At 35.5% G+C, this 144179-nt stretch overlaps 1 protein-coding gene and 1 long non-coding RNA gene across 4 annotated transcripts; both read left to right on the forward strand.

The window, feature by feature from the left end:
• Positions 1-27383: 27383 nt before the first annotated feature.
• Positions 27384-108680, forward strand: TFEC (transcription factor EC). 3 transcript variants are annotated; one of them, XM_004269864.3, is made up of 8 exons: positions 27384-27515; positions 52405-52656; positions 70866-70952; positions 90721-90835; positions 92816-92872; positions 96429-96504; positions 102321-102468; positions 103352-108680. In XM_004269864.3, the coding sequence occupies exons 2-8, from the start codon at positions 52477-52479 to the stop codon at positions 103730-103732; spliced, it is 1044 nt and encodes a 347-aa protein (XP_004269912.1). In that variant the 5' UTR covers positions 27384-27515; positions 52405-52476; the 3' UTR covers positions 103733-108680. The 3 variants fall into 3 exon arrangements, with proteins under 3 accessions (XP_004269912.1, XP_004269913.1, XP_004269914.1); XM_004269865.3 differs by lacking the exon at positions 70866-70952 and having other exon boundaries at positions 27385-27515; XM_004269866.3 differs by lacking the exons at positions 27384-27515; positions 52405-52656; positions 70866-70952 and adding an exon at positions 79881-79946.
• A 20181-nt stretch (positions 108681-128861) lies between these two features.
• LOC117201365 (uncharacterized) lies at positions 128862-134600 on the forward strand. The gene is made up of 3 exons (XR_004483386.2): positions 128862-128998; positions 134286-134350; positions 134461-134600. It is a non-coding gene; the product is annotated as an uncharacterized LOC117201365 (long non-coding RNA).
• Positions 134601-144179: the final 9579 nt, after the last annotated feature.

A 144179-nucleotide genomic window follows, 5' to 3' on the forward strand; every position in this document is an offset into this window, starting at 1 on the left:
TTATTTTTATTCAGTTCAAAATACTTCCTAACTTCCCTTTTGATTTCTTTTCTGATCATGAGTTATTTAGAAGCATATTACTTTGTTCCGGATATTTGGAGATTTTCCATAAATCTTTCTGTTTTGATTTCCAATTTAATTACACTATGCAGAGAACCATACTTTGTATGACATGATTTCTGTTATATTTATTCACATTTATTTATTGCCTATAATATGTTATCTAAGTAAATTTTCCATGTGAATGTAAAAATAATGTGTATTTGTTGTTGCTGGGTGGAATGTTCTGTAAATATCAATTAGGACAAGTTGGTTGATAATCCAACATCTTGCTCACATATTCTATATTCTGATTTACTGTCTTCTATCTGTTATTAAAAGAAGGTTATTAAAATTTCTAACTAAAATTGTAAAATTTTTTATTTCTCATTGTAGTTCCATCAGTTTTTGCTTCATATACTTTGAAGCTTTGTTATTAGGTGTATAATTGTTTAAAATCATTAGATTGGTTTAAATGAATTGACAGTTTCATTATTATAAAATTACCTTCTTTATCCCTGCTAATATTCATTGCTGAATAACCTAGTTTAACTGATATTAATACAGTCACTCCAACTTTCTTTTGATTAGTGTTGGTAAGGGTATAGCTTTTTCCACCCTTTCAGTTTAAAACTATTTCTTACTGTATATTTAAAGGGAATTTCTTGTAGGAAGCATATGGTTGGGTCTTGCTTTTAGAAACAAATGCAATCCTACAATCTTTGCCTTTTAATTAGGGTAATAAGACATTCAATGTGATTAGTAATTTGAGTGGTTTAAAACTATTATTTGTTTTCTGTTTTTTCCATCTATTCCTTGTTCTCCTTTCCTCTTTTTCTGCCTCGTTTTGGATTAGTCAGATTAAACAAATACTGCTTATGATTGCACTTTATCTCTTTTGTTGGCTTATTCTCTATAACTCTTTATTTATTTCAACGACTACTTTAGGGTTTATAGCTATGTCTTTGACTTCATACAGTTTTCCCTCAAGTGATATAACTTTATGTATAGTGAAGAACCTCACAATAGTATACTTCCATTTCTTTTCTCCCAGCTTTTGTGTTATTTTTTGTTAATTTTATTTTTATGTTATAAACATCACACTGCATTATTATTAATTTTGTTTAAATAGTCAATTATATTTTAGAGAGATTTAAATAATAAGAAAAAATCATAAATATGTACCCATAAATTACTATTTCTAGTCCTCTTCTTTCTTTAACATTTCTGATAGTATGGGTCTGTGGTGTTGAATGCTTTCAGATTTTGTATGTCTGGAAAAGTATTTCACCTTCATTTTCAAAAGATGTTTTTGTTGAGTTTAGAAATCTAGGTTTACCATTATTATCTTTCAGCACCTTAATGACGCTGTTTCACTATCTTCAGTGACAGAAATCTGCTGTCATCCTTATCTTTGTTCCTCTGTACCTAACATGTTTTCTCTGGCTACTTTTAAGATTTTGTCTTTATCACTGGCTTTGAACAATTTAGTAATGGTATGCCATGATGTTTAGGGCTTGGAGTTATTTAATTGAGCTTCTTGTGTTTATATGGGTTTATAGTTTTTACCATATTTGGAGAGTTTTGGGCTACCATTTCATCCTTTTTTTTTTTTTTTTTTTTCTGTTCTCTTTCTCTTTCCTAACTCTGGGAACTACAATTACACATATTTTAGGCTACAAGAAGTTGTCCCATAGCTAGCTGGCACTCTGTTCATTTTTGTTCTTATTATTCTTATTTTACTCTGTGTTTCATTTTGGATAGTTTATTTTGTTATGACTTTAAGTGTACTAATTTTTTTTTTTTTTTTTTTTTTTTTTGCAGCAGTATCTAATCTGCTGTTATTCCCATCTGGAACATTTTGCATCTCACACATTGTAGTTTTTATCTCTAGAAGTTCAACCAAGTCCTTTTTATATCTTATATGTCTTTACATAATTTTTCAAACATATCATATGCAATACAGTTGTAATGTTTTAATGTCATTTTCTTCTAATTCTTAACATCTGTGTTGGTTTTTATTGGTTTACTGATTGATTGATTTTTATCCCCATTATGGGCTGGGTTTCCTTGTTTCTTTGCATGTTTGATAGTTTTTTATTGGATGTCAGACATCATGAATTTTATCTTATTGGATGCTGGATATTTTTGTATTCTTATAAATGTTTTTAAACTTTGTTTTGGGACACAATTTAGTTACATGGAAAGAGTTTGAATTTTGCTGGTTATGTTTTTAAGATTTCTTTTAAATGGGAGCAGAGCAGTGCTAGATCTAGGGCTATAATTATCCTCATAATTGAGGCAAGATCCTTCTGTATTCTCTTCCTGCATACCTGTGAGTCATATGATTTTCACTATGGTTCTCAGCATTTACCTCTAATCATTTCAAGTGGTTCTTTTTCTGGTTTGGAGTATTTTCATACAAGAATGCACTTATCAGTACTTAGCTGAATGCTTTGAGAGAACCGCCTACAGATATCTGGAGTTCTCTCTCTGTGCAGCTCTTTCTTCTCCAGTATATTTGGAACTCTAGCCATCTTGGTTTCCTCATATTTTCAGATCTTCCCCACTCAGAGTCTGCCAGCTTCTGCCTGGGTTGACTTACTGTGTACCACAGCCTCAAACTCTCTCATGGCAGTAAGCTAGGGAAATCATTGAGCTCACTTTTTCTCCTGAATGTTTCCTGTCTCTCAGGGATCATTTTCTTTTATTGACTGATGCCCAGTCTCTTGAAAGCTAGCGTTTCAAATATTTTGTCTGTTTGTTGGTTGTTTTCGTTAGGAATGTAGATTTGGCCCCAGTTACTCTGTGTTGGTCAGGTGTAGTAACATCAAGTTTATGCTTTCTTAATATTTTTATTAAGGTTTTAGTGACATTTCAACAATGTGTTGTCAATAATTATAAATTGATCTGTAATAGCTGCTAATTATAATATCAATAAAACCAGAAAAAATATGGTACAGTATGCATCAAATAGGAGCATCTGAACATGTAGGTTATCGGAGTACAAAGATCACAGAACCAATAATAAGAGTATCTGGTCCTTGAATGAAACTTGCCATTGATCAGTGTGTCACCCTTTAAGTTTTCTGTTTATTCTTGATTGTCTTATTTGCAAAAAAGATATTATTACAGCTATAGTATCTTCTTCAAAGACTTGTGAAATCATGTTGCATGTAAAATTTCTTTGAAAAATCAACATTTTATGTACATGTAAGACCTCTTTAAATATTTTCGATATTAATTTTATAAAATATTTATTACAAATATTTTTGTAGTATATAATCCATGTATGTTTCATATGTTACTTATATATTTTTCAGGAAAAGCCCATAGTATGAAAACATTAAAAGACTCCTAGTAGATTGTAAAATCACTATGTAAGTAATATCAGAAAATATTTGTATATTTAATTTATTTTGAATTTAGACTTCTATTCTTTTACACACGTTTTACTATCTTTCTTGATCTTGATTTTGTCTACATCATTCAAAAAAAAACTTAAAGATAAGATAATGTGAAATAGTACTGGAAAAAGCAAAAAAAAAAAAAAAAAAAACCCACAAAAAACACATTTAAATGACAGAGATTACTATAGCATTGATTGCAAACTGTGGGGCCTATTGCTTTTAAAAGCATAACATCAAGCACAATGCTAAATTGTTTTAAATATAACTATGGAATTACTGAGAGTAATCTTTTCCCATTTATGTCAAAGATAAAAGATAATTCGTGATGATGCATAGCTATTTTCCTGTCATCATAATCGAACTTATTCTCTAAACTGTGTTAACAACAGGAATGATCAGGGAGCCTACCCACTGATATCTTACTACACATATAACTAGTGATACAAATTTTAGACCACAGTTTATGCTTTCAAAATGCTTTCACTTTCATAAAATTCCATGTGCATTTATATATTCATATGAATATCATATTTAAGATCATGAAATGCATTTACTCTAGTTTAGCAAACTAGGAGTATAATTTTTGACTTGATAAGATTTATTCAATACTTTATTTGCTTAAATTAATACTAGCAATAAAGATATGTTATCAAGTTTAGGAACTAAATTTGTGAGTTGGAAAACTCTGAATTCAGATGCTGGCTCCATTAGTAAGGTTGCCAGATAAAATATAGCGTGCCCAGGTCTACATTTATTTTTACATCTTTATTGGAGTATAATTGCTCTACAATGGTGTGCTATTTTCCGCTTTATAACAAAGTGAATCAGTTATACATGTACATATGTTCCCATCTCTCTTCCCTCTTGTGTCTCCCTCCCTCCCACCCTCCGTATCCCACCCCTCTAGGTGGTCACAAAGCACCGAGCTGATCTCCCTGTGCTATGCGTCTGCTTCCCACTAGCTATCTACCCTACGTTTGGTAGTGTATATATGTCCATGCCACTCTCTTGCTTTGTCACAGCTTACTCTTCCCCCTCCCCATATCCTCAAGCCCATTCTCTAGTAGGTCTGTGTCTTTATTCCTGTCTTAAACCTAGGTTCTTCATGATATTTTTTTTCCTTAAATTCCATATATATGTGTTAGCATATGGTATTTGTCTTTCTCTTTCTGACTTAGTTCACTCTGTATGACAGACTCTAGGTCCATCCCCCTCATTACAAATAGCTCAATTTCATTTCTTTTTATGGCTAATATTCCATTGTATATATGTGCCACATCTTCTTTATCCATTCATCCGATGATGGACACTTAGGTTGTTTCCATCTCCTGGCTATTGTAAATAGAGCAGCAATGAACATTTTGGTACATGACTCTTTTTGAATTATGGTTTTCTCAGGGTATATGCCCAGTAGTGGGATTGCTGGATCACATGGTAGTTCTATTTGTAGTTTTTTAAGGAACCTCCATACTGTTCTCCATAGTGGCTGTACCAATTCACATTCCCACCAGCAGTGCCAGAGTGTTCCCTTTTCTCCACACCCTCTCCAGCATTTATTGTTTCTAGATTTTTTGATGATGGCCATTCTGACTGGTATGAGATGATATCTCTTTGTAGTTTTGATTTGCATTTCTCTAATGATTAATGATGTTGAGCATTCTTTCATGTGTTTGTTGGCAGTCTGTATATCTTTGGAGAAATGTCTATTTAGGTCTTCTGCCCATTTTTGGATTGGGTTGTTTGTTTTTTTGTAATTGAGCTGCATGAGCTGCTTGTAAATTTTGGAGATTAATCGTTTGTCAGTTGCTTCATTTGCAAATATTTTCTCCCATTCTGAGGGTTGCCTTGTGGTCTTGCTTATGGTTTCCTTTGCTGTGCTTTGAAGTTTCATTAGGTCCCATTTGTTTATTTTTGTTTTTATTTCCATTTCTCTGGGAGCTTGGTCAAAAAGGATCTTGCTGTGATTTATGTCATAGAGTGTTCTGCCTATGTTTTGCTCTAAGAGTTTGATAGTTTCTGGCCTTACACTTAGGTCTTTAATCCATTTTGAGCTTATTTTTGTGTATGGTGTTAGGGAGTGATCTAATCTCATACTTTTACATGTACATGTCCAGTTTTCCCAGCACGACTTATGAAGAGGCTGTCCTTTCTCCATTGTACATTCCTGTCTCCTTTATCAAAAATAAGGTGACCATATGTGTGTGGGTTTATCTCTGGGCTTTCTATCCTGTTCCATTGATCTATCTTTCTGTTTTTGTGCCAGTACCATACTGTCTTGGTTACTGTAGCTTTGTAGTATAGTCTGAAGTCAGGGAGCCTGATTCCTCCAGCTCCGTTTTTCGTTCTCAAGATTGCTTTGACTATTTGGCGTCTTTTGTGTTTCCATACAAATTGTGAATTTTTTTGTTCTAGTTCTGTGAAAAATGCCAGTGATATGATAAGGATTGCATTGAATCTGTAGGTTGCTTTGGGTAGTAGAGTCATTTCACAATGTTGATTCTTCCAATCCAAGAAATGGTATATCTCTCCATCTATTTGTATCATCTTTAATTTCTTTCATCAGTGTCTTATAATTTTCTGCATACAGGTCTTTTGTCTCCTTAGGTAGGTTTCTTCCTAGATATATTATTCTTTTTGTTGCAATGGTAAATGGGAGTGTTTTCTTTATTTCACTTTCAGATTTTTCATCATTAGTGTACAGGAATGCCAGAGATTTCTGTGCATTCATTTTGAATCCTGCTATTTTATCAAATTCATTGATTAGCTCTAGTAGTTTTCTGGTAGCATCTTTAGGATTCTCTATGTATAGTATCATGTCATCTGCAAACAGTGACAGCTTTACTTCTTCTTTTCTGATTTGGATTCCTTTTATTTCCTTTTCTTCTCTGATTGCTGTGGCTAAAACTTCCAAAACTATGTTGAATAAGAGTGGTGAGAGTGGGCAACCTTGTCTTGTTCCGGATCTTAGTGGAAATGCTTTCAGTTTTTCACCATTGAGGACGATGTTGGCTGTGGGTTTGTCATACATGGCCTTTATTATGTTGAGGAAAGTTCCCTCTATGCATACTTTCTGCAGGGTTTTTATCATAAATGGGTGTTGAATTTTGTCAAAAGCTTTCTCTACATCTATTGAGATGATCATATGGTTTTTCTTCTTCAATTTGTTAATATGGTGTATCACGTTGATTGATTTGCGTATATTGAAGAATCCTTGCATTCCTGGAATAAACCCCACTTGGTCATGGTGTATGATCCTTTTAATGTGCTGTTGGATTCTGTTTGCTAGTATTTTGTTGAGGATTTTTGCATCTATGTTCATCAGTGATATTGGCCTGTAGTTTCCTTTCTTTGTGACATTTGTCTGGTTTTTGTATCAGGGTGATGGTGGCCTCGTAGATTGAGTTTGGGAGTGTTCCTTCCTCTGCTATATTTTGGAAGAGTTTGAAAAGGATAGGTGTTAGGTCTTCGCTAAATGTTTGATATAATTCGCCTGTGAAGCCATCTCATCCTGGGCTTTTGTTTGTTGGAAGATTTTTAATCACAGTTTCAATTTCAGTGCTTGTGATTCTTCTGTTCATATTTTCTATTTCTTCCTGATTCAGTCTTGGCAGATTGTGCGTTTCTAAGAATTTGTCCATTTCTTCCATTGTCCATTTTATTGGCAAAGAGTTGATTGTAGTAATCTCTCATGATCTTTTGTATTTCTGCAGTGTCAGTTGTTACTTCTCCTTTTTCATTTCTAATTCTATTGATTTGAGTCTTCTCCCTTTTTTTCTTGATGAGTCTGGCTAATGGTTTATCAATTTTGTTTATCTTCTCAAAGAACCAGCTTTTAGTTTTATTGATCTTTGCTATCGTTTCCTTCATTTCTTTTTCATTTATTTCTGATCTGATCTTTATGATTTCTTTCCTTCTGCTAACTTTGGGTTTTTTAAATTCTTCTTTCTCTAATTGCTTTAGGTGCAAGGTTAGGTTGTTTATTCGAGATGTTTCCTGTTTCTTAAGGTAGGATTGTATTGCTATAAACTTCCCTCTTAGAACTGCTTTTGCTGCATCCCATAGATTTTGGGTAGTCGTGTCTCCATTGTCATTTGTTTCTAGATATTTTTTGATTTCCTCTTTGATTTCTTCAGTGATCACTTCGTTATTAAGTAGTGTATTGTTTAGCCTCCATGTGTTTGTATTTTTTAAAGACGTTTTCCTGAAATTGATATCTAGTCTCATAGCGTTGTGGTCAGAAAAGATACTTGATACAATTTCAGTTTTCTTAAATTTACCAAGGCTTAATTTGTGACCCAAAATATGATCTATCCTGGTGAATGTTCCATGAGCACTTGAGAAAAATGTGTATTCTGTTGATTTTGGATGGAATGTCCGATAAATATCAATTAAGTCCATATTGTTTATGTATCATTTAAAGCTTGTGTTTCCTTATTTATTTTCAGTTTGGATGATCTGTCCATTGGTGAAAGTGGGGTGTTAAAGTCCCCTACTATGAATGTGTCACTGTCGATTTCCCCTTTTATGGCTGTTAGTATTTGCCTTATGTATTGAGGTGCTCCTATGTTGGGTGCATAAATATTTACAATTGTTATATCTTCTTCTTGGATCGATCCCTTGATCATTATGTAATGTCCTTCTTTGTCTCTTCTAATAGTCCTTATTTTAAAGTCTATTTTGTCTGATATTAGAATTGCTACTCCAGCTTTCTTTTGGTTTCCATTTGTATGGAATATCATTTTCCATCCCCTCACTTTCAGTCTGTATGTGTCTCTAGGTCTGAAGTGGGTCTCTTGTAGACAGCATATATATGGGTCTTGTTTTCATATCCATTCAGCCAAGTCTGTGTCTTTTGGTAGGAGCATTTAATCCATTTACATTTAAGGTAATTATCAATATGTATGTTCCTATTCCCATTTTCTTAATTGTTTTGGGTTTGTTATTGTAGGTCTTTTCCTTCTCTTGTGTTTCTTGCCTAGAGAAGTTCCTTTAGCATTTGTTGTAAAGCCGGTTTCATGGTGCTGAACTCTTTGAGCTTTTGCTTGTCTGTAAAGTTTTAATTTCTCCATCAAATCTGAATGAGATCCTTGCTGGGTAGAGTAATCTTGGTTGTAGGTGTTTCTCCTTCATCACTTTCAATATGTCCTGCCACTCCCTTCTGGCTTGCAGAGTTTCTGCTGAAAGATCAGCTGTTAACCTTATGGGGATTCCCTTGTGTGTTATTTGTTGTTATTCCCTTGCTGCTTTTAATGTTTTCTTTCATTTAATTTTTGACAGTTTGATTAATATGTGTCTTGGCATGTTTCTCTTTGGATTTATCCTGTGTGGGACTCTCTGTGCTTCCTGGACTTGATTAACTATTTCCTTTCCCATATTAGGGAAGTTTTCAACTATAATCTCTTGAAATATTTTCTCAGTCCCTTTCTTTTTCTCTTCTTTTTCTGGAACCCCTATAATTCGAATGTTGGTGCGTTTAATGTTGTCTCAGAGGTCTCTGAGGCTGTCCTCAGTTCTTTTCATTCTTTTTTCTTTATTCTGCTCTGCAGTAGTTATTTCCACTATTTTATCTTCCAGGTCACTTATCCGTTCTTCTGCCTCAGTTATTCTGCTATTGATCCCATCTAGAGTATTTTTTTTTTTTTTTTTTTTTTGTGGTATGTGGGCCTCTCCCTGCTGTGGCCTCTCCCGTTGTGGAGCACAGGCTCCGGACGCACAGGGTCAGTGGCAATGGCTCACGGGCCCAGCCGCTCCACGGCATGTGGGATCTTCCTGGACCGGGGCATGAACCCGTGTCCCCTGCATTGGCAGGCAGACTCTCAACCACTGTGCCATCAGGGAAGCCCCCATCTAGAGTATTTTTTATTTCATTTATTGTGTTGTTCATCGTTACTTGTTTCATCTTTAGTTCTTCTAGGTCCTTGATAAATGTTTCTTGCATTTTACCTATTCTATTTCCAAGATTTTGGATCATCTTTACTATCAGTATTCTGAATTCTTTTTCAGGTAGACTGCCTATTTCCTCTTCATTTGTTAGGTCTGGTGGGTTTTTATCTTGCTCCTTCATCTGCTGTGTGTTTTTCTATCTTCTCATTTTGCTTATCTTACTGTGTTTGGGTCTCCTTTTTGCAGGCTGCAGGTTCATAGTTCCTGTTGTTTTTGGTGTCTGTCCCCAGTGGCTAAGGTTGTTTCAGTAGGCTTCCTGGTGGAGGGGACTTGTGCCTGTGTTCTGGTGGATGAGCTCCATCTTGTCTTTCTGGTGGGCAGGTCCACGTCTGGTGGTGTGTTTTGGGGTGTCTGTGGACTTATGATGATTTTAGGCAGCCTCTCTGCTATGGGTGGGGTTGTGTTCCTGTCTTGCTAGTTGTTTGGCATAGGGTGTCCAGCACTGTAGCTTGCTGATCATTGAGTGAAGCTGGGTGCTGGTGTTGAGATGGAGATCTCTGGGAGATTTTCGCCGTTTGCTATTATGTGGAGCTGGGAGGTGTCTTGTGGACCAGTGTCCTGAAGTTGGCTCTCCCACCTCAGAGGCACAGCACTGACTCCTGGCTGGAGCACCAAGAGCCTTTCATCCACACTGCTCAGAATAAAAGGGAGAAAAAGTGAAAGAAAGAAAGAAAGAAAGAAAAGAAAGAAAGAAAGAAAGAAAGAAAGAAAGAAAGAAAGAAAAGGAAGGAGGGAAGGAAGGAAGAAAGAAAGAAAGAGGATAAAATAAAATAAAGTAATATAAAATAAAGTTACTAAAATAAAAACTAATTATTAAGAAAAAAAGTTTTTTAAAGAAAACAGCAACAAAAAAACGGACGGATAGAACCCTAGGACAAATGGTGACAGCAAAGCTATACAGACAAAATCTCACACAGAAGCATACACATACACACTCACAAAAAGAGGAAAAGGGGAAAAAATCATAAATGTTGCTCTCAAAGTCCACCTCCTCAATTTGGGATGATTCGTTGTCTATTCATGTATTCCACAGAGGTAGGGTACATCAAGTTGACTGTGGAGCTTTAATCCGCTGCTTCTGAGGCTGCTGGCAGAGATTTCCCTTTCTCTTCTTTGTTCTCACAGCTCCCAGGGGCTCTGCTTTGGATTTGGCCCCGCCTGTGCGTGTAGGTCGCCGGAGGGCGTCTGTTCTTTGCTCAGACAGGACGGGGTTAAAGGAGCCGCTGATTCGGGGGTTCTGGCGCACTCAGGCTGAGGGGAGGGAGGGGCACGTAGTGCGGGGCGGGCCTGCGGCGGCAGAGGCTGGCGTGACGTTGCACCAAGCTGAGGCGCGCCGTGCGTTCTCCCGGGGGAGTTGTCCCTGGATCACGGGACCCTGGCAGTGGCGGGCTGCACAGGCTCCCCGGAAGAGGGGTGTGGATAGTGACCTGTGCTCGCACACAGGCTTCTTGGTGGCGGCAGCAGCAGCCTTAGCATCTCATGTCTGTCTCTGGGGTCCGCGCTGTTAGCAGCGGCTCGCCCCTGTCTCTGGAGCTCCTTTAAGCAGCGTTCTTAATCCCCTCTCCTCGCGCACCAGGAAACAAAGAGGCAGGAAAAAGTCTCTTGCCTCTTCGGCAGGTCCAGACTTTTCCCCGGACTCCCTCCCGGCTAGCCGTGGCACACTAACCCCCTGCAGGCTGTGTTCACGCCACCAGTCCTCTCCCGGAGCTCCAACCGAAGCCCGAGACTCAACTCCAGGCCCCGCCCGCCCCGGCCGGTGAGCAGACAAGCCTCTTGGGCTGGTAAGTGGCACGGTCGGCCCTGATCCTCTGTGCGGGAATCTCTCTGCTTTGCCCTCCGCACCCCTGCGCTCTCTTCCACGGCCCCGAAGCTTCCCGCTCCGCCACCCGCAGTCTCCGCCCGCGAAGGTGCTTCCTAGTGTGTGGAAATCTTTCCTCCTTCACAGCTCCCTCCCACTGGTGCAGGTCCCGTCCCTATCCTTTTGTCTCTGTTTATTCTTTTTTCTTTTGCCCTACCCAGGTACGTGTGTGTGTGTGGGGGTTCTTGCCTTTTGGGAGGTCTGAGGTCTTCTGCCAGCGTTCAGTAGGTGTTCTGTAGGAGTTGTTCCACGTGTAGATGTATTTCTGGTGTACCTGTGGGGGGGGAAGGTGATCTCCGCTTCTTACTCTTCTGCCATCTTCCCGATTCCCTCACCCAGGTCTACATTTGAGTTTCAAGTGAACAACACATTATTCTTTGGTATATATATGTCCCATACAATATTTGGACATACTCAAAATTTATTTTTCTTATCTGAAATTAAAATATATCTGTGCATCTTATATTTTTATTTACTAAATCTGGCAACCCTATCCATCAGTCACCATTTTAATGACAATCTCCTTATTCTCTCAACATTTTAGCCCCTGGATCTATGTCATTTTCCCTTCAAATTGTTCTGTCTTGGTGATATTAATTTTTCTGCAGATAATGTCTCCAGTACTTTGGTCTCTTACGTCCTTAACCTCTTTTCCTCCAGTGATCTTTCTCTATTATGTTAACCACCCTTCTACATTAATTATTATATTCTAGACCTCACCATTCCAAATATATGCACTTCCCTCATAATATTTAATTCCAAGAATTCCACTCTCCAGCTAACACTTCTGATTTTTTTATTGTACATCATTGAAAACCCACAGCTGTAGTATTTGTTCTTTTTTACTCCACTGGAACCTACAGTCCACTGATCCTTCTACCATTTCATTCTTCATGTTCTTAATTCACTCCTTATTTGATAGATTCCACAGTTGTTCATGGCAGTATGGAATTATTATTATATGGATCCAGACTACCTGGAATTAAAGGACTTAAATCCTGCCTTCACCATTCACTATCTATAACTTTCAACAATTTACTTAGTCGTTCTGCCTCAGTTTACTCATCTATAAAATGGCAATACTAATAGTTAAACATGCCACATAAGGCTATGGTGAAGAATAAATAATTTATGTAATGTGTTTTGAACAGTTCCCTCCTGGTACAAAGTTTGCACTATAAATTTAGCTTTTGTTATCATTATCATCATTAACATTATTACCATTGGCAACATCAAAATGCCCTAATTTACTCTTAAATCCTTTGTCCATCTCTCCCTTCACTTTTCTTGTCTGGCAAAACCTAAATCCTATTCAAATCCAACTGTACTCTGTACATGAACATAGAAAGTAGAGGGAAAAATTGCAAAGCAAACAGGCTGTCTGGTTTCACTTTAAATTAATAATTGTGAACTTCAGATTGTCCCTTACTGCTCCCCAGAAATCCAATTACATGTCCAAGATTCATTCTGTCTCTGTTTCACATGTCTCCTTTCTCACCAACCTTAAATGCTTCTCCTCATTCTTACATTGTACTTCACTGAGGAAGTGTGAACTGTCAGAAAAGAACTTCCAAAAACTCACAGCCATGTTTCCCAGCCTCTTGGAGTCTGTCCACCCTTTGGCTTCCCTCCTTTCACTCTGAATGGACTCTCCGTGACCCTACCTTGACCAATCCCCCCATTTGTGCACTGCATCTCCTCCCCTCCTGGATGTTTGCATTTGGATGGATGTCTAATAGACACCTCAGAGTTAACACATCCAAAACCACACTGCTAAATTTTCCAGCAGATTATCGCATCTCAGGAAATGGCAGCTCCAGCCTCACAGTTCCTCAGGACAAAGCACTTGGCTTCTCTCTTCCTCTCACACCCCACATCCTTTGTGTGAGGCTCTGAAGAGCACCTGATGTACCCAAAAGTTATTTTATCCAATCTTTAGTTTTATAATTTGGAAAAGTAGATGAAACAAATAGTATCATCTATCAAAATTTGGGGAGAGAATTCAACCAATAATGCCTGGAAAGTGCTGGCCGCTGTGTCTGGTGTATAGTAAATATTCAATAAATGTTTGTAGCTATTTTTACTATTATTCATACTACTCCTTTTTCTGTTTCTCCTCCTCCAGACTATGCTAATGTAGGTAAATATACAAACACATGCAGCTGAATATAAAATGCTATGGGCTTAAACATCATTAGACGTGTATTAATACAAAATATACTATCTGCCCCAGTTTTGTAGAAAAGTAATTCCTTTTGGACTGCTTATATGAATTTAGTTTGAGATACCCAAAGAATCTCATCATTTAGTAATGATGTTGTATAATGTAAAAATTCAACTGGAGCCAGACTTCCTGAGCTTGTATTTTGCCTCTAGTATGACTTCGGTCACTTACTTGAACTCTATGCCTCAGTTTTCTCATCTGTAGTATGGGGATTATAATAGTACCTCCTCATAGGATTGTTCCACTGTTTTTCATATTTGTGCAGTTTTAGTGTGGTTACTGAGATATTATAAGTGCTTTATAAGTGTTCACCACTTTTGTTTCTATTTTATTTTTGTTTCTAAGAAGGGGTCTTCTTCATAAGCTTCCAAGGCATGAATTCAAAGGATTGTATTCTAGCTCATTTCTCTTGCAGGTATTATGGTCTATGTATATGAGTATAGTTTTTTACAACTTCAGAAATGTAAAGTACAGTGTGATTTTGCCCCAGATGCTTTGCCGTTTTTTTTGTTTTTTTGCGGTACGCAGGCCTCTCACTGTTGTGGCCTCTCCTGCTGTGGAGCACAGGCTCCGGACGCGCAGGCTCAGCGGCCATGGCTCACGGGCCTAGCCGCTCCGCGGCATGTGGGATTTTCCCGGACCAGGGCACGAACCCGTGTCCCCTGCAGCGGCAGGCGGACTCTCAACCACTGCGCCACCAGGGAAGCCCCGTTTTTTTTTGTTTTTGTTTTTGTTTTTTTGACATACATGTTTCTGAAACAAAAATGGATGACTTTGGCTGCATTTAAATTATAGGGAGTATAATCAATACCAAATATCTGTCAATTTCATGCATTCCACAGAGAGCTATTAAACACTAGTATATATATTGTGCACAAAGTTTTGTAGTGGGGTACAATGGTGATTAAACTGAAAAAGCTTTTGCCCTCTTTGAACTTATGGTATGAAACAAGGAAAAGATATTTTTCACATAAATAAGTATAAGCCTATTTCTTTTCTTTTTGCTAGTTGTGTTGGATTAAGGATCTGGCCAACTTTGTAGCATCATATGGTGCCAATTTTTAGGCAGCACTGCAACAACACGGGTTCTTTGGATCTGGTGTGCTAGTTTGCTCAGGTTTTGCCCACGCAATTCCTTACATAACTGGAAAAATTGAATTTGGTCTCCCTTCCACTGAAGTAGACAGTGCTGCTCAGTGTAAACAAATTTGGAAAAGAGAAACTTCATGGGTGCCGCTTGTCCCAGTCAAGTATTTTAGATCTTACACAGGCAAGTTCCAGGTAGAACTACAGATCATGCCTCAGAGCCTGAGGCTGGGAAGCTGTCAGTTGCCTGGAATCAGCAGGTATAGGCAGTCAAAATACTGAAGAAGAGTATAACATTCAGCGTCTGGCTCTTTACCAGGAACCAGTGATTCATTTTATTACCTAACATTTAGACCCTTAAATATGCTTCCCAAGTGGTTGCTCAAAAAAACCGAGAAAACAAACACTAAAGGATTTGAAGGACATTTTGCTGATACAGTAACCAGAGGAAAATAAACTTACGTTCTAATAAGATTTTTTTTTTATTAATTAATTTATTAGTTATATTTGGTTGCATTGGGTCTTCGTTACTGTGCGCGGGCTTTCTCTAGTTGTGGTGAGCGGGGGCTACTCTTTGTTGTTGTTGCGGTGCGTAGGCTTCTCATTGCGGTGACTTGTTGCGGAGTACGGGCTCTAGGCCGTGCGGGCTTCAGTAGTTGCAGCACGTGGGCTCAGTAATTGTGGCTCTCATGCTCTAGAGCGCAGGCTCAGTAGTTGTGGCGCACGGGCTTAGTAGCTCCATGGCATGTGGGATCTTCCCAGACCAGGGCTCGAACCCATGTCCCCTGCATTGGCAGGCAGGTTCTTAACCACTGTGCCACCAGGGAAGCCCCTCTAATAAGATTTTATAACAAAGTAAGTGTAGGTCAGTTTATCTATTCTTGGTAACTATAACACTGTGAAAGGAAAATATATTCTACATAATTTAAATTTTATGTTCAGAGCATGTAATAAATCTCTTATTTTGAATATAAGAGCTACACGATTAGTACTAATTTAAGAGCAAATGCCTATTCTCATTAAATAGATGCTGTACAAATACCTTAAAATATCAGTTAGAAGACAGTAACATTATCCTACTGCATGATATCCCATAAGGCTTGTTCTGACCATGATGGAGAATGTGCATAGAAGGACTTTAGAATGCTTAATGAATCCTACTCCTGTCTTCTTTGGGGCAAGTCACTTCTTTGTTTAATGTTCAGAGGCCCAAGTTTACAACTCCTGAGTAAAATTTAACATCGTTCACATTGGAAAACTTAGATTCTAATTCTGCCATAAATTTAAGTGATATACTTTTAGAGATTGTGGATTACCTTTTTATTTTTGAGAAAATAACTAAGCATTATTTGGCAGCTAAGGGTCCCGAAATTGGATACTAGTGGTTTTGTAGTTCCCATTCACAGGAAGGCCACATTTAGCACCCAGAAGAGTTTTCTTTCATAGTGTCACGATTCCCACCCATATATTCTACTTCATTAATCAAAGAATTCAGTAGTGTTTAGTTCATTTTGAGCCCTGCATAGACTGAATATGCATAAGAGGTTGACCTTGGATTTGTCAGGGTATGAGTGAACCCACTGGTGACCTCTCATGACATTTTTAGGTAAAGCATCTCAAATAGTCATACTCTGTTAAATACTAAAATATGCATTTTCATATGGGTTTCCTTTCCTTTTTGTTCTTAACTATTATTTGCAGGTAAAACTATATACTGTTGTTGATACTTTTTCTTTGAAAAATAAGAAATGGTTTATTTTTAACACATTTTGATAAATGTAAATAAAAATCTCAAATTTAATCATAGCTTGTTCAGCAAGATTTGCTAGGTGAGAGCCCCTTATTTTTACTTAAACCCTTACATATTGATTGATACTATGACAGTTTTAACAATTCATGTTTTAGCCCACCATCTTCTCGTAGGAATTTGATGAAGGATTTTTAAATGACTTTTTCCATTCATAAGCTTATTCCCCTTTGTATAACCTTCACTTATAGTGCATATACTTTTCAAAAACTTTGGTCCTCTGTTTGTAGAGTGTGAGATATCTATTATTAATGAAATATTGGTGGATTTTTTTTTCTGAATTGTCTTGAGAGAATAATGTTCTCTTACTCAGAAGAAAGTCCTTCAGAATGAGGTATTCTAACAAAAAAATCATTATATCCACATATGTTCATAAGATACACTATTAAATTTAGTAGTCCCATCACATGTAAGCTTCAGATATTGTTGCTTTAATGCATTCCCTCACTACTTTGATAAAAGCCTTAAGATGTTGCCACTAGTTCTTTGATGATTTCCTCTGATGTTACAGTACCTTTCTTTTTTTTCTCCAAAAAATCTGTTTTGCATAAACATGAGAAGTCAAGGCAGTTTGAGTTAACCAGTAAAAAGATTCAAGTTTTTGCAACAAAAGTACATATATTTGTAATCACATATTATAGCCCTCTCTCTCAATGTAAGGGAAGTTTATTTTCTATTTCTGGAAAATTTGAGCCTTTAGGTTTAAGAGAAGCCAAATATGTTATTCAGCTTTATTTTGAGCTTTATTCAGTTATTTCCATGTTGAATTCATGAGATTTATTAATGGAATTTAGAAGGAGAAGAGGTATATTGACCTAGATATTGACTTATTCATTTTTCCCCATCATCCCTGCCTGACTCCTGAATGAGTCCTGCATTCTGTTGGATTCAGGCATGGATAATTTTCTTTTTAATGTTTAGTTCTAGCTTCCAAATCTTTTTGCGGCAATTTCATTTAATAAAAAGCCATTCTGGATTACTTATTACATCCATAATTAGGTTTAATATTCCTATAAGGATGAAATATTAACAAACTAATAACGAACTTAAGTTTGTCCATTTTAACTACAAAGTTCTGCTTTCAACTAGACTATAGTTAATAATATGGTGTTACATACTTGAAATTTGCTGAGAGTAGAAAAGTGTTCTCAGCATTTAAAAAAAGAGTTAACTAAGTGAGGTGATGAATATGTTAATTATTTTCATCATGGTGATCATTCCACAATGTATATGTATATCATACTTTTTTTAAAGCCAAGCATGTTCTTCTGTGACTCTATTCTAGAAAAGAATGCCATTCTACCAACTATCAGTGGTACCTGTGGGTTTGCATTCATCTCGTTGTGCTAAAATGTCATTTTTCACTTTGCTACTTATATTCTGTGACTTGATAGTATAGACATCTAAAATCTAACTATTGCATCTGATACTTTTACCTGTATTTCCTTTTCTTTAAAATGAAGCTTACTAGGCACCACTTTCACTATTGTTTTTCCCATGTCACAGTTGTTTTTCTCTAATAACTGATCTGTAGCTTTATATCAGCTTGCCAGCAGAAGGTGAACAGTTGTAGGTCTATATATGGTGTGAGAGATGCATCTTTTGCCCCTTGTTTCAGGAACTGGCTGATTGTGAAGCTTTGCCATATTATTTTTGTGCGTGTGTGTGTGTGTGTGTGTGTGTGTGTGTGTGTGTGTTTTCTTTGTTTCAGACCTGTCATCCAACACAGGGAGCATAGAACCTCTGAAATCCCTGGGTTTTTCAAAACTCAGCTCTGCCTGCTTTGAGTTGAAACCAGAAAATGAAGTATAGTTTTCTACATGATTAGCAAGATCCATACACATGAGAAAAGAATAACTTCCGAGCACACTATTACTTGTTATAGATTTTCAGATATACCAGCTCTGGTCACTGCCACTTACCAGCTCTCTTTTTCTCTTATTTAACATAGGAAGTTTTCAACGGGTTGAATTTTCCAATATGCTAACTTTATAATTTCTGAAGTATGTTACCTTTTTAAAAACTTTCAAATCACTGCATTTCATATTCAAGTGAAAGCACCTAGCACAGCTCCTGGCACATGACACACATGCCCCAAGTTACTTGAATCTAGAACTGATATCTGAATAGAGTTGTGCTTATATTTTGTAATACTTGGCCGACCTTCTCTAGCAGTTTAGTTGGATATGTATATATATATATATTTTTTCTACTTTTCCCTCATTAGTTGATAGCAAAATGAAAGGAAGCATTACCATATGGGAAATGCAATAAATACAAATGTTATATTGAAAGATAAGGCAATTCACATTGCTTACACCCAGTGTAATTAGTATGCTTACATACTAGTCTAGATACACCCAGTTATTTATGTTTCAAGAAATATTTCAGTATATTTGACAGATCCTTCTCATTTCAGTGTCACAACAGGAGATAGATACTCAAGTTACAATATTCAAGTTACATTAACTAAGTATCCTGGGAAATTAAGTCTTAACGTTCCCTTGAGGGAAACCTCTACCTAAAAGAATGTGTTCCATTTTAAATTTCCTAAGCCATGGCAGTGTATTTAATTTATCCTAACATTTGAACTCTGACAAAATGAAAGTGAATAATCCAATGTTAATTCTTTAATATCTGGCATAAGAATCACAGTTCCTACAAATGCAAGAACCATTCATGGATTCTGGCGAATCTGGGTTAACCCATATCAGATAAGTCCCAAATGGCAAAGGTGGGGATGGGAATGTGATTTAGAAAGTGTAGGATGGTTTTCATTGGCCATGATGTTAGTGGCTCTGTGTCGTGAATATGTGGCTGCACGTTTGTGCTTGCCAGGTTTGATGTCGTTAACCCAGGAACTCAAAGCTGACCATCACGACACTGTGCAATTTAAGCATTACAATAGATTCCTAATATGGGGAAAGAAAATAAATAAAAATGGAGTACTTAAAATGCAATTGTAAAACAAAAATAATATTAAAATATCAGGTCTTTCTATTTGTAATTTCTATTTTATGTGCCCTGTAAAAATTGAAATGAAAAGATATTTCCAAATCTAATTTGTGAATTTAGTTTGGCCTCTCTCTTCTGAGCCCAAATGAGGTGAAAAATCTTATTAATAGAAAATATTAATGCTCTTTCTCTCTTTCTCTCTCTGTATGTATTCCTGAACTGACGATGGGATTACGTCCCAATAAACCCATTGTAGAAAATATTGTAAGTCGAAAATGTATTTAATACACCTAACTTACCAGACATCATAGCCTAGCCTAGCCTACCTTAAATGTGCTCAGAACACTTATATTAGCCTATAGTTAGGCAAGATCACCTAACTCAAAGCCTATTTTATAATAAAGTTTGAATATCTCATGTTATTTATTGAATACTGCACTGAAAGTGAAAAACAGAATGGTTGTGAGTGTATCTATTGTTTATCCTTGTGATCATGTGGCTGACGGCTCTGCGGCTCACTGATGCTGCCAGCATGGGGAGAGAGCATCTTACCACATATGGCTAGCCTAGGAAAAGATCCAAATTCAAAATTTGATGCATGATTTCTGCTGAATTCGTATTGCTTTTGCACCATTGTAAAGTCGAAAATCATAAGTTGAACCATTGTAAGTTGGGGACTATCTGTATACATTTTTTTAAAAAATTAGGGAATAAGAACAAATTATGTTGGCTAATTACTAAAACATTATCAATTAAACAAAGACTATTCGTGCCAGTGCCATCATTTTCCTGGCATTTGTTGACACCTTTATTGAAGTCCTATGAGCCCCATTTTCCCTTGTTGTATTCCCACATCATGATGCACCTACTGACCAAAGTAAATTTAAATACCACTAGCATTTCTTGTCACCAAGTGATGAATTATCCCCAGCAGAACATTTATACCTTGCTTTATTCTACTCTCTTTGTCTAGGTCACACCTAGACTTTGTAGATTATTGCATATTACTTCCTATCTTACTTGAGGAACAAGACAGTCTTACTCCCCTCTTCCCCCTTCTATTTCTTCTTATTTTACTTTGTCAGAGTGTAGTTTTATCGTAGTTAAAAATGTCAACCAAAAATTATAGATTAAAACAAGAGGTATACTTTTTTTTTTTTTTGCGGTATGCGGGCCTCTCACTGTTGTGGCCTCTCCCGTTGCGGAGCACGGGCTCTGGACGCGCAGGCTCAGCGGCCATGGCTCATGGGCGGGCCCAGCCTCTCTGCGGCATGTGGGATCTTCCCGGACCGGGGCCGAACCCGTGTCCCCTGCATCGGCAGGCGGACTCTCAACCACTGTGTCACCAGGGAAGCCCCCAAGAAGTATACTTTGATGATTCTTTGGTGTGCATGGGCATTTTTTTAAACCTCTAAAGGAATTTTAAAAACCCTCAAAATGGAAATAGGAAACACATTTCTACACTTATCCTTTCTCTATCTCTGATCTTATTACCTTTCCAGATTGTATTCCTTTAAAAATTATTATACTGTTATAATTATTATAGTTTACTCAGGGAAACTTCATGTTTGCTTATAGCAAACTATGAATTTGTGAAGTGTCTCATATTTTTATACTTCTTTGAAAGATGGCAATTCCCTCCTTGCGGATTCCGGAAAGCATTTTGGCATAGATCTTAAGAACAAAAATAACAATACTGATAAGCACATATATACTCATACAGAGAACTTTTCTTTTATTTTAGTTTTTATCTCCCCAAATCATGGTAATCAAAATTATCATCGTCATCTCTGTCAATCTACTCCCTCCCTTATTCCTGTATCTACTCTCTCTTCCTATTTGTATTTATAATGAGTTTCAGAATAAAGTTCATAACTTATTATTGCATGGACTGAATTTGTTTCTTAGGTGACAATACAGGAGAACTAAACTTTACTAAAGAGCGATTCCCTTGGGAAAAGTTGATAAGTTAAAGGCTATTAGGAGAGTTTTATAGTCATTGATCCTAATAACAAATATCCCAGTTCTCTCAATATATGGAAGGATTATGCAGGTTAATTTCCTTTGAAGTAGACATGGTCATTGACAGCTCTGGCCAATGAATGACAAACAGAAGCTTTAAGAACCTGCATATGGTTCATTGCATCCTGTTTGCCTGCCTCAGTGGTGTTGAAAGCGTATATGGAGATGGAGCCTCCATTATCCTGGGTTCTTGAGTAACTGTGTGGAACACAGCCTCCCTTCCCCCACCCCCCGCAATCCACACTGGACTTATAGAGTATAAAATAACGTTTTGTTTTTAACACTATGTATTTTTTGAAGGTTTTTGTTACCACAGCATATCCTGTCCTCCCCTGTCTAGCAGAGAACAACTGTACAATTTTGGCAGACTGCAAAAGAATTATAATTTTCCCCATCTCTAGGGAGCTGCAGTGTTAATCATGGGAGATGCCTTCTCATTTGGAACTTCCTAATATTACAAAGGAAGAAGCTTTATACTTTTACTTATTTTACAGATAATAAATACATTGTCTCGTCTGAGTATAGGTTAGATGGTAGCCTCCATGGAATATTTCTGATTTCTGGAATTTTATATATAATTTTCCCTTCCCAATTTTAAATATATCTTCTGTCTTTACCTTAAGGATTTATTACCTTCCAAATGCAAATGCTTTGGGGAAGGAGAATATTTTAAGTCTTATTAGGCATTTATACCTTGGCGAATAAAGTACATAATGAATTAATTAGAGAGTTTCCTAAAAATAGTTTTAGATAGTGGCAAAGTGGGGAGATGATAAGGGATCATGGCACCTGTCTGGCAAAAGGGAAAAAGACATAGAGATTGCATGTTAAAGACAAATTTTGCCTACTTCATAATTTTTAGAAGAGCCGATTCTTTGTTTAATTCTCTGGTGTATGCCGAGATTAAACATAAACTCTAGAGAATTCTTAAAGCCCTTGGCATCATAGAAGAATTAAATTATATTAATGCCTTAAAGGTTTGTAGAGACTTCGTGCTCTTCAAAACTGATTTGTTGGGGACAGAAAAACTTGCAAAAGTCATTTGATTCTCCATTTCTCACAGAGCAATGTTAAGTCATGCACTTCTGCTGACACTGTGGATTGATGAGTTGATGTTTGTGAAGTTCATTGAAGTAGATGAGAGCATTTTAGAACTGAAAAAGTACTACTATTGCAATTGTATATTTATACTGATCTTACACGTGTTCCCCAGCTCTCATGCCTAGTACGCTTCTTAAGGACATAATAACTTTGATGGAATAAAACCTAAATGCAGTTTTAAAAGATATATTGAAAGTTTGCAAATGCTACATTTGCTAATGTGCTAGTGAAATAGTAGAAATCTAGATAAGTTTCAGTGTTAGTATTTTAGTGGGATGAACTCCTATATGTTTGATGGTCTGTAATTCTTAAATGATATTGGAATTTAAGATCAGATGTGATATTCAGTGTTTATCTTAAAGTGCTATTCAGGCAAAGTGTAGAGTAATCACATACAAACAGGGAACATTCACTTTCTAACTTATGCACTTCTGGTAATGAAATCAGACTTTTGAATAATCAATGTGAATTTTTTGCCAAATGACTTAATGGTAATATTAATCTCTCTGTAAAAGGATAATTTCTATCCCTGAGGGACATATAAACTCCAGTTCTGTATACTCACATCTGATTTTGTTTGTTTTCTATGGTAATATTGATTCTGGACTTTTTCTCCAAACTTCTTAGGAGAGTTGTATCTTTTCCTTGAATTTAGCTTTTTAAAAGAGAAGTTAGATTTCTTCAGTGTTTATCAGGTTGGAAGTTTTTTAAAAATTAATGATTATCTTAAACTAGGCTACTTGTTGGTAAGAAAAAAGGCATACTTATGGGCATAATGACCCTCAACATCCAGGTATATATGTACAAAATCAATTGCCATTAAAAGGATTCTTTACCAATAATCTTTTATCTTTGAGACTTCTATGAAAGCAGTCTGAAGTTACAATGAATGCATTGTTTTTCTTCTTTGAAGAACTGGTATGTGATCTTCTTGTCTGCTTTCTACTTACTTGTAGGAATGTTTTTTGAGTCCATTTCCAAAAGTGCATTAGCTGCCATTTGGCAATCAGAAAATTTTTTCTTCTATGGTCTGTTCATATGTTTTTAACTTAAACATTATTTATCACAGACATTATCTATTACTGATTGTTACCTTAGTGCCCCCAAATATGTTTGACTTTAGAAACCAAGCAGCCTCTACTTTTGTGGCATTTCTCATTTCAATATCCCAGTCCTTCACAAAATCAGATGTAAGAAAACAATCCATTTATTCCTTACATCATTTTGTTTGCTATTTCATATATTCATCTACTAAATTACTGTTTCTCCGCCTTTAACTAACTTAAACCATAGGTAATTTATCTTCCAAATTCTATTAGATTTTAATCTCCTTGAGGGTAAGGATCACAACAGCTTGTCTTTGTAGCCTACTGCCTGATACATGGTAGACATTCAGTAGAAGCTGATTAATTAATAATAGATAAAATATTGGTTTTGATGGAGAAGCTACTGTGAAGAACATAAGGCTTAGTATTTAATATACACTGTCTATTGTGTGACAGGACTAATTATAAGTACTTGGAGCATATGCTATCCATGTTCTATACTTCCATATACCACTTACCATCTCAGGCTTGTCTTCCAATTGCCTGCAATGGAAGTTTTGTCAGAAGGCTGCCCTCAGCAGAACAGATTCCACTTTGCCCAGCTGCAGCTTGGACAGGATATGCTTGGGTGTTAATGTTCCCTTGGAGGCAGCCTGAAACCAGTGGCTGATGGATTTTAGGGGGGTCTAAATATCCCAGGTCCTTTGTTCCCTGCCTGGAATAAATCTAAGCATTTTACATAATTTCCAGTGTCATGAAACTAAGAATTACCAATACAAAGAAGAAAAAGTTATGGTCCAATCCAGCAATAAGTACATCTTAAGATAAGAAGACAATCAAACCTTTATAATACAGTGTAACAATTACCTACATGTTATGTGATTTAAAGCTAAGGAATAAAAGCATTTCCCAAGATGTTTTTTAGGCATTAAAAAGTATTTTTCTTAGAGAGATTTTAATCTGTATGTGGTCAAATACGTTAGACTTTCTTGATATTTTTCTCTACTTTATGAATTACAAAATAGTCACATTTTGGGGGGTGATTTTTAAAATTTTATATTTGCATCTTTAAGATTTTGAGATTGAATTTTTGGTATAGTAGAAGTATGGGTCTCTGTCTACTTCTCTCTTCCTCTCTCCCTCTCTCCCAACAAATTGTTAGCTATTTGCCCTTAAAGTATTTATTGAGAAATATATCTATTTCCTACTGATGTGAAATACAACCTTCAACATATACTAAATTTCTAAAAATGCATGTTTGAGTTTTCTGTCTACTGTATGCCATCAGTAAGCTGTTTTGATTAGTGTAGTTTTACAGTATGTCCAGTATCTCATTAGTCAAGTCCTTCTTCACTATTTTTTAATTTCAAAATATTTTGGCTATGTTTTTCATTTATTCTTCTTAGTAAATAATAATAGAAACACCAATAGCCTGTAACTAGAATTTTGATGGGTATTATATTGAATTTACAAATTTATTTGGGATTAAAATATACTGACATTAATACTTATAGTAGAAAGATATGTAAAGTTCCGTTTGTTCACACACACACGAGCATTTAATTCTTATCTTTCAAGAAAAGCCTACAGACAGGAGGTCAGACACAATCTAGACTTTGAAAAAGGGAGAGTCTTGCATTGCATCAGGACATTCTAAGCAGAAGGAAGGAAGGATGTTTATGATGAAGCTTGAAATCCAGACTTAGATTTGGTTGTGAGGACTTTTATATGTTGTTCTAGAGTAATGGGAATCCGTTTAGGCAGTAGGAATCTTCTGATGGTTACAAGTAAGGAGAATAAAATTATCAAATCTGTGATTTAGAAAAACAACGCTCTAATCTCGTGGTTGTTTCCTCTGACAACCAGCCCTCATCCGGAAACTATTTTGGGGCCAAAGAAGTCACCTCTTCAACATAAACTCAGGTACTAGTTGAAATGGGCTTACATGATTAACAAAAGATGCTCTTCTCACCCCTATTAAGAACCGTGAACCAGGAACCAAGGATGAAGACCAAATATTTATTTCTTATTATATCACAGTATCACACAAAGTAGTATACTATCCTTAAATGTTTTGGTGTACAAACTATTTTTAAAATCAAAACTATATTTTAATACAAATTACAAACATGATTATTATATAAAATATAGAAGCTATAGGTAAACAAAACTTTTAAAATATCTTAAGTGCTCCTCTAGACCACCATTAAGATATAAGCACTGTTAACACATTGGTGCCTTTTGCTTCAGGTGTGTGTGTCCACGTGTGCATTTCCAACTTTTCAAAAACCAAAATGTATGCCCTTATAATAATAGAGCTTCAAAACTTACCTTCTGAATCACACAAATGTGTTTTAAATTATAATTCTATCTGAAGTAGTTTCTAATATGAGTTAAAATCCCATATGTTTCTCTTTCTTAACAATGTTTCTTATTAATCTTGTTTATTTCTAAAATTAGCTTAAATCAATCACCTTTGCTCTAAATTAAGTACTTACTCCTTCCCATCACCTTAGGAGATTTAAATGTGTGATAACATCATAAGAAAATGTAAGGTGACTCAAAAATTAGTTATTGATAATGAGAGAACTTTTAAAATTTTTACTTAATAGTTTTGCAGTTCTTCAGAGGAGACACAAAGTGCTGAGACATTTTCACATAAACCTCACTCCTTGACAAACATCAATGTCAATTTAATTGCATGATTTTGTATATATTATTTATTTATTTATTTATTTATTTATGGCTGTGTTGGGTCTTCATTTCTGTGCGAGGGCTTTCTCCAGTTGCGGCAAGTGGGGGCCCCTCTTCATCGCGGTGTGCGGGGCCTCTCACTATCGCGGCCTCTCTTGTTGCGGAGCACAGGCTCCAGACGCGCAGGCTCAGTAATTGTGGCTCACGGGCCTAGTTGCTTCGCGGCATATGGGATCTTCACAGACCAGGGCTTGAACCCATGTCCCCTGCATTGGCAGGCAGATTCTCAACCACTGCGCCACCAGGGAAGCCCAATTGCATGATTTTATAAAACACAAAGAGAGGAATTTGAATGTAACCTTTGCATGAAACTTTAGTAATTATGTTATATGTAATGATGTAACTGTTATAAAGTAAATGCACATTTTCACAGCACAAATTATAGTGTGGGAACAAAGTTGTATCTTCAGGTTTTTACTTTCATGCAGGTAACTAATATATAAAATGAGACCTCTTTAGATGTTTCATTTATAAAGGTAGTGAGTGAGTAACCAGTACTCATGTCCCTTAAAAATATGTCACACTGGGATATGAAAAATAATAATAAAAATTAGAAATCTTGTAAGTTGAAATATATATCTTCCAACTACATAGGAAAATAAAATATTCCTGGACAAGATGAAAATTATCCTGGAATTTGAGAGCAAAATCATATGTAAGGAAAATGTGATTATATGAAATATGGGAAATTTAGTGGCCTAAAGCAAAAACTCAAAATCTTTTAACACTGTTAACAAAACTGCAATTCTTAAAAACTGAAAATTGGTGCAGGTCAGCTTTTTGAAGAAACGTTAAGTGTGAGACTTGACACGTCGCAATAAATGTGGGACCTTAGTCCATTTTGATAACAACCATTTACTGCTTGTGTTTATTCTGGGAAGAAATGTTGATTATGGGGCAATAATGGGATCAACTAGAGCTTTTACTGTGGTCACATTACTGTGGAGTACTTTTGTTGGAGTGCTATTTCTCAAATTGGTAGCATATTTCACATAAAGAAAGGAAGTCCCCCGTACATGAAACTGCTGTGTCATTTCTTCTTCCTTAACTGAAATTCCAACCAAGGTTCAGGAAATGCCCTAATGAGCCACTTCTCTTTTCTCTTTCCTCAACTAAGTGGATTCCAACCAGTCCAAACTATTCATTATTCATGATCAGGACGTTTACTTTGGTTGTCTCCTGTGGCATGGTGCTTATGTTATGGGAAGAGGGATTATAATTTGGTGCTGTTTGTAAAGGTGATAACACTGATAGAATCCAGTCATTGCTGGTAGGTAACTAAACTGGCAAGTTAATTTTCTGTACTTTAAACTGTGAAAGACAAGTCTAATCAATACCTATTTTACTTTGATATGTGTGACTTGCTGATAATTATAGTTTCATCTTGCATGATCACTGGATATCAGGATATTAGAGTAGTTGAGCTATGATTTGCTGTAATTTGGGTAAAATATATCTAAAACTCAATCTATTAATGTCTTATTTTAATCAAGATATAGAAATCACTGTTTTATTTCATGATAACCAAAGGAATTTCTTCTTCCAGTTTAATATTCCTGGATATTTACTAAATTGGAACATGATTTAACATTTTATTGCATCTTTTATGTTATTTTATGAGTAAATGTTAATTTCTACTTTTAGCAATATATATTTTTTTGGCTATTAAAGGTAAGAAAATATGCATACTATTCATAGCAGAAATAACACCAGATAGTATTTTAGCATATATTATTTTTCCAGCATTAAAAGTTATTCTGTTTTTTATGGAGATTTGAATCTGAAAAATTTGTGTCGGAGATGTCAAAATCCCAAAGCAATAACTTTTTATTATAATAGTTTTTAATTAGTTTATTAGTAATAGTTTTCAACTGTAATAATTAGCAGAGTTGTAGTAGGGACTGGAAGATTATATATATATTTGTTTATATATATATGTACATAAAAAATATATTTTATATATATTTGTTTATATGAATTATAATCCCATGCTTTCAGTATCATCTTAAAATGTTTCATTGGGAATACACATTTTGAGAAGAAAATAAACCTGAGGTAATCTTTAATTCATTTTGGGTAGCTTTTTAGTAACTTATTTACTAGAAACTTCATTTAAAGTTAAGAGAATTTAAAATAACTTTCACAGTTCTTCCCTGTTCAGAGACTGTGTCAACAAAGCAAAGTGAAACAGAATATAGAGTTCATTATCAAGATTATTCAGACAATTCTGCTTCACTTCTATTTTAGATGAATCTGAGTGTAGCTTTACACTTTCAAGTAACTTTGGAATTAATACTAAATCTTTTACTTTTTTTGGTGGAAGCTACCTTAAATAGGCCAAACTTTGTAATCTCCATTTTGAGAATGAAAACTTTTTTTAGCTATAAAACAAATGGAATAGAGATAATTTTCATGTTGTCTATTTCTTTGGTTTGATTATCATTACTTTTTTAAAAATTTCTATTTCATTACAAAGCAGTAGAATAGTTCAATGTATGAGTAATTTTATTGAACTGGAAGTTGGAGCTGATGTCAAAAATGAAACAAACTGAAAAAAGTTCCTTAAAAATCAGCTTAATTTTAATGACTGTGACACAAGTGTTTATTATAAGTTTTAGATAGCCAAAATAATTATGAGGTATTTAAATCTGATGGAAATGTCTAGCATTAGTGACATTTTCAGAAGTTGTGGTAATTAACACAGTGAAAATGGAAAATAATTTTGAAAACAGTGGTTTGAATAGTTAGAAAGGAGAAACTGAAAGAAATAAAATATTCTTACATGATAGTTTCAAATAAACTAGTGAAATATGATTCAAAGGAATAATGATGGATACTGATAAAGTAATAAATATACAAGTGGATGTATAATCATCAATTCTTTATTAATCAATTATAAATAGAAGTCAATTTTATTTTTGTACAAATCATAAAATGAAATTATAAAATGAAATTTTATATTTATATAAAATGAAATGAAATTCACTAGACATACCAGATTCTTCATGGAGGAAAATTTAATTAACTCTTTATAGTAAAAAATATTGGATTAAACAATGGAGTGATAGCAGATCCAGAGAAGCGATGTTTACAAACAGTAGATTGCAAATTTTATACTATTTGGCAAAAAAACCCAAAACAAATGTTTAGTGCAAAATACAGTTCTTGCTCAGGTTTTACTGATTATATTTACTAAGATTAGGAAGAAGAGTCAGTGAGGCATAGAGCAGAGGATGTATGAGGAAAACAGTAAGAATCACAAGTGTTTTCAAAAACATAACCTATGAGGGGAGAGCTTAACAGTAGTCTTATAGAAAAATGAGTATCAATAAATTAACATATAAAAATATCCCTTATTTTCTAGAGTTGTGAATTACCAGCCTGTTCAGGAATCTGTAGGTCAGGGTATAGGTGTTTGGAGATACACCAAATTGGTCAGACATTATTTTGCTTGTGAGAACTTAGTTGATGATAATTTTGTGATTCCATTAAATTGTAGCTATTGGAGCATGGATGTCTTGGCCAATTACTCATCAGCAAAAAAGAATGATACGGGAATGAATTACAGGTAGTTTATGTTAAACATTAGGAAAATTGGGGGAATCTGTATTATTGAAAAGTGAGATAGTAAGATAGATTGTGGAATTTCCTTAGGTGACAATTTTAAGAACAGATTGGTTAAGGACAGAAAACCCTAGGTTCTAATTTTGTAATTGTTCTCAGAATACAGCAGGAGGTTGAGCCTAATGATCTTAAAGCCCATTAGGTTGCTGTTTTTCTTTTTATCACTTCACATTTGAAAGAACATGTGAAATTCAAAAATAGAACTAAAAAAGGCAATTGAAAGGAATGGGTCTAGGAAAGAGATTGAGGTTTAATACGAATTCCCATATCCCCTTACGTTTATTCCCAAGAGTTACCATGGAAGAGTGTTTCCAAATCATTTCTTGCCTTTCCTGAAACACTCCTCCTCAGCCTGTGTACTGGAACAGATTGTGATTCACTTTCTGGCTTCTTCCACTGGGCCAGAGAATCCTTCTATCCCTCCCTTTGTTCCTTTCTTTATTCCTTGTTTTGTGAACATGTTTCCAATACAAAAGTTCTGTGCACATGAACAATTAAGTTCTGAAAGATATTTAGCTTCCTTGTGTGGATTTCCATCCAGAAAAGCATTTGAGCCAGGGTTATGTGTTCAGTCAGACATTTCACTGTATCCCTTTTTTTCTCCATTGGTGAAAACTCATTCTATTAGACATCTTTCCACACTCCCCAAAAATCTAGACCAGTACCTATTTGCCTTGAAAAATCTCTCTATAGACAGGTAATGCTGTCAGCTAGTGTCTGCAGGGAATTCCTCAGCAGCTAGGATGTTTACATTCTCTGCTCCCTTTGATCCTGTGCAAATTCAAATAGATTTGAACCTACTGAACTATTGAGGTCTGTAACAGAAGTTTTGTCAGTAGCATTTTTACCATCAGACTCTAAGGTTTGGTAAACTTTTAGGCTTCTCTTTAATTAGTCTTAGGCTAAGAGGCATCTCTCAAATGTTTCTCTCCATTTAATCAATCACTTTTCCTCTTCTATAGCTTATGATTGTCCTACACATATGTAAGGCACTTTTCACATGATGGATGATTTGCTCTTTCCATCAGAGCAGAGATGTGAAAAGCATGGCACATTCAGGGGTCTTTGATTATAGCTTGGAATCATTGTAGGGAATAACATAAAGAAGAGCTGGAGAGTTAAGGTGGGGGCAGACCATAAGAACTATGCTTTTAAGGGTTGTACAGTTTTAACAAGAGTAGCTTGTTCTGATTGTGTTTTAGCAGGATATCTCTGGCCATTTGGAACACAGATTGGTGGGATGAAAGACCAGAGTCATAAGTTTTAGATTTTGTTTGTAGAGTGCTCCTGTATCTGCTTTAAGACAGCAAAGACAATTATATGTCTCTGGATAATACTTTGCAAAGTGGTTGAACCTCTGGCAACAACAGAAGGCAAGTTCTTTACTAAAAATATTGTAGAACCTACTTCATAAGAAAATCAAAGGTGGTGGACTGTGTCATTTTCCACTGTAAAAATAACCACTTAAACTGAACATGGATTAGCTCCCAAACCAGTGGGCCAAGGAAATATTTGCAAGTGATTCAGTGATTTCTTTGTGGTTGCTTTGTTTAGTGCTGATAGAACACACTGTAAAATAGGAAGTCAGAAGTTCAGCATTTTTAGCTTGCTACTAACTTGCCATGTGACTTTAAATAAGTCTGTGTGTGTATATGTGCGAGTGTTAGCTGAATATTTTATATTGAATTAATACCTAGCGTGGAGAGTGAATGAACAGCTGGGGCTGGGCCTGAGTGTGAAGGAAGAGGGGTCTGGTTGTGTTGAAGTCTCCTGTGCTTGAAGAGTAGTTCTGAATTTGCTCCTAGGATATCAAATTTAGATTGGTCATGGGAGCTCTAAGATTGGGAATAAGGTCACAACCCAAAGGGAGGACTTCTCTGCTTCTCCCTATGGGATCCCTGATCTCACATTTCTGACAGATTTCTAGAGCACAGAACATAACCAGGGGCTACTGTCTCATATATTCTCTCCTATGAAAATAGCCTTGGAGGACTCTGCCTTAGGACAGAGCTCTCAGAGCAAAATGAAGTAGAGAATGAAGCAACTCTGCATAATTTGCCTTTTCTTCATGGGTCACATCTACTTTTCCATATTTTCTAAAACTGCATTGCCAGTTCATTCTCATTTCTATTTGTTTCAATAGGAAACACTGGTGTACTAAGTAGTATCTGAATTCATTTAGATTCAGCCCCACTGAACACACCAAGTGAAATATGTAACACAACCAGTTGCTTAAGATGTATTTGTCTAAAGACAAAACAAGCAGCAACAATGACAAAATAGCAAGCAAAAATATCCTATAATATGTTAGGAGAAGGAAAGAATTTATAAAATAAATGCATAAGCTGAAATATTAAGTCCTCTATTGAGGGATAAAAGAGAGACAGTGAATGTTAATTACTTCTGCTTGATAGCAGTAATCTTAGAAGGAGTTTTAACCAGTATCAAAATCAGATATTGTACATGAAATAGTCTTTTCTCTTCCACAGTTGATAATAGTTAACATCCATTGGGCTCTCAGCATGTAGTAAAGACTTTATCACCTCATTTGAGCCTGACATGCCCTTGAGGCAAGTCCGCTATTGCCATTGTTGAGAAAAGTGAGGCTTTTGAAGGATAGGTAACTTTTCCAAGGTGACCAGTGGGTAAGTGATGGAGCAGCGACCTAGATCTAGGTCTGTAAGGGTCTTGGACCTAAGTAAACTCTGTAGTCTTTTCTGGGGAACTTTTAAACTTAAACTGTATCTTTGTTGTTCTACTTTATTCATTTTGAACAAATGTTCTACTTTATCCCATCTTTATAGCAGAGAAGGGGAAACAGTTCAAGGGAGAAGGGTTGGGGGAAATCAGAAATCACAGCTCTGCTAAAAGTGGTTCCTAGGCTTATACATGGATAACGAGGTCTTTGACTACATTAAATTTGCAAAAATGGCAGTTGCAGAGGTAACAAGGGACCAGAATAGATGGCTCTATTTCATAAAAGAAAGGGGCAAAGTGAAGAGACTCATTAATGTTGAAGCAGTAGATGGATAACCAGTGACAAATATCAAGCAGATTTGCTTCAGTTTGGTCAGAGAAAGGTCATTGATTATTTTTGGTTAAACTGGTTCACAGAGGCCAGGTCTCCACTAAAAAAGGGAATTAATTGCTTCCATTTCCCACTAATTGCCTCAACATTTCCCTATGCTTTGTCATTGGAGATTTGGTCAGAGAGGCAAAAAGTCAAAAGTCAGAGTTTGATGGAATCTACATAAAAAGGGAATCTGAGGAGACCAAATTATGGCATTTGGTGTAATAATGATAATGATATTTAGCATTTTTCCCTGGGAGTGCTGTGGATTTTTAGAGACCTTTTCAATCTTTAATCAGACCATAGGGCACATTTAAGAGAGTTCACTGCTTTTATTTCCATCTAGAGGATAAGGCATCACAGAGAGATGAACTGACCTAGGGCAAATCTCCTGAGATGTTAAACCTCTATGTTGGATTACACCCTCTATGTTGAGTTTTAGCTGGAAGGCTGGGCACTTCCCAGAGGTATCATTCATTCATACTCCTTCAGAGTCTAGACTTTTTGTACATTACTCTCTGAGATTACTACCTCTATCAATGGCAGAAAAATCACCCAAGAAATTGGCATGAAATAGTTTTGATGTCACAAGAATTACTTTGTTTTCAGGCTATTAATTGATTCTTGAGCCATCTTCAATTAATGAGATATTCTACCTGTATTTTCTTAATTAACCAGTCTTTAAGATCCTTTATAGCTCTAAATCCTTTGGAATCTGTGAGTTTTGTCATCCAGAAATTTTGTACTTTTTTGGAACCCAAAGTGGCAGTGTAGAGAGTGGGAAGAACATGGGCTCTGGATATGCCAGGTCAGTGTTCAATCTTCCTGGTTCCTCTGATTTACTTGTAATACCTTTGGAGACCCAATAGACAAATGTTGCTCTTTAGGAAGTCCCAAACCTGCAATATCAGCTACTCTTCTTTGCTGGAAGAACGAGAAATATGTTATTATTAGTTAGATATTTATTACATTGTAGGTTCTTAGAAACATGGTGTATTAGAATGAGCATAGGTTTTAAAGCAAGGCATTAGGTTTCAAAACCAGCTCTGTCATAATCACCTGTTTGATCCCAGACAGGTCATGTAATTTGATTGAAACTCATGTGTAAACTCATTTCTTCATGTGTAAACCTGGTATACCTCATTGGGTTTCATATTAAATAAGAAAGTAAAGGTAAAGCACCCAGCTCAATGTCCACATATACTTATCAGCCATGTATCTATTAACATCATTATTAGAAATGATAAAGATATTAAATGGTAAAACTATTAATTGCGGCATGACTTAAAACATAAAACCCTAGTATAAAAGAAGTCTAGTACTTTATAAAAATCCTTCCTTTGAATAAGATACTCTCACAGTTATGGTGAACTTGAGGTGGACCATCTTCTGGTCAGATGCCTCACTACAGCAAGTCTTCCTTACCTTCCCCAATAAAAGTGCTTTACTCACATTAAGTCATTTAGTAATCAGAACAGTTCTGGAAATTAAGCAGTATTATTGTGCTCAGTGAACAGGTAAGAGTGTTTACATATGGGGAGGGAAATATGTGGTCCAAAGTCATACAACTTGTCAGTGAGGAGCCCAGCTTTGAAGCCAGGTGGGCTGATTCCAAACCCTATAATCCTAACTGCTCCTCTAACACTGCTTTGGAAACATCAGACTGCAGTTCAAGGTTGTTATTTGTGCAAGCTGAGAAATTAAATAGTCCTCACCCTCATTTTTAAATTAAGGGGATTCTTAAAGCTTATCTTTTGTCTGACAGAAATGGCTCTTCGCACCAAGAATCAAAAACCATTGTTAACAGTGATATCTATGTCCCCAAACCCTTCCTTGGATTCTTTCTAAGTATTTCTATTTAATTTCAAAAGGTACAACCAGCCCTTGTCAGAACACATATCAGTCCTCTATAACCAAGAAATGTTAGGAGCTGGGCATATGGTTTCTTCCTGCTCCCATGGTGCTTTTCCCTTGTCTGCCCCTGCCCTTGCCTCCCAGGCCCCATGAGCCTTTTCTCCCCAGTGCTGAAGCTGAGGTCCAGCTCTGAGGGGAGCCCTAATTGTCAAACTAGTTGCTCGTAACTTTTTTGACTTGTTTCTCTTAAACAATGTAACTTAATAAAACTCTTTCAAATACTTAAACAGGGCACAGCTACTAACACAGGAAGAGCTAAGACCGTGTACACATGGGAAAGCTGGTTTGACTGTTTTGATTAACTTGACTGCACAAGTCAGTCAAAAAGTAATCACCAGTGAAGCAAACCATTCTGACAGATTTTTGGCCCACTGTGACTGCTTATTTGACCGGCTTCAGCTTGAAGTGGTCAGATTGACTGGAGACAGTCTAACTGGAAAATTTAACTTTGGAGTATGTGTATACCAGAATCTACTTTAAATAACTTTATTCGAAATCTGTACATATTTTCCTGGGACCAGTGAGAGAAGTTTGAAAGTGACACATTGCAGCATTTGACTTTCTAGAGTGAGATAGATGTCTTGCCACTTGCTAGCACTGGCAATATATTTATAGGCTACAAAACAATCACATTTCACCCCATGCACATATAGAGTTCAATAAAATTGAAACTCTACCTTAACTTGGCCAAGTCCTAATGTAAGGCATTATATTCTCTTACTCTTCTGAAGGGTTGGTGATAGACTTATGACAGCAAATGACTTCTCAGATATCAGGTTACCAATTCAGTCATTAGTGACTTGGGGTAAGGCAAAGTTGACCTTGCCACTAAGAACAGTCCTTCTAAGAAGAATTTATGAGAGAAGGAAAAACAAAACAAAACCTTTGATGAGAGGCAAAAGAATCTGGTTGACATTATTATTTGAGCTGCTTTTTCAAAGCAAGCCCCTTTATATCTATCTATCTATCTATCTATGTATCTATCTATCTATCTATCTATCTATATACCTATCTATCTATCCTTATGTTCCTTTAGGAAATTTACTTTGAAATGAGCTCCAGCTTTGGGCAAGACATAAACAACACTATAAGGATGGAAAGAATGATTTATTCTCACATTATAGTGTTGGATTTTATGGGGAGAACATAATGAGGTTATTGTCTGCTGTAAGCTCATTTTTATAAGGTCTGGTTTATGCTGGTTGAACATCCTAATGCATTTATGTTGAGATTTTGAAATATCCTGTTACTGTTTGAAAGACATTCATGTGCTGCTCTTCAACACTCCTAAAATTCTAACTTTTCCCATGGAAATGTTTTGTAAATGTTCAGGACTTAGATGCTATCTCATGTACTTCTATTAAAGTTCAGTGGTAAGGCTAGATAGAACTTAAAGCCAGAGTGTTAGTAATGACTAAAATAATGATACTTTTCTTAAAATAGCTTGCTTAATAGTCATATTTTCTCTTGTGTTAGAGTCACTTGATATATAATTCTATTTTAAAAATTTTGTGATTAATAGAGAGAAAGGAAGCTTACTTTAACTTTGCTTTCAAAGTTTATGCTTTCTAGTCATTTTACGATTAAGTGGCTTTAGCAGTAAAGCCCTTTGACCTGAAATCTCACCATTTGAAGAATGCTATAGAGAGTCCACTGGGGTATATATTTAAATTGTATATGTTCTCTACATTATAGAATCATTGTTAATAATGTTTCAGTGATCATCTTGATGCTTCAAACCTTTTACACATCTAGGATTATTTCCTTAAGCTATGCAAATGTACGAATTTACTTCCCCGGCAGCAACTCACACAGATGCCTATTGCATTGTTCCCTCCTCAGCCCTAGGTATTATCATTTAAAAATATTTGTTAATTTGAAAGGAAAACAGCTTCATTTTAATAATCAATTCTGATGAGGAACAAAGACTCAGTAGTGAGACCAGTGAGGCTTTGAACTCAGGCTTTGCTTCAGAGCTCCTCAACCTATCCTTTATCTCCACTTTCTCATGAAAGTGCGGAGAAAGGCTACTCACCTCACAGCTTTCTGCGAGGATTATATGAGACATGGTGGGTAGCATTCCGTGCTCTGTGCCTGACACAAAGCAAACTTTCTATACTTATCAGCAATGTATGCCATTATTATCATTATGATTATTAACATACTTTCCGGAGAACACCAGCATAGAGATGAGCAGACTTCGATTGATTTTAACTCTGCATGCTGCTTTGTTAACATGCTTAACATGAGCCTTAATTAGCTTATCAAAAAAATGGGTCAAATAAGGGATCATAATCATAAGGGATCAAATGAAAAATGAAGTTGAATAGGTAGGTGGGGGACAACCTATCCATAGGCCACGATAAGGAAACTGAACTTTATTCTAGATGAAATGGGAAGCAACTGAAAGATTTTTAATCAGGAGAGAGGTTAATCCATTTTATGATTTAAAAAGTCCGTTCTGAAGGGTGTATGAAGAATGGTTGAAGAGAGCAAAGGAGGGGGCTGGGAGATGAGTAATGAGAGAGTCACAGTAAGGGATGATAGTGGCTTGTACTAGAGCTCTGGTAGTTAGAGACAGAGATGACTATATTTGAGGTCCATTTGTGAGTTAGAATGGATGGGGTGGATTATATATGAGGGTAAAGGAAAATGAAGGACAAAAGGAAGACTGCTCAGTTTCTGAATTGAGAAATTGGATGAATAATTATGCCATTAACTGATTTGGAGAAGAATGAAGAGAAACAGGCTTTGGGGAGGATTATCACAAGTGGTTGGACATGCAAATTTTAACTTGTGCGATATTTGTGAGATATCTATCTATTTATCTAATATACATAAACCTCGGCCTCCCAGAGAGAAACTTTGGGATTTATGTTTTGTTAGTGTGTAACTGGTATTTATAACTGAGGGGATAGGCGATATCATCCACATACATGAGAAAGAGAAGGTGTCTGGCGCTGAGTCCTGTGTCATCTCCAATTCACTTTTCAAGTTACTGCATTCCAGTTTCCATTTCATAGAGAGTTCTGGAAGAGAATTGCAAACTTGGGTATCATTAGCATATTGGTGGTGTTTAAAGCCAGGGGAACAGATGAGACCCTCTTTGGGGAGAGTGTGGAGAGAGAGTAGAAGTGCCTAGTGCTGAGCCCCGAGGTCTCCTCATTTACAATTTGCAATGTCCCTCCTGTCCCTGCAGGCTGACTTCTATTCTCACTGTGTCCCTGAGATCATTCTCCTGAGGGTCACCAGTGACCCAGTTATTTCCCAATCTGCCAGCAATATCTCCTGCTCTTTCTATTTCCTCATCCCTGTGCTATTTGACTCTGTTAACCACTTTTTCCTTGAAATTCTATCCTACTTTGGCTTTGTTGTATCATTCTGTCCTAATTTTCATTATACTTTCTTGAGATTTCTTTAGTCTTTTCTGCCCGTTACATGTTGATATTCCTCAGAGTTCTTTACCTGGATTTTGTCTTTTTAATTCTAATTCTTTGTCCTGTGTGATTTTAACTAAAACCCTGCTTCAGTGATTTGTTCTAAGCTGGCCACCGTACCTGTTTCTCTAAATCCACACAGCTAGCTGTTTACTAGGCACCCCTGTTGGATGTTTCACAGCCACTCTGACTTCATTATGTCCAATACTGAAGTTATCATCTTTCCTTCTAATCTTTTGCCTCCACTTTTATTCTTTATTTTGATAAATGCCGTCTTCTCTACCACTTCATCATATGTGAATCTTCCCCTTCACCACACGTATAAACCAATCAGAAATTCTGTACATATTTAAAAATTTTTATCCTCTATATTATGGGTAATATTTAACCCTATCTTTTTAATATCAAATACTATTGCCTTAGCTTGGGCCCTCTATTCTTCTCTCCTGGAATATTACTAAACACTCCTAATTGTTCTCTTTGTGCCCTGGTCTTTCAATAATTCAGTTTCCATATTGTTGCCTAAGGGATATTTCTGAAATAATAGTTGATCATATTACTGTCCTGCTAAAAGTCTTATATGGCACATCAGGGCTATAAGCACAAAGCTTAAGGTTGTATTTATTTCTCTTTATGAGCTGGCTTCTGCCTAGTTTTCTATTTTCATTTGTCCTCACCTACACTTTATTCAGATCATACTGAGGAAGAAAGAAGGGAAGAAAGGAAGGGAGGAAGGGGGTAAGAAAGAACATTTTGTCTTTATAACTTCCGCTATTGGAGCATTTTAATAACATTGAGAGCTTAATTAAAGACATGAGATTTGGGGAACTGAACTCTGTAGGATTTTCCTCAAATGACTTCAGCTATGATGAGGAAATCCCATAGCACTAGAATTTCCAGGCAGGGTGTTTCCTAGAAGCCATCATCAAGATTCTTAATGCTACAAGAATGAGAAACTCAGAATTTAAAAGGAGTACCTATTAGTTTCCTATTGCTGCTGTAACAAAATTACCACAAACTTAGTGATTTAAAACAATACACATTTATTATCTTACAATTCCAGGGGATAGGCATCTGAAATCATTTAAACAGGGCTAAAATCAAAGTGTCACCAGGGTTTAGTTTGTTTCTGGAGCTTCCAAGGGAAAATCTGTTTCCTTGCCTTTTCTAGCTTCTAGAGGCTGCCCACATTCTTTGGCTTAATTCTCATAACTGTGTCATCTGCTTCCATAGTCATCTCTCTCTCCTTTGTCTAATTCTGACACTCCTGTCTCTCTTTTATAAGGACCCTCCCTTGAGGTTACATTGGACCTATCCAGATAATCCAGGATAATTTCCCCATCTCAAGATCCTTAATTTAATCACAGCTACAAAGTTCCTTTTATAGTGTAAGGTCAGATATCCACAGGTTCTGGGGATTAAGATGTGGACATCTTTGGTGAAGGAGGCATTATTTCACCTACCACAGAATAATTGAAAATAAATGGAAAAAGTTTAAAAAGGCTAAAACAAATATGTTCAAATATATTTTTGTTTTCAATGAAAAAGTTTTGTTTTACTTAGTTTGTCTGCTCAAATTAGTGTGGAAAATAGAATCCTGTATCCTCATATATGAAGTTTCAGTAAGAATATTTTCCATATATTCCAAAGCTATAATATTAACTAGCACTTCGATTTTTCTTTATTTCTCAAAAGTAATTGACATAAAAGAAAGCTCTTACAAAGAACTTCTTTATTATTTCAACTCTTACCAACTTTTTATATGCAGTTATTCATTTCTTAAATTTATCCCCGAGAGCAGGAAGTTTAAAGATACTGAATAGAATAGTCATGATATTTATTTAGAATAAGCCAAGCTGAAATTAATATTATTTTCTGCTCTTTCCACCTGCTGCCTTCCCATCCACCCTTGTGAAAAGGAGTACAAGGTTTTTGGGAAAGGTAACAGTAAAATGATATAAGGGAAATAAAATTTCTCATGGGTAAGGAGGCTAATACTCTTCAGAATAGTGTATATTTAATACATAGATCTAGAGACTAAAGTGGAGAAAGCATCTTAAAGAAAGGAAACACTTATCTAGAGTTCATATTTTCTGATGGTAGCTTTCAATTATAGCATTACGCCACTTGTATGGAAAACCCAGGTCTTGCACCATAAGGTGGTTACAACATAGATGAAGTGAAACACAAAATAATACAAAATCAAAAGTGAATCAAGCCAAATTCAACTAATAATGGGGAAGCAACCCCAAAGGTTTTTCCACTACAGAGTAGAGTCAATTGATTCATATTTGTATACAGATATGGGACATTTTTTTCTAATTGCAGGGCCTGGAGTTTTACTATTCTTGTGCGCTGATAATAAATAACTTGCAATTGAAAGAATACCCTCCTTGTACTCAAAAGACAAGAAGTCAAATTCACTTTTCTGCCTGTGTGATTGTAAGCGAGTCTGATAACCTGTTTGAGCTTCAGTTTCTTCATCTCTAAAATGAGGATAAAAGTCTTTACTTAAATCGTTGGAGTGTTTGATTCAACTTGTGACTGTGGCTACTATTATCTTGCATTCTGGGGCTTTCAACTAGTCCATGAGGTCCTGTGATCAATCTTCTCAACAAATTGATGTTTCATGGCTATATACTTTCCATAACCATAAAAAAATTAAAACGGCAGTATATTTTTTTGATTCTAAAGGAAGATTATTCTTCAGGGATAAGTGGAAAGTAAAACTGCAACTTTGTAACTGAAGGCCTTTCGTACATGAGGGCACAATTACTTGAGGAGTTTGATTTATGTAAATGTAGTAACAGGTGCCTTTAAAACATAGAGAACCAAAAGTAATTATATGTACTAGTTAGGTAAAACAAAGACAAGATAAATTTTACTTTTTTTTTCTCCAGAAATACTAGTAATATCTACGAAAATTGAGTGATAAAATGTACTTATGAAACAAAGCCATTTTCTGCCGTTTGCCAATCAAAATGAATAATTTTAAAGTCTCATTTTCAATTAGATTATTTTAATATTTAACTACCTAAAATGCCCCAATCATATTTTTTAGAAAATGGTTACACTATAATACTGCAGTTCTAATGATGACATTTTATTATGATAAAAATGACTTCATTAATTGATGACCATATATCAACTCATAAAGTAGATAAGGGATATAAAAAGTTTTCAAGTCTAAGATAATATAAACCAATTTGAATTGTTTAGATTTTCTTTTTTAAGAATAAACATTTATGATCCTTTTATTCTTACAAAATACATAAATTTGTTATAAATTTACCTGCATTAAGTGGCCTATGAATTTCTTTTATAAGGTCTGCATAAGTCGACAATATATTGATGTTATCCCAAATCTTACCATTAAGATATACTAAAAATTAAAAATGTAATGTATTTGCAGCATAATGATACAAGAGATGACAAGTATTATATGGAAGTTTGTCCCAGATATTCCTATTTATGGCTTTGGATCTATTTTAGAATGTGTAAAAATTTTTTTTTAGAAAATATTGATGACTTTCCAAGATATTTGAAATATGACCTTTTGAAGAAGTCGGTGTTGTTTCTCCTTTATTCTCTGCATCCTTGAAAGAACATTCACAACTTCATAATGAAAATAATATCAAAAAGTCACTATACGGAAGATGAAAAATAGTACATTTAAGCATTACATGAGAGCTTTGTTTTAAGTTGAAAGTAACTGTGAAGTATAAATCATCATTTAAACACAATTGTTGATTTCTGAAGCAAAATGTCTTTTGTTTTTATAAAAGTCTTATTAATAAATATTAATGTTTAAGTCTTAATGCCCTTAGATAAATATTTTTTTAAAGAAATTAAGACTTTTTACTGAATCTAGCTTAAATAATTAGCTTGTATATTTCCACATTTACAGGAAACAAGTTAATTGTATGAGAAGCTTCTAAAAAGAATATAAACTGTAGTATTAACTTACTTAAATACAGCCAAAGCACTAAACATAAATATGTCTAATAATATCAAAGTATAATGTTACAACTGGACAATTCTTTCTTATTAAAGGAAGAATACATCATTCATTCATTCAACTGGTTTGTTGAATTGGAAAGGACATTTCCTCATCTTGTTATTTCTCCAAGAGAGAATATGCTCAATTTTAATTTAATTTTTGATACACTATAATTTCTGAAAACAAAATGCAGTTAAATATTGTACTGAAGTTTTAGAAAATAATTGTGGAGGCCCAATTGAGTATTTATTTATGATATTGTAAGCTTAAATAAGATAATATATGCAAAGTATATAGCATAGTCCTTTCTATAGGCTGTTCACTCAATAAAAAAGAAAAGGTACAAAACCTATTATTTAAAAACCTAGGGCTAGATGTGTTTCAATACTTTAAATTATCAATACTTTAAATTTTGAAAGGTGATATGGTACATATTCCGTGATACCCTGCAGCAGTCCAAGACAGCATCCCATAATCAAACACATTAATATACCTGCAACAGTACATGTGAATATCTACTGTAAGTAGGATAAAGAAAGACTTTAACTAACCTTACTTCATTTCAAGTTTGATTTTGCCACCAATTGGGTTTGTGTCAAACATAAAAAAAAAAGAAGAAAACTCCTACTTTCAGAGCTTTTTGGATTTTGGAATTGCAGTTAAGAGGTAGAGGACTGATAGAATTGTGATGCAGTTGGACTAGGAAAATAGGGCTGTATCTACATCAAAAGGTTGAATGCATAATTTTAGAAATAGGGCAAACTAACTATTAATTAAGGAGGATTTACCTGACAATGTAACACACACAAACTTCAAATAAGCATTTTGCAAAATGTGAGAAAAAAATCAATGGAGCCAAAGGGAAAAATAAAGTTTAGAATCGGAATAGATTTCCCTACGTGTAGTTAGAACATGGGAGTTAACCATCTTTGGCACTAGGTCCTCTCATCTTCTATTCTGTACATCCTCCAACAGTCATCTCAGTTATCACCTCAGTGTAGATGTTATGTAAATTTTATCCAGAGTCCATACCTTACCTCTGAATTCCATACCCATAAATGCAGCTGCCTACTTCACATACCTTCTTGGACACTTTCAAAACATCACTAACTCAACGTGTTCAAAACTGACCTTATAATTCTCTGTCCCCCTCAAAAAACCTAGTCTTCTCTGTGAAAGCCATCACTATCTATTTAGTCACTTAAGCCAGAAACCTCAGGTGTCATTTCTTAATCCATTTCTAAACATCTCTTGAATCCATCTACTTGTTTCCATGTGACTATGCAACCCTTACCACATGACCCTAGTTCAAGCAGCCCTTTTTTCTTTCTTAGACTCTCTCATTTTACCTCTCTAAAATTCATCCCACTGAACTGTTACTGCCCCTTTTCTTATGATAAAAAAAATAAGACATCTTTGTATACCGAAAAGATTGCATGAATTGGCCCTACTGGCCTCCCCAGCCTCATACCACACTCTGCTCTAGTCCTATCATCTCCTTTCAGTGCATTTTTTTCATCTTGTTTCTTCCCACCAGAGTCTTCACATATGCTGCTTTATCTCTCTAAATGTTTTTTCTACTCTTCCTCTCTTTATTTCCTACTCATCCTCCAGATCCAGCCCTATCATCCCTTCTTTAGGAAAGTTGTCCCTAACTTCTGTCTAGATAATCTTTTTCTACAGGCTCATAGTCATGCGTATCTCTCCTGCCTATCACTTGTTACACTTGAAAATTTGCAGTCATTTGTGTGATTATTAGATTAAAATCTGTCTCTTCCGCCTGTCCATAAGCTGCATGGGGAAAGGGACCATGTTTCACTTTATTCATCATTGTTACCCACACAACTAGCTACTACTATATATAGTAGCCAGTATATATATATATAGGCACACATCTATTAAGTGAATGAATCAGTGAAATTAATAGCAGAAACTGTCATTTGAATGACTCCCATTTTATCTAGGTCTTTCTGCTTGATTTTGTGACACCTTTTACTTTCACAGGGTTTATCACATTGTGTTATAATTATATTTTAATTATCTATTTCTCCTAGTAGACTGTGAACTCTTTGAATACTGGGTTATGTCTATTTTGTTCATAATTATATCCCCAGAGCTTATCACAGCTGCATAAAACCTGATGTGTAGTGGCACTCAAAAATATTTATAGAATTAATGAATACTAAGCCTGAGAATGCATTGTCAAATATATTTTAAAGTATTATGGCTTAAGTTATCTGCATTTTTCATATTAACTTATTTTCGTTATTGATGATATTGCCGGTTGACTTTAGTGTGTACACGGCTGCTGTGTAATTTTGAAGTCAGTGGGAAGTGGTCAGTGTCTGCTGTGATTCTTAGTTGATATTTATGGCTCTAAATTTCTATATACACATACACTTATAAAACAGATCAGACTAAATAAACCACAGTTATTTCTGGCATTAGTTCTAATTCTTTTAAAGATATAAAATGGTAATTTTCCTGAGATACTAACATAAACAAAGCAAATCGATGCAAGTATAAATGGAGATAGATGGAGTTATAAGGGAAGCTTAGTCTTTACAGTAATAATATAAGTGCTCATAGAGTGCAAGCATTTTTACTGCTAGAACACTATCGAATTAGGAAAACTACGCTTAATAATATTCATGCCTCTTTAAAGTCTCTTAAGTGTGGATCTCTTCTAAAGACACACCATTGGAATTATCCAAATTCAAGTGATAGGGACTGAAGGAATATGTTACAATCACATTTTATATTATTATCCATTAAATAGCTTTGGATTATATAATGCTCAGCTGAAATATGCTGACAATTATTCAGAAACCTAAGTAAAACTTTTGATGAACCCAGCCCTACTTTGTTCAGTAGTTATATCTCAATCAGACAAGCTCGACTGTATAATTTTAGGTTTAGTCAGGATGAGATTTATGGGTATATCATATCCAAAGACTGCTGTGAAGAAAGTAAGATTTGAAGAAACGAGTTATTAATCTTTGCTACAGAACATTAACAAACGTCATGTGGCTTTTATGAGTAGGTATCTATGAGGTAGTAGATTCATAAGCCCCCCAAAATAGATTTCTTCTTATATACCTCTGCTACTAGGAACATAATTAATAGTTACCTATTACTCACTTGTGAAGTCCAAGTTTTTACTTCATTTATTAATTTCAACCTTAGTACAAAATTAACAAAATTAAATGAGGGTTGTCATGTTGTAGTGAATGGGATTGTCTGTCTTGCTTTTTGATGGGGCTGTGTGTATACACCTGCCTGTATGTGTATGTGTGTGTGTTTAGCGGTAGTGCATGTGTTTTTATTCACTATCACTACATAGTAAATATGTATAGAATAAATATTTTTCTTGCTGAAAATATTTATGTTTCTCTTTTTGCAGATAATCTAAACACACTCATTAAGTAGGTGCCCATATTTGCCTGATTGATTTGTTTGGCTAGTCAGATTAATGGTGATAAAATGTCTTGTTATTCAGATGATTGCTTGTGTGATGTTTGCCACAACTTTTTAGTTTTGAATTTCAAAAGGCCAGTACCCAGAGGGTGTTTCATCTCCTCCCAGGTTCTGTGCCTTCAGTTTAGATAAGTGATCTCCAGGTGGATGGTGACACATGGATCATAGACCTGCTTTCTGGAGAGGAATGACTTTCCCTTGGGACTGGCGTTAACAAAGAACAAACTCCCATTAAATGTTTGCTGAGTGAATGTTAAAAGAATTAGCTGAGGGCTTTTATGATTATCTTATGGTTTCTCTATAAAAAGGTAACTTTTTAAAGAGGCTATCATATATATGCATATATATGAATTATGTTTAAAAGTATTTATATGATTTGTAGCAATATTTAAGAAGATATGATACAAGTAGACAATATTATAGACAGAGAATCACAGGGTTGGTGTTTTTGTTTTTGTTTTTTTGTACAACTATCCACCCAATTGTTTCTAAAATTTCCTCATTCAAAATACTCTCCTTGTCCGCCTGCCGATGCAGGGGACACGGGTTCGTGCCCCGGGCAGGGAAGATCCCACATGCCGCGGAGCGGCTGGGCCCGTGAGCCATGGCCGCTGAGCCTGCGCGTCCGGAGCCTGTGCTCCGCAACGGGAGAGGCCACAACAGTGAGAGGCCCGCGTACCGCAAAAGAACCCAAAAAACAAAAAACAACTCTCGTTGTTGTTTATCTACTGGATAGGACTGAAACCCATATGAGAACTAAATCAAAAGACTACAGTGTGGAACAATGAAACGTAAATTGGGAGAATTAATTAATGTATTTAGGAGCAAAATTTGAAAACCACTGTGTGAAAATAAGAATGCCTCCTTCTAGCCAGCACTGCTTGCCTGGCCTGCATTACTCCATAGCTCTTCTACCTACCAGGAGATTTTAAATACAAATGCATATAGGGCCACATAACATTTTGTTAGCCTTAATTTCTAATTAAATATTTGCTGATTTACAGAGTTGAAACCTCCCAAGACAGGATCTAAACCCTGGAATTAAAACACAAAACAAACAAAAGAAAACTTCAGGTATCAGATACCCTAAATCTGTTGTGTCAGAGAATGAGATCTGACCTTTTTCTATGGCATTGGGCTGCTGGCTCATGAATTTCCATCAATGCTCTCAATAGTCAGGATTCCTGCATCTATTCTAGTCTAAAAATAGGAGAAGGAAAAAAAAACCTACAGATACATAAATTTTTTTAAACATCTTTATTGGAGTATAATTGCTTTACAATGGTGTGTTTGTTTCTGCTGTATAACAAAGTGAATCAGCTATACGTATATCCCCGTATCTCCTCTCTCTTGCATCTCCCTCCCACCCTACCTATCCCACCCCTCTAGGTAGACACAAAGCACAGAGCTGATCTCCCTGTGCCGTGCAGCTGCTCTCCACTAGCTATCTATTTTACATTTGGTAGTGTATATATGTCAATGCTACTCTCTCACTTCGTCCTAGCTTACCCTTCCGCCTCCCCGTGTCCTCAAGTCCATTTTCTATGTCTGCATCTTTACTCCTGTCCTGACCCCAGGTTCTTCAGAACTTTTTTTTTTTTTAGATTCCATATATAGGTGTTAGCGTACGGTATTTGTTTTCCTCATTCCTCGTTACTTCACTCTGTATGAGTCTCTAGGTCCATCCACCTCACTACAAATAACTCAATTTTTTTTCTTTTATGGCTGAGTAATATTCCATTGTATATGTGTGCCACAACTTCTTTATCCATTCATCTGTCGATGAACACTTAGGTTGCTTCCATGTCCTGGCTATTGTAAATAGAGCTGCAATGAACATTGTGGTACATGACTCTTTTTGAATTAGATACATACATTTTGTATTTGTGATTGTGATTCCCCAGTGATTATATTTTCTACAACAAGAATGCTTTTTTCTTCCCGACCAATTTCTTCCCATTAGCTTGTTGTACTTGCAGGAATTTATGTATTTCTAATTTAAAAAAAAAATACTTCAATTGACCCATTAAGCACATTGCTTGGTTCTCTTATTAATGAATCTAAGCATTTTTTAAAGCTCATCAATACATGCATTTCTAATTTTTAAAAATATCCACATCCCTTTATTAGAATATGAGAACTTAACTACATTTGAAACATATTTTAAAAAATAATTGGATGTTTTAAGCTAAGTTTCATTTTTGTAACTCCAAATAATGGAACTTTTTGAAAAAAAAAACAACATAATTTCTATTGAAAGCCTAGGTTGAGATAATTGATATTGGGTTAATGGTCTAACCAGGTGATCCTCTAGGTTAGTGTATTTAAATATGGAGTCTGAAATATAAATTGATTTGGAAAACATTGCTCTGCCTGCTCTAAGTGCTGTCTAAGGTATCTAAGGGTCAAGTCAGATCACTATAAAGTTATATGTTTGGGCTTTCACTTGAGCTGATTCATATTATGCTTTGGGCCTTTGATCAAGAATAAATGTAGTGGATGTTATGGTGCATGGCCAACATTATCCCCTTCATGACTGAACCACTCTTGCCTCCACCTGATCCTGTTTCCCTCACCCTACTGCAGCGCCGATTCTGAGAGCACCCCCCAATAAACATCCTACAGGCAAGTTTCAGATTATGTTTCCCAGCTAACTCAATTGAAGACGATAAATATTTATTTTTAAATATGGGCATATAAAGAACTTCACTGCCTATTCTGCAAGTTGGAATTTTGTTCAAGATATCATTCAAGTCTTCCATGAAAATATCTGGTTTATAAATTCTCAGATATTATTCTGAAAAATATTTGTCTTTCCTCAGAGCTGGCATGATTTAATTACTTATTAAGAAATATATATTAGGTTGAACTATACAGAAGGGACAATTCGTAGATCAAAAATTGTCAAATATCTGCAATTTCACAAGGCTCCACCTAATATGTTTTTAAAATTTTCCTTTTTCCTTGGCTGTCAGGATACTCATGGGTAAATTTTGTACTCGATTGCAATATTAATCTTCAGCCTACATTTTCTGGTATAAATACCTCTCACCACATTTATGCCTCATATTTATTTATAATGTTTTGGAAAAGAGGGAGAATATAAGTAAATAAATTCTTTTAATTGAAACAAAACAGATCTCTGCACATAGACAAAACCTTGAACTTAAGCTGACCATCATTATTTTTAGTTTGCCATAACAGCATGCCAGAGAGATAATGCTGAGACATAATTCAGAGTTAGGAGATAATGTTTTACTTATTACTCTCAATAGCAAAACTTCCCTACATCTGGGTGGTCTTAATCTCTTTGATAGTCCAAAGAACAAAATCACAATCTACAGCTGCTCTAGCCTTCTAGGTGAAGACTTTGATATTCTGATTATGGTTTACCTGCTTCCTCTAGTGGGTTCCCAAAGCTCTCTGCAGTCACCCATAGTTATTCACACACTGCACTTTAATGATTCATTCATAAAATCACTCATTGAACACATGTGAACACATATTTTTAAGTGCCTGCTGTGTGCCCCTCTCTGGGTTATGTATAGGAAGTATGGCAGTCCAGCAGCCAGCAAGATAAATGCAGCCCTTGCCCTTGGAGATCTCTTATTTTTCTTCCCTGACTAGACTACGAGCTCTTTGAAGGCAGATACTGTGGTTATCTCCCTTTTACCTTCAATGCACGACTCAGTGCATTTGCTGCCCAGAATACTCAAAAGTATTTCTTTTTTTTTTTTTTTTTTTTTTTTTTTGCATTACGCGGGCCTCTCACTGTTGTGGCCTCTCCCGTTGCGAAGCACAGGCTCTGGACGCGCAGGCTCAGCGGCCATGGCTCACGGGCCCAGCCGCTCCGCGCCATGTGGGATCCTCCCAGACCGGGGCACGAACCCGTGTCCCCTGCATCGGCAGGCGGACTCTCAACCACTGCGCCACCAGGGAAGCCCTCAAAAGTATTTCTTAAATAAATGAATAAATGAACAATGGCAACATATAGTTTCATTTACTTCATCTCACCAACTACCAAGACCTTCAGTGAAACCAATCCAACAGATAGTTTTATAGTTGTGTCTTCAGGTCCCAGGCAATTTAAAAGTATTTTAAAATTGACTGCACATGGTTTAACTGATGTTTTACAGTTAGTTGTCTCATTGTTCTGATATCAGTCCATGCTTGGAAAAGACGGAGGTTTACTGGGGAATAATTTCATTGCATTCCATTTAATCTTCCCTGGCTCCACTGATCTTTCAGATTCTCATGCTTAGTTTATAGATGTTGTATACAGATGTTGTATATAGATGTAGGATCCAAGAGAGTCTTCACTTTTGCCTGCTAAACCCTTGTAGTTCCCTATAAATAACCAATAATTTAGGCAGAATTAGAATTTCATATTTTTTTATTGCGTCTCTGTATAGAGTGATCTAATGAGATGGTAGTTTTGCTTTGAGAAAGGAAAAGTATTCATGTGAATTCCTTTTCATGACTAATATTTGTGACTGTCTCCCAACTTCTTTTCTTCTTTCATTTTGATCTTTTACATTTGAGTTTTCCTTCTTTCTGTCCCCTATCCCAGGACCATCTCCTTCCAACACCTGATTTATAACCATTTTCTCTTTCAATTAGTTTTTTAAAACCACTGCTTCTTGTGGCATTCTAAATTCATTGTATACATTACTGAGCTTTTTCTTTGTATTCCAGTCATTTCAATCAGGAGCCAATATCATGTAGTGTTTAGGAAGCCAGGCCCTGTATTCCAGTTCCATCTCTTACTAGCAGAGTGATAACAGCCACACCATTTAACCTCTCTAAGTCTCAGTGGCTTCAATTATATGGTGCAATGGGGGTACTATTGATACCTATCTCCTAAGGTTGTAACAAGGATTCAATGAAACAATGTGTGTAAAATGGTTAGCACAGTGCCTGATACCTGCTGTATATTATTATTTTTATCATCATCATCATTTTTGCTGTAGTTGATATTAATATTGCCCAAGTATATTGTAAATTCCTAGAGCCCTAGGATCACATTTATGACTTCCCTTGGACTCCTGATGTAACACAAAACACAATAAGTACTATAATGATGCTTTTAGCATCCATAGATGAAAAGTGAAAAATGAATTAGTTAATGAATGTTGTAAATTCTGATTCAACATACTTTTCTTAAAATAATATACAATGTTCTTTAGCATTCAGTTACGTTGTGTGAAAGTCATTCAGATTTGTGAATCTGAAAATGCTGTTTATAGTGTATATTTTGTAAATGTATGTGGATTAAGGATTAATTTAAAACTGTAGGATAATCTAAATAGCTACCCCCCAAAAATTACCACAGGCATTTTAATGAAATGTTGTTTTACAACTTTAAAGCTCACAGCAATATAATTAGTAATATGTGTAATCTTTATTACCAATCTTAATCTTTTTTATATGACTGAAAAATTATTTTATGGTAGTACAATTAAAATAATGCTAAAAATGTCAGCATAACAGAATTAAACTAAAGTAACTACTACAATATTGTACCCCATACCAGCTAATTTAAATGCAAAATACTTTGTAAAGGCTATTTATCTGAGCTAATGCATGTTAAGGGATTTAAGGAGTAGTTTGTGTAGCTGAAAAAAAAGGAAAAATAAGCACTGTACAGCAATCTTTACTATTGTTTAACACGAGGGAAATATTAAATAGGTTTATATATAGGCCACTTGAGGAAAATGTATTAGAAGTCACATCGCAGCATAGTAAATATAAAGGGGACTGGCAGGCAATACTATTTTCAGAGGTTTTTAAAGGGAAAGCTTGAAATACTTAAAATTGTCCTTATACAAATAATGGTATATCATTAACTATGATAGCTACACTGAAGATGCCCAGAATTTTATGTCTATGATTTGAAAAAGGGATTTCAATATACTGGATAGTTGCTTAGTTGGCACATGACACTGGTTAGATTTTTCTCTGAATGCTTCTTTCTGTCAATTCATAATGATTCTACCAAAGTATTGTTATTATAAAGAGAATATGGAAGAGTTTAAAATTAAGATTTTTAAAAAATTAAAATAAAACTCAGTATAGAAACTCTGGAAAGTACAGAAAACTGAAAAAAATCACCTAGATTTTCACCACCCATAAAGTATCAGACAATATTTAGTATATATATTTCTAGTCTCTGCTCCCTCATGGATAATTTTTTAAAATCTTGCATTAAAAATAGAGATTATAGCCAATGGAATATTTATATGTAATATAAAGGAATACAAGAGATATATGTTATATAAAAATCACTAATAATAGTAAATCAGCTGTGTTTTCCTTTTATTATTTTAGTCATTCTTTTTCAGACCCTCAAAAAGTTTTGCTGCTTTTATATTTATTCCAAGTTGGTTTCAGTTGCATATTATTTTAAGAGCTATTCTTAAACACTTGGTTAGCATTTAAAATATTTTAGTAAAGTTTTAATGACTTCTCAAAAACTATAGTCCATTAATATCTTATGTAAATTATGACAGAAGCATAGACAATAAATTAGAAACAAACTAGATGTTATAGTGTTTATTGTCATAACCCAATTGTTGAAAGTGGACATCATTTACCAGATGATGCTACACATTGCATTTGTTTGCTTTTTATTTGGTAGGTCCCAGCACACCTGGAAAGTTCTGCTAGGACTCAGCTACAGAAAGTTCAGAGACAGCAAGTAAAACCTTTCATGACCCTTGACCACCAGATCGTCCACCAGACTCTTAAACGGTCACACCCTCCAACACCAAGCAGTGCATTTCTGGTACAGCATGGACACCAGTCTCCCGAGAGTAACACTGGACCCACTGGAAATCCACTCACCAAGTTGCTAACTCTTGGGAAAGAAGATGACAATGTGGAATGGCATGTATGTCTAATGGCTGCTTATGAAAATATATCATCAGTTTCTTGGGAAAAAAAATACCTCAAGAAATTGAAGTCAAATTTTTATAGTAAACATTCCATATGCAAATTTATTTAATAAAAGGATGTCTTAATTTATTAATTTGTAATAATTATTTATGCCCATAAGAATTGTTATGCATAAAATATAACAATTCATTTTTTAACACTCATTTCAGTTTTATATCAATGTGAGTCAAAGCAGGTTCTAATAGTAATATGTTAAGAAGATTTAGCTTTAATTGTAATGGTTTTCTGATAACTTTAGTTAAAACATTTATGAATAGTTACATTATCTGAAGTACCCATTAAGATAAAACAAGCAAAAGAATAACAGTAAACATGTGCTCTAGAAATGTTTATCAGAATGAGACTAATAATCTTCTTGCACTTAATATTTTGTAGAATTATATCGGAATTTATTACTATTGATTATCTATCCATTCATTTCTATTTTCAACAAATACTTGCCTACCATTTACTAAATAAGAGGAAATTAGAGGTGCTGAGGATACAAAATTAATGAGTGTCTAGCTTCGTGGAGTTCACAATTATTGTGACTTGCTTGTAAATGAACCTTCAAAAAATACTGAAGAATGAGTAGAAGTGGGAGAAAACTAGAACTAGAAAACTAGAACTGGGAAAAAGAGTTCCTTTAATATCTCAATGTAGAAAAACTACATCAGTAACTGAGCTTTCTATTCTTTTCTTTTTCTTTTTTTCCATTTGATTTTTAGATGGAGACATGGTTCTATGATCTCCCAGATTTAATCTCCCAATCTACATTCCTGGTGATTATTACTGATTTCAGGTCACTGCTTTTTAGCTAAGTCTGTAGCCTCCAGGTACAAAATAGATGCTCAGTATATCATTATTTGAATTCCAAATGATAGAGGAAGATTTTCTTTTGCAAATTTTATGTTAATCTAGAAAAGAGAAAAGAATAAGGACCTGGTAGATTGTTTAATAAAATATAAAACAACCACAAAACAGGACTAGTTGAAATCCAAAACTAAACATAGATCTCTACATGTATATTTACTTAAACTTTTCAGTAGTGGATATACAAAGAATTTTCAAAAAAAAATGTAGAACTAGGTTCTCTATTCACTCTATGAAGATAATAAAAATATATGTAGGTTGAAAATCATCTGTACAGTAAATATTAGAACTCACCCAATACAACTTTTCTTACAACCACCTTCTTCCCAAGTTCATTTCCTTGTGTGGAAGAGTGATTCCCAAAGGAAAAAACAAATCGCAAAGGATATGCATATGCCAGTCAATTCTAGGCAAAACCCAGAAAATGATCTTATTATGTGTCTTACGAAATATGTCTTCTAAAAGATGAGAAAGGATAAGTAACATATATCAGTCTTCTCGGTTTTTCTTAGATAAAATTTTTATTCCTTAGGCACACAGATTACCTTTTATTTTATAATAAGTTTGTATAAGAGAAATTTACCTGATCTTAGTGGACCTTTAGGTGGTGTCAGTCAAAAGGAGTTGCATGGCTGGGAAGGGTTGAAAGCCTCATTAAGTGCAGTGGTCTAGGGACAACATGCACATTGGCTGCAGACAAACACTTTCTATTTTTTTAACCATTGTTCTTTAAACTGTGTATATAAGTCTCTTCAACCATTAATGTCAATCACAATTTTATTCCATCTGTTATAGTTTTAATGTGTGTTTTCTTTGAATTTGACTTATCATGTACACATTTTCACATAGTGCCGTCAATTCCAGTCTTGCTTTCTTTAGTAGCTAAGATGTATCCTACCTTGTTGCCATTTCCTAATATTCTTTTTTTTTTAAACATCTTTATTGGAGTATAATTGCTTTACAATGTTGCGTTAGTTTCTGCTGTATAACAAAGTGAATCAGCTATATGTATACATATATCCCAATATCCCCTCCCTGTTGCGTCTCCCTCCCACCCTCCCTATCCCACCCCTCTAGGTGGGCACAAAGCACCAAACTGACATCCCTGTGCTATGCAGCTGCTTTCCACTAGCTATCTATTTTACATTTGGTAGTGTATATATGTCAATGCTACTCTCTCACTTCGTCCCAGCTCACCCTTCCCCCTCCCTGTGTCCTCAAGTCCATTCTCTACATCTGCGTCTTTATTCCTGTCCTTCCCCTAGGTTCATCAGAAACATTTTTTTTTTTTTTTAGATTCCATATATATGTGTTAGCATGCAGTATTTGTTTTTCTCTTTCTGACTTACTTCACTCTGTATGACAGACTCTAGGTCCATCCACCTCAATACATTAACTCAGTTTCGTTTCTTTTTATGAGTCAGTAATATTCTATTGTATATATGTGCCACATCTTCTTCATCCATTCATCTGTGAGTGGACACCCAGGTTGCTTCCATATTCCAGCTATTGAGAATAATGCTGCAATGAACATGTGGTACATGACTCTTTTTGAATTATGGTTTTCTCAGGGTATATGCCCAGTAGTGGGATTGCTGGGTCATATGGTAGTTCTATTTTTAGTTTTTTAGGGAACCTCCATACTGTTCTCCATAGTGGCTGTATCAATTCACATTCCCACCGACAGTGCAAGAGGGTTCCCTTTTCTCCACCCCTCTCCAGCATTTATTGTTTGTAGATTTTTTGATGCTGGCCATTCTGACTGGTGTGAGGTGATACCTCATTGTAGCTTTGATTTGCATTTCTCTAATAATTTGTGATGTTGAGCATCCTTTCATATGTTTGTTGGCAATCTGTATATCTTCTCTGGAGAAATGTCTATTTAGATCTTCTGCCCAGTTTTGGATTGGGTTGTTTGTATTTTTGATATTGAGCTGCATGAACTCCTTGTATATTTTGGAGGTTAATCCTTTGTCAGTTGTTTCATTTGCAAATATTTTCTCCCTTTCTGAGCATTGTCTTTTCATCTTGTTTATGGTTTCCTTTGCTGTGCAAAAGCTTTTAAGTTTCATTAGGTCCCACTTGTTTATTTGAACTGTGATTAAAAATCTTCCAACAAACAAAGCCCAGGACCAGATGGCTTCACAGGCGAATTCTATCAAACATTTAGGGAAGAGCTAACACTTATGCTTCTCAAACTCTTCCAAAATATAGCAGAGGGAGGAACACTCCCAAACTCAATCTACGAGGCCACCATCACCCTGATACCAAAACCCCACAAAGATGTCACAAAAAAAGAAAACTACAGACCAATATCACTGATAAACATAGATGCAAAATCCTCAACAAACTACTAGCAAACAGAATCCAACAGCATATTAAAAGGATCACACACCACCATCAAGTGGGGTTTATCCCAGGAATACAAGAATTCTTCAATATTCACAAATCAATCAATGTGATACACCATATTAACAAACTGAAGGATAAAAACCATATGATCATCTCAATAGATGCAGAAAAAGCTTTTGACAAAATTCAACACCGACTTATGATTTAAAAACTCTCCAGAAAGTAGGCATAGAGGGAACTTACCTCAACATCCTAATATTCCTTGATTGGTGCTAAGAATCATTGTCACAAAGCAGAAAGTTTGGAGTCTTCAGAGTCAGGCACCATGAGATTAGCACCACCACTTAGTTGTTGTGTGGTCTCAATCCTTAACCTCTCTCACCAACATTTCTATGGTTTGAAGAGTTGTCTTATATATAAATTTATATATTTATTTACATTTTATTTTTGGCTGTGTTGGGTCTTCATTGCGGCAAGTGGGGGCTACTCTTCATTGTGCTGTGTGGGCTTCTCATTGCATTAGCTTCTCTTGTTGTGGAGCACGGGCTCTAGGCACACGGGCTTCAGTAGTTGTTGTATGTGGGCTCAGTACTTGTGGCTCGCGGGCTCTAGAGTGCAGGCTCAGTAGTTATGGCACACGAGCTTTGTTGCTCCACGGCATGTGGGATCTTCCTGGACCAGGGCTCGAACCTGTGTCCTCTACATTGGGAGGCGGATTCCTAACCACTGCACCACCAAGGAATTCCTTGAAAAGTTGTTTTGATGCTTACATTTCCAGGTGGGTTGGGGGGAGCTTCTGTCATCTTTTATTTTTATAATTATTTTAACATTATTTTATTTTTTCAGCTTGATTGTGAAATAATTGACATAATCATTATATATGTTTGAGGAATACAGCATGATGATTTAATTTACACATACTGTGACATGATTACCACAATAGGTTCAGCTAACATCCATCTTATCATATAGATACAGTAAAAAAAAAAACAGAAAGAAGAAAAGAAAAAAAATTTCCTCTTAACGACTTTCCTGTATGTCATACAACATTGTTAAATATAGTCATCACATTGTAGTACATTATATTATAGAAGTACTAGTTGTAGTACTTATATAAGTACTAGGGTACTTATTTATCTTAGTACTGAAGTTTGTACCTTTTCACCACCTTCCTCCAATTCCTCACCACTCCGACCGCCAACTTCTGGTAGCCACAAGTCTGGTCTCTTTTTTTTGTTTGTTTTTTAACATCTTTATTGGAGTATAATTGCTTTACAGTGTTGTGTTAGTTTCTGCTCTATAACAAAGTGAATCAGTTATACATATACATACGTCCCAATATCTCTTCCCTCTTGCATCTCCCTCCCTCCCAACCTCCCTATCCCACCCCTCTAGGTGGTTACAAAGCACCAAGCTGATCTACCTGTGCTATGCGGCTGCTTCCCAATAGCTATCTAGTTTACATTTGGTAGTGTATATATGTCCATGTCACTCTCTCACTTTGTCCCAGCTTACCCTTCCCCCTCCCCGTATCCTCAAGTCCATTCTCTAGTAGGTCTGCATCTTTATTCTTGTCTTGCCCCTAGATTCTTCTGAATATTGTTTTTTCTTTTATTCTTTTCTTTTAGATTCCATATATATGTGTTAGCATATGGTATTTGTTTTTCTCTTTCTGACTTACTTCACTCTGTATGACAGTCTCTAGGTCCATCCACCTCACTACAAATAACTCAGTTTCGTTCCTTTTTATGGCTGAGTAATATTCCATTGTATATATGTGCCACATCTTCTTTATCCATTCATCTGTTGATGGACACTTAGGTTGCTTCCATGTCCTGGCTATTGTAAATAGAACTGCAGTGAACATTTTGGTATATGACTATTTTTGAATTATGGTTTTCTCAGGGTATATGCCCAGTAGTGGGATTGCTGGGTCGTATGCTAGTTCTATTTTTAGTTTTTTAAGGAACCTCCATATTGTTCTCTATAGTGGCTGTATCAATTTACATTCCCACCAACACTGCAAGAGTTTTCCCTTTTCTCCACACCCTCTCCAGCATTTATTGTTTGTAGATTTTTTGATGATGTCCATTCTGACCAGTATGAGATGATATCTCATTGTAGTTTTGACTTGCATTTCTCTAATGATTAATGATGTTGAGCATTCTTTCACATGTTTGCTGGCAATCTGTATATCTTCTTTGGAGAAGTGTCTATTTAGGACTTCTGCCGCTTTTTGGATTGGGTTGTTTGTTTTTTTGATATTGAGCTGCATGTGTTGCTTGTATGTTTCGGAGATTAATCCTTTGTCAGTTGCTTCATTTGCAAATATTTTCTCCCATTCTGAGCGTTGTCTATTCATCTTGTTTATGGTTTCCTTTGCTGTGCAAAAGCTTTAAGTTTCATTAGGTCCCATTTGTTTATTTTTGTTTTTATATCCATTTCTCTAGGAGGTGGGTCAAAAGGATCTTGCTGTGATTTATGTCATAGAGTGTTCTGCCTATGTTTTCCTCTAAGAGTTTGATGGTGTCTGGCCTTACATTTAGGTCTTTAATCCATTTTGAGTTTAATTTTGTGTATGGTGTTAGGGAGAGATCTAATTTCATTGTTTTACATGTAGCTGTCCAGTTTTCCCAGCACCACTTATTGAAGAGGCTGTCTTTTATCCACTATATATTCTTGCCTCCTTTATCAAAGATAAGGTGACCATATGTGCATGGGTTTATCTCTGGGCTTTCTATCCTGTTCCATTGATCTATCTTTCTGTTTTTGTGCCAGTACCATACTGTCTTGATTACTGTAGCTTTGTAGTATAGTCTGAAGTCAGGGAGCCTGATTCTTCCAGCTCCATTTTTCTTTCACAAGATTGCTTTGGCTACTCAGGGTCTTTTGTGTTTCCATACAAATTGTGAAATTTTTGGTTCTAGTTCTGTGAAAAATGCCAGTGGTAGTTTGATAGGGATTGCATTGAATCTGTAGACTGCTTTGGGTAGTAGAATCATTTTCACAATGTTGATTCTTCCAATCCAAGAACATGGTATATCTCTCCATCCGTTTGTATCATCTTTAATTTCTTGCATCAGTGTCTTATAGTTTTCTGCATACAGGTTTTTTGTCTTCTTAAGTAGGTTTATTCTTAGGTATTTTATTCTTCATGTTGCAATGGTAAATAGGAGTATTTCCTTAATTTCTTTTTCAGATTTTTCATCATTAGTGTAGAGGCATGCAAGAGATTTCTGTACATTCATTGTGTATCCTGCTACTTTACCAAATTCATTGATTAGCTCTAGTAGTTTTCTGGTAGCAGCTTTAGGATTCTCTATGTATAGTATCATGTCATCTGCAAACAGTGACAGCTTTACTTCTTCTTTTCCAATTTGGATTCCTTTTATTTCTTTTTCTTCTCTGATTGCTGTGGCTAAAACTTCAAAAACTATGTTGAACAATAGTGGTGAGAGTGGGCAACCTTGTCTTGTTCCTGATCTTACTGGAAATGGTTTCAGTTTTTCACCATTGAGTACAATGTTAGCTGTGTGTTTGTCATATATGGCCTTTGTTATGTTGAGTTAAGTTCCCAATTTATTGTCATTTGCTTCTAGGTATTTTTTGATTTCCTCTTGATTTCTTCAGTGATCTCTTGGTTATTAAGTAGTGTGTTGTTTACCCTCCATGTGTTTGTATTTCTTACAAATTTTTTCCTGTAATTGATATCTAGTCTCATAGCATTGTGGTCAGAAAAGATACTTGATATGATTTCAATTTTCTTAAATTTACCGAGGCTTTATTTGTGACCCAAGATATGATCTATCCTGGAGAATGTTCCATGAGCACTTGAGAAGAATATGTATTCTGTTGTTTTTGGATGGAATGTCCTATAAATATCAATTAAGTCCATCTTGTTTGATGTATCATTTAAAGCTTGTATTTCCTTATTTATTTTCATTTTGGATGATCTGTCCATTGGTCAAAGTGGGGTGTTAAAGTCCCCTACTATGATTGTGTTAATTTCCCCTTTTAGGCTGTTAGTAATTTCCTTATGTATTGAGGTGCTTCTCTGTTGGGTGCATAAATATTTACAATTGTTATATCTTCTTCTTGGATTGATCCCTTGATCTTTGTGTAGTGTCCTTCTTTGCCTCTTGTAATAGTCTTTGTTTTAAAGTCTATTTTGTCTGATATGAGAATTGCTACTCCAGCTTTCTTTTGATTTCCATTTGCATGGAATATCTTTTTCCATCCCCTCACATTCAGGCTGTATGTGTCCCTAGGTCTGAAGTGGGTCTCTTGTAGACAGCATATATATGGGTCTTGTTTTTGTTTCCATTCAGCAAGCCTGTGTCTTTTGGTTGGAATATTTAATCCATTCACGTTTACAGTAATTATGGATATGTATGTTCCTATTACCATTTTCTTAATTGTTTGGGGTGTTTTTTTTGTAGGTCCTTTTCTTCTCTTGTGTTTCCCACTTAGAGAAGTTCCTTTAGCACTTGTTGTAGAGCTGATTTGGTGCTGCTGAATTCTCTTAGCTTTTGCTTGTCTGTAAAGCTTTTAATTTCTCCATCAAATCTGAATGAGACCCTTGCTGGATAGAGTAATCTTGGTTGTAGGTTTTTCTCTTTCATCACTTTAAATATGACCTGCCAGTCCCTTCTGGCTTGCAGAGCTTCTGCTGAAAGATCAGCTGTTAACCTTATGGGGATTCCCTTATGTGTTACTTGTTGTTTTTCCCCTGCTGGTTTTAATATTTATTTTTTGTATTTAATTTTTGATAGTTTGATTAATATGTGTCTTGGCGTGTTTCTCCTTGGATTTATCCTGTATGGGACTCTCTGTGCTTCCTGGACTTGATTAACTATTTCCTTTTCCATATTAGGAAGTTTTCAACTATAATCTCTTCAAATATTTTCTCAGTCCCTTTCTTTTTCTCTTCTTCTTCTGGGACCCCTATAATTTGAATGTTGGTGTGTTTAATGTTGTCCCAGAGGTCTCTGAGACTGTCCTCAGTTCTTTTCATTCTTTTTTCTTTATTCTGCTCTGCAGTAGTTATTTCCACTATTTTATCTTCCAGGTCACTTACCCGTTCTTCTGCCTCAGTTATTCTGCTATTGATCCCTTCTAGAGAATTTTTAATTTCATTTATTGTGTTGTTCATCACTGTTTGCTCTTTAGTTCTTCTAGGTCCTTGTTAAACATTTCTTGTATTTTCTCCATTCTATTTCCAAGATTTTGGATCATCTTTACTATCATTATTCTGAATTCTTTTACAGGTAGACTGCCTAGTTCCTCTTCATTTGTTAGGTCTGGTGGGTTTTTGCCTTGCTCCTTCATCTGCTGTGTGTTTCTCTGTCTTCTCATTTTGCTTAACTTACTGTGTTTGGGGTCTCCTTATCGCAGGCTGCAGGTTTGTAGTTTCCATTGTTTTTGGTATCTGTCCCCAGTGGCTAAGGTTGGTTCAGTGGGTTGTGTAGACTTCATGGTGGAGGCGACTAGTGCCTGTTTTCTGGTGGATGAGGCTGGATCTTGTCTTTCTGGTAGGCAGGTCCATGTCTGGTGGTGTGTTTTGGGGTATCTGTGGCCTTATTATGATTTTAGGCAGCCTCTGTGCTAATGGGTGGGGTTGTGTTCCTTTCTTGCTAGTTGTTTGGCATAGGGTGTCCTGCACTCCAGCTTGCTGGTCGTTGACTGGAGTTGGGTCTTGGCATTGAGATGGAGATCTCTGGGAGATTTTCACTGTTTGACATTACATGGAGCTGGGAGGTCTGTTGTGGACCAGTGTCCTGAACTTGGCTCTCCCAGCTCAGTGGCAGAGTCCTGATGCCTGTTTGGAGCACCAAGAGCCTGTCCTCCACACAGCTCAGAATAAAAGGGAGAAAAGAAAGAAAGAAGAAGATAAAGTAAAATAAAATAAAATAAATGTATTAAAATAAAAAATAATTATTTAGAGAAAAAAATTTTTAAGGAGTAAAAACAAAAAAAATAGGCAAGACAGAACCCTAGGACAAATGGTAAAAGCAAAGCTATACAGAAAAAATCACACACAGAAGCATAGACATACTCACAAAAAGAGAAAAAGGGAAATATACATATATATATCATTGCTCCCTAAGTCCCCCTCCTCAATTTGTGATGATTCGTTGTCTATTCATGTATTCCACAGATGCAGGGTACATCAAGTTGATTGTGGAGATTTAATCCACTGCTTCTGAGGCTGCTGGGTGAAATTTCCCTTTCTTTTCTTTGTTCTCACAGCTCCCAGGTTTCAGCTTTGGATTTGGGCCTGCCTCTGCGTGTATTTCGCCTGAGGGCGTCTGTTCGTCGCTCAGACAGGATGGGGTTAATGGAACCGCTGATTCGGGGGCTCTGGCTCACTCAAGCCGGGGGGAGGGAGGGGTACGGAGTATGGGGCGAGCCTGCGGCGGCAGAGGCCGGCAGGACGTTGCACCAGCCTGAGGTGCGCTGTGTGTTCTCCCGGGGAAGTTGTCCCTGGATCACTGGATCCTGGCAGTGGTGGGCTGCAGAGGCTCCCGGGAGGGGAGGTGGGAATAGTGACCTGTGCTCGCACACAGGCTTCTTGGTGGCAGCAGCAGCAGCCTGAGTGTCTCATGCGCAGACAAGCCTCTCGGGCTGGTGAGTGCTGGTCGGCTCCGATCCTCTGTGTGGGAATCTCTCCACTTTGCCCTCCGCACCCCGGTGGCTGCACTCTCCTCCGTGGCTCTGAAGCTTCCCCGCTCCGCCACCCCCCCACCCCCCGCAGTCTCTGCCCGCCAAGGGGCTTCCTAGTGTGTGGAAACCTTTCCTCCTTCACAGCTCCCTCCCCCGGTGCAGGTCCCGTCCCTGTTCTTTTGTCTCTGTTTTTTCTTTTTTCTTTTGCCCTACCCAGGTACGTGGGGAGTTTCTTGCCTTTTGGGAGGTCTGAGGTCTTCTGCCAGTGTTCAGTAGGTGTTCTGTGGGAGTTTTTCCACGTGTAGATGTATTTCTGATGTATTTATGGGAAGGTGATCTCCGAGTCTTACTCTTCCGCCATCTTGAAGGTCCTCTGATCTCTTTTTTTTTTTTTTTTTTTTTTTGCGGTACGCAGGCCTCTCACTGTTGTGGCCTCTCCCGTTGCGGAGCACAGGCTCCGGACGCGCAGGCTCAGCAGCCATGGCTCACGGGCCTAGCTGCTCCGCGGCATGTGGGATCTTCCCGGACCGGGGCACAAACCCCCGTCCCCTGCATCAGCAGACGGACTCTCAACCACTGCGCCACCAAGGAAGCCCCTCTGATCTCTTTTTCTACGAGGTTTTTTTGTTTTTGTTTTTGCTTTAGTTTCCACATATAAGTGAGATCATGCAGTATTTGTCTTTCTTTGTCTGACTTCCTTCACTTAGCATAATGCCTTCAAGGCCTGCTTTTGCTGTATCCCGTAAGTTCTGGTTTGTTGTGTCTCTATTTTTGTTTGTCTTAATAAACTTTTTTATTTCCCTTTTAATTTCCTCTTTGATCCATTGAATGTTCAGGAGAGTGTTGTGTAATTTCAATGTGTTTGTGAATTTTCTAGTTTCCTCTTGTTGATTTCTAGTTTCATGCCATTGTGATTAGCAAAGACACTTAGTATTATTCCATTCTTCTTGAATTTGTTAAGACTTGTTTTGTGGTCTAACATATGGTCTATCCTAGAAAATGTCACATGTATACTTGAGAGTACACATGTGTATTCTGCTGTCAATGGATAGAATGTTCTTTATGTATCTTTTAGGTCCAGGAGATCTATAGTGTTGATCAAATCCACTGTTTCCTTATTGATTCTCTGTGTGGATGATCTATCCATTGTTGAGAGTGGGGTAAAAAAGTCTTCAACTATTATTGTTTATAGTAACTATACCGTTTATTTTTCTCTTTAGCTCTGTTAGTTTTTTCTTTATATACTTAGGTGCTGTGATGTTGGACTCATAAATAGTTACATCTTTTTGATGCATTGACCCCTGTATCATTATATAATGACCTTCTTTGTCTCTTTTTACCATTTTTAGTTTAGTCTGTTTTGTCTGATGTAAGCAATATAAGCTGTCTACCCCTGCTTTCTTTTGGTTACCACTGCTTGAAATGTCTTTTTCCATCCCTTCACTCTCAGTCTATTTGTGTCTTTAAGGTGAAAGTGAGTCTCCTGTAGACAGCACATTTTGGATCTTCTATTTTTAATCCATTCATCCATACTATGTCTTTGAATTGGAGAATTTAATTCATTTATATTTAAAGTAATTACTGATAGATAAGGGCTCACTACAATAAAATGTTTTTAGTTGTTTTCTGGTTATTTTGTAGCTCCATCATTCCCTGTTTATTATCCTGCTATCATTTTTTGTGTTCTGCCTTTTGGTATCAATATGCTTTGACTTCTTTATTGAGTTCTTTTGCGTAATTACAATACTATAAGATTTTCCTGTGGTTATCATGAGGCTTACATAAAATAACTTAAACTTATAACACCCTATTTTAAATTGATAGCAACTTAACTTCAATAGAATTTGTATTCTTTACACTTTTACTTCTTCTCCCCATCACACTTTAGGTTATTGCTGTTAAAATTTATACTGTTTTTAATATTGGGTTATTAATAATAGATTATTCTATTTCTTAATTTTGTTTAGTTATCTGTCTATGTTTTCATGTAGGTCACTAAACTTCCTTAAAAGGATTATTCTGAATTCTTTATTTGACAGTTCATAGATCTCCATTTCTTTAGGGTCAGTTATTGGAGTTTAATTAGTTTCCTTTGGTGGTGTCATATTTACCTGATTTTTTATGATCCTTAATTCCTTATGTTGGTATCTGTGCATTTGAGTAATAGGGTTCCTCTTGCAGACTTTACAGGTTTGCTTTGCCAGAGACAGTTCTTCATCAGTCTGCTCATTTTGGGTTTCTGGGTATGTCTGCCACTAATGCCTTTGGGCAGGTGGAGCCTGATATTATGATATATTTGGGTGAGGCAACTGTTAGAACTCTGAAGACAGGGATTGGGGGTTGTGCCACTAGCTGAGAGCAGTTGGATAGGACTGTTGGCTTTGTTTCTTACTCAAGTGAGGCTGTAGAATGGGCTCCACAGTTGCCTGAATTCTCTGATCAGGCTTACTAGATGGTTGGGACTGGATGTAGCAGGTGGGGCTATGAATTAGCTTCCCTGTCCTAGCAGGGAAGTATGTCAGGGCTCAGGGCCTGTGCAGTTCATTGTTTGGAGGCCTGAATAAGGCCTGAGTATGCACTGAATACCCTGGTCAGATGAGGCCACTGAGTTTGCTCTGCAGATAGGGGAAGCCATGGCTGTGCTCTCTGTTCAAGTGTCACTGTATGTGGGACTGTTGAATGGGCTATGCAACTTCCCATGTGTTCTGGGTTAGGTTTCCTTGTTGGATGGGCTGAAGGCTGTATTCAATGATGAGCAAGACTATGAATTAGATTCTCTGCCCAGACACAGTTGCAGAAGCTGCTCTAAAACAAGTAAAGCTCTTTGTTGTCTTAACTCAAGCTGACCCACACCCAAGCTCCTTGGCTGAACAGGGCTGCTGGCTTTGCTCTCCAGACTATCAGTTCTGTCTGCCCTTTGCTCAGCTTGAGTGCTGCTGTGCTGCAAAACTTTCAGGTATTTTTGCTAGCCCTTCTGATCAGTTGGGGCCAGAGGAATAGCATTCCAGACTATTCTCAATTTTCCAAGGAGGTTCTCAGTTTGAGAGACGCCAAGAGCTACCCTTGGCTATGAATTAATCTTCCTGCCTGTGCATAGCATGGGAAGACCCCATGACTGGTACTGGCTTTGCTCTGTGGGTGATCTGCTCTGCCTGTCCACCTGCCTCTTGACTCAAGCCCCACTGTGCCACACAACTTCCAGGAGTTGTCACTAGCTCTTCTGTTCAGACGGGGCTGGAAAGTACTTTTCACTGTGGGTGGGGCCATGACTCAGCACCTTGACTGGGTGTGGACAAATGGGCTCTAGGGCTGATAAAACTCCTTGAGGATCTGAATCAGTCAGATCTGTGCCCCCTCCCCCCAAGTTACCTGGTCAAAGTGTACTCCTGATTTGGTTCTGTAGACCAACGATGTTGCTGGTTGGATTTACTACACAGGCACTGCAGATATGAACTGTCTGCCAAGATCTGTGTGTTGATTGTTGCAAGCCCCTCCCTGCTTCTCTGTCACAGATTCCCAGTGGCTGGGCCCCATAGATTCCTCTGCAATTACCATAGTGTGAGATCAAAGTAGGGGCTCCCACAGAGCAGCCCACAATGTTGAAGGAGATTGGTTGTCCGCCCTGGGTTCTCTTTTCCCTCTGGACGAACCAGTGGCTCAGAGAAGACCTCTCTGCATAGTGTTGCACTGTCCTAGGGGAGGGTCAATGTGGTCAATGTGTAGCTGCTTCTCTCACCTTCTGATGCAATCTGCCTTGATCTCTGAGGTTCAGTGGGTATTTCAGCCTCACCCCCGTGCTCTAGGATTCTCTTAGTGGTGTCTTGTTTCTGAATAGATGTTAATTGTTCTTCTCATGATGGTGAGTGAATTCAGGGGCTAACTATGTTGCCATCTTGGTGATGTCACTCTGATGCTTACATTTTTTGAAGTTTCTAACACAAGGGCAGTGAGATTGCTCAGGATTTGGTGGCTGTTGCCATATTTTTGTGTTTCTTTCTTCTATGCTTGTCCTCCTGTGACATCACGGAACATTTCGTTAATTCAAAGACCCCAGAAATCATAGCTACCACAGAAGAAATCTATGAGAGCATCCATAGATTTAGGATTTGGGGGTTGGAATTAGGAGTAATTAGGTGATTAAAGTGCTCCAAGACAATCAGATATAAAGTCAAATAAGCATTTTATAGCATGGGTCTTTCCAAGATAAAATTCAAATTTGTACTCACGGCACACAGGATTCTTCCACACTTAACCCTTGCTACCCTACACAGACTTATCATTACACATCTGCATGGTACTGTGTTCTTCAGCCATATGGTTCACTAGTGATTTTCACAGTGGCCAGGTTCTTCCTTATATCCTTTCTTTACCAACTACTCATTCAATCTCCATTTATCTGGATAATTCTGACTGACTCTTCAAAATTCGTCTCAGGTTTCTTCTTTCCCTGGGGGTATTCTGTGTGGATTAGGTGCCTATTCTCTGAGTTTTCATAGTAACACCTATATCATGTGGATAAAAATTGCTCTTATCATAGCATTTTTACAGCACATGCTATAGTTTAATTATTCCTTGTCTTGTTTTTCTTATCCTCTGTACTCTACAAGAACTCTAAGTTGAAGGGAAGAGAAAAAAAAGGAAGCAAATACTTATACTATTATGTAGAAAAGGCTATGGTATATGTAGAAGTGCAGAAGTGCTGTTCTGCTTCAGAAGTATGTCAAGTAGACTTAGAGGAAAATGGCTAGTGGGGCAATTTAGCCAAGTAAGATAGCATGAGCAAAGAATAGGAAACAGCATGAGGTGATGACAAAAGGTCACACTAGAGAAACAGGTAATAGACAAATCACAGAAAGGCTGGTGCTCCATGTTAAGTAATTTCAAATCCTTGAAAGGCTTAAATGTAAGGGCTAGGGCGACATAATCAGATTTGACTTTAATATCACTCTGTCAACTATGTAGAAGAAGAAACCTGGAGGGAGGGAGCGACCAGTAGGGAGGTTATTTCTATAGTACAATGAGAGATGATGAGGCCTTATATTAGAACATGTTAGAACTGAGGTATCTGTGAGACCACAACGTGGAGATGCTGGTGACAGCTAGATATCCAAGTTTGTCTTGAGGAGGAGTAATCTAGACTGGAGGAAGAGATTTAAGAGTTGTCAGCCTATGGGTAGTACTTGAAAATTTGAATGAGGAAGAAAGCTCCTGAAGAGCATGAAAACAATGAGGAGAGTAGGAAACCAAGGGTGGGATTGAGGAGATCACCCACATTTAAGGGGTGGTCAGAGGAAAAGGACTGTAAGGGTAAAGTAAAAAGATAACTAGTGTGGTGCCACTGAAGGAACCTGTTTAAAGAAGGAGGAAATGACCCACACACTCAAATGTAGTGACTGAGTCTAGTAAAATAAGGACTGATAAATATCTACTGAATTTATCAGTCAAGCAGTCAAAGAAAATAGCAACAAAAGGAATTTCAGTAAGATGGTGAGCAAGAACCATTCTACTTTGAATTCAGAGTTAACAGGAAGTAGAGAGAGAGAACTCCTGGGGAGTTAGGGGTGGTTGGGCAGAAAGATAATAGGGTAAAAGCATAGAGAGTCATAATGAAAATTGTTCAGTTGATTTGCCATAGGGGGTCTAAATTGGATCTAAATGGAATATTGCATTTGATGAGTGAGATAATTGAATTTAAAATTTCAGAAATGGAGTGGTATAGACTAGAAGGTGATAGGACCCAGGCATGGCCTAGAGAATAGGTGAAGAGAAGGCTAAATTCAGATTTATGACTTTGAGAGTGGTGAGCTAAAATATTCAACTACAATTGAATTTATTTTTCATAGATTTCTGACAGCTGTTGCTACAGAGTTTTTTAGGTTTTTCTTTTTAGGTTTTTTAGGTTTCATGGTTACTTGGTATTATTTTTTTATTATTTTTGCTTTAACATTTGATCTTGAATTTTATATGGTCTAATATTAACATTGTTACTGTTGCTTTCCTTTTGGTCATTTTTGTGGTTCATCTTTGCACTTTATTTTCTGCTTTCTCTATTGTTTTATTTTAAATGTGTCCTTTATAGACAAAGTATTACAATACCTTTGAAAAATCCAATTTGAATGATAATTTCTTGAGCACTATGTTAACTCGTTTACATTCTTGTAACTACTTTACCATTAGGATTTAATACTTACCTTTTTTCACGTTTTTTTTAATTACTATGCTTTCTGTTTCCTTATTTGCCATCTTTTTTTCTATCCTCTATTGGATAGGTTAAATTTCTCTCTCTCTCTTTTTGGTTACACCTAACTTAAGACACATAGCTATATTTCTTCTTTATCTATGTCATTGTTTAACAATATCTATGTCATACCCTTAAGTAAAAGTCTGTCTGAGTATGGTCTTCTCCTTCTTGTTCTCACCTATCTTTCTGAATTGATATTTTTAGAATGAATACACACACATACATTCTTCTTATTTAGACCACAAACATTTTACTGTTACTTCCTCATTCTTATATTTTGTATTGATTTCATAGTTTTATTTATTATCTGACTAGTATACTTCCTGAAAGAGTGTTTTCCGAAGGTCTTTTTGCCCTAAAACTTGAGTTTTTATGTCTAAGAAAAGCTTTATTTCATGCACACACTTAAAGGATATTTTATTGGTTATAAATGTCTAGGTTCAAAATTCTTTACCTTTAACACTTCAAATGTTATCCCATTGTTTTCTTGCACCCAGGGTTGTTGAAAAGCTTGATTCTTAGTCTTTTGTAGACCTTTTCTTATAATCTTTTCCTTTGTCCTTGAGCCTCATTCTTTCCATAACTATTATTTCCATTTTTATTTTAGTAAAAATATTGTGTTCTTCCTTTGTATTTCATCACCTTCATTTATCACTTTGAGGACGCTTATTCTGCTGATTTGTAATTCTTCTTTTGTCTAATCTGTTCATTCTGTTTCATCTGATATAAAATGATGTGTTTGTTGTCTTTCTTGAAGTAGCAACTGGATTCCAAGGTGATTAATTATGAAGATTCCTGGAAGCTGTGAAGCAAAGTTTTGGTTTAGATTTTAAAGTCAATTTAGAATAATGGAAGAGACAGCAACTCCAACAAATTAGGGGAAAAGATAGTCATGTAGGTGGATGACAGAAATTATGGATAGAAGTGTTAGAGGCAAAAGTAGAGCCTCCAAGGAGGATGAACTTTGACATGTAGGAAAGAAGGGTTTCCTTCTGGAATAGAAGAAACCTGAGTATGTTTATAGGTAAGAGGAAAAAATGAGAGATGCAGGAGACTGAGTAATTTATGATGTAAGTTTCCAGAAAGAAAAGGGACAAATGACGTGTGTAATTTTTATTGAAACTATCAGAAATACTCCAAAGTAAACCACTTACCATGAATTGTGTTTAGCATCCTTCTTCCCTCAGGTTTTCTTCACATCTGTTCAATACAAATTTGTTGTCCATTTAATGGTGGAGTAGTAATAAGAAAAATGTCATGAAATTAAAATTTGAGTTTGGTAACAATCAATAATATACTTGAAAACTTCCAGAAAATGGACTAACCAAAAGAAAGAAAACATGTATATTTATTTTCCTAGATCCTTTAGAGATCTCTCAGTGCACATGGAATAACATCTAAAGTCCAGAACAGGGCCTAGAGCCACACTCTGGAATATGGTACCCAATGGCCACGTGTGTGTGTTTGTTTTTATTTTTTTGTGGTACGCGGGCCTCTCACTGTTGTGGCCTCTCCCGTTGTGGAGCACAGGCTCTGGACGTGCAGGCTCAGCGGCCATGGCTCACGGGCCCAGCCGCTCCGCGGCATGTGGGATCTTCCCGGACCGGGGCACGAACCCATGTCCCCTGTATCGGCAGGCGGACTCTCAACCGCTGCGCCACCAGGGAAGCCCCCTATCAAAACATTTTAAAAGAAAAATAAAGTTTGTACAAGCTAAGTATATGAGCTCTGGCTCAAGGTATTCATGATAATCACTCTATTTATGCAGATACTAATTTCCAAAGGACTAACCCAGGGTGATTTGCCCAGCCATCACCTGCCAGCTGGCATAAGCTAATGCAAGGAAAAGCAACACAGGTCAGAGTGTCAGGATTACTTCATTTTAAGTTCTAAAATATTCTGCGTTTTGATACACATATAATCTAAATATTCTAAAAAAACTTTTAAAGATTGCTAAAATTTTTCTCTCTGAACTCAGACTGACGTGCAACTTTTATCATTATGCACAATATTCTAAATGTATTATATTTTGCTAGATGGAGGACGTTATTGAGGATATAATCGGTACGGAATCGAGTTTTAAAGAGGAAGGAACAGACTCTCCTCTGCTAATGCAAAGAACAGTAAGTGTTTCCAGACCTGAGGAGGTCAATGAGATTAAAATCAATAATAGCATATGATGATAAAACAAGAAATTTCATTTGATTAATAAGTGGTGTTTTCTTCTGCACTTTTGAAACAGGTACAAGATAGATAAATATTAAAAAATATTTATTGGGGCAGAAAAAAGATACATAATTTTATTGAGGAAGATAATAGGACGTGTACTATTCTATCTGTCTATCTATCTATCTACTTACCTACCTAATCTCTATAAACACCATCTAATTATATATCTAGTCTGCTATAGCATTTTCTGTGAAATCTTCAGATTTCCGTTTGAAGCACAACATATCATAATACCCTCATAAGTTCATGGCTAAATTTTAACTATTTTACCATGACTAACAGCTATCAGATTCAGAGGCTCTACACCTTATAGAGGAAAGAAAAAAATTATAACAACAAAAATATAACTTTACTTCTGAGCCAATAACCAAAGGTTAAAGATGAACTGAAGAAAGGTAGAAGAGCCTCACACTACTTTAAGGCATGTAGACAGATTTCTGTGTTGAAATCACAAATTCCTGGAATAATATGCAGTGAAGAGTTATCTTATCTCCTATTTGATTACTGTTGCCTTCTCATTGTTCATTTATTAATCTCTAGAAATGAATCTGTAAAGGGTGTGCAAGCTCTTTCTATACAGTTTGAAGGGTTCTTGTTGGTTTGTTTATGGTTTTAGACCTTTTAGAAAACATGAGAAAAAATATGAAAGATTGTGATTTAATTGTTAAACATTTCATTTAAAGAAAGTGAATTCTGACTAGATACTGTTCATCAGTAAATCAGTGGGCTAAGTTGTATTAATATTAACAATGGACATTTTAAATTTAAAACTTCAAGAAAAAAATTAGACAAAGCATCCCTCTTTCTTTATTAATTCCCAAATAGACTACAAAAAGGAGAATTATCTCTTTCCTCCTTTTCTCTCGTACAAAGGACCTCCACTTTATAACAAATCATTAATACCACTATTAGACAAAGATCAAATGAGGTTTAAAATCTAGGTTTTTTTGGAAGGTTTTTTTGGTGGATTTTTTTGATTGTTTTTTGCCTGTTTGTTCGTTCGTTTTTTAGAATGAAGTGACAATTCTTTCTACCTCTTCTCTCTTCAGGTTTTAAGCAGCATATTTAGAGGAAATCTAACAAATTATCTATATAAATGTTATTAATGCTAAGTTTCCCCATCTAATTCAACAGCATGAGGTTACTATTTTCTTAACTAGTATTCAACTTCTGGGTCTGAGGAAATGATATTAATTTCCTGCAATCTTCTCTTCCTTGTATGTGGTACTTATTTCATTGAAATTGTATATTGAAACATTCTCTTTGTCAAATTATCTTACTTGTTTTGTAGAGGTTGCATAGATTGCTTATTCCATGCAAACTAGTGACAGTGAGTATTGGGAATTTGCTTTTGATATACAGAATGTAAAAGATAGATACTACTGGCCTATTTGTACTTATATAAAGAAGTATCTGCTGTTGGCCAATCAACAATCATTGATAAATCAAGATCAAGATATAACCCCAAGCAGTTCAACTGACCAAATATTTATTCAATAGTTATTACATGCAAAGCACAATACGTGCACTATAGGAAACTAAAAGTTGAGTGAGACACAATTCACATATCAAGAGGCAACATGATAGTGAGGCAGTGCAGTGAGGCACACCTGAGAGACAGGGAGGGAAAGAATATGGATCTTGGTATTAACCCAAGTTGTCAGCTAGGTATTGTGCAAGACACTTCTCTTTATTTCAGTTTCTTCTTCTGCATTATGAGAATAATTGAAAATATTTATTGCCAAAGCTATTTTTATATTAAATCTTGGTAGATGGCATATATATATATATATATATATATATATATATATAATTTTTTAAAATGCTAGTCAGAGAGTTGCCCTGGAGTTTGACTAAAGTAGAAACCATGCGAAATTGAGATATTTTTGGAATGCTTTAGGAAAAGATGATATTTGAGATATAGTTATAAAGGAAGGTTAAGATTTTAAGAGGTAGACATGAAGGCAGCAAAGTATAACAAGTTGAGAGAACAACATAAGAAAAGGCAAGAAGTCAGAAAAAAAGAATGTATAAGAATAGGTGGTAGAACAGAGATAGGAAATTCTGAAGGATATTTATAGTTCATGTGGATAAAAATAAAGACCTGTTAGATTCAGAGGAATGCTTTGAGTAAGCATTTTAGCTAGTGAACTTTTGGTTGTAGATGATAGAACCTGGCTAATATGGGGCTTAAGTATGAAAGGAATTTGTTGGCTCATGTCATCCACAAATTCCTAAGTAATATTGTATGTGAACATCCCTCCATAACTTTGCCTTTGTTCTGTACTGGCCTTATTCTCAGCTGTTGAGCAGACACTATCACAGCTTATTCCTAGCTATGCACACAATTCTTCCTTGCTAACCCAGTTTTTTTTCAGACATCCACTCCTTCACAAGGAAGAGGAAGTTTCTGATTAATTTAAGCCAACCCTGGTGGCCCCATTTCCCTGGCCAGAGATTGTTTTAAGAATGAGCTTGTGTTGCAATTCTGGCAAGTTTGAGCAGGTTCCTGGGGTCTTCTAGAATTTACTTTAGCCTTTAAAGGAGACCCAAGAAAGAGAAGGTTTTGCCTCTCCATGATGTTGTAAGACAATGTGACTTATGTAGTCATTTTATTGCCCAGAAGGTAAATAAACTGAGGAAAAACTAAAGAAACAAAGGGAGAGGAAAATCCAAGCGGAATGCAAAGAAATACTGCTTATATGCCCCTGGAGAATTCTTTACCTATGGATCTCGCACATTAAGTAAGATTTTTTTCCTTTATTTTATAAGCTAATTGTGTCAGGATTTTCTGATTGTCATAACCAAATGCATCCTGGTGGATACATTAAGTCAAGCTTAAAAACTTAAGAGGAGAGCTTCCTTTCCCGCTTAGTTCCAGTTCAATCTCTGGGCTAATTCCTTGTGGAGCAATTTCTGTCATATATCTAACTGTCAGCTAATTTTTCTGGGTCTTGGGCCCACGCTAGAGCTGTGAATCAAGCAGCTCCACAAAACAAATTATCTAGGTTAAGAGTGAGAACCAGGAGAGCAGGAGTTGTTACCAAAATAAATATAAATGAATTCTAGAGAGGCTGAAACAACAGATGCCCATAATGGTAAGCTTCAAAAGTGAGGATATTTATCAATAATAATAATTTTTCTTAATGTCTCACCTATGTCACAGGCACGTTGCTGAGTATTTTACATATTTTCTCTAGTTCTCACAGAAATTGCAAAGTCTTAGGGGCAATCTACTGATTGTGCTGTTAGTCACTTTGGGGTTCTTTTGCTGTGACTTAAGCAGAAAACCTTGAGTGTAGATTTATCCCAGGACCACTGCATATAGGCTTAATTAAAAATCATGTTCTAACTTCTGTTGGTGGAAAGCTTGGAAGCTGCTAAGGGGTAGCTTGCACCACTTGTGGTGGTCCTTCACATTTCCCCAGATTGAATGGAATAGTTCAAGGTTTTCACAGATCAATTTAGCCCAGGTATTTCTGACCCAGAAATGAATATTGAGTGATTAGTGACTAGACTCAGAATAATTAAGCAGAAGTTACCTCTCAATTTCTATTTGACCAAGAGAACTAGGCAACTGTCAATTCGTTCTTACTGCAACAATTTTGTAAATTGGACTGAAAAGACCCAAAGTGCAAGAAACATTCAGTGAAATCAGCTGTGTTTTCATCAATACCTTAACCTCTCAGTTTCTCAGTCTCCTTGGTGCCAATGGTATTTTTCTCCTTCCTATCCAGCCATCCCTTCACATGATGATATCTTAGATCTTGTTATTATGTATTTCTCTATCCTATAACATTTTTATTTCATACTTTTTGACCATTACAATCTGTTTTTCAGTGCACCGACTCTAATGTTCTTACTTCACCATTGCTCAAGCTTGTGGAGACTCCAAATCAATTGACTCTACCACTGTTTTTCTCAATAGCTATTATTTCTCACTCATGACATCTTTTTTGATATAGAATATGTTTATTATACATAATCTAGGTATATTGAGTATAAAATAACTATCAGTGCAAATAATTACACACACACATTATTAGGGTTAAGCGTCAGGTTAGGATTTTTGTGTTGTGCGACTTCTCAGTCTGTTTTCCAGATGATCGCCATTCTCAGATACAACATTTGCAAATCAGTGTTTTCTCACATTCGGTCCACTGCCTCTTTCGTCATGCATACGCTTGCCTGTGCTGTTGAAAACCTTTTCAGTCACCTGGAGCCCCAACTGGGTTTATTGTGCTTCTCTTTCCCTTGCTTGGGGACACCAATCCACAAACATGGTTCTAAGACTGAGGTCCGAGAACGCAGTACCTATGGGTTTCTTCTAGGCCTGGCCTGGCTTCAGGTTTTACGTCGCAGTAGTCGATTTGGTGTGAGTTTCTTGTTGTAGGTGGCACGAGAAAGGAATCCATTGTGATGCTTGTGCATGGAGCGGTCCTGTTTCCCCAACACCATTCATTGCACAGGCTATCATATCCCCACGGGACCTTCTCACCTCCTTTGTCAGAGACGAATAGACACCTAAGCGTGGCTTTCTTTGTGGCCTCTCCTTTCTCCTCCATGGATCTATGTGGATGTCTTGTGTGCCTATACCATGTCTTGATGATGGCAGGTTGGCAGGCTAGTTGGAAATCAGGCAGTGTGGGAAGTCCGAAGTCTGTGCTTCTGTCTGAAGAGCGTATTGACACTCTCTAGGTTCTTTTGTGTTTCCAGACGCATTTTGGAATTCTTGGTTGTACTTGTCTGAGAAAATCCGTGGGTATTTTGAGAGGAATGGCATTGCATCTCTGGATTGCCTTGGGGGTGTGGAATCATTTCCACAAGACGGACTTTTGCGATCCATGAGCACCACCTATCTTTCCATGTTTTGTGTGTATCATTTTCATTTTCTTTCATTGGTATGTCTCTCATCCAGTTTTCTAAGTTACGGGTCTTGTAGGTCATGGGTTAGATGGACTCCTAGGTATTTTTTTTGTGTTGTTACCGTCATTGTCCACAGGGTTCTCTTCTTCCTTCCTCATTCAGATAGTTTGTTGTGAGTGTACAGAAAGGCAACCGATTTCTGTAGTGTCAATGAAGTTTCTACCCTGCTCAAACTGAGTTTCCTGACGAGTTTTGTTCTGTTTTGTTCTGTTTTCTTTTGGGGGCAGAGGGGGTCACCTTCAGCATTCTCTGTGCAGAGAATCAGGTCCATTGGACTCTTTCCTCTGCCGTTGGATACCTCTTCTTTCTTTTTTCCATGCCATTAATACGGTGAGGATTTCCTCCACCTTGGAAAATGAAAGCGGCCAGTGTATGCAATAACTGGCCCCCTTCTCCTTCCTCCGTCTCTATCTCTCTGAGACCTCCAGGAAGGGCAGGACAAGGCCAGGGCTGCATAGAGCTCAGCTTGGTGAGCTGGATCGCTGTTCGTCTGCCCCTCCATCCAGGGCGTAATTTGCTCTACCATCTGTGGCCGGGGGTGTGGTCGTGCGGGGTTGGGGGTCCCGTCAGCCTTTTCCCTCTTTGAACCAATCTTTTCTTCGTTATGTGTTGGCAAACTGCAGTCCACCAGACGGGTTGTCTGAGGCCAGCCTTTGGTTCGGGCCGAACACCAGCCTCTGTGGGTCACCCTGTGGTGCCCAGCATACAGCCCCACCCTGCTCACCTTTGTACTCCAACTGGCTGTACTCTGGGTCCTCCAGCTGACACTGGGGGAAGCGTGGCATGGTGCTCCAGGTCAGTGCCAGATGTGCTGTGCTCTTTTCAAAGCCCGGGATTGGGTCCCGTGGACCTCTGGGCCCTGATTCCGGAGAACCCTCCATGGCCACACTCACCCAGAGCCCACGCTGGCCCTCGTAGGCAGTGGGGACGGGGGTGGGGTGGGCTGCCCCGGCCCCTCACTCATGACATTTTGACAATTTCTTTCTTAACCTATTCTTGGTCAAGTACTATAACCATTTCTCTTGTGAACACTCTTAGCATATACCCATTTTTCTTCATTTTATTCTCCTAACAAAAGCCCAACCCTGATTAAACTTATTTTTCATCTTACTCCACATCTTCACCTGGGTAGCTGAATGGATAAAATTTTACCACATTACTCGTAGTACTCACCTCCAATACATCACCAAAATTTCATAGGGGCTTTCACTACTACCAGACAATACTACAGCTATTCCTTGGTGAAAATTCTCATTAATTAAGACAACATTATACTTTCTCTTCTCTTCTCAAATCTCCACCATTCCCCATCCATTCTCCATTTTCTAGCTGATTTCTCTTTCACAACATACTTCATAGAGAAAATATATGCAATCAGGTTAGAACTTACTTGTTAGCTTTGCATCACAAATTCTATAAGACCACCTGCATCTGTTTTGATTTTCTCTGCCATCCCTTCTGTTAGAATAGAATTGTCCCAGCTCATAATCTGAAGCCAGCCCAAATACTTGTGTCCTAGATCTCACAAATTCTTACCTTCTCAAGCACTCTCCCTCTCTAAATAGCAACTCCTCCTATATCATCGGTCTATTCTGATGTATTGAATTATAAATATCAGCATTACACTTGTCTTTACTAAGATTCCCCCCAAATAAAACCAAATCAAACAACTCCCTTTGAATGCAGTTCCTCTCCAGCTACCACATCATTTCCTGACTCCCTACCCCTCAGAACTCTCTCTGCTTCCATTTCCTTACCTCCCATTCTCTACTCTCCAATACAGCTGTTGCCCTTACAATTCTAAAAGAGCTCTTAAAACCAACCAGTACCGAAGCCAATAGTAAATTCTCCATTTTCACCAGGCTTGGCTTCTCTGTGGCAGTAGCCATGGTTGACCACTCCCTCCTTCTTGAAGTATTATCTGGGATTCTGTAGCGCCATATTTTTTGGCTTTTCACCCACCTTACTGGTTCTTTCTCTTCTAATAGACATCTACATAATAAAGTGCTCCCAGGCTTAGACTTCAGTCTTCTTTTCTCACATATCTATACATTCTGTTGGTGATCTCAACCCTTCTTCAGCCTAGCTGTCTCCCCTAATGCTAGATTCGTATGTCTTACTGCTACCCTAACATCTTTTGTGCTTCCAACAGACATATCAAACCTAATCTGACTGAAAAGAAGTTTTTGTCCCCCTCCTTATCCATCTAGAACCAACACCCTCCAAAAAAAGTAATTCTTCTTCTCTCTCTTACTTCCACACAACCACATTTACCAGTATGCCCTCCTACTCTGCATCCCAGATTTCCTGAATCTCACAGCTTATCAGCTCCTCTACTAAAACCCTTTTCCAGGCTATGATCATCTCTCACTTGAACTTCAGAACTAAGCTCTCTGCTACTTCTTTCCCCCGTACGGCTGTTGATCACACAGCAGCCAGAACGATCTTCACATAGCAAAACTCAGATCCTGTTTCTCTGACTGCTGAGCATTCTGTTAACTTCCTGAAATCCTCAGAATATAACCAGGACCCTTTACCATAGTCAGCACTTCCCTGTAACTTTATGCTCTGGTCTTGATAGCCTTCTTCCTACTCCTTGAATATGACATGCATATTATCATTTTAGGACCATGGAATTTCCTTTTTTGGGCTTGGAATGATTTTGTCCCAGATCTTTGCATGACTATCTCTTTATGCCTCAGATCTTTAGTCCATATCAACTTGTCAGAGAGGTCTTCCACAATCACCCTATTTGGAAGACCCCATCCCACACTTCCTAAATCAATATCTTATTTAATTCCCTGGGACACTTAGGATTAGAGTTACAAAAATTATCTTGTGTTTTATTTTATTTACCTATTTATTGTGTGCTCCCACCCTTAAAATGTAAACTCCTGGAAGCTGGTAATCTTGTCTGTCTTGTTCACTGCTGTGTCCCTAAAGCCTAAAAGAGTGACCTGTTCATTATTTTATTCTCAGTACCCAGCAAAAATGTCTAGCACATCATAGGTGCTCAGCAAATACATATGAAATAAATACTTTAAAATTCACACACAATATTTTAAAAAATGGTTCCCATTATACATTACCATTTAGGAAATTTTTTAATGGCTAAAATCAGCAGCAATAAGGATAACAACAATAATAATAGCTACTATGCCTTGGGTACTTGCTATGTGACAGGGATTGTGCAAAACACTTTTCATGAAAATTTAATCACCACAACAAACATATGAGATAGAGACTATTATTATGGATTATCATTTTACAAATGAGGAAAGAGGCTTAGAGAAGTTCAGTAACTCACTCAAGTTCATATAGTTAGTGAATGTCAAGAGAGGGGTTTGTATCCAATCCTGTATGACACCAAATGCACAATCTTACCCACTCTGCTGTGCTAGCAGCCTCAGAAGGAAGCCATTTCATAGAATTGTAGAATCTTAGAATCTGAAGGGACCTTCGCCTGATCCGATCCTCTGTCACATTCCAGCCAAAGGATTGTTTAGCCTCTGAGTTTAAATCTGTCTCCCTATAATTTCTACCCTTTAGTCTTAGTTTCACCTCTCCCTTTCAGAGATGTGGTTGTGCACAGTAACTCATTTCTTTTATCATAGATGGGTATTTTTCAATCAAGTATCTGTAAATGCTGGTGGCGTTTGACAATCTCAGTATACTGTTATAGTTCAAGACTATTTCAGAGACAAGGACTGAGTAAATATTAACAACCCCCTGTGCTTGGTTGGAACTTGAAAGGACTACAGAACACCAACAAGCAAGCTTTTGTCAATCACAATCTAGAGCAGATTAGACTTAAAGTCCAAGGAAGAACCAAAGTTCACCTTAGAAGTTTCTGCACAGCTCTCCCAGTTATTGCTTGCAAGTGTAAGGAAAAGAAAATGATGAAGGAGAAAGAGAAAACCATTGCTATTGTGAAGGTTATAGACACTTCAAAGTTAAAACTGGTGAGCAAGTGCATTTTGGAATTCTTTCAATGTTTGGAGATGAAACCACCTTAAATACTGAATTTAAACTTTATAAACTAATAGTCAATAAAATAAGGTATGTAGAAATTGAGCATTGAAAAGTGTAACATATAGTCTGCTGTACTGACAAGCTTATTTACTTAGAAGATAGTTTTTAATGCTTTGGCTACAGTAAAAATATTTTTATAGTCTATTTAGTTAAACAATTGTTAAAAATAATGTTATATTGTGACCTTTTTATCAAAAAGTGAAGGTTCTACTAATTATTTGTGGCAGCGTTTACATTTGGTACTAAACAGATTATATACATATAAAGTGTATGATGCAAAAGCATTTATTATGTTACCATTCTCTGTTTTGTATTTTATCTTTTCTATTTGCTTTATGAACCAGCTGGTCAAGGACAGGAATCTCCCACTCCCGCCCAAAAGATTATTTTTATTCACTTATAATAGAACGAAAAAAAAAATAACTCAGTGGGATTTCTCTTTTCAATGTTTATCATTCAAACCTCATAGCCCTGCTTCAGCAAATAAAATAAAGTTAGGGGGAGATCAATTGTACATGTCCTAAAACTGGAAAAATCTAGTTTACTATGTTTAAAGGTAAACTAGAAGAAAGAATAAATACACAAAAGGAACGAAAATATTCTCTTAAATGCCAGTTTTTATGTATGCTTACATTGTGTGATATATGCTCTCCTACAGTGTTCACTCTTTATTCCTGAAGTTTATCTTCTTTCTATGCCTACAATTATTCTATCTAACAGTATCAAGCTCAATTTTGCCATTTTGCATTCACAGTAAATGTCTTCAGAGAAAAGCAAAATAGAGGGTCCAAACAACTCAAAATCCCCTCACTTTCCCATGAAACTCACACTAAATATTTGATATAGATATAGATATATAGATATCACACATACACATCTATGTATGAGTTTAGAAGTTTTTCTTCTTTTAGTCTCTATACTGAAAAATTGTCTGGAAATATATGTATATATATATATATGATTTTATATCCTTTTTTGTATTTATAATGAGATTATCTGGGGGATAGATACATCACACACACACCACACACACCCATATGTAATATACATATATGCATATTATATGTATGTATGCATATACACAAATGCACATGTATGTATCTCCAGGAAATTCTCAGGGTTTTACATAATTAGTTTTCAGAAACATGATGAGTGTTCCTGGGTACTATAGTACCCTCTCCCTTGCTGAGTGAATATAAATGAAGAGGGGTAAAACAATAAAAATGAATTAAATTATTGAATTTGTGGTCAAGTTTCCTCATACTATAGTGTTTTGGTGAAGAAAAAAATTAAGCCAGGTTGCCGTAGGGAAAGTGTTGGAGATGTTTGGACCTTAAGTTGAGCCTTAGAGAGTAGGTTGTAGTTTGATACTTAAAGAAAGCGTGAGGACATTTGAGGTGCAGAAAATAGCAGTGGGAAAGAATAAAACTGAGAAAAATATTCTCCAATGGCCTCCAACTTTTTTGAGTTTTCCAAACACTTCTTACCATTAAAAGTGTTAAGGCAAGAGCCCTTCCACAATAGGATAGGTATTAAAGAATCCAGCCTCTGTGTTAGATGGACCTAGGTTTTAATCTCAAGTCTTTTATTTATTACAACTGTATGATCTTGAGATAAGTACTTAATTTTTCAGAGTTTTAATTATTTATATTTAAAATGGGAACTATGAGACTTCACTCACAAAGTTATTATAAAGATTACCTGAGAAGCTGTTTTTTGTTATTACTGTGAAACAGGCTTATCTGAATATCTGGTGTATAATAAATACTCAACTATCTATGATGTTGCATATATATATTATGATATTGCTTGTATTTTATTATCTTTTAAAAATTCTCCATATGTGGATTCATAGGTTCCGTTTGGCAACATTCTATCTTCTTGCCTCTTCCCTCCCACTGGAGTGGGAGATCTATTTTTACAAGCTGTGACATAGTCTACATATGTGTATGTGGTGATGAGAAATCTTTCAGAACTTGAGGGTAGTGGGAAATAATGTTGACCAGATAATGTGGGGCCATTTAATGAGATTTTGAAAGCTGGACACAAGGGTTTGAACTTAATATATGAGTTAAAGGGGAGAGGTTTAAATTTTAGGTTTTTGAGCTGGGAGAGATCAGAAGAAAGTTGTATTTTTTAAAACATGAGTTGGTTTGAGAGGAGCAGTTGGAAACTAACTGAGAGGGATGGAGGGCTACTGGAGGGAGGGACATATCTTAGGCTGAAGGCCCTGAGGATCTTGAGATATGAGGATAGGGAAGACAATTTAAACTGACTAATGATTTAAAAGAAAAAAATGTCATAACTGGGTAATAGATTGGACCTAGTACATGGAGAGGGAAGAGGGCAAAACAGAAAAAACATATGTGGAATTTAGGTCAGATCATTTATGCTGCCCTTTACTGTATTTGGCCTGAGAGTAAATGGTTGTATGAATATTTGTACAATAATTTTGGACACAGATTTTATTTTCTCATAGGGAAACACTGATTTTAAACACTGGCAAAGCTATATTTTTCTATTATTGAAAGTTATTGTCCTCTCACAAACTAAGAATTTTATAATAAATGGGATTGAATTTTATCAGATACTTTTTTAAAAATCTATTGAGATGATCATAGAGTTTATTTTTCTTTTTTAACGTCATAAAATATATTTATGGGAAATCCAACTTGATTATGGTAAGTTACCTTGTTTATATTCTCTTGAATTAAAATTACTAATAATATTTTGCTTAAGATTTATAGAATGAATGAAATGGGTCTATAATATTTGTTTCTAATAATGTTTTCATATGGTTTCAGTCTCAATGAATTGGAACATATTTTCTCTTGTCTCTATTGTCTGGAAATGTCTGTACAAAATTGAGATGGTATGTTTCTTGAAAATGTGACAGTTTTGCCCATAAAACTGTCTAGTCCAGATATTTTCTTGTGTAATATGTTTAAAGCTTGTTTTGATTTCTTCAGTAATCATACGACTATTCAAGACTATTAATTACTTGTGTAGTAAGTTCTACCAAATAATACTTTTCTAGAAATTTATGTATTTTTCCTAAGCATTCACAGTCATTGGAAAATTATTATAGGTAATCTCTGTTATTATCTTTTTTATTGTGGTAAAACATGTATAACATAAAATTTGCTATTATAAACATTTTAAAGTGTACAATTCAGTGGCATAACATAGATTCACATTGTTGTGCAACCATTACTGCTATACATTCCCAGAGCTTTTTCATTCTTCCAAACAGAAACCCTGAACCCATTAAACAGTAACTTCCCATTTTCCCTTACCTCCAGCCCTTAGTAACCTCTATTCTTTCTTCCTGCATAAATTTGACTGTTCTAGGTACCTCATGTAAGTGGAATCATACAATATTTGTCTTTTTCTATCGGCTTATTTCACTTAGCATAATGTTTTCAAGATTCATACATGTTGTAACATGTATCCGTACTTCATTACCTTTTATGGCTGAATAATATCCCATTATATGTATATACCACGTTTTACTTATCCATTCATCTATTGATGGGCATTTGGATTGTTTCTACCCTTTGGCTCTTTAATGCTTCTATGGACATTGGTGTGCAAATATCTGTTTGAGTATCTGCTTTCAACTCTTACTGGTATATACCTAGAGGTGAGAAATTGTTGGTCATATGCTAATTTTATGTTTAACTTTTGAAGAACTGTCATACTGTTTTCCACAGTGGCTGCATCATTCCACATTCTCAGTGGCAATGAACAAGGGTAATATTTTTTCCATAGCCTCACCAACATGTTTTCCTTTCTTTTTTTTTTTTTTTTTTTGCGGTACGCGGGCCTCTCACTATTGTGGCCTCTCCCTTTGCGGAGCAAAGGCTCCGGACGCGCAGGCTCAGCGGCCATGACTCACGGGCCTAGCTCTCCGCGGCATGTGGGATCTTCCCAGACCGGGGCATGAACCCGTGTCCCCTGCATAGGCAGGCAGACTCTCAACCACTGTGCCACCAGGAAAGCCCTCTTTTCTTTTAATAATAGTCATCTTAATGAGTGTGAAGTTGTAAAACATTGTGGTATTGATTTATATTTCCCTAATGACTAATGATGTTGAGTATCTTTCAATGTCCTTATTGGTCCTTTGTGTATCTTTTTCAGAGAAACGTCTATTCAAGTTCTTTGCTCATTTTTTAAATTGGATTGCTTTTGTTTTGTTTTTGTGAGTCATATGAGTTTATTTTATGTAGTCTAGATATTAATCTCTGAACAGATATGTGATTTGCAAGTAATTTCTCCCATTTTGTGAGTTGTCCTTTCACTCACTTGATAGTGTCCTTTGATGTACAAAAGTTTTAAATTTTGATGAAGTCCAATTTAACTGTTTTGGTTGTTGTTGTTGCCTGTAATTTTGCTATCACATCCAAAAAACATCACCAAACCCAATATCATGAAGATTTTCCCTCATCTTTTCTTCTAGGAGTGTTATAGCCTTAACTCTTACGTTTAAGTCGTTGATCCATTTTGAGAAATTTTTGTTTATGGTGTAAGAATCCAACCTCACCTTCTGCATGTGGCTATCTAGTTTCTCAAGTTTGTTTTTTGAAAAAACTGTCTTGGTCTTGGCACTCTTGTCAAAACTCATTTGACCATATATTTGAGGACTAATTTCTGGGCTCTCTATTCCACTCTCTATGTCTGTCTTCATGTCAGTACCACACTGTTTTGATTATTGTTGCTTTGTAGTGAGCTTTGAAATATGAAAATTTGAGTCCTCCAACTTTGTTCTCTTTCAAGATTGTTTTTGCTATTCAGGGTCCTTTGAGATTCCATATGAGTTTTAATATGGGTTTTTCTATTTCTGCAAAAACCACTGTTAGGATTTTAATAGGGTTTGGATCGCATCTGTAGATTGCTCTGGGTAGAACTGTCATCTTAACAATATTAAGTCTTCTCATCAAAAAACATGGGATATCTTTCCATTTATTTATATCTTCTTTAATTTCTTTAAGCAATGTTTTTTAGTTTTCAGTGTCTAAGTCTTTTCCTCCTTGGGTAAATTTATTACCAAATATTTTATTCTTTTTGATGTTATTGTGAATGGAATTGACTTCTTAATATCCTTTTCAGATTGTTCTTTGTTAGTGTGTAAAGATGCAACATATTTTGCATGTTGATTTTGTATCCTGCAACTTTGAATTCAGTTATTAGCTTTCATACTTGTGTGTGTGTGTGTGTGTGTGTGGGTGTAGCCTCATGATTTTCTAAATATAGGATCATATCATCTGTGAACAAAATCATTTTACTTACTCTTTTCCAATTTGGATGACTTTCTTTTCCATGCCTAATTGCTCTGGCTAGGACTTACAACACTATGTTAAAAAGAAGTGGCGAAAGAAAGTGGGTGGTGTCCCAGTTTTGTTTGTTCCTGATTCTTGAGGAAAAAAACTTATAAATCTCAACTTGTACTGTGGTTATATCCTCCTTTCATTTAAGATATCATTTGTTTAGTCTTCATTCTTTATAATCAGTCTTGTAAGAGGCATGTCAAGTTTGTTATTGAAAAAACAAAACAAAACTTGTCTTTTGCATTGTTTTGTTTTTCACTGATTTATGATCTTATATTGCTATCTATTTTACTTGCTTTGGGTTTATTTGGTTATTCTTCTAACTTCTTGAGAAATTTACTTAGTTTATCAAATTTCAAATTTTTATCTATTTTTCTCATATTTAAGGGCATAAATTTCCTTCAAAGCATTATTTTGCCATATTCCAGAAGTTTCTTTATGTGTGTTTTCAGTATCTTTCATTTATTTTTAAATTACAGTATGATTTGGTCTTTACTCTTGAGTCACTTAAGAATTTCTAAATATATAGGAAATCAAGGACTCTATGAAATGTTTGAAATTTTTTTGGGGGGAGGAGTTGGTTTTAGTATTTTTTCTGAGTACGTGATCAATATTTATGTACGTTCCATACGTACTTGGAAAACTGTGTGTCCTCTAATTTGTAGATGTAGAACAATATAAATGTATTAGGCCAAGACTTTACTTTTATTGTTCACATCTAGAACATTACTGATTATTTTTGTCTACTTGATTTTTCAAAAAACAGGGAGAAATGTGTTGAAATCTCCCAATATGTTGATGGATTTATTAATTTCTCCTTGTAGTTACAAACATTTTGTTTCATATTTTGAGGTTATTCTATTAGGTACAAGCCTGCTCATAATTGTTGTGCCTTTTTGGAGAATTGAATTCTTTATTATTAGATAGTGACTCTCTCTAGCCCTAATTTTTCTAATTTTAAAGCCTATTTTCTCTGATATTAATGTAGTTCACTGGTTTCCTATGGTTATAATTTGCTGGACATATCTTTTCCCATCTTTTAACTTTCAATCTTTTGTGTCCTTTTGCAATGTAATGGTGTCTCTTGTAAGCTACATAGATCTAAATACTGTCTTTTTAACCAAACTGTCAACCTTTTAGCTGAGGAGTTTGACCTATTTACATTGATTATTCTTATTGATATATTTTCATCTGTTCCTCTCATCTTATTTTATTATTTAAGTGAGTCCTATATTTTAATATGTTTTTCTTTAGTAATTTTTTTAAACCACTTTCACATCCATTGGCTTTTTTACTACTCCAATCCAATCATACTGATATTATCTAGACTTTAATACTGAGTCATATGGTTATACATTTCATTTTTTTTATTTTTTTTTTTTTTGCGGTACGCGGGCCTCTCACTGTTGTGGCCTCTCCCATTGTGGAGCACAGGCTCCAGACGTGCAGACTCAGTGGCCATGGCTCACAGGCCCAGCCACTCCGCGGCATGTGGGATCTTCCCGGACTGGGGCACGAGCCTGTGTCCCCTGCATCGGCAGGTGGACTCCCAACCACTGCGCCACCAGGGAAGCCCTATACATTTCATTTTATCTTTGATTTTGATTCCCTTCTTCTTTTTTAGACTACAACCACTTTACCAAGATATTTGATTATTTTTTATGACATATTTTATTATATCATATTTACTTCATCCAAAACTGTTTTCAGTGTTAGTCTTTGAGGGAAAATATTCTTAAGCATTTTATACCTCTAAGAATATTTTTCATCATGACCTCATATGTGGATGATATTTGGGCTGGATATAAAACTCTGTATTTTAAATCCTTTTCTTTAAACATTTGAAAAATACTGATTCACTTTCTTCTTTCATCCATTTTGCTATTGAAAAATTTTATGTTAATCAGATTCTTGTTCCTTTGAGCATAATCTTCTCTTTTTCTCTTTAGGCTGTTTGATCTTTCTCTTTGTCATTGTATACTCTTAAATTTCACTATAATGTGTCTGGTGTAGGTTTTTCTTCTTTGATATTCTATAGGCCCTTTGATTTTTAAATCAAAATAAAACAATGATAAAATAAGATGAGATAAAATAAAAGACTTTTTGGTCTTTTATTTAGTGTTAATTCCAGGAAATGCATCTCCATTATTTCTTAAAATTTTTTCTTCCTTCCAGTTTTATTTATTCTTTTTCTCTGAGAGTCCTAATACCTGTCTGTATTTTAGTTCTAATAATTCTATCCTACATACTAATTTGATTTTCTTTCATATGCTTTGTTTCTTGGTTCTTTTCATCACCCTCCTGAGAGATTAATTTGGTAATTCCTTTATTTCTTTCTAAGTATATGCATTATGCTGTTTTTCCATAGTTTTATTTTGTTCAAGTATTATATTTTCATGGCTCCTATTTCTGCTTCATCACTTCAGCCATTTTATGCTTTCTTGTTATTATTTTATATTATAAATTATTACAAGTTATTTTATATTATAAAGATATTACAAATATCTTTATTTCTTTTAGAATGTACACTAGGTCAATTTTAAAAAACTTGGTTTCATGTGATCTTTTACTTTTTATTTCTAAAATTTTTGCTTTTGATGTTATTTCTAACACTCCATATTGTTTAACTTTTAAAATAGTCATTTTCCTCTAACATTTTGATATATTGACCTGTGAGCTAATTTTCTTTAGGGAATATTGGCTACTCTGAAAGGTAGCATATATGTGGAAAGGCCAGTGCTCAGTCCACTTAAGTCTCTATGATCTTAGTAATGAGATGTGACTAAAATCTAGGGTAGAGAATCTTGGACATCAGGAACCACTGCCAATCACTTCTCACTTCAAAGCAACTTCTTAGATCAGGAGTTCACTTTTTTCTACTGGAAAGAAGAATTGTCTTGAGGAGTATGTTTTTTACCTTGTTGAAAATATTTTATAATTAATTCTTTATTAGATGTCTTTGAAATTTGTGAGTTTATTTCTAATAATAATATTTCCCTATTGTTATGTCAATGATTTTGCTTTTCTGAAAAAGTAACCTGTGTTTTAATCAGAATAATAAATACTTCTTCATAAAATATCAAGTTGCCTACTACTCTATAAAATAAAGCTAAGACTTAGACCTTAATACCTAAGTAACTTATACCTTTAAAAAAAGTGGTTATAATTTTGCTTTGTAAGCCTTTTCCAATGTCTATGTAATCTTTAAATTTTCACTAACACTGTACCCTTATATCTTTTAATGGAGAAAAGGCTCTTTAGATTATGTGAGATGTATTACATACTTTGAAATTGAAACCAATTGTTTAATGATATTCAAAAAGTGATTAGCTATTTACATGAAATAGAGTAGTACCTACAGCATAAAATTAAATAGGATATTAATCATTGTGCTTCAGGGCATAAATTGACAATAACCAAGGTCAGGAGAGGATGTAATATACCCACAGTTAAGCAGGATTAGATTCATTTTCAGAATTCCAGACCCATTTCTAAGGAAAAATGCATTGGGTACAGTCTGACGAGGTAATATGGACCCAGTGAGATGCTATAGTTAGGAATCTATCACTTTATTGTTGCAGTGTATATGTAATATGGCTCCTTTTCTTCTCAAACATTTCTGCTATTTGCCACTGCTGCATTGAAATTCATCAGAATTCAAACTCTTCAGAGAAAAGTGCCCTTTTCCTAGTTCTTTCCCCCTTCCTTCTCCCTCACTCCCTGTCTTTTTGTTCAGCATGTCCATTATGTTTCTCAAAGGCACAGTGGAAATGAACAATTCAGGTTGGTGATGCCCCAGCTTATAACCAACAGGGTTTTCAAAAAAAGATTTTGGAAACTTTTAAATTTTACCAATATAACTAAATGACTCACATGTTAGGGAAATATCTGCCTTTAGGATTTCTTCCTAATTGTGTTGTACTGATACTAATACTCATCATCTATCCAATTTGGTCAACTTTGTCCCTGTCCCTACTTTTCAGATGAGGAAATTGAGAGGGAATAAATATCCCACTTAAGGCGCTCCCTTCTAAGGTCCCAGAAGCAAAAATACATTTTAAAACAATGAATTTATATAAAATAAAGATGAGGAGTCCAAATAGAGTAAATAATGAGAAGAACCAATATATGAAAACATACATCAGAATACCATATGCAATCTATAATGTCCTTATTGATATGCACATACACTTAAATATTAGCCTGATTTCCACTGTATTTTCAATGATTTTTTCCCTCAGAAATATACAATATTATTATATAGTTTAATAGATTATTATGTCAGAAACTAGTTTTGGTCTTTCTTCACATTTATTTTCAGTCTGATTTTATAAGTATTAAAAAATTTCCCTCAGTTTGAACTGGAGTTTTACAAAAAGTGGGAATAAGATGTTAGAGTCTCCATAATAATCTGGTTATAGCTTTGCTTGGTTACTTGTATTATTTTTAGTTCTTTAGAAAATTAAAAAGATTCTGCTTATTCAGCTCTTGGTTGACTTCCCAGAAATGAAATAAAGATACTTAGAATGGAAATATTTTAAACATTCAAATCTTATATTTTAAATGTAGCTTGTTCTGGAATAATGAATATTAACTTGAGTTACAAATATTATTTAAATTTTTTTCTTGGGAGATCAAATCAATAAGCACATTTTAACTAACAAATTGGTACGATTTTAAATTGTGTATAAAGTATCTTAGCTTTCTGAAAAATTGTTCCCAAGAAGCACTTTAAGAATTGCAGTGTTGCTATAATTAGACATACCCTATATCCACTAGAGGTAAAAGCAGTTTTAGACTACTTTTGGTTACCAGCTAGGATATTTATAATAATCTAGAACATTAGGTGTACATTGAGAAAAGTATGCCTTCCAGGAAGGAAAGAAAGTTTTTCACTTAATTAACAGTGTAGAACACCTCTTGACTGTGAGTTGCTGGTAGCACTGATGGTATTAAGAAGGCTTCGAAAATGTTCATCCATTATACCTAATTTATGATATGCAATGAACTTTCCAGCTTTGCTAATATGTATATTGATTTTTGTCAAAAATGATATTTTCAATCTTTTTCATTTATAACCAGGTAATGTGCTGGATCAAATTCCCATAACTTTGTAAATATTAATCAAAATTTTTCTTCGTGAGTGAACTAATTTCTCCTTTTGCTTAAATACAAATAGCTTTTTTCAACATAACTTATCCATAAGCATGCCACAATGATTTTACAAAGTTAAGACATACTCACTTTTGTTTAAAATTAAAATGCTATATATTACAAATTACTATTAATAAAGTGGTAAATTTAAAACGAACATCTAAATACTTTGTCAATATCCAATGAAGATTTGATTGATCTTTTCTTCCTTTTTCCTCTAAAGCTTTCTGGAAGTATTTTGGATGTGTATAGTGGTGAGCAGGGAATTTCACCAGTTAATATGGGCCTTACAAGTGCTTCTTGTCCAAGTAGTCTACCAATGAAAAGAGAAATTACAGGTAACATTGCTTTTATAGTTTTATCCTTTTTAAAAATCAACTACATGAGACATGAGTGACATATATTTCCAAGCTAAAGAGGATTTTAAAAATATTATTAAAATAGTTAGTTAAAATGGAAGACATTTAGAGAGTAAATCTATCTTTTTTTCCTCTATGACAACCAAACAGCAAGTTAGCATAACTTACAGTTCAATTGAATTAATTAATTATTTTAGGAATTGGGTGAATATACACATAACTTCTATTCATATGTATATGACAGTTTGACTAAGTTCTTCACTTAACATAGGTTCATTTTGATATTGAATAGATGCAATTTATTAACATGATTGCAAAAGAACAGATTAATAGATTAAGGAAAATTAGATTTTCCCCTTTTTAGCTTGTTTTATGGATTTCATGATTCACATTTAACTTTCTCATGTGCGTAAAAAACCCTCAGTTTTCAATAGTAAATCTCAAAATTGTTACAACTCAAAGGAATTATAGGGCCACTGTCAAGTTCCTCCAATATGTTGATGTGGGAATCAAGAGTCAGAGGAGTTATTTTCCCAAAGTCATACAGCTGATTAGAAGCAGAAGTGGATCAAAATAAGGATTTCACGGCTTACCAGACCAGTGTTAGTTTCTCCATAAGAATAAAATAAAACTCAGTCGAAATTTCTATAACAAATTTTTAGTTTGGAGCTCAAACACTGGTCTTTAAATATTTTTTATACAGTTAATATAAACATTTTTAATAAATGCAATATATCCATTCTTGGAGTCTAACCAATAACTCAAAAATATCTATGCATTCAAATTATTTAGACTAAAATTAATGAATGTAGCCTTAACTAAATTTAAATAAATGTATTTTAAAACTAGAATAATTCAAAGAACATTGTATTAATTATCTATTGCTGTATAACAAATTACTCAAAATTTAACAGCTTGAAATAATAAACATTTATTATCTCATACAATCCCTGTGGTTCGGAAATTCCGGGGGTGACCTGTAAAACTGGTTTTGGCTCAGAGTCTCTCATAAGGTTGCAGTCAAGATGTTGGCCAGAGGTACAGACATTTGCCACTTGACGGGCTAGAGGATGCACTCCCAAGGTGGTTCACTCACAGGTCTTCCAAGTCGGTGCTGCTTGTTGGCAAGTGGCCTTGGTTCTTTACCACATTGACCTCTCCACAGGACTGCTCAGGTGTCCACATGACATGACAACTAGCAATTCAAGGGACACCAAAGTGGGAAGCTGAAAATGTCTTTTATGATGTAGTCTGGGAAGCCACACTAATCATTCCCACAAAATTCTGTTGGTTTCACGGGTCAGCTTTATTCAGTGTGGAAGGGCACTAACAAAGGTGTGAATATCATGAGTGAGAATCATCGTGGGCCATATTGGAGACTGACTATCACAAATGCTCACAAGTACATAGCACATGAAGTGTCACTTACTGAAAGTATGGAGTTGTCCAATAGGAATATCTGAGAAATGTAGTTAGTTCCAATTCTTGGGATGTAGAAATCATAATTTTTTATAAAAAATTAAGGTTGTAATAATTTTGAATAATCTTAAAATTCTGAGAACAATACTAATAAAAATGATTAAGCAGTTTAATATTTTCTGTGTGCTGTACCCATTTTAATCATCACAGTAATTATCAGGTAAGTATTATATTATATCAGTTTTACAGATAAGAAACCTGAGACACAGAGAACTTAGGTAACAGTTCACAAGGCTATTTAAATGGAGGGCCAGAATACAAATCCAGGTTTTACTGCTCAAAGCCCATAGGTTTTGTCACTGCCTTCTTACTAAAGAGCACTCTGTTCCAAATTTCTGAATATTTGCAAAAAATATGTATATATATTTTACCACTTGGAGCAAGTAATATTGTATTTTCACTAGTATTTCTGAATTATGTTGACTGGAAGGATTGTAAGGTAGCAATAAGTACTGTTTCAATTGTCTTCCTTTCGATCAGAAACTGATACTCGAGCTTTGGCAAAAGAGAGACAAAAAAAGGACAACCACAACCTCAGTGAGTATATTTTCCTTTTTTCGAAACAAAATTAATTAATGCAAGAGGAAATGCAGAATTTAAAATGTGTGATGTTTTGTTGTTGCCCCATAAATATTTTGAGGTCAGATGACCAGAAGTGTACATGCTCACTGGTAGAGCTATGTTGGGAAATTTAAACAATGAGAACTCTCAGAAAAGCTAGACATTTTTATGAAGTTCAGCATCTCAAGTTCTCTCCTTGATCATTCTCTCTCTCTCTCTCTCTCTCTCTCTCTCTCTCAGACTGCATGTGAGCATTGAGTTATGTCTGAACTCAGTTGTGACTCATGACTCCAAGGTTTAAAGAGATAAAAGTGACTTTAGAAAATATACACCATTTAAATAGCAAGAAATGTGACTCCAGGTTCTTATCTTTCTGTGTCAATCTGCTCCTCCCTTCCTAATGATAAGGCCTCTTATGCCTTCCTGGGGGTCAATTTGACTCTGATAATGGGTCACATGAGATGGGTAAATGCAGTCCAGGGAAGTTGTTGAGGGGCAAGTTGAGCTTTAGAGTGCTTTGTCATGTCTCAAATGCTTAACTGTCTTAAGTGAGCTTGACTAATTGGGTGTGAAGCTTTTTTGTTCTTGGAGCCAAATCAAAAAATGAGAAAAAAATAGAATAGAATAAAATTAAATAAAAACTTTAAAGCCCTAAAACAAACCAGGAATTTCCTTACATGTGGTTAGTTGAAATTGATTCTACATGTACCTGTGAAACCTGCATATATCTGTTCATCAAGCATCTGCCTACGTCACAGAGTAGGTTGACTGTGTGACTGAGGAGAGGGCTGACCTGTGGTTATAACGGTCCTTAGAGTAATTGTGGAGAGGGAAATGATTTGATTCTGATCACTTAGTGGCAGAGCAGGTAAGTGTTGGTGCAGTTTATGAGACAAGTAGAACCTGAAAGACAGAACTAGTTGTTGCCAGAAGGAATTAATGATACATCGAGGAGATAAAGGCTTCTCTCTTAGTTTTAAGCCTGCTAACTATTATCTCCCTTGCTCCTTTCTTCTCTCCTCTATGTTTGCACTTTAAATAACAGGTCATTTAATGTAAAGTATGATAGGTGCCTGGTATGACCATTATCAAAGAGTTTTCTAATTGGGATTCTCTTACTTAGGGATCTTCCTTTTTGGAGATATCAATGTTACAAAAAATTAATATCACATTTTAAATATGAATCTAGGATATCCCTTAACATTTGTGAGGATCATGGCTGGAGGACAAATAAAGTCCCACTTACCAGATGTCTAAATACTTAAAAGCTATAACTCAAGCTAGAAATGCTAAATTAAGTATGTTCTATCCTTCCTAAAGATTGGAAGGCCAGGTGTGAAATAACAATTCTCAGATCCTTGGAATTCTGAGTAGGAATGTCAGGGTGGGGCAATGCCAGCCTTTAGCCAGCAGTCCATCTCACTTCTCTGTCTACCCGCTAGAGGCCACTTGCATTTCTATGCTGCAAGTGGCCTCAAACACGAGTGGGAACCCCTCATTCTGTATATTCAAGTTCTATACATATCTCTGCAAACAGCTGCCCCTTGTCTGCATCTTGGGACTAGGGTAAGCACCTTGGTGTCCTGATCCTCCCTCAAGAGGATGGACCTGGGAAGCAGCCTGAACAGGCTCAGGGTGTTTGGGAAGATATTCCTGTTGCAAATTAGCTGGAATGTAGTTTAGAAGGGGGATCCCTTTGTCCCGTGGCTGCCTTGCTCAGTGTGGATGGGTGTGGTAAGAAAAGGCAAAGGGGGCTCCTCATCAGTATGGGGTCTGAGAAGAGAGGCCCCTTTTGCTTGGATCTAAGGACAGGAATGAGTGAATATATCAAAAACTTGGTGACGAGTGAAATCACGTGTAGCATGAAATAGTTTAGTAATTTCTTAAAACTTGACTCCTTTACAGACAACTAGTACTGGAGATGAAAACATTGAGGAACGAAACTTCTCATCATAATTAGCCATTAAAAGTTTTACTGGGCACAATCTAAGAAGAGCTGGGTAGGAATTTCTGATATTTTACGTAAGGTGCATCTAAATAATAGATTTTGATAAAACATTATAGGACTAAACCAGTCTCCTATTTTGAGATAAAACTGTGAACATCCTTCCTAGCTGCTCTTCATCTTATATTTAAAAGTCTGTTTTATAATATAGGAGTGAATATGTGTGAACATAGACTTACTAATAAATTCTCACTGTAAAATATAAATGTATTTCTATCAGCATTATCTTTGTTTATTTTCTTTTCAGTTTTTTATATGGTGTCAGTTTTTTGAATCACATGCATAGGAAAACAGGATTGGTAAAGAGGGAAAATAAACTCTCCCAAGAATCAATTATATCCTAATTTCAGAGGAATCCCAATGTATTATTTTTGAAGGTCAAGTTCATTCATGGTAAATTGCTTTGTAGAGTAGGTTCACCAAGACAATTGATATTTTTTTCATGACTTTCCTTGTTTCTAGTAGCAGATCTTATTTTTGAAGCATGTATGGTTTAATGTTTTTGACATAGTTTTCTTCTTCTTCATGACATTTTACTTCCTTCGTTTCCCTAAAAAAGCTTTAAAAATGTTATCTACTTAAACAATATTATGCATAAGTTGTGGTTCCTGATACTGGAAATATAGAGCACTGGGAATATAGGACTACTCTGTGCTCTGTAAGACTGCTCTTAGGTAAGGGTCAATATAGAAAACTCTACTTATTTGTATATTTGACATTTATTGAACATTTACTAGATGCACAAAATTTCCATAAGCAATGGATGCATAGAAATGCAAACAGAGAAAACAGTCTCTGAATAAAAACCTACATCAGTAGTTCTCAAAGTGTGAGCCCTAGACAAGCAGCGTTGGCATCACCTGGGAACTTGTTAGAAATGCAAATTCTTGGGTCCCAACCCAGTCCTACTAAAATCAGAATCTCTAGGTGCGGGGTACAAATTTATTTTAACTATCCCTCCAGGTGTGTCTGATGCATGCCAGAGTTTAAGAATCACTGCTCTATGTATTATTGAAAGTTGTTAAATTAGAAAACTATATTTATAGTCTAATCAACGTACATTTATTTAGCACCTTTTACATGCCAAGGCCGCTGGAGATACAAAAGAAATGGTCCCTGCCCTCAAAGAGGTCATAGTCTATTTGGGCACACATACCTACCATGTAGCAAACTTTGTGTTAGCCTTTCAGTGCCGTGTATGAGAAAGGAGAGTATATAAATATATATATATATATATATATATATCAGTATGAGTGAATATTATTGCATTTCAAAGAATGATAAAAATGTTGTTTTTGAGAGAAAATGTTTTAAAATAATTGTGAATAATAGACTCACAATTCTAATATTGTTATTTTTACTTTTAGAATAAAATGTGTTTGAATTTTTTATTTTTGAGAAGTACCCTTTTCACTAAATGAAACTTTTTTGCTCATTGTTTTTCAAAGATTGTTAAGAAAGTTTACAGCTGACCAAAAATGAATTATGCTTTAATGAGAATAATCAATAATATTTCTTTTTTAATAGTTGAAAGAAGAAGAAGGTATAATATTAATTACCGAATCAAGGAGCTTGGCACTCTTATTCCAAAGTCTAATGATCCGTGAGTTCACCAATCATTTATTAATAATGTTATGGTTTCAATCCCCCCCCCCAAAAATGGGTGGGAGAGAGAGGGGGAGGGGAGAACCAAAGACTAGGAAACTAACCAGCTGTGGTAAAGATAAGGCTACTGCTGGTCTCATTTTTTAATATCTATTCAAGGCTGATCGTTATTAAGCATCAACGTTGTTACTAACACTTGTCCTATTGAGCTATAGGAAATAAGTAAATTATTTCTTCTCAGTATTTAGTGGATTTTTCTGTATGGCACCAATATTTGCAAATTTAGTGGTAGTACCAAATGCTTTCATGATACTGACTGGCATCCTCAATTTATGATTATAGCACTCCGTCTAATTTAAGATTTATGTGTACGTGAAAATTGGAATGTTGAATTTTCAGAGTTTCCAAAATTCTGGCGATATGCAAGCAGAAAAAATAGAATTGTAAAAACAGGCTGATTGATGCCAGTCAATAATCGGTTATTGCAATTAAATTTTCAGTCATACAGTCACAAAGTCAGTTAAACAAGATGTTTGAGGTTGTAAATTTCAAGAAATAGTTGATAAAACAAAATATCAATTTAGCATGTTAAGTGTTTCTCTAAAAACATGAAAACATTGTAGCATTAATAATGACTAGAAAAAAATGTTTTGTTCAGACTGAGAACTGGACTCTCCAGACACTGGCAAATATCCATTATTCAGAAATGATGATGTTTGATAAAGTGATATTTGTGAAATTTGAAAGTATTCTTTCCCTAAATGTAAATGTGCTAGTTCACTTGGACAATTCATCCATTTATAATAGAAGGGAATGCCATATTTATTCTTATGGGCATAGTAGATAGTGAAGGCATCTCCAGTAGAATGGCAGAAAGAGCACTGGACAGAAAGTCTGAAGAGCTCAATCTTGGTGTAGGTCCTACCAATAATTTTTCAAATCTTTTGAAGTCTCTAAGCATGCAACTCTTTCTGTTAGCAGAAGGGAACATCCATTTTCCAGATAAGACTTTTTTTAACACTTAAAATATAAATGCACATTTATTCACCAAACATTTGATGTAAGACCAAGACCTTTTAGTTTGAATGTGTTTCAATTTTTCTTTCTTACATAAACTGCACAAAAATGTATAGTCTATTTCAATTTCTTAAAGATAAAACAAAAACCTAAGGGCCAACCACCCAAGTATAGATGGATATTTTTTAATGTTTGCACTCTAATTTCTTACAGCATATTTTTTAGCAACCTATCTCTACCTACATTTTACTTCAGCTTTTCCAAAGCTTTTAATATACTTTTCCTAAGAACAATAGCTATCTTTATAAATGCTTTTTCTTCTTTTGCATTCGTATTTCATTAGTTAACATACATATAATTTAATTATACTATCACAATAATAAGTACAATGGGCATTCATTTAACAGCCTGTCAGTAAGTACATGTCACCACAAGGATAACAGAAGTACCTGGGTGTCTCAGAAGGTAGCCTAGTGTCTACTTTGTTCTGTCAACAGTCAGTGAGTATCACAAAGGGAATGGAGAACATTAATTAATCCTGAAAGTGATTAGATAAGGTCAGTTAAGAGAGCTTCCCTTGTAACCGGTAGAGGTAACCCACAGTGCCAGGCCCAGGTTATATGCAGAAAACAGATGAGACTCTAAAATTGGACTCTGAAGCCTGACTGAACATCTTTAGATGTCACCATGCCTGTAAAGCACCAACTATATGGCTGGGTTTTTATAAAAATAAAATCAAGTAATATGTATGAGAATATCTTAAAAATTATAAAGCTTGTGTGAGGGATAATTATTACTCTACATTTTTATAGAAGCTTTGGTTGTAAAATGGCTCCTTTCTGGTTCTAATTCATTGTCCAGAACAGGGGATGGAAAACTTTTCCTCTAAAGGGCCAGATAGTAATTATTTCAAGCTTTGTGAGCATAAAGTCTCTCAAAATTATTCAACTCTACCATTGTAGCATGAAAGCAGACATAGACAATATATATATGAAAGAGCATGACTGCATCCAATGAAACTTTATTGACAAAAACAGGTTGCAGGCTATAGTTTGTCTACCCCTGATCTAGAATATGGAAAATCAATTTATCACAGAATCACATCTGAAAGGGACCATAATTGGGAAAGCTTCATTTTAAGTATTCTTAAGGGACTTTCTCTTCTTTGTGGATTTCAGAAAGAGGAATTATTAATTGTTTTAATTCTATTATATGTAGGCACTGAAAACATCAGAGTATTACATATTACACGTTAGAAGGATAGTAATACCACATGAATCCTTTGTTGCTGTTATAAGTACAAAGAGCGCACTGGGTCACAATAGAAAACACATTTCTTATGGCAGATGCATTTGAAAAAGTGGGAAAGCCACAGATTTGCAGATACAGCACTGAACTGAGAGAGGAGACCTAGGACTCATCTTCTAAACACCGCATGCTCTTGGGCAAGTAGCAGGAACTCTGAAGCTTTGGTTATAAAAAGGCTCTGAGGACCTTTCCAGCTCATGGCTAGAATAAAGTTACGGTTTGGCTTAGCAAATGAAAGCTAATACCTGAAAGCATTTTGAATTCTATGACGTTGCCATTTTTGTGTATGAAAAACATTCAGAAATTTGTACTTCTTTCTTCTTTGCTGGGTCAAAATAGTATGGTCAGAAGGGAAAAAATATAGTAAAGAGCTATCGTTGAGGTATATATGTTGAGAAAATGAAATGAAAAGCACACAGTCTCTTAACCGTCAGTGAAAAATAAAACCAAACAAAACTAGCAAATACAAAAAGTGAAGCATTTCTACAGACGTGTGGTAGTGATTTACTTCATATGTGTTTTTAATCATATTTACAAAAAAATCATATTTGTAGATATAAAAATGCCAACAGAGCATGAATTATTCTAGTTGTGCTATCAAATTATTCTTTTCTTTCTACTTTTTTATATATAAAATTAAGGTATTTTTGTATTGATTTTTTTATCTTCTACAGTCAGAACTTTCTCTGGCCTTTGTGTAAGAATGGCAGTTGAGGTAAATGAGACCTAACAAGACTTTCTAAATCAGAAGTTATAAAATGTTGATCAAAGCAAGAAGAATCAGACATGTCTTGGTGTTTTCTTTCTTTTTTATTTTTTTAATGTTTCTAAGTGAATGGGCACTCCTAAGATGACAACAGATTGTACATTTTCCATAGTTTTGCCTGGCAGCATTCTTACTCCAACTTACATATTTCTGTTACCTGCTTTAGCCCTATATACATTCAAGCTTTTAACTTTCTCAACGATGTAAGTTCTTCAAAGAAAATTATTTTGTAGAAAATGAAAAGCCAGTATCAACATTCACTCCTTAGGTATGTCTTTGTATGTGTTAGTGTTTATAGTATAATGTCATATATAATGTTTTTTAATGCCTAACTGCATGAAATTATCTTGGGAGAGAGGTAAACATCTCTTTAATATATTTGGAAAACTTGAAATATTTTCAGAAGCAACCTCATATATTAAAATGGCTTTAAATAGAGTGAACTTTTAAACATTTAGTGAAATGACATCAAGTAGATATTGTAGCAAAACCCATTGTGTGTTTTCTACCACAACTTTTTTTTTAACTTCTTTATTGGAGTATAATTGCTCTACAATGGTGTGTTAGTTTCTGTTTTATAACAAAGTGAATCAGCCATACATATATATATATCCCCATATCTCCTCCCTCTTGCATCTCCCTCCCACCCTCGCTATCCCACCCCTCTAGGTGGTCACAAAGCACTGAGCTGATCTCCCTGTGCTATGTGGCTGCTTCCCACTAGCTATCAGTTTTACATTTGGTAGTGTACATATGTCCATGCCACTCTCTCACTTCGTCCCGGCTTACCCTTCCCCCTCCCCGTGTCCTCAAGTCCATTCTCTATGTCTGCGTCTTTATTCCTGTCCTGGCCAAGGTTCTTCAGAACCACTTTTTTTTTTAGATTCCATATATATGTGTTAGCATATGGTATTTGTTTTTTTTTTTCTGACTGACTTCATTCTATATGAGAAAGACCATATTTCAAAAAGAGTCATGTACCACAATGTTCATTGCAGCTCTATTTACAATAGCCAGGACATGGAAGCAACCTAAGTGTCCATCGACAGATGAATGGATAAAGAAGATGTGGGACATATATACAATGGAATATTACTCAGCCATAAAAAGAAATGAAATTGAGTTATTTGTAGTGAGGTGGATGGATCTACCACAACTTTGAAGGTTTATTTTAGATCTAAATAAACAGTACCTTAAACTTCAAAGTTGACTAGGGTTATTGTTTTCATCCTATTCCTTCTGTCCTTCAAGTTTTTCTTCCCATGAGAAGAAATAAAACAAAATTAGGGCCTTTAGGCTCCTGTTGCTGCTTAGAGTTTTAACTCAGGAGTTCACTACACTTTTCAGTGACAGATAACTTCTTGGTTTAATGACAAAAGTAGCCTCTTTTCCCCCTACCCTTCCCACCACTAGATAATTCACTGTGCTTGGAAAGATATCAACAGCTGTAGTGGCCCCAGAGAACTGACAAAGCATTTTCAAGCTTGAGACAGACGTGGCAATGGTTTGGTGCTTTTCAGTAGAAGATGGCTTATTCCAGCATTCTCACCTAATAAGCATTTTCACCTGTGGTAGAATAATGTATCTTCCTTTAATTTGTTACAGCTAATGAATTGTCGTCTAACCTGAACTTCCAATGAGGCACATGCCAGTCAGGTTTTTCATAAACTACATTTTCCCATTTCTGAACATTTAATAAATACATATTAAGTTCCATGTATTTCATGTAGATCACGTAAACCAAAAATACATGCAGTGTAATGTCTTTTAAAATTTTCCCTACAAGTTTACTTTCTGTTGTATTAAAAGAAATCTCATGATTCTAAATGGAAAATTCATCCAGATTTTTCAACAGCTCTGACTAACTTTTAGCAATCAGTTTGGCCCTATTCTCCATACATATTATGAATTGTTAGATAGTATTAAATATATTGATGTATGTTTTTAGATATTAAACTCAGTAGCCTGTTCTGTAGTTCCAAATTTATCATCTCTCCTGTCTAAAAATAAGTTTTAATAAAATATTTTTTCTATGCTACAGTCTGAAGATTATTGGCAATGTTCAACTGTATTTACTTATTGTACACTTACTTAAAAATAGATATCCAGCTTTTTAAAAAAAATGTTGATGCTTTTTGTGCAGAAAAATTTGCCTAATGATTCTAGAAAGTTTTGCTCTATTGCATAAAGTGATGTTGCCAAACTCCAATTTGTTTCACAATTACCCAGGATCACCATTCAGGAGGGACTTTATTTTTCTTTTCCTAGAAGCATAAAAGCAACCTTATAGAAAGTAGGTTAAAAGATTGGTGCATTTGAAATGATCTTAAAAAATTTAGGCTTAAGTCCTCAGTAATGTACATTTCCTCGTTCATTAATGCAGAAATACCGCACATAGATTTTAATCTCAGAGTTAATAATAAAAGCAATTTTCACTAAAAATATAAAAACTGTAATGGTAGAATCATGATATTGCATTTAGCTCTCCCACAAAAAGTCACTTTATTACTTTCTTTTGACACTTATTTTCATTCTGGGATTAATTTTACTATATAAGGGCTTCTTAACTATTCTATTAAAATTTCTATTCAGAAGCAATAATATCTAAGAGTGAATAATAGTCATGTAAATCATTATTTCATATTAATGTGAAAGATTTTGTAAGTTCTTATGAATTCTGCTGACATGCACAATTGTGAAAAGGTTATCTCTCCTTTCTACAGTGATATGCGCTGGAACAAAGGAACCATTCTAAAAGCATCAGTGGAGTACATCAAGTGGCTACAAAAAGAACAACAGAGAGCTCGAGAATTAGAACACAGACAGAAGAAATTAGAGCAGGCTAACAGGCGCCTTCTACTCCGGATTCAGGTTTTTATAAGAACATTGCCATGAACCATGTAGCTTACATATGACTTATCCATCATCAGTTTTATTCATTGGTCTCATTTATTTTTTTCTCATTAACAATTATTTTTTCTTCCCAAGGATAATCTTATTGCCTTTTAGAAGTTCATGAATTAGATTGATTCAATTAGGTTTTGATTAGAAATCTAGGATCAAGTTGGCTTTAAAAGTATATAATGAATGACGACAACTAATTGCAAAAATGCAGAAAATAGAATCAATTTTATAAACACACAAATATTATCCCAGTCAAAAAATAATAATAAGCAGAACCTTTGTTTCTCTGGATAATATTGGACATTAAGTTCTCCTCTCCCCCTTTTATTTCTATAGTAACATTGCTATGGATTTCATTGCCTTAAGGCATATTATGCCAGTTTATATTGTTACTCCTCATCTGTTCATGTGACACAAAATCTCAGAATATAGGTTTTCATAAGCCTCAAGCTTTTTTCTTTAATATGTGAGCAAGCTTACTGCCAGGTAAAACACTCCTGTTTCCATGAAATGGACCTATAGAGAGAAATTAATCAGGAAGAATGACTGGAAGATTTCCACTATCTCCAAATAGTTGTACTGTAGCCTGAGCCACTATGGGACCATTATATGTCATGTATTCCTTTAACGAACAATCTGAGTAGTTTTTAAAAATCTGAGTATTTTCCTCAGGGTTATTTTTCAGGCATTAGAAATATACCACACTCTGTTATTTGCAAAGAATATTTATAATATGTATTAGTCTTCATTCTGAGTGCTTGTTAATATTTTAAATCTATTTGTGGCTTATTCTATAGAGTTGAGTTTACTTTCAAAGTCGTTATTTAATTATTCTTGTTTGAAATTGCAGGAACTAGAAATACAGGCTCGTGCTCATGGTCTGCCAACCCTTGCTTCACTTGGCACAGTTGATTTAGGTGCTCACATCACCAAACAACAGGCCCATCTTGAGCAGAATTCAGTAGACTATTGCCAACAATTGGTTCTGTCTCAGGGGACAAGCCCTGAGCTCTGTGATCAAGCTATGGCCTTCTCTGATCCTTTGTCACACTTCACAGATTTATCATTTAGTGCGGCTTTGAAGGAGGAACAAAGATTGGATGACATGCTACTGGATGACACAATATCTCCATTTGGAACAGATCCTCTGCTATCTGCCACTTCCCCTGCAGTTTCCAAAGAGAGCAGTAGGAGAAGTAGCTTTAGCTCAGATGATGGTGATGACTTATAAGAAATAAACAGGCTCAATTCATCAACTGGGAATCAATTCTATGCTGGTGCTATGCAATGAAGTTCTGTGTTTCATATATTGCTTTGGCTCAATTTTTCTGAAAGGAATATATTGTTCATGAAAAACTGATTGGTTAGAAACAACAGAATTCACAGGAAGAAGCAGCACAGTGTCGAAGAATTATTAAGAACAAAAAAGATTTTTTTTCTCTTTGACTACTGAGTCCAAATCTACTTAAATTTTGTTTTCCTGGAAAGAGGCACAACATAAGAAAAAACTCTCTACTGATATTTTATAAGTAGTGACTTGGTGGTGTACTATTGGAACTAACAGACTGCAAAGAATAGACCTTCTGAAATATACATTTTCTTACTTCCGTCTCCTTCCTATTCAGCTCTGACAATGTTAATTTTCAAGAATCAAGATCGACAGATCTGGTTGTTCATTGCCTTTTTTCCACTGTCTGGGGGATAGTTGTCTAAAGTTCAAGCCTTATAGGGGAACTAATTAAAAAATAGATTATCTACCACTTATAATTGAAAAGTGAATCTACAATAAACATTAGAATTTTCCACAATAAAATACAGAAAATTTATAAAAACTTAGGATTCTAAAATTAGACTCTAATTCCCTTGGTCAGTTCAATCACACTAACTCTAAAAGCATCTTTGCATATTTATGGAGACATGCTCAGTTCAGAAAAAGAACACATTGAATGCTGTCCTCAGGAATACTGGCTAGAATTGTTAATCGCTTCACACAAGCATACCAACCACCCCCCCAAACAGGTACACAATGCAGATAATACATGTTCTTTTTTTCCCTCTTCATTCTTCTGATTTTCTAATCAGCATCTGAAATTACACTCAAAATCCTTTTTACTTTATCAAGAAGAGATATTGGATAATCAGTTTCAGCAAATAAAATATCAAAAGCCCCCCTACTAGGACAATTTGTTAATTTGTTAAATAAAACTTATCACTGTTTCCAAAATTGGATTTAAATTAATTAGTTGATACAATTTTGCTCCAAATTGATGAAATACTGAAAACTGGATTGCCAACTGACAAAATAATTAGTAAAACAAAAAATCTTTCTTATTACATTCAGCTCTGAGCAGAGGATAAAGTTCTATTCCTGTGAGTACTTAGAGTACCCTACGATCTCTGTTAGCCTTGTTAGCATTTATTATTTATATCTGTGGTGCTTCACTCAAATTATTCTCTCTTGAGCTTCTTCAAAGCATTGGGAATTGACTTACCAAGGATGTTACTCTGTGCTAGACCTGCATGAATGATCATCTGATCAATGAGTATTTATGAAGGGATACTCAAAACTGCAGTAAGTTCTGTGAAAATATAGAACAGATGAGCAAAATATGGTCTTACTCCTCAGGGAGTTAAAATGACTGCATGAGAAACCACAACAAAAGATAGAAGACATTTAAAATTAAAGCCTACATGGTGCAGCATAAGCTGCAAATACAGGAGGTCAGAAAAAGTAAAAATGAAGATTGGAGAATCACAAAAATGTGTGGGCATAGCAGAATTTAACTTCTTTTAAAAAGCATACATTTGGTGGAGGGGAGGCTATACAGGTGAATAATATCAACCAAATGATAGAAGCGAGAATAAGTTGGGGAAGTGTCTTCATGATGCATTCATTAGAAAGATCTGACCACCCTAGAAGACGTCTGTTTGGAGTCCTGAAAAATACTGGCAACAAGTTATGAAAGCCCTTGAAAACTAGGATGAAATGATGTAGCAGGAATAGCTTTTTTTATTAAGAGGAAGAAGCCTAAAAATTAAAATGCTACTGTATATTACTAATGTGATTGACATGTAATCTTTCATGAATATTAACTTTGGGATAAACTTTTGAAAGGGTGCTTCAGGTATTACATGAAAAATACGTCATCACAAAATTTGAGATTTTAATGCTAATGAAAGTGGAAAATATTAGATCTTTATGGTGTGCTTATTATCTCAGGCTTAGCTTACAATTAGCTCAGAGTTTGGAGAATTAAAATAATTTTCATTTTTTGACATGAAAAAACTCTTGATTTATAGGAATAGTTGTCAAAGCCAGATAGATAAATTCATCTGAAATAGATCACATGAAAGAGAGCCATAAGATACATTTCCTCAAGAATTTTCAAGAGAACATTATATACTTTATGACAAAATTCCACTTTATTATCTGAGTTGATAAGTTAACATTGCAAATCATAGAGAAGGATTATATCTTGAAGTCAATGGAAAACACATCATTCTAGATAGAGGCTAATTTCTGTTCTCATTTTATACATTATTCTAATTTCTTCATATTCTGAGAAAACTTACACTGAGGATTTCTTTACTCTGTCATCATTTTCCATTCTGCTAAAATACTACTACTCAGCCTTGAAAGCCATTTCTCATAATCTTAGCTAGTGAATGGCTTGACACAGGATGGTAGAGTCTGGATGAAGGAGATCTGGAAAGGGTAATAATATTTGCTACTACTTACAGATTATAATAACTATCAGCGGATTGTAAAACAGGTAATGGATTTTTAAAGACAGAGTGAAGAGTAGTGTTGTGTCACAGTCAACTGAAGTAGATTAAAAAATTAATTTTAGTCATTAGTTCTTAACTTTTAAGGCCTTGATAATCTATTGAAAGTTACAGACTTTCTCCCTGGAAAAATACAGAATATATATATATATAGCCCAAAATTTGTATGTGTTAAGAGGTGTGGGGGATCTCCTAAATATCTCCTTGGATCACAGATGAAGAACTCCCACATCAGGTCTGTTGCTCAATTGATAGCATAGTAGCTGTGTATCTATCAAGAGCTAAGTGTACAGTTAATGTCATATGTAATGATGGAGGAGGGAGCCCTAGTTATCTGAATATCATTATCCCAGCCCCAGAAATGATAAGGTTGCATAGGTAAGTGAAAGTGTACCAAACACTAAACTATTCACTAAAGAAGTTGTTCACTTATAAAGTAGCCCCTTTCTAACATCCCCTGTTATATATATGCCTCTGTTATATGCTTATACATTTATGGGTCAGTTTCTCTATGACACATAGGTGTTGTAACCATCTGACAATAACATTTTAAAGTTATATAGATATATATAACTTTATATATATATATATAACTTTATATATATATATATATATATAAAAGTAGAAATAATGTAAATTCACAGGCAAATTATTTGAATATCTAAGAATCAAGAGTGATCCTTGGGAAAATTGATGCCTACAATATGTTTTCAGAAATGAGACTTACAACAGTAAAAGAGGCATATTGTTTACCAAATAATTTTGTCACAGAAAATATCAGCTACCACTGAACTATTAATACACAATTAACCGAACCTTGTTCATTCAAATAATTATTACATAATTCCTATAATAATAAAAACTTTGTTAAAAATTAAATAAAACAATTTAAAAATTATTTTTAGTTATCTTTTCAAGATAAGGTCCCATGCAATCTTTTTTCTCTAAAACATTGTCTTCCTTTTCGTGGACTCACACTAAACAACCTTTCCAACTCCCAGTTGTCTTGAAATAACAAGGGCCTCTTACGAGTGGATGTAGCTTTTCATATTTTTTTCTTCTTAGTGTCCTTTCTTATTGAATTTTCCCCATAACTGGAGAATATATATACAGATCATATTTTCTCAGTTTACAGATGTGAAGTCAGTGACTATAGCTTTCTAGATGTGGGTACAAGAGCTCTAAATAATAAATAGCCAGATGAGCTGGGGACATTGAGAAACAGCCTTTCTCCTCCTTTTTAAACTCATTCTTTTCCACTCATATGACTGTAAATAAAATAGTTAATAGCTCTTACTTAAAAAAAAATAGACATAACGAGTTTCTTGATTGGTGTGCTCATTTACCTTCATTGTCAGGGGAGAAGTTAGATTACACAAGGTAAAAAAGAATTTATTTTTTTCTTTGTTTTGATAGATTGAGCCATGCTTGAATTTTCTTATACTTCAAAGTATCATGAAAATATTTTTTGCTGCTCTGGTATCGTGGAATTTTGATATTTAAATAAATGGCATAACTCAATGTTCCAATGTTTTTGCAATATCTCTAGGCTGATATTTATCGACCTTATAATATCTAAGATGTAGATGAAAACTGGAATCAATTAATCTTTTGCTATGTTATCAACACTAGATCAACCATCTGGGTTTCTTGAAAATACCTGAAGGATTGAATTTTGCTTCAGTATTGATAATGGCACAGCCTTTATCTGCTACATGGAATTACATCCTTTGCCCTTCTGGTGCCCTGCTTGTTGATAAATACAAGATGTCAATTTGAGTTAGTGTAAGTTACATATACAGAGATTTCATTTCATTTACTTAATAAATACTTAATACATTTAAAGTGTTGTTGATCTAATGCGTCTTATGACCTTTCTGTAATCATTAATCATTGTATACACCAATATCTTATCATTTGTATGATTTCTAATTTGTAAACAAAGTATTCAAAATGATAAAAATAGTTTTCTTAAAATTTTTCTGTGCTACATTTGTTTTCTGTGAGAGTCATAGAGAATTTTAGTATATAGGAGATCATCAGAAAATAATTATTTTGATTAAAAAAACCTCCCACTGGATTCAACCAATTTAATGATGAAATACTGCTATCTGCTGCTTTATACATAAAAGGGAACTTTTAATCTTTTTCTTGTAAAGGGATCTGTGTATGTATTTCTACATATCCAAATGATTTCTATTGTGTTTTCTACTGATGAAATCTTCAGTAATATATCTTTTTTCCTACATTTATCCAACATGCTTCAAGAATAAAGTTAAAGACTTTTGTGTTTCCAATTCTACCTCTCCTATTCCTGCACTACCATTTTATTTCAAAAGTTCTGTATTTTCAACTTTGCTTTTGCCACAGAAATAAATTTTATTTGTACATCGTTTAAAGCTGGTGATTATATATAACAAACAAAATAGGAAATATGCAAAATATACTGAAAGAATTATATGCAATCAGGAAGTTACATATTATATTATTCTTTACTACATGACTACTGAAGTTTAAAAGCTAACTAAATTCAAGGATCTCATCTAAAAGCACTGCAGTTGCTTATGGCATACAAGGCTACAATTAATTCAGCTATTTAATCTTAATAATAACAATGTAGTTAAAAATCTTTGACTTTAATAGCATTTTATATATATGAATAGCTGAAGTAATATTCCTATAATTTTAATCTAACATTGGTTAGATCAAGAAAACATTGTTAGTATAATAAGACTGTAGAATTTGTAACTATTGCTATTTTTCATTTTTAATAACAAAGTAATGTCTTATTTTCTAAGAAAATAGAGAGCACTGGTGTTCTCTAACACATAAATGAATGCTTATACACATACTTTTAAAAAATGTACCAAAATTTTCTTTGCATATGTATAAAATGAAAGCATAGAATCATTAAATGCTTTAACATACTTTTTGTTCTGCCTTTGTGTATAGATTGCACTGGAAAATATAGAATGTGGGTTAATCATCTGAAAGGATACTTAACAGCCATGAGACTTCACAACTGACAACTGCTTACTTCATAGTCCATGCTGAAAACAGTAATCCAGTATTTCCTTATTAATGAAAGTAATTGTTACATTTTAAAATATAGTCTCCTGCCATCTGCTTCTTAAGCTGTTATGATTTTGATTTATGGAAAATGTTCATCAAAATGTTGCAAAATTGCTAACAGGCATACTTGTAGCAAAGAAATCACTAAGAAACTCTGCAAAATCTTTTAATATACTAGATAGTCCCCAGACAATCTAGGATAAACAGAATACTGTATTTTAATATGTAAAACATTTTAAAGCTGCTAATTGGTATTGACTAGACCTATCCCTTGATAATGAAATTAATAAGAATTTCAGTTAAATGTTAAGACTTTCTAATATTTAATACCATGTTTGTGAATTTTTTTCTACACACCTGCCTCAGAAATAATAAAAAGGATGGCTCTGAGTTGACTATAAAAAGATGCTATTCTGTGTTCAAATATAGGTTCATTGATTTTTAAAAAATGTTGTATCAGATAAATTTTTTTCTTAATGCATTATCAATGCCAAAAATACTGATCAATACAATAATTTCTATGTAGAAAGGAATAACCACTCTAATAAGGTACAGGTAAGTCAGGATGATTTTCTGACACTATGTAGACTGAAAAAAGGATGACTGAATGGGTTCTATACTTGATTGTTTATTGTATATGTATGTACATATGTGGTGTATTTGGATACAGACACATGTCTGCCTATGTGGGAGCTTATAAAAAAAGTCTTCTAATCTCTTGATACTAGGAAAAACTCCACATATAAGAATATGCTATTCTTATGTTATTTTTTTATTGGAACCTACATGTAGGCAACATTTGAAGCTATCCACAAATCCCTTCTGCTAGAAACACACACACACTCACACACACACACACACACACACACACACATACACACACCCCTTACTCTGAGTTGAGTCAAAAAGATGGAAAAAATGAAGAAAGTTGTAACAAGTTTTAATGTTTTTGTTAAAATAAATGATGTTTGCAGCTATAAACCTTTTAAATATATTACAAACATTGATTTTATTGACCACCAAAAGGAATATTGAAACCCACCTAAAAAATTGTTATTATTATTATCGCCTGCAGAGTTCTAGCTGTGGGGTGGTTAAGTGGTAAAATACAATAAGGTTTATGGGTTAAGGACTGGATACCCATCATGTTAAATATATATCAGTTTCATTAGTTGGCAACCATAAGACAAGAGTACAGCATTCTAGATGGTGATGATTTTGATAGGACTGACCACAATGTGGTTAAGTATATAATTCATGTAATAAGAAAAAGGTGCCTACAGCCTATTGTTCCTAGCATGGATTAAAATTTACATTTTGCTTCTCCTTGTGTCAAAACATCTGGTGCCTGCAAATGCTAACATTTTGTTAAAAAGTTTCACAAGCCAAGAAAAGTAGATTGGAAACATTGCATGTGAATCATTCAAGCATTTAATAGAATAAGAGCTATGTTCAGAAAAAATTAAATTGCTGCAAACAATACCGTAGTCAAGATTATAATTTATTTGCTTACACAAGTGAAAGATGATGCTGTGTGTTTCTGTGGAGAAAAATAGTGTTTGAGTTATATGGTTGTCTCTTCAAAAATACTTATTTCATATAATTACATAGAACAAGTAGGTTTCTAAGTCCTTCAAGACTTTAAAATCACTCTAACTATGTTAGAAGCAGTATGTAGTTGTATAAAACCCATTGTAATATTCCTAAGGACAGGAAGAGGGGATCCCTGAGACTTTATTCTGACATTAAATTTCTATTTATTCATTGGTAAATATAAAAAGTAGGTTTCAGATATAGATGAATTACCTTTTCTTTAAAATTTTATTTTTATTGAATAGATGAGTCACCTTTTCTACCTAGGTCCTCAAATCAATAAAGATAGTTCTTCCAGCTTCCATTCTAGTCTGGCCTTCTGTTCTTTAATCTAAGACCACTTTAAGATTTTCCAACTTTGAGGATTTTTCTCACTACCCTAATCAATGGTTATCATTGTCATGGTCCTTTATGGCTATAGCAGCTAGCTGCTACTTAAAATCTACCTTTGTATTGCTGTTTTTCATAGCCATGCATATATTACCTTCTTCAGTAGATGGATGAGCATTGGAAGCAAAAATTAGCTTTCTCTATATCTCACATTATTTAACACAGTGTCTTGCTTAACATGCTATTTTATTAATAAATGATTAAGTGATTGTTAATTATAGGTGAGGGAAGTGTGCAAGTGTAAGATTCTTCAGATAATGAAATGGTGATCACTCAAGGCTGTGACCATTCATTGAAATGAATCTCTTCCAGTCTCTCTTTGTCAGTTCTTTCAATTGCAGTGAGATAAGCATTTGTGTCTTCTTTTGGTTTATCTAAAAGGTGAGGTCAGAAGTGAAAATAATATCTAAATGCTGCAACAATGGATATAGAGAAATCTTCTACTCTAGAATTCATCCTTTAATTCATTCACTGTTTCTTTAATAAGCATCCCCCAAAGAACAGTGATTGTTGATGAGGGGAATATAAAAGATGATATTTCAGTAAAGTGTAGTATGTGCTATGCTGGCAAGATTAAGTGTGCTAGGGAAGCACAGGTCAGGGCATCTGGACCAATCTCAGGGAAACTGAGACCTAAAGGCAATGTGAGGGCTAGCCTGGTTCAAGAAGGGGAGGTGAGAAAGAGAAGGGGAAGGGTTCCTTAAATAGAGACAATCAGTCAGATTACTATGACTAATTTAGGAGGCTTGTGAGTGCTTTTGGTATAAGGAATGTAACTCTTTGGGGTCAGAAAATTTAGATGTTTTTGGAGTAATTAGCCTTAAAATCTTCTCAATTCTTTATCACATAAGACCCAAGTTATTCAGGTACTAGGTCAGAGGACCTTTGTGTCCCTTCTCCTAGGCCCAGAGTAAGAAAGTACTTTGTGTGTGTGTGTGTGGAGGAGGTGGAGGAAGAAGTATACTGAGAAGGTGAACCGAGACATACTATTCTCAAATAGCTTCCCAGACAGGGGATCTTTTTCTTATTAGTATTAATCAAGGAGATGGAGACTGCTCATAGTAGACTTGATACTCAAATCTATGAGTGTGAGTGAGGTCTCAGAAAAAGGAAAAAGAGAAAAAGAAGGATGGAGGGGCTAAGAGTAAAAGAGAGTAAAGAGGAGGAAGAAAGAAGAAGAGGGAAGGCAAAAGATAAGGGGAAAGGGGGAGTGGAAGACAAGGACAATGATGAAGAAGAGGAGGAGATGAAGATGTATCATTTCAATGAAAAAAAGGCTATCTGTTTTCTTTTTTAAATTACTCATAAAAGGAAAGGAAGAAGGCTGAGTTTCTGAATGACCTTTTGCTTTTCAATTTTTATTCTCCACTCTAGATCTTATTGCTTTCAGCAACTCTTTTGAGTAACACCAATCACTTTAGGTATTTTTCCAGAGAGATCACATTCATTTAGTAGACGAGAAAATGTGAAGGTTCTTAGAGACTTTCATATCAGATGCGGAGACAGCATGTAATATCTGAGATATCTGTATTAATTTGAGAGCCCCACAGTGTTTGTAGTCAGACAAAGTTGGTTCAAGTCCCTGCACTACAATTTAAGGTCTGTGTGACCTCGAGGATTCGCTTAATCTCTCTGTGCATCAATGTGTAAATTGGCAACATATTAAGTTGTTAGTGAGGATTAAAAGAGAGAAATTGCATAAAGAATTTAGCACAGTCCCCTGCATATGTTTAGTTAGCACCCAGTAAATAATAGCTATGGCAACTATTATCAACTATTTGCTATTTCCTAACAAGTTTTTCTTTATTTAATTTTTAGGTGAGCTATTTGGTGGCATGCTGTTATCATAGTTTCTGTTAACATATTCAGCCATGTCTTTCTGTCTGTCTATCTAGCCATCTATCCATCCATCAAAAAACTTGATTATTACAGAAAGAATTTGAAGTGCATAGAATTTTTATAATTTTCAAGGAGTTTCCCTATACAATAGTTCATTTATACATCATAAATATTCAAAATCTCAGCATAAAAATGATGAATGACAGGCCTTAGATCACATAACCCAGATCACAGCTTCTCACTCTAAACTATTTGCACTTTTCACCACAAAAATGGTGTTTGTGCTCTGTTGGACATTATTACAGATACAGAGACATTGTAGTAAATAAGACCAAGATGCTGCCTTCATTTAACTTAGGTTTAAATAGGGAATATAGGCAATTAACAAATTAAAAAATAGAAAACAGCAAAATTTAGTAAAAATATAATACTCTGAAGTACTATTAGTCCTATGAAGAAAATAAAGGACGATAATATTATAGACTGTGATGAGAATAGAGATATATGCTTTGAACACATAATCAGGGAGAGTACCATAGGTTAGGTGACATTTGAACAAAGATCACAAAGCTATGAGTGTACAAGTTGCACAAAGGACCAGGCTAGGTAGAAGAGAGAGCAAATGTGAAAAGGGCTCACTGTGGAAACAACTTGGCCTGCCTGAATAATAGAAAGGCCAATGTGCTGTATTGTAGAGAAAGAGGAAGAATATATTAGGAAATGTGGGTACAGAGACAGAGTCTTCTAGTTCTGCAGGTATCAACTCCATAGCTTCCTGCTACAGCATAATCTTCCAAATGGATCTCATAATAATAGGACAGTCTGGACTTGCTTGTAGGCTAAAATTATGGCCATACGTGTCTCGTAATATTAAGCTGTTTATTCCCCAATTTTACCATGACTAGATTATTACCTGTTAGGCTATAAGCAAGTTATTTATTACAACTTCTCCTTTACAGTACTAATTAAAGTAGTGTGGTTAGCACACTGGTGTCTAGGATATTTCTTGTCAGTCATTTGTAGTACTGAATGTGTTTCTCTGCCAAATACCTTGCAGATAGAGACGACTCATGAGTATTAGAAGGCATTTACTGCAAATATGTCAAAAGTCTACTCTAAAACATTTGAATGTTGGCAAAAGCATTCAGGGCCTTCTTCAACAGTATGGAAATGACAGAGATCATCATTCATTCCAGCCCTTCCCCCTTGAGAAGAAGCTGTGTCACTTTGGCAGAACAGATTCCACCCCGAGTTTCGAGTATGTGTTCTTGCAGTAGGGGTTGGTTCAGGTAACTCAGGCTTACAACAATCAGCTCATGGCTTTTCCTTGGCAACATAATTGGTAGTAAAGGGTAGTAAAGTTCAGGAAGCTCAGAACTCTCATTTAATCACTTCGAAAAGTGATTTGCTTGCTGTCTCTCCATGTTTGTGAACAGAGCAATATGTGGGACCAGTTAATGCTGGTGGCCATCCCATCATATGGAGGAAAGTCAGCCCAAGAACAAAGCTGATATATGTGGGGACGAAGGAGCTTTGAGAATTCCAGAGAAACATGGCAGGGAGACCAACTGACTCCCACCTAAAGCCTACATTATCACATGTCTTTTTAAGTTCTGTGGTTTTAAAAAATTATTCTTTAATATTTCAGCCAGTTTGGGTGGGAATTTCTGTTACTGGCAAATGAAAATATAGTAATAGATACACCAGGACTAAGGGACCATTGCCTAATCTTCTGACAGACTTGGCCTTGTGTGTGAGACATGGTCACTTGCAGAGCAGCAGGCGTGACTCCCATGTGTTGATGTTTAATTCGGGAACAGGGGATTGAGAGATTCTCCATCTGAGCTCTTTGCAAGCATCATAAAGTAGTTCTCATACTGAAACCCCCATTTCCTTGTCTTAGGGACATGTGTCCAATATGATAAGTCCCTCTAAGCTTGAGATATGTGCATGAGGAAATTTAGGATGTCAGAGAAACACTTCTTTTTCCTTTTCAAATGCAGCAAAACTTGGTCACGATTCTTTTTTGCATCCCCCCCCCTTACTGTTTCTAGATTATTTCTCCTATTGGTGAAAATAATTTATATCATTTAAAAAGTTGTTCTCTTGATATTCACAGAATGCAAGTAATTCTGAACACAAAATGGGCAGGATCACTGTGAAACTGTAGCTTCACCCATTCACTCATTTATCTACTTATCAAACATCTCTTGATTTCCTGCCAGGTGTCCTATGTTTTACATTCTATCAGTGGTTAACAGTGATAATGTTTCCTTAGTACCCATCCTTAAGGAACTCATTGGTGGAGGAAAGGAACCAATATACCCACGATTACACACAAGATCACATAGGAGGACCCAGTAACCCAGACTTACGGGGGTCAGGAGAGGATTCCTGAAGGAAGTGTCTTATTCCCTGAGTGTATGGTGAATGCCGCTATTCCAAGTCATGGTAAGCAGATTTCTTATAATTTTTAGTAAATTATTTCTTTCATTTTTTTAAAGTAAACTAGTATTTATGATTTTTCAAAGAAAGCGTTAATAGCTAAATAGCCCAAATATATAAAGTAATATGAACAATATGATATATAAAAAGATAAATGTGAAATTATATATTAGTTCAAACTTCTAAAATATATACAACCGATTTATTAGTAAAAATAAATACAAGAAAATTTAGATATGAACACTCATATTCCCATTATGTAAAGAAAGATTTCTACTGATATTTTATCTGTTATATGTGTATATGTGTTTGTGCATGTGTGTGAATATGTGATTCAGTGTACATAACATGTATAAGATTTGTTTTTGCAAAAATAAGATCATATTACGTTTTACTTTTTTCACTTATTATGTTAGGGGTATCTTTTTTGTCATGGAATGATCTACATTGTTATAATGGCTTCATAAGTGTGTCTCCTAGTATACATGTAGAACTTTTTCTCTAGGGCACATATCTAGACAATTAATAGCTGGAATATGGGGTAATATCCTTCAAAGTAGGAGTATTATTTTGTATCCCTAGTTGAAGCATTTGATCATTCTCTGTGGCCACAACTCAGCAATGCTTAGTTTTGTCTTCTGTTTTATTTTTATCAATTTAATGGGATAAAATGTTACTGTTTTGCCTTATTTTACATTTCACTGACTACTCTAGGACTAAATTTTTAAAATATTTTTGGCCATTTGGGTTTCTTTTTTGAGTATTCTCTTTCTATACTTTGCCTCCTTTGGCTGTTTTATTGTTTGTTGTCTGAAACTATTTTTAATTGATTATAAGGATTTTAAATATATTCTGGGTGGCAGTTCTTTGTTGGTTGTACCTTTGCAGGTATGTTTTGCTAGTCTGTGGCTTTTTTTTTTTTAACTTTGTTGGTGATATGTCTTTTTAAAAAGAAATTTTAATCTCTGATGTAGTCAAATTTTTCAATCATTCTTTCTGAGATGTATTTCTTATATCTTATTTAGGAAATTTTTTGCACTCTTGTTGATTGAAGATATTCCATATAATACCTTTTGATAGTTTAAAATTTTTATTTTACACATATGAAACAAAATCTTCTGGAGTTTATTCTTGTATATATTGTAAGACAGCAATTAAATTTTCTTTTATTCCAACTTATTTCAATATCATTTCTTCAGTAATCTCTCCTTTCTAAAATGATTGTATTGTACTATGTCATGGTATATACTTGGGCAATTTTCTGTGTTCTCTTATCCTTTTTGCTTTTCTGTTAAATATAATTTTGCCAGTATCACACTGCTTTTCTGCTGCAGTTTTATAATAAGCCTTAATAATAGGAGAATAGGTTCCTAGTTCTTTCCTTCAAAACTGTCTTTTTGTCTTCATGTGAGTATGAAAAATAGCTGTCTATTTTTGCAAATCATGTACATATTTTTATTAAAATTGCATTTAATTTAAAGATTAACTGAGGGAAATTTACACCTTTAATGTGTCAAGCCTTTCCCTCTATGGCAAGTTTCATGTAGCTAACAGTGTTTTGTAATTTTTTTCTAAGATCTTCCACATTTTTTATTAGGTTTATACCTCTGTTTTAAAATTTTTTCTTCCATCAAGATGCAAATTTTTTACATTAAAATTTTTCTATGCTTACATTTGGGGTAGAGGAAAGCTATAGATTTTTGTATTTCTAGGAACTTGTCCATTTCATCTGAGTTTTCTAATTTGTTAGCACACAGTTATTCACAGTATTTCTTTATAATCCATTTTATTTTTGTAAGATTAGTAGTGAACTCTCTTTTATTCCTGATTTTAGTAATTTGAGTCTCTTACTCAAATTTCCTTTTTTTCTTGGTCAGTCTAAGCCAGTGATCCTTGTATGTTGACATTTAATCAAAAGAATCATGCTGGATTTTTTTTATTGTTGTTATAATAATACATTTGTAGATGTTTTGAATTTTCTATGTTGACAGTCTCTGAAAATTTTTTTCTTCCTTTGTAATGCTTATATCTTTTAGTTCTTTTATAAGTATCAGTTTATTGACTTCTATCAACAGTAGAGTGTTAAATTAACAATGACTCAGGCTTCTTGACTTTAGCAGTGTCAATAAAAATTACCCTTTCACGAAAAAAGTATTCAAAATTGGAAAAATGTAAAAGAGAATACTGGATGCTTTTCCAGTGCTTGTAACTTTGATTGACTTTTTAATTGACTAAATGATTTTACAACTCTGAAGGGGTAGATCTGAACGGGCATAAAATTGATTGTGATGTAAATTATTCTTGTATTAGATAAAAGCAAATGATCCTTGTCCATAGCAGTGCAAAGAAATTTTGTCTGGTAGTCATGCAATTGATTTTCTTTTTTGATTTTTTTATACTCATTTTACTTTATTTTACTTTTTTACATCTTTATTGGAGTATAATTGTTTTACAATGGGGTGTTAGTTTCTGCTTTATAACAAAGTGAATCAGTCTTATATATACATATGTTCCCATATCTCTTCTCTCTTGCGTCTCCCTCCGTCCCACCCTCCCTATCCCACCCCTCCAGGCGGTCACAAAGCACTGAGCTGATCTCCCTGTGCTATGCGCTGCTTCCCACTAGCTACCTACCTTACGTTTGGTAGTGTATATATGTCAATGCCTCTCTCTCGCTTTGTCACAGCTTATATCCTCAAGTCCATTCTCTAGTAGGTCTGTGTCTTTATTCCTGTCTTACCCCTAGGTTCTTCATGACATTTTTTTTTTCTTAAATTCCATATATATGTGTTAGCATACGGTATTTGTCTTTCTGTTTCTGACTTACTTCACTCTGTATGACGGACTCTAGGTCCATCCACCTCATTACAAATAGCTCAATTTCGTTTCTTTTTATGGCTGAGTAATATTCCATTGTATATATGTGCCACATCTTCTTTATCCATTCATCTGATGATGGACACTTAGGTTGTTTCCATCTCTGGGCTATTGCAAATAGAGCTGCAATGAACATTTTGGTACATGACTCTTTTTGATTTATGGTTTTCTCAGGGTATATGCCCAGTAGTGGGATTGCCGGGTCATACAGTAGTTCTATTTGTAGTTTTTTAAGGAACCTCCATACTGTTCTCCACAGTGGCTGTATCAATTTACATTCCCACCAACAGTGCAAGAGGGTTCCCTTTTCTCCACACCTTCTCCAGCATTTATTGTTTCTACATTTTTTGATGATGGCCATTCTGACTGGTGTGAGATGATATCTCATTGTAGTTTTGATTTGCATTTCTCTAATGATTAATGATGTTGAGCATTCTTTCACATGTTTGTTGGCAGTCCGTATATCTTCTTTGGAGAAATGTCTATTTAGGTCTTCTGCCCATTTTTGGATTGGGTTGTTTTTTTGTTATTGAGCTGCATGAGCTGCTTATAAATTTTGGAGATTAATCCTTTGTGAGTTGCTCCATTTGCAAATATTTTCTCCCATTCTGAGGGTTGTCTTGTGGTCTTGTTTATGGTTTCATTTGCTGTGCAAAAGCTTTGAAGTTTCATTTGGTCCCATTTGTTTATTTTTGTTTTTATGTCCATTCCTCTAGGAGGTGGGTCAAAAAGGATCTTGCTGTGATTTATGTCATAGAGTGTTCTGCCTATGTTTTGCTCTAGGAGTTTGATAGTTTCTGGCCTTACATTTAGGTCTTTAATTCATTTTGAGCTTATTTTTGTGTATGGTGTTAGGGAGTGATATAATATCATACTTTTAAATGTAGCTGTCCAGTTTTCCCAGCACCACTTATTAAAGAGGCTGTCCTTTCTCCACTGTACATTCCTGCCTCCTTTATCAAAGATAAGGTGACCATATGTGCGTGGGTTTATCTCTGGGCTTTCTATCCTGTTCCATTGATCTATCTTTCTGTTTTTGCGCCAGTACCATACTGTCTTGATTACTGTAGCTTTGTAGTATAGTCTGAAGTCAGGGAGCCTGATTCCTCCAGCTCCATTTTTTGTTCTCAAGATTGCTTTGGCTATTCGGGGTCTTTTGTGTTTCCATACAAATTGTGAATTTTTTTGTTCTAGTTCTGTGAAAAATACCAGTGGTAGTTTGATAGGGATTGCATTGAATCTGTAGATTGCTTTGGGTAGTAGAGTCATTTTCACAACGTTGATTCTTCCAATAGAAGAACATGGTATATCTCTCCATCTATTTGTATCATCTTTAATTTCTTTCATCAGTGTCTTATAATTTTCTGCATACAGGTCTTTTGTCTCTTTAGATAGGTTTATTCCTAGATATTTTATTCTTTTTGTTGCAGTGGTAAATGGGAGTGTTTTCTTGATTTCACTTTCAGATTTTTCATCATTAGTGTATAGGAATGCAAGAGATTTCTGTGCATTCATTTTGTATCCTGCTACTTTACCAAATTCATTGATTAGCTCAAGTAGTTTTCTGGTAGCATCTTTAGGATTCTCTATGTATAGTATCATGTCATCTGCAAACAGTGACAGCTTTACTTCTTCTTTTCTGATTTGGATTCCTTTTATTTCCTTTTCTTCTCTGCTGTGGCTAAAACTTCCAAAATTATGTTGAATAAGAGTGGTGAGAGTGGGCAACCTTGTCTTGTTCCTGATCTTAGTGGAAATGCTTTCAGTTTTTCACCATTGAGGACGATGTTGGCTGTGGGTTTGTCATATATGGCCTTTATTATGTTGAGGAAAGTTCCCTCTATGGCTACTTTCTGCAGGGTTTTTATCATAAATGGGTGTTGAATTTTGTCGAAAGCTTTCTCTGCATCTATTGAGATCCTCATATGGTTTTTATCCTTCAATTTGTTAATATGGTGTATCACGTTGATTGATTTGTGTATATTGAAGAATCCTTTATTCCTGGAATAAAGCCCACTTGATCATGGTGTATGATCCTTTTAATGTGCTGTTGGATTCTGTTTGCTAGTATTTTGTTGAGGATTTTTGCATCTATGTTCATCAGTGATATTGGCCTGTAGTTATCTTTGTGATTTCTTTGTCTGGTTTTGGTATCAGGGTGATGGTGGCCTCGTAGAATGAGCTTGGGAGTGTTCTTCCCTCTGCTATATTTTGGAAGAGTTTGAGAAGGATAGGTGTTAGCTCTTCTCTAAACGTTTGATAGAATTCGCCTGTGAAGCCATCTGGTCCTGGGCTTTTGTTTGTTGGAAGATTTTTAATGACAGTTTCAATTTCAGTGCTTGTGATTTGTCTGTTCTTATTTTCTATTTCTTCCTCATTCAGTCTTGGCAGGTTGTACATTTCTAAGAATTTGTCCATTTCTTCCAGGTTGTCCATTTTATTGGCATAGAGTTGCTTGTAGTAATCTCTCATAATTTTTTGTATTTCTGCAGTGTCATTTGTTACTTCTCCTTTTTCATTTCTAATTCTATTGATTTGAGTCTTCTCCCTTTTTTTCTTGATGAGTCTGGCTAATGGTTTATCAATTTTGTTTATCTTCTCCAAGAACCAGCTTTTAGTTTTATTGATCTTTGCTATCGTTTCCTTCATTTCTTTTTCATTTATTTCTGATCTGATTTTTATGATTTCTTTCCTTCTGCTAACTTTGGGGTTTTTTTGTTCTTCTTTCTCTAATTGCTTTAGGTGCAAGTTTAGGCTGTTTACTCGAGATGTTTCCTGTTTCTTAAGGTAGGATTGTATTGCTATAAACTTCCCTCTTTGAACTGCTTTTGGTGCATCCCATAGATTTTGGGTCGTCGTGTCTCTATTGTCATTTGTGTCTATGTATTTTTGTATTTCCTCTTTGATTTCTTCAGTGATCACTTCATTATTAAGTAGTGTATTGTTTAGCCCCCATGTGTTTGTATTTTTTACAGATCTTTTCCTGTAATTGATATCTAGTCTCATAGCATTGTGGTCGGAAAAGACACTTGATACAATTTCAATCTTCTTAAATTTACCAAGGCTTGATTTGTGACCCAAGATATGATCTATCCTGGAGAATGTTCCATGAGCACTTGAGAAAAATGTGTATTCTGTTGTTTTTGGATGGAATGTCCTATAAATATCAATTAAGTCCATCTTGTTTAATGTATCATTTAAAGCTTGAGTTTCCTTATTTATTTTCATTTTGGATGATCTGTCCATTGGTGAAAGTGGGGTGTTAAAGTCCCCTACTATGAATGTGTCACTGTCGATTTCCCCTTTTATGGCTGTTAGTATTTGCCTTATGTATTGAGGTGCTCCTATGTTGGGTGCATAAATATTTGCAATTGTTATATCTTCTTCTTGGATCGATCCATTGATCATTATGTAGTGTCCTTCTTTGTCTCTTCTAATAGTTTTTATTTTAAAGTCTATTTTGTCTGATATGAGAATTGCTACTAGAGCTTTCTTTTGGTTTCCATTTGCATGAAATATCTTTTTCCATTCCCTTAGTTTCAGTCTGTATGTGTCTCTAGGTCTGAAGTGGGTCTCTTGTGGACAGCATATATATGGGTCTTGTTTTTGTATCCATTCAGCTAATCTGTGTCTTTTGGTGGGATCATTTAGTTCATTTACATTTAAGGTAATTATCGATATGTATGTTCCTATTCCCATTTTCTTAATTGTTTTGGGTTCGTTATTGTAGGTCTTTTCCTTCTCTTGTGTTTCTTGCCTAGAGAAGTTCCTTTAGCAGTTGTTGTAAAGATGGTTTGGTGGTGCTGAACTCTCAGCTTTTGCTTGTCTGTAAAGGTTTTAATTTCTCCATCAGATCTGAATGAGATCCTTGCTGGGTAGAGTAATCTTGGTTGCAGGTTTTTCTCCTTCATCACTTTCAATATGTCCTGCCAGTCCCTTCTGGCTTTCAGAGTTTCTGCTGAAAGATCAGCTGTTAACCTTGTGGGGATTCCCTTGTGTGTTATTTGTTGTTTTTCCCTTGCAGCTTTTAATATGTTTTCTTTGTATTTAATTTTTGACAGCTTGATTAATATGTGTCTTGGCATATTTCTCCTTGGATTTATGCTGTATGGGACTCTCTGTGCTTTCTGAACTTGATTAACTATTTCCTTTCCCATATTAGGGAAGTTTTCAACTATAACCTCTTCAAATATTTTCTCAGTCCCCTTCTTTTTCTCTTCTTCTTCTGGAACCCCTGTAATTCGAATGTTGGTGCGTTTAATGTTGTCCCAGTGGTCTCTGAGACTGTCCTCAGTTCTTTTCATTCTTTTTTCTTTATTCTGCTCTGCAGTAGTTATTTCCACTATTTTATCTTCCAGGTCACTTATCCGTTCTTCTGCCTCAGTTATTCTGCTATTGATCCCTTCTAGAGAATTTTAAATTTCATTTATTGTGTTGTACATCACTGTTTGTTTGCTCTTTAGTTCTTCTAGGTCCTTGTTAAACGTTTCTTGTATTTTCTACATTCTATTTCCAAGATTTTGGATCATCTTTACTATCATTATTCTGAATTCTTTTTCAGGTAGACTGCCTATTTCCTCTTCATTTGTTAGATCTGGTGGGTTTTTATCTTGCTCCTTCATCTGCTGTGTGTTTTTCTGTCTTCTCAGTTTGCTTATCTTACTGTGTTTGGGGTCTCCTTTTTGCAGGCTGCAGGTTCGTAGTTCCCGTTGCTTTTGGTGTCTGCCCCCAGTGGCTATGGTTGGTTCAGTGGGTTGTGTAGGCTTCCTGGTGGAGGGAACTAATGCCTGTGTTCTGGTGTATGAGGCTGGATCTTGTCTTTCTGGTGGGCAGGTCCACGTTTGGTGGTGTGTTTTGGAGTGTCTGTGGACTTATGATGATTTTAGGCTGCCTCTGTGCTAATGGGTGGGGTTGTGTTCCTGTCTTGCTAGTTGTTTGGGTTAGGATGTCCAGCACTGTAGCTTGCTGGTCGTTGAGTGAAGCTGGGTGTTGGTGTTGAGATGGAGATCTCTGGGAGATTTTTGCCATTTGATATTATGTGGAGCTGGGAGATCTCTTGTGGACCAGTGTCCTGAAGTTGGCTCTCCCACCTCAGAGGCACAGCACTAACTCCTGGCTGCAGCACCAAAAGCCTTTCATCCACACGGCTCAGAATAAAAGGGAGAAAAAGTAGAAAGAATTAATAAAAGTAGAAAGAAAGAAAGAAAGAAGGGAGGGAGGGAGGAAGGAGGGAAGGAAGGAAGGAAAAAAAGAAAGAAGATAAAGTAAAATAAAATAAAGTAAGATAAAATATAACTATTAAAATAAAAAATAAGAAAAAAAAGAAAAAAATTTAAAAAACAAAACAAAAAGCGGACGGATAGAACCCTAGGACAAATGGTGGAAACAAAGCTATACAGACAAAATCTCACAGACGCATATGCATACACACTCACAAAAAGAGGAAAAGGGGAATAAATCTTGCTCTCAAATCCACCTCCTCAACTTGGGATGATTCGTTGTCTATTCATGTATTCCACAGATGCAGAGTACATCAAGTTGATTGTGGAGCTTTAATCCGCTGCTTCCTTTCTCTTCTTTGTTCTCACAGCTCCCAGGGGCTCAGCTTTGGATTTGGCCCCGCCTCTTGCATGTAGGTCGCCGGAGGGCGTCTGTTTTTCCGCTCAGACAGGACGGGGTTAAAGGAGCCGCTGATTCGGAGGCTCTGGCACACTCAGGCCGAGGGGAGGGAGGGGCACGGAGTGCGGGGCGAGCCTGCGTCGGCAGAGGCTGGCGTGACGTTGCACCAGCGTGAGGCGCGCAGTGCGTTCTCCCGGGGGAGTTGTCCCCGGATCCCGGGACCCTGGCAGTGGCGGGCTGCACAGGCTCATTGGAAGGGGGGTGTGTATAGTGACCTGTGCTCGCACAGAGGCTTCTTGGTGGCAGCAGCAGCAGCCTTAGCGTCTCATGCCCATCTGTGGGGTCCGCGCTGTTAGCCGCGGCTCGCGCCCGCCTCTGAAGCTCCTTTAAGCAGCGCTCTGATCCCCTCTCCTCGCGCACCAGGAAACAAAAAGGGAAGAAAAAGTTTCTTGCCTCTTCGGCAAGTCCAGACGTTTCCCTGGACTCCCTCCCGGCTAGCCGTGGCGCACTAACCCCCTGCAGGCTGTGTTCACGCCGCCAACCCCAGTCCTCTCCCGGCGCTCCGACCGAAGCCCGAGCCTCAGCTACCAGCCCCGCCCACCCCGGCGAGTGAGCAGACAAGCCTCTTGGGCTGGTGAGTGCTGGTAAGCGCCGATCCTCTGTGCGGGAATCTCTCCGCTTTGCCCTCCGCACCCCTGTTGCTACGCTCTCCTCCACAGCTGCGAAGCTTTCCCTTTCCGCCACCCGCAGTCTCTGCCCGCGAAGGGGCTTCTTGTGTGTGGAAATCTTTCCTCCTTCACAGCTCCCTCCCACTGGTGCAGGTCCCGTCCCTATCCTTTTGTCTCTGTTTATTCTTTTTTCTTTTGCCCTACCCAGGTACGGGTAGGGGGTTTCTTGACTTTTGGGAGGTCTGAGGTCTTCTGCCAGCGTTCAGTAGGTGTTCTGTAAGAGTTGTTACACGTGTAGATGTATTTCTGGTGTATCTGTGGGGGGGAGGGTGATCTCCGCGTCTTACTCTTCCGCCATCTTCCCGGAAGCTCTGATGCAATTGATTTTAATACAAGTTTATTTTATGTTTATATGAAGGTTATGTTTTAACTTTTTAAAACTATTCTTTGACAATGAAAACATTTATACTTTTTAAACTATAAACATGAAACTTGCTATAAATTTTTAGTAAATTGTTTTTATTAGTGTAGGGAGGTTCAATCTGTTCATATATGTGGTGGAGGAGGTGTATTTGTCTCTCTTTTTTTTATTTTTTACTTTAGTTTTTTTTCTGTCTTTTTATTTTACGCATATGGATATCCAATTTTCAATTACTATTTGTCAAAAAAATTACTCTTCCTCCATTGAATTGTCTTTGTACCTTTGCTGAAAATCAATTGGCCATGTGTTTGTATTTCTGGACTATATTCTGTTCTATTGACCTCTTTGACTAATTTATGTCAATACCGCACTGTCTGGATTACTGTACCTTTATAACTTGTCTTGAAAGCGCATAGTGTAGGTTTAAGAACTTATTTCTTCTTTTTCAAGATCCTTTACTTTTCCATATGAATTTTAGAATCAGCTTGTCACTTTTGCAAATAGACAGCTGAATTTTTGATTGGGATTATTTTGAATCTATAAATCAATTTTCAAAGAAAAACTTCTTAACAAAATGGAGCCTTCTGACCCCTGAATTTTGTAGAGTCCATCAGATTTTCTACATGTTGTCTGTGAAAAAGACAGTTTTACTTATCCTTTCTCAAAGTGGATTTGTTTTATTGTTTTTTCTTGCCTGACTGTTTCATCGGCTAAACCCACAGTAGAAATTGAACAACAGTGGTGAGAGCATAACTTCTTATATGCTTCTGATCTTTTGGGTAGAAAATATTCATTGTTTCACCACTAAATGTGTTTGGTGTATGTGTTTCATCAATGCCCTTTGTCAGGTTGTGGAAGTTTCCTTCTGTATTAGTTATCTTTTGCTACATAAATAATTACACCACACTTTAATGGTTTAAAACAATATTTATTATCCCACAGTTTCTGTGGGTCAGGAATCCAGACATAACTTAGCTGTATCCTTTGATTCTGAGCCTCTGCAAGGCTGCAGTCATTTCAATGTTCATCTGGGAAAGAGCCACTTCCTGGCTCACTCACATGGATGTTTGTTCTGAAATGTAGTTGAGTTACTCGGAGAAAAGTTTGATCCTTTTGAGTCTTACTTTATGACTTTTCAGGAGTCTGGAGCAATGCTCAATCTAGGGCTAAATATTCCCCATTGAGGCAAGACCTTCCTAAGTACTGTATGCAAACCCTATGAAGAAATTTTTTCAATTTGCTTCAGAAAGCAAAGAGTGATATAAAGAAATTAAAGTTCAGACTCAGTCAAAGAGTCATCAATAAATATCTCAGGCTTTTATTAGAGAAAGTTTATGCCCCAGGAGTCAGAATGCCTGACTAAGATGCGTCTTAGTCAGCCCTAAGAGTAATGGATCTGCCTTTGGAGTAATAGCAAAGCTGAATCATACTCATTTTAACAAGCCCTAAAAACAAGTCTTGATAGCTGTAATTCACTTCCAATAATGTAACATTTTGCCAAAAGAAAAATTTACACTCTACAGAGGAAAATAACATAATCCAGAGTTTTTCTACTATAACTTTTACAACTTTGGGAATATAATTTGCTATCACTAGACCTGTGAAGAAGGAAAATGTTACTGATAAGCAAGAATTTTTTTTTAAGTCAATAGGAGCAAATCCAGGGATGATCCTGATATTGGATTTAGCAGAAGACGACTTCAAAAATAAGTTAACTTTTCAAATATTTTTACTTCTGCAAAAAATTTTATTTTGGATTTAGAAACTAATTAAAAACCTTTGTTTCTCTTTCTACTTCTGTGGTAATAATTCTAACATTCTCATAGGTAAATGAATGGCCTTGTAAAAGTAGGAAAGAGACCAGTGTAAGAACATAAAAAGGAGAAACATCATAAATAAAGTTTAATAATGCATTATCCTTGTTGAAATTGCAAATTTAAAGATAAATAAAATGCAGTGTTATGCCTGTCAAATTGAGAAAGATGAAAATAATTATTAAGATGACACTATTACTACTTGAAGGGTTTAAATTGTATATAGTCAGCAACATGGTATTATATATCGGAAACCTTAAAGTCTTTAACATTTTTGACACTAATTTCATTTCTCAAAATATATCACAAGAAGGCAATGTTAATTGCAGGCAAAGATTTATATGTAAGTTTGTTTATTCTAACCTTATTAACAATAGCAAAATGTGAGGAGCACATAAATTTCCTATAAAGTTGAATGATTAATTAATTGTTTATCCTTATTAAGAAAAAGTAAGAGCAGTCATTTAAAATACTAATTTAATTATTTAAAATAAATAATATAAATGTATATGACATACATGTATACACATATGCATATATGTATATAATCATATATATACAGTACAGTCTCAATTATTTAAATAAAATTATATACATGAAATAACTAGAAAAATGTATAGCAACATTAATATTGATCACTTTTAGCTGCAAGACTATAATTCAAAGTTATTATTTTCTTTTATACATGCTTCTGTATCTCCTTCCAATAGTGATAGGATAGAGTGTCTTATCCTCTATTTCACACACTCAGAAATTCCCACTTTCTTGCCCTTGTGCCCTAAGCTCCTCCAGAATGGGCATCCCTCTTATCTCTGCATGCTAGTTAATCTTCATGAATCAGTTCAAATTTCGTCTCCTCCAAGAAGCTTTCCATAGGACTTCTGGCTGGAAGTCATTTTTACCATGTCTAAACTGTCATAGCGCATTCTCTCTACCTTCTTTATGGCCTTTTTTGGATTATAACTATTTATGTATAATAAAATTTAAGTTCATTGAGAAAAAGGATCTTTTAAAACTTTTTTTGTCTATGTCATAGCATCTAGCTTAGCATGTGTGTTTAAAAAATCTGTTGAATGAATAAATTTATGAAACTATAGATAACAATCAAAATCAATAATTCAATAATCCAGAATTTACTTTGTAAAAATTTGTGTTTATATTTTAGAATATTGGCTATTTAAGCTCTTTCTTAGACAACAATTTACTCTCTTAATGACAAACATATATATGATGATTTTCATTTATTAGTCATTGATGTGGGTATTCTATATAAATTAAAGTACTAAATCTTCTATATGAAGAAATTTAGGCATGGAGAAGTTAAGTAACTTGACCAAAGTCACACAGCTAGTAAGAATTGTAACCCAGGTAGTCTTATTTTTGAAATCTTGCTCTTAGACATATTACAGTGTTATAAGTTTTTCTTGCATCTTCTGAAATGTTGTATGCCTCTGCAAATCAGTGGCTATGAAAAATTTTTCTTCTGAGTGGAACTAAGGTTTGGGGATGAATTACATATATATACATATTTATATTTATTTATATGTATATGTGTGTGTATATATGAGGGTGTGTATATAAATATATATATATTTTTTTCATGATGAATGGAATTCAATGCCCATTTAACTTAATTCAAATTAAGTGCTAACACTGGCTTGCCACAATATCAACTGCCCATTCGATTTGCCTTCATGTTTAATCTTTGGATTAATTAACTCTAGAGTTATTACCAGAAAGTATCTTGAAAATGCTCTCCATATAGTAATCGATGCCTTTGCAAATAAATGCAGATCGTTTATTAGACAGTTAATTATTATCCTTCTCCTGCAGGAATAAAACTAGAACAAATTTGTTTCTGTGGAAAGGGAAATATGGCCGCAACAAACAAAAATGATAGGACATGGCTCTGACAGGTGACAATCCAGAAGAATAGCTCTTGAGTGCCCTATCTGATTCTTGGGAAACTAGAGGTAAGCTTGGGGTTGATGGACATTGCTGTTCAATGCCTGAGAGAGAAAAGTAGGAGATGCTCAAGTCTTAACTTATTTTAGCATATTCCTGGGAGATTGACTTCATTTGGGGTAATTAATCTGAAGAGCCAACCTAGAATATTCTGAAATTACTTGTGATATCCCGCTGTATGTTATCTTAGTTTCTTTGAGAAAAAAATTAAAATAACAGATGGAAGAATTGTTTGGCTACAATCCAGGCCATCTGGCTTAGTCACATAGACACATCCACTAGGACAGTTTACTCAAAACAGAAAAATATAACTAAATGAGCTAGAAGACTGGAGTTCCTCTTCATCATCAAAGATATGCCCAGAATAGTTGAAGAACCACCATTGTCATTTTATCTTCCCAGAAAAGAAACTTGGAAATACATTATTTCAGAGTTTCAGAATGGCTATATGTCAACAAAAACCAGTCCGTTCAGTGGAAAATTAATTCCATCATAATTGTAATTTTCTTGTAGAGAGCACTAACAGGGTGGTTGATATTTTACACTCTTCAACTAGTTTTTAGAACATCATACTGTCATAGTCACTGTGGTGTTATGTCTTTTTGTGTACTAAGAAAACTTATTAAATTTGCTGGTAACACATATGCAGATAGTCTTTTGTACTTCTAGCAATTAGGTTATATATGACTGGTCAGAATATGTTCTAACTATTATGGTTTACTCTCAGAGCGCACAAATACTTTCTCCAGAATGACAGATACTCTACAACCCTAGATTTCTTATTTTATCCAAAAACACATCTTCTTGCATAAAAGAAGCCTGTAAATACCAAGAAAAATGACATTCCCATATATGTGTTTTGTAAAACTTTATCCCCAATTACAAATAATAATAACTGCATGTGATACATAATTCTAATGATATAATCCAGTCTTAGTGTTTTACTGCCATTCATAAACTGCTTCAGCAGAACTCCCTGTGATTTACAGCATCAATAGAACCCTTTAAATTACATCCTATATTATGTCGTAGGGCATGTATTGCCCTATGGTCTCACATGCAATGTCAGAGACAGAGCGAACAGGAAATGAAGAATTGTGATTTCACTGTAAGTCAAAAGCTAAATGTTGTTTATGAGCACTGGAGTTTTAGCTCATGGTATCATTTCCCTTTTTTTTTTCCTTATAGCAGTTAACCTGATGTGGGACAAACTTAATCCAATCAATAATTATTTACCCTTTAACATCTTTGGTATCAATAAGCAAAAGGCAAGTACTAAACATATAATTTATTTCCCTAAAATTAGTCTATTATTTTAAAAATTGGCTGGATTTTTACTGTAAGAATAAAAAGAATATTGGAAGATGTGTATACTTAATCCCAATGTCATGTATATATCGTGGGCACTCTATAAACATTTGTTGACTTTTCCCTTAGTTTTAAAAATAAAATTTCCAAATTAAACCAATTTATTAATTTGTATTTAACTAAGAATATAAAACAATGAAGGTTGCACTTGAGAAGCCATCTATAGTCACCAATGAATTTGTTATTTTATAATTTTGATTAAATGTTTTAATAACATTTAATAACATTTTCGATGTCACAGACACCCAAACACAAAAGTTGGATTCAGAGGAGACACTCAATTTGTTTCATGGCCAAGTATTTGAAGTGTTCACATCAACTTCAGTGATTTATTTTAAGACTTAAGAAGACAATTACGATTTTTCAAAGCATTTTAGGACAGCTTGACCCTGATTTTTCACAGAATAAATGTGTCTTTTGACTTCAGATTTCCTCACAAAGTCTGAGCCTAGTAATAAGTAGTTATAGATGAGGGCAATAATAATATGTGATTCAAATGCAAGCATCTCATCTGAGCAAAACCATTGGTCTTGTAACCATGACTTAGCCCTGGTGCACACATAGGGAGGTATGCTGCTTCCTAATGAATATTATCTTCTCTCTTCCAATTATGATTTGATGTCTTCAAATCCTGTGCATACCATAAGCAGCAACTCTGTGAAATTTCCATGAACAAAAGATACATATACAGATAGAAAGAGTCGTTTAAAAAAATAGATCCTCAAGCCCATTTGGATTCAGTTAGTCTCTAAAGAGGCTGGTTAAGAAATCAAAGAATTAGATGGGGTTCTTTCTGTATTCTGTGTGTCTAATATTTACCCGCAGGCGTATATGAAATAATTCTTAAATAACTGTGGCTACTTAAAATTTACAGAATTGAACCTATGCAAGGAATAGTTGATCTTAAACTGACACAAACCAGATAGTCTCTTAATGTTACTCTAAGGAATTTTAAACTGACTCTGTTAAAGCTGAGGTTATTTGCCTTGGGGATGCCTAATGGAAGGGTTATTATAACATTGTCCACAAATAGGGGTCTTGAGAGAGTCAGGCCATAGCACTCCATTGACAGCTAATACACTGGGCCATTGCCATGTCACAGAGATCTCCAAGGTCAAAGGTCATATCCCTCCCTTAATATTTAAATAAAGATACTTGACAAAAGCAGAAAACACCTTATTGTCAGTGATGGCTGCTGCTCAACTTATAAGAACCTTTACAAAGTCATGCTAATTCTCGGCCTTCTTAGAATGCATGGTAACCTTTCATAAATCCATCTTTTCCAGATGTGCTTGGAAATGACAGTTATAAAACTACAAATGATTTGTAATGCAAAATGGGACTGACACACTTGAAGATTAGGGCTCTGTGTACTAAAATGACTGAGATTATAGCTAACAAAAGGCATAAAATGCATCAATAAATAGCTGCCGAAGTAACTCAAGATTATTTTAAACATCCCTAGTAAATGCTGGAACAACAACAGCAACAAAAACTTATGCTTATAATTTTACAAGTAGCAGCTCACTTCAAAATAATGGAACAAAATTCCTCTGTGTAGGTCAGCTGGAAGACAGATAGCAAACCAGTTATGCTTTTTTTTTTCTAGGCAGTATAATTTTTTTCTCTTATGTCATTTTTTTACATGTCAACATATGAACTTGATTTTTTAAATCTTTAAGGAACACTGGACAAGTTGAACTTAATTATATATTCTTTTTTCCTTAACTTTTTAAAAACGAATCAACCAAATGCCTTATCCTATTAACATATCTAAATGAGTCACAAATTAAAACCTAATGAAAAATAATTTTCATACTTAATCTTTACTGCTGAGATGACTTACGTTAACAGAGTAAGTTGGGGCAATCTATTTAAGCAATACACACTAATGGATATTTTCAACTGCCTGATTTCAGGGAGACTGAAAGTCAGGAAATAATTTGAGGCATATAACCTGAGATGCTATAACCTGAGCTTTTGAATAATACTTGAAGAAATGACTAAATACTACTTTTTTCTGTATAATCTTCAAAAACCTACATGATAAGCCTCTTGCCCTGTTGCACTTGCAAATAGCAAGTGTAAGACCTGCCTCTGAAAGCATCAGGAAAGTGCTAAGAGCTTGGATCCAAAGTGACCTTCTGCTGGAGAGGAAGCTCATGGCTGACCCATTTTCAATGCTTTGGTTCTGTTTGCTTCCTATCCCTTTTTTCTCCGTATGTCCTCTACTTGAATTTAATTCCTTCCATTTTATTCTCTCTTCTCCTCTGCCTAATGACTGTTCAGTAAAAATGAGACCGAGCCCATAGTTGTGATTCTGCTAGGTGTGGGGGAGAAAAACAACTTAAAATCCATCGAAACCTTCAAATATTAGTCCTTTATTTGCATGCTGAGAGCTTGAAAGTGAGCCATAAGCCTTTCAATATTAGTGACCGAGAACTAGAATTATAGTAAAGACTTTTTTGTAGAGGAGCTAATACATCTTTGGAAACAGGAAATAATACATTTCCAAGGAATCTCTAAGTTTTGCTGTGAATAGTTGCATTCATTAGCTCAACTTTACTCAAAGTAGGAAGTTCATTTCTGAACATTTCTGGAAACCCCATGTGTGCTAAGTTTAGTTAACTGTAAAATATATTTGACCAAAGCATGGAGGAACGATATTTCCTTTCCTTGCTTATTTTTCCAGTGCCATAAAATACGCTATCACATTTACAGTATGTCAGAGTGATGTCATATGCAGAACATAAAAACAGATTGTTTTCAGTATGTGGGTAAAAAAACCCTCAGGACTCACTAGGAGCCCTAAAACCAAGATATTATACTGAGACTGTATGGACTGTACGGAGTAGGTCCCTATGGAAACCAGGGTGTGACTTACCTATCACATGGTCAACTTATTCTCCTTTCTCACTTAGTCCATCTTATGAAATGATTAAGTTGTTGGGTGAAAAATACAGTGCAGTGTGAGGTCAAGCTACTCATGCAAGAAAACTTGCCATTTCTAGATATTTTGAGCACCAGGCCTGCAGTATATCTTTCATTCACCCTTAGCTTAACATTTATTTACTCACCAGAGCCAAGGAAACTGACTCTTCTGGGGTTCTTTGAGTGCAATGTTTATTCACTCATTCATTCATTCATTCACAAGCCCCTGCAAAGCTTCCAGGCACCGCGGGGATAAAGATGAACAATGCAGTGCCTCCTTCTTTAAAGGCCTAATAATTACCTTGGCATTATACCCTCATCAAGTGACTTGGCCTTCTTCATTTTGACTCTCATCTTCAATATTAACTGATATGTTTTCACTGAAAGAGACAATTGCATTTGTCTTTCTTATCTCACTAAGCTGTGTATTTCTGCTGGGAAAGAACTATGCTTCATCATTTTTATAAACCCAGAGTAAATGGTCAATAAAAATGTATAGAATGAATGAGTGAATGAGTGGATGGATGAATGAGTGAACAGGATACATAACAGCACAATTATACTTGCCTTGTGATCTGCAGCTTGCTAGTGTTCAGTCTGAGATGCTCAAACATCCCCATGGCACAGTATTTCCAGTAATCTTAAACATTCTTTTATTCCAAACCTTGGTTTGGGGAAATTTAAAAGAAAAAGCAGAAGGGGAAGCTCATGACTCAAATATGGGACAGAGGTGCCACTGCTTATTGTGTAGCTTAGCTATACTTGAGAATAAAATAGACTCAAAATCAGGATGAGATCCCCAGAACTTTCTACGTTTATTCCAATCAAGATATGTCATATTGACGTTTAGAACATTTAACACTCTTTAAATGATTCCTCAGTTGATATTTCCTTATGCAGCTTGTATCTCGTTTGATCTACTGTTTAATTATCATGAGTGTCATATGGTCTGATTGTCTTAAATGATTCTTTATAATATTTCTCCCGTATACACAGGATGTCATCGTCGCCCTAGCCCCCTGCGTCACCACCCCTCTGGTTGCAACACAGAAGCTTTTTGGGTAACATATTCTTTTTTCTCTTTTTAATACAAATCCAGCCTGGCAGGCACAGTGCTATGTATAGACTGGATTGAATCAAAGCACTATTCTCCTACTTTTCCCATGTATAGGAAGTGATACTAACAAGAATCAGATTTTCCTGGACCCGTAACAGAGGAAACAACTTCTGGCACAGTAATTCTTTGAACTGGAACCATGAGGGCAAGTACTAACGTATCCTTCTATTGCATGCAATGTCTTATGCACAAAAGCAGTTTTTTTGACAGTTGAAATGAACTGAATCAGATTTGTGTTACTAAATTTTTTAGGGTATGTGAATATTTTTATTTATTTTGAGAGATCCTGTGTTCACAATTCATCTGGTCAGATCAGGAGTTTCATTTTTATTCCATGTAATTTACTTATGGAATGGATTTAAGACAGATGTTTAGGAAGATGTTTTATAAATATTTTCATTTGATCAGAAGAAGAAAACTAATAATCCAAAAATATTAGTAATCCAACAACACAATCTTGTATTGTTGGATTACTATTCGTTAAGCACCCACAGGATTTGGGGTAAGAAGCCTAGAGCCTGTGATCTGCCATTGATTAGCTGAGTGACCTGAAGCAACATAATTAACCTCTGAGAAACTCACTTTCCTCATCTGTAAAAATGAAGCTAATTATACCAACCTCAAATGGTTGTTAAGGTTCAAAGGATATCATGGAAGTAAATGTGCTTTTCAAACTGTATGGTTGCTAAAATCATGTAATATAATATTATTTTATTTCCATTAGACTGTGAGCTCTTTTAGGGCTAGGATCATATATTCATCTTCGTAAAAATTTCTACACTTAACAATATTCCTGGCATGTAGCAGGTGCTCAATAAATGCAGAATGAATGCACAAATGAATAAATTCAGGATATTAGAGCTACGAAGATTCCTATGATCCTTGCCCTCAGAAAACTCATAATCTAATAAAGGAGGTGGATATATGTACAGTATACTATAACACAATCTAAAATTACACCTGCACAACCTCAGCAGTGTTATGTTAATCACTATCTGGTAATTTCTCTATTCCTTCTTTTCTGTGTGCAAACATCTGCAGAACAACATGCAAACACAAATTGAAGCTCACGCTGATGTGTGCTATTTTCAAATTACTATGAATTTTACCATATGAACAAAGAAAAATAAAATCAAAGGTTTTAGAGTTGGAAGAGATACTTTAGATAACGTATCTAGTGAGGAAAGTAAGCCCATATTATGTGCACGTTCTTTTAAAGAAGATAGGTGAACAACCCCCATTTACTATTTCCCTATATTTGATGTAGGAACAATGGTCTTCCAGAAAATCTATGCTAACTGACCTTTGTGATTTCTCATGATAAAGGGAAAGTAAGCGTAATGTTTAACTCTAGTGAAAAAATCTTGAATTGATTAAGATGTCGGGTATAATAACTTACATCTCAAGGATATTTCCTACGAGAAATGTTCTTGTTCACAAACCAGAGAAAGCTCTGCTTACTTAGTAGGTGCTTAAATAATTCCTGTTTTATGAATGAACCAGGTAACCTCTTAGATCCTTCTTTCCTCTGAAATTCCTTGAGGATGAAAAGCCTAGAACAATAAGGGATTAGACACTCTAGCCCTCTTTGATGCAGTTTGCATCTGGAACCTGAAATCGCTTCTCAGCTGGAAGATGGTGTTGAACACTAATTGGCCACAGCTGCTTTACTGGCAAAGGGAAGAAAACACAGGTCACTTCAAAGTCTGGCTTAGTCTCACCCACAATTCAGCGTCAGTCATTTGTGTGGCTCTAGTAAGGTCCCAAAGCAATGGGCAAAGGATTTAAGCTGGAGGATTTCAAGTACAGCCATCAATTCTATTAAGCAGAGGAATTCTAACAGCATCCGACAGCTGCTGTCTTCATTTTCAGATGCATAATTTTACCTTGTATTTTTATTTCTTCCAAGCATTTCATCTTTATATCAACATTCCATTAGGGCAAATAGTGATATCTTTATATGTTGAGGATAGAGAAACCAAAAAACAGAGGAGTTAGGGACCTCCTAAGGTGACCTGTTTAGTGACAGAGCAGTGACAATAATCCAACGCTGCAGGAATGAGAAGTTGGGTCGACTGAGTGCCATTCCAAGGGTGTTTGTTTTTCGCTAGAATGCTTTTCTGTAACAGCACATCTGGTGCCTACTTGGTGGTCCCTGCAGTTAGAATGGGAATAAGGGTGAGGATGACATTGAATGGTGGGAAATGATAAATTCTGAATCAGTTTATTGCAGCCTGAAAAAAGTGTATGAAAACACAGCCCCAAACTAAAAAGTGAAATGAAAAATATTGCCCATGTTTAGGGCAGAAAGGACTCTGATTCTCTTCCTTCCTTCTTTTCTTTCTTTATTCCCCCCCACCTTGTTTGCACCCAAAAGAGAAGCATAAAGGGCAATAGTAGGTGTATAAAAATTAATAATTAAGACAAGGGTCTGAAACAAACCTAAAATAAGAATGAAATTGTATTTGCAGAGTTCTTTCCTGTTGCCAGTATGTGTGTGTGTGTGTGTGTGTGTGTGTGTGTGTGTGTGTGTGTGTATGAATGAGGCCCTCAAGCAAGGCATAAGGTAGTAAGTGAAGAATGGTTTGCATTTATGCCCCTTAGCCAGACCGGATTGTGACTTTTCGTTCTCCAACGAGAATTCTGGCAAACTCGGAAGGCTTTTGTTTTCACCTTCACTCTTTCTCGCGTACTATGGTGCTTGTGGAAATTAGTCTTTTTGTGGAACATGAATGGTGAGATCTATTAAGATCAGAAAGAGTACAAGGAAACCATTCACAAGGTGTACATGCCGATAGAGACAGGGTTCAACATTGTTAGGGGAAATAGTTATAAACTGAAATGTGCAGTTTCATTTGAAGAACACACAGCAAGCTAGGAATGTGAATAGATTTATTTTAAAGAAGAAAGAATCAGAAAGGACAGACAAATATGTTGCTTTATGTTCTTCTACCTTCGGACACTTTCTGTTAGCCATTATAATTATTTTTAAATATAAAAAAACCTCATTCAAAGCCTTTAAAATTTGAAGCTATTTTTTTCTCTGAAGAAATGCCATTCTAAACTGGAAACAAAGTCAGGGAAATAAAATTTGAGTGACACTCTCCAGTAACCCCTACCCTCTCTACTACCAATTCTCATTTAACTGGCTGCCAGCCACCAGCCCAAATTTGAAAAGATTCATGAAGCACGCTTCCTCGGAATTATGATGTCCTGTTTTATGGGATGTTCAGACTTTGGTAAGAATGGAAAGATAGATCCTCTTCAGCATTAACTGAGATATATTAGTATGAGGAGTATAAGGGCTGTTAATAACCTGCCTTGCAAATAGGCTCTAAAATTTCATTGACCTAAGGAGAAATTGAAGAGAGTTTTATTAAAGACAATAGGAAGAATTAAAAATGGATAAGAAAACTACGGACTACACTGAAAGTAAAAAATAGCCTCACAAAATACTCCTTTCCTAAATTTTGATGAACATCTGAACAATAACAAAACCTAAGCTCTATTGTGGTTAAATTTTTAAAAGTGTATGTAACAGTTGTCATTATTATAGAAGCAAATTTCAGAAATTGTTACTGTAAGCAACTGGTTCCCACAGCTATAATACTTTTCTTAAAAATTGTGACCATATTTCAGTGCTGAGTTAATACTACACCTTTGGATTATCAACTTCTTTCACTTTCTTCCTTATGCCTGGAGCACTTTCTTAAATTACATAGCTCTGGGTCATGGTGTTTTTCTGAACTCAAGTGGATGTCCTAATTTAAATTAGAACTTATTACCTAGTTCATAAACACAGTTAGTAGACCCAGATTTCTCTGGGATTTACTGCTATATCTCTAGCCAGAAAACATATCCTAATTATCATATTTACCATTACCGTTGTTTAAAGTAGAAAACTGTAATAAGTGATTAAAATTAGTTATACATCAGAGGGAGAATTAAATGCAATCGTATGAAGGACAGAGGAAAACTAATCTTAAAACTAAGGAGCACCAGTCGAATGAGACACTAATCCAGAGGCAACTATTTTCTCTAAATAACCTGTACTTGGGTGCCTTCTTACACTGCATTTGCCAGCCTTTGCTGTTTCTCTTAAAAAATAACATTGAATTAATATTTTATTATTAAAAGTTATGGTTTATGAAAATATGGAAAATCCCCAATCCCTGCTCCACCCTCCACTCATAGAAAAGTGCTTTGATATTTTATATGTAAAACAATTACCTACAATTAAAGTATAATTCAACAAACAAATAAGGCTATAGTTCCTAGCTTATGGAATGCCTCCAAATTCTGGTTGCCCTCTTCTACAAATCTTGTCTTTCTTCTTAGACACCTGTAACATGTTTTCCAAAATCTAATGTCTAAGAAGTTGTCTCCCTCAAGCACTTTGTTGGCTCCGTTCGGAAAATCATTATTTGCCTAAACAAATCGCACGTACTCAGGATGAAAGAGGAGTTTAGTTTGCTGTCTTGTGGACGCTGTCTTAAAATAGCGTATGCAAGTTCCGTCTCTCAGATGAAGCATAAACAATAAAACCCCTTTCCAAGGCACTTGCATTTTTTTCCACTAGAGGTCTCTCTCGTAACAGCTTTCCTTTTGCTGGGCTCATTAATTATTTTACTCAAAGGAACAATTTTACCTTTTAGATTGGAATGCTGCACTTAACATGTTATGCTAGAGAAAGATATAATACCTTCTCAGCTTGTTCTCTTCCTTGATGAGTAGATATCAGGTTGACTGAATGAATCACCTTGGGTATTTTATTACACAATGGCTATACTTTAGTAAAGAAGTTTGAATTTTCACCTACGCTTCCAAAAGTCTCAAAATTTGACCAGTTAAAACAATGTACTACAATAAATATGCCTTATCAATGAGCACTAAATGGTCAGGCTTTGAATTCTTCAGAGAACATCCATGATTTGGTGCCAACTTAGATCATATAATTGCAAGCCTGAATCATTTTACATTCATTTCTTCCACTTTTGCAAGAAAAGAAAGCGTATTTTCTCATTTGTGTAAGGGTATTTAGTTTTTGCCATTTCCTTTTATATCCCTTTTATAGAAAATAAACTATTCAAACAGATCTATATTATATTATGAAGGGTTTTTTTTGTTTTTAATATATGTTTTCTGGGGGAAATACTAATTAAGAACTTTGTTTTTTACTCAAAAAAGTCTTGTCATTAATTCAGACAAAAAGACCAATAAGATTCAACAGCATTGAAATAGAAAGAATCAGAAATGAAAATGAGCACTGACTACTCTCAAAGATTAATACAAAATTGTATTGAACACAGTACTATAGAATGAATCACACTGACATCAGTCTCAAAGCCACTTAAATATTCAGAAAACCCAAAGAGTGTTCAGATTTCTGAGGATGGAAGTAGAAAGATAGTGCTGTGCTCCTGACACAAGAAATTCAATGGGAAGATGTGAAATGTGAAGAAGCAAAGGAAAGTCTAGCAAATCAATTTTAGTGTTACACTGAAGGTAGAGTGTGTCTGCATGCATGGATACAGTGGCTAAGCACAGAGCAATGCTGTATAATGAAAAAGGGCGCGGGGAAATTTGACAAGCTGAAAAATGTACCACCACCTGGCCGGGAGAACACAGACCTGTCAGACAATAGTTTGGAGAATCTGAAACTATACTATAACAGAAGCAGAAAATAGATAATGTGCTATTTACATTATTGAAATTTTATTCTGCTACCCAAAGAGTTTACCTGATACCCCTTCCTCCAGTTGTGATTTATTAACCAGTTTAAGTACGTATTTTCTTTCAACACCAGTTCAGACATGTCAATCAATGTATTTTATAACTGAATTACTGGTCAATTAATAACCCAAAAAATGGTGAAATTAAATATAAGGTTGGCACATTTTTCAACTTGAGTGACTAGACTGAACAGATATTTTTACAAAGTTTTGGTCTCTTTGTGGTAGTGACAGCCCTCCCATTCACCCTCCGTCCCCCTCCCCCCCCAAAAAAAAGCACATGCTGGTGATCAGTTTGAGCTGTTCAGATGGCTGAAATAATAGCATAGGCATGACAAACAGGAAGGAGTCTTAGAGACCAAATTTTTATTTTACATTTGAAGAGATTGTTCAAATCGGTTAAGTGACTACTGTTGGACCCTTATATGACTGGATTATTCTGGTAGTTGAGAAAAAGACCTAATTTGTTGAAAAACAAATAAACAGCAGCTTGGTAGCATCATAGACAAAGGGTATACACCACAGAGAAATACAGATTCTAAAAGCTTTGAGAGTTAAGGACATGTTAATAGCATCTTATTATGGAAAAACTTATTTTTGAATATTAATTGGCTCATTTTAGCGGAATGTAAAATAAGCGCTATCTTTAAGAAAGATGGTTTTTCAGGATAGGCATTCAATGCAGGAGGGTTTTTTATCTATCAGAGGACACTATGCCCCTAAAGGTATGTTTCTGTTCTTAACTTATGAACTATTATCTCTGGTTTCAGGCAGATCTTCTTTATTTTTTATTTAATTCAGAAAATTCTAATTAATAAGCGGATAGATTGACCTAGTCATCCACACCCAATAGAACTAACAACAAAATGATGCAAATTAGAACAATGAAGAAGTGTTCTATTTAAGTGTTTGTTTTTTCTTTCTTTCTTTCTTTTTCTTTCTTTTATTTTTTTTTGCTCTTCCTAAGCCAGTTTGTCATTGAATTTAGTCCATAGTCAAACTTGGGCATTTTGAAGTACAATTTTGAAAAAGGGATAATAAAATAAATTGTCATTAATATACGGAAGCTGAAAATCTCTACAAGAGAAATTAGAAGTGAAGGAACAAACCAGGCTCTTTCTTTGAAAAATATGATATTGCATCTTTATGAGATCTTTTTTCCACAAATCTACCTAAGCAGGGTAGTTGACAACTATATTTCTGTGTGTTTGTCAAGTCACTTTTATTCAGGCAAATTATTGACATTCTGATGTTGAACATATTATGGAAGAAAAATATTATAAGCAATTTCCAAACTTTAAAAAGTCACATTAAATTTTTTTCTTAGTAGCCCTTTAGGTAAAAATAATGTGTTTATTCTGTTAGTTACCAGGGAATTATAAAGGAATGCAATTGGTTTGAATTAGATTGGTTCAGACTTCAATGCAATCTTAATAATTAGAAGGCTTTACTTTTTTTTTTTTTTTTTTTTTTTTTTTTTTTGCGGTACGCGGGCATCTCACTGTTGTGGCCTCTCCCGTTGTGGAGCACAGGCTCCAGACATGCGCAGGCTCAGTGACCATGGCTCACGGGCCCAGCCTCTCCGCGGCATGTGGGATCTTCCCGGACCGGAGCACGAACCCATGTCCTCTGCATTGGCAGGCGGACTCTCAACCACTGTGCCACCAGGGAAGCCCGAAGGCTTTACTTTTAATATGGAGTGAGGGAAAAACAACCTAGAACCGCCCCCCTCAAATGCTTTTCTCATTTCTTCCTCCTTTTTCATTATTTCTCCCTCTTTTAATCCTTCTTTAATTCCTTTCTCTTTCATTGTCCTGTGATATTTTAGAAAGTTATTTGCTTAACTTTTGTTCCCACTTCCATTTTAAGTCCTTGATGAGTTTCATGAGGTCAATGAAAACCATTTGGAAGACAACGTAAATTCATTTTGGTGATTTTTAAAGGATGTACTTCTTAATTCATGTGTATATATCGATATTTTCCCCTTTTTTGTCTACCACGGGAATAGAACTATTCAGGTACTCCCTCCCAGTATTAAATTATACGCTGTAGTAATCCCTGATCGGAGATAAAAATGCCAGGAAGATATGGATGAACGGTGTGTTCCCTCCACTGAGAAAACTGGGTTTACTGCCTAGGCAATAAGTTGAGCCTTCTTGCTGTGTGGCCAATCAGGGTGTGGGTGCAATTTATTAGAAAAACCCAGGAATAGGTTCTTGTTTTGGAAATTTGCATGTTTTGTTTTTCTCTGCCCATTAAGCTTTTAACAAGTGTTTCACTTGATGGCGTGATTTACAGCTGGTTGTTAAGGTAAAATAGCATATTATCCTGCCTGCCCAGTGACTTTTCTCTGATTAAATCATGCAGAAGTTTGTGTAGGGAAGAGCAACAGGCACTTGGATTTAGCTCTGACTTGGGTGAACTTAAAAGGAGAATTTGTCTTTTCTTTCTTTAAAGGACTTTTTCTTAATGGAGAAATTATTTTTCTGAAGCAAATGTTTCAAACCATCTTATTGACAGTTCTTTCAGTCTGGCAGGTAACTAAAATGGTACAGGAAACAAATAATGATGGAATGTCACTGGCTTTATTTTACTTTTAAAAGGAGCTACTTTATTTTCATAGGACTTTGACATATTTATGTGATTTCTCTTTCCTTTAAAGTACAAGTGAGTAGTTTTTAAAAAACTTTTTGTCAGTAGCCATCTGATACATCATTTCAATTGCTTTGTTTACAGCAAAATTTTGACATAAATAAATAAGAATATTGAACTAGTACAAATGCCTTGAGCAGTCAGCATAGTGAATCAGACATCAGCTGTCATAGTGAGCTGAAACACGTCTACATACTGAGTAGCATGTTTGGTGTGCCTAATCAGAACAGTATGTAATCTGCAAGTACATATGAGGACTTGCCAAGCCACAATTATTTACAAGTTGCAGTTTCTGTCCTGGAAAGTTTCATAAATGAAGAAAAAAATATCTGAAAAAAAAATGGGAAAGAAACATGTAAGTTTCAAATATACAACTTAAAGAATGAATAAAAAATTTTTGAGCTTTTTATTCAATAGATGCTAGCAAACAGCTGAAGTTTTATAGCTCAATTCCAATCAAAAAAAGTTTTCATTAAAATTTCTTGTTTGTATTATTTTTTATACTGATTCTCTGCTCCTGGTTCCTTGTGGATCTGGCCTCAGAAAAAATCTCTTTTTGGTTAGTTTTCTGTTTTCTAATTCTCAACTCAAAATGCCAAAGCATGATTGGTTGACAACTTAGTCATATAAAAGAATATGCCTGTGGTTGTATATTCCATGCAGGTTGAGGTAAACCTTGCTTGTTGAAGGTAAAATAACATGTGCAATATTAAGAAGGGCATATGTGGATCCTTGAAAGAGAAGGAAGGAGACAGTCAAGTTTAAGAAGAGCTTGGAATGAGCAAAATTTATTTTTAAGGACCTCGGAGTCCTCTTCTATACCCTTCTTTCAACTTCAAACCCTAAGCATTCTTATGCTTTCTTTCCTTCTTTACATAATTTTTCCTGATCCCACTCACTATTTTCAAAGCATTTTAATGGCCATTAAATTGTTAAATAAAATGGGGTAAAAATGTGTCTTTGACATTTCAGAAAAATTTTACCTACTTCCTGTCCCTAAATTCACACCACAGATTATTTACCCATATATTAGCCTGTTTGAGCTCACTTTGCCTACATACATGTATTTTCAAATACAATATAAAAAGCTAGATCTCTATTTGACTAGTTTAATTCTATGTTTATTAAATAATCAATAACCATGATAAATAGTATGATATTATTAAAATGCAACTTTTAAAGAAGTGGCTAATAACTGATAAACAGGTAATAATTTCATAATTACAGTTCAAGTCACTTTTTCTCCAATTAGTGTCTAAAGGTAGCTGGCATACGTAGATATCAAAATGTTGTAGTATATTTTGAGTGTCTCTTCTTAGAAGAAAAGTTTTTCACTGTCTTATTTTTCACCTTATTTTCTCTTATTTTTCACCTCGTGATAAATTGTTC

This window comes from Orcinus orca, chromosome 9 (genome assembly GCF_937001465.1).
Source record: "Orcinus orca chromosome 9, mOrcOrc1.1, whole genome shotgun sequence".
Lineage (NCBI taxonomy): Eukaryota > Metazoa > Chordata > Mammalia > Artiodactyla > Delphinidae > Orcinus > Orcinus orca.

Excerpts from the sequence above, each read along its gene's own strand:
- TFEC (XM_004269864.3), top strand. The coding sequence starts at position 52,477 with ATGACCCTTGACCACCAGATCGTCCACCAGACTCTTAAACGGTCACAC. Across the intron at positions 70,953-90,720 it reads CTCTGCTAATGCAAAGAACA|CTTTCTGGAAGTATTTTGGA; the intron begins GTAAGTGTTTCC and ends TTTCCTCTAAAG. Across the intron at positions 102,469-103,351 it reads GCCTTCTACTCCGGATTCAG|GAACTAGAAATACAGGCTCG; the intron begins GTTTTTATAAGA and ends TTGAAATTGCAG.